This window comes from Rhinoderma darwinii, chromosome 1 (assembly GCF_050947455.1).
Source record: "Rhinoderma darwinii isolate aRhiDar2 chromosome 1, aRhiDar2.hap1, whole genome shotgun sequence".
Taxonomy (NCBI): domain Eukaryota; kingdom Metazoa; phylum Chordata; class Amphibia; order Anura; family Rhinodermatidae; genus Rhinoderma; species Rhinoderma darwinii.
This window is the reverse complement of record NC_134687.1, coordinates 11,671,260-11,794,642: the sequence shown is the minus strand read 5'-3', so window position 1 is coordinate 11,794,642 and position 123,383 is coordinate 11,671,260. Positions and strand designations below refer to the sequence as shown.

Sequence of the window (123,383 nt, the reverse complement as noted above, 5' to 3'; positions counted from 1 at the left end):
TCTCATCTGCGTCGGGGTTCCGTTCATGGGTTCCGTCAGACCTTTCCGTCAGGGAAACCCACGAACGGAAACCAAACAGAAACCATAGCTTTCCGTTACCATTACCATTGATTTCAATGGTAACGCTCCCATTGCTAATGGTTTCCGTTTGTCTCCGTTTCGCAAGGTTTCCGTTTTTTTGGCGGAATCAATAGAATAGTCGACTGTATCCACCTGTAATCTATCACATAGAGGGTGGATTTACACGAGTGTGTGCGTTTTGCGCGCGCAAAAGGCACTTAACAGCTCCGTGTGTCATCACATAGGATGCGCGGCTGCGTGATTTTCGTGCAGCTGCCATCATTATGACACTCTGTTTGGATGTTTGTAAACAGAAAAGCACGTGGTGCTTTTCTGTTTTCAATTATACTTTTGACTGCTGTTGCGCGAATCACGCGCGTCCCACGGACTTGCTTCCGTGTGGTGTGCGTGATTTTCACGCACCCATTGACTTCAATGTGTGCGTGAGGCGCGAAAAACGCAGAAATATAGGACTTGTCGTGAGTTTTACGTAGCGGACTCACGATGCGCAAAAATCACTGACAGTCTGCACTGCCCCATAGACTAGCATAGGTTCGTGCGACACGCATGAAAAGCACGCGCGTTGCACGGACGTATTACACGTTCGTGTAAATCCGCGCTTAAGTAACTTAGATGTGATCTATTATAGGTGGAACAAGCATGTCAGAAACACACAGGACACACTGACACTGAACCCGCCAGTCCCACGCACCTGACATGTTCAGGATTCAGCGTAAGATATAGCTGCTCTGAATACAGGATACAGATCAGCTGTATCTCAAAAAAGTAAAAATATTTTTTAATAAAAACGAATTATAAAGTTGCACAAAACACACTGCCATTTTTACCACACGCAGTTTTAGTCGGTGCGGTTTTGCTATGATCGTGGGAATGCAGGACGGATACGTTGTGTAAAAGCATACAGCGTTTACACCCTGTGCTCCGCAGGGAATTCCGGCTGGAAAACCGCACCAAATTGTGGTGCAGTTTTTCGGCCAGGAATGGCCGCTGCGGAAAACTGAGCAAAAAAAAAGGATATTTACCGTGGCGACGCTTCCCTCCTACATCCTGCAGCCCTGGGATGATGTTTCATCCCATGTGACCACTGCAGCGGTCACATGGATGAAACGCTATCCCAGGAGGACGGCCCTGACAAAAAAACTGAATTCTGGGTAAGTATATGATTTAGATTTTTCCTGAGCTGCGATTTTTTTTGCATCGGAATCGCTGTATTTCCGCCGCAAAAAAACACAACATCTGCTATTTGTTGTGGGTTTTACTTCTCGATTGAATTAAATGGGGAAAACCAGAAACAAATAAGCAGCGTTTATGCAAATACGATTGACATGCTGCGGATTAAAAAAACGAAACAAGGTCAATTTCTGAGCCTTTTTTCCTGCTCATTGTGTGGGTGAGATTTGTTAAAATCTCACCTACTCTCGTACTGCATTAGGGCTTGTCCACACGTAACGGAATTGCGGATGGAAAATACGCAGAGTACAGTAGCAGCAAAATGGGGGAGATTTATAAAATCCTATCCACACACTGTGCAAAATTTCTGACAGCTGTCAAACGAAGACGCGTAAATTACAGGTCGTCGGCACAGTACGTCGGCAAACCCATTCAAATGAATGGGCAGATGTTTGCCGACATATTGGAGCCGTATTTTCAGGCGTAAATCGAGGCATAATACGCCTCGTTTACGCCTGAAAATAGGTCGTGTGAACCCAGCCTAAGGCTTTCCGCTGTGGCAAAAACTCACCATTTCTTGCAGTGTTTGCAACAGAAAATGGTGCGTAAATTGCTGCAATTTTCTCAATGTTAGGAGATGGAGACGTCTCCTATGAAAAACGCAGCAATTTTGCACACTTTCCGTAGCAGGAATTGACATGCTGCGGTATGTAAATTACGCACTGCAGGTCAATTTTGGCCAGGAAATTTTACGCAGCGAGTGGATGAGATTTGTTAAATGTCCCCCACTTTTCTGCTAATGTATTCTGCGGCGTTTTTTTCCAGCCAAACACACGTACACATCAAAAACACTATATATACACACATGAACACATCACACACTATATATACACACATGAACACATCACACACTATATATACGCACATGTACACATCACATACACTATATATACATCACACACACTATATATACACAAATGAACACATCACACACTATATATACACATGTACACAACGCATACACTATATATAAACATGTACACATCACAGACACAAATATGCACATTACATGCACACATTATACACATATAAACACACATGCACTTACTTTTATGTAGGATATTTGTGGAGGGAGTTCAGCAGGTTGATGGGGTGAGATTCTTCACTCCAGCACTTCTGCTCACAGCCCAACACAGATCCCGCCGATAGTTTCCCCTCCCCCTCCCTCACGTCCCGACTGGTAACAGCAGCAGGAGGAGGAGAGGTTGTGTAAAGAGCAAGGAAGGGGGGCTGGAGGGGGAGATTTTAGCGTAGCACAGGGAGCTTTAGTTATAGCAGCACAGACCACGGCTGCTATTACAGTCGGATGGCAGTTCTTAGCTGCTGTGCCGGTTGCCACCTTCCAAATGCTGTACCATGCCGCCTGAGCCGACACTGATCGTTTGGATGGCAAACAGGCGTTTTCCAGAACTGCCAGATGGCCAGTCCGGCCCTGCTCACTAGTATGGTTGTTGTAGGTGAACTCAGCCAAGGAAGCACCTGCACCCAGTCATCATGCTGCCTGGAGGTAAAGTGTCATAGATAGTTCTCCATAATCTGATTAATTCTCTCTACTTGACCATTGGACTCGGGATGGTAGGCTGAGGAAAATTCCAATTTCACACCGAGGAGTCCGCAGAGGGCTCTCCAGAACTTCGAGGTGAACTGAACCCCCCAATCAGACACAATATGCCTAGGCAAGCCGTGCAGGCGGAAGATGTGTTGGATGTAGAGGGCGGCCAGTCGAGAAGCGGACGGTAGGCTGGTTAGTGGAGCGAAATGAGCCATCTTGGAGAATCGGTCCACCCCCACCAAGACCGTACTGCAGCCAGCAGTGAGAGGCAGGTCTGTAACAAATTCCATGGCAATATGCTCCAAGGGGGCATCGGGCACAGGCAGCAGCTGGAGCAGGCCCGCCAGTTTGGAGTGGGCAACTTTATTTGCGGCGCACACAGTGCAGGAGGAGACAAAGTCTGTGATATCTTTGGGCAGCGTGGGCCACCATAACTGACAAGCGATCAAGTCTCGGGTCTTGCGGACACCCACGTGCCCTGCCAGTTTGGAACTGTGACCCCAGTGGAGGAGTCTTCTTCTGTCTGCCAGACGCACCAAAGTCCTCCCCGGGGGAATGTCTCTAACGTGCAGAGGGTTGACAGGGATGATGCAGGACGGATTAATGATATTCTGTGGAGACTCCATAGTGTCCTCGACCTGGACAAGGTATCGGCGCCCTCACATTCTTGTCGGCCGGACGGTAGTGGAGTTCAAACTGGAACCTGGCAAAGAACAGCAACCAACGGGCCTGACGGGGATTGAGTCGTTGGGCCGCCTGGAGATAAGTGAGGTTCTTGTGGTCCGTGAATATCTTGATGGGATGAACTGCGCCCTCTAATAGATGTCTCCACTCCTCCAGAGCCAATTTGATGGCCAGTAACTCCAGATCCCCAATCGAGTAGTAGCGTTCTGCGGAAGAGAGGAGCTTGGAGTAATAGCCACATACCATTGACTTGCCCTTGGAACCTCTCTGGAACAGGAGTGCACCAGCACCGACAGAGGAGGCGTCCACCTCCAACGAGAACTGTCGAACAACATCTGGATGATGGAGGATAGAGGCTGACGTGAAGGCACTCTTCAGGCTATTAAATGCAGCCTCTGCCTCTGGATTCTACACCTTGGTGTTCATGCCTTTCTTGGTGATTTTATAGATAGGAGATGTCAGTGAGGAAATGTATGGAATGAACTGTCTGTAGAAATTGGCGAATCCCAGAAAGCGCTGTATGGCCCTCAAGCCTTGAGGGTGTGGCCATTCCAGGACAGCCTTTACCTTTTCACGATCCATCTAGAGACCTTAATTCGAGATGATGTAGCCCAGGAAGGGTAGAGCATCTCTCTCAAACAGGCACTTCTCCAACTTGGCGTACAGACGATTCTCCCTTAACTGTAGCAAAACTTGACGGACATGTCTCCGATGAGTCATTGGATCTGGAGAAAAAATCAACATGTCATCAAGATAGACCACAACACAAACATAGAGGAGGTCACGGAAGATGTCATTAACAAGCTCCTGGAAGACCGCGGGAGCATTACACAGACAGGAGGGCATTACTAGATATTCATAGTGTCCGTCACGGGTGTTAAATGCCGTCTTCCATTCGTCATCCCGGCGAATCCGGATTAGGTGGTTAGCCCCATTCAGGTCTAGCTTTGAAAAAATCTTGGCTCCACATATGCGATCAAACAGTTCAGAAATCAATGGCAATGGATACCTAGTTTTTATGATCTGTGATGAGACCCCGGTAGCCGATGCAAGTACGCAGAGGACTATACTTTTTAATGACGAAGAAGAAACCGGCACCTGCCGGAGAGGAAGACTTCCGTATGAAGCCCCTCTCCAAGTTCTCCTTAACATAGGCGGACATTAACAGAGTCTCTGGCACAAAGAGAGGATATACCCTACCACGTGGAAGGGATGCACCAGGAACTAAGTCATTAGGACAGTAATACGCCCGGTGTTGGGGCAGCAACTCCGCCTCTTTCTTGCTGAAGATGTCCGCAAATTAAGCAAAATGACTAGGCAATCCTGCCAGTGACTGAGGCAGAGGAGGCTGAGCCGAACAAATCTGTCCCAGGCAACGATTGTGACACTCAGGGGCCCCACTGGAGAACCTCTCCAGAATTCCAGTCCAGGACTGGGGCATGCAATCAGAGCCAAGGCAGGCCCAGCAACACATGGTCAACGGCTCTGGGTAGGACATAGAATGACAGCAGTTCAGAGTGGAGAGCCCCTACTTGGAGCCTCAGTAGTTTGGTCACAGCAATAACTGGGTCTGGCAGGGGTAGACCATCCACTGAAGCAATTGTCAATGGGCTCTCCATAGGGGTGGTAGGCAATTGAAGAAGGTCCACCAGGTCTCTACGGATGAAATTAGCAGCGGATCCAGAGTCCAGATACACAGAGACCTGATGCGTTCTCTCGCCGGACACTATGGTCACGGGTAAGGACAATTTGGACGGAAGTCCTTTTTTACCCAGGGTTGTCACTCCCAGCAACCCTAGGCTTTGGGGCTTTTGGGGGCACAGACTCACGAGATGGCCACCGAGGCCGCAATATAGACAAAGTCCCGAAGTGCGTCTGCGTTGTCTCTCCTGGGTGGATAGCTTACCCGGTCCATCATCACAGACTCCTTAGGAGGATCGACATCTGAGGACAGCAGGGGTTGCTGCAAAGTAGGTACAAGACTAGGAAGGTCTCCCTCCTGACGATCCTCTTGGAGGCGTTTTCGGATCCGCATATCAATCCGGGCGGACAGAAGGATGAGGTCATCCAGGGTAGATGGCAGATCTTGAGCGGCAAGCTCATCCTTAATTGTAGGAGACAGTCCATGCCAGAATGCAGCTACCAGGGCCTCATTGTTCCATAAAAGTTCTCCCACCAGGGTGCGGAAGGGGATGGCGTACTCGCTCACGGAGGTGTCACCTTGGCGTAGTTTAATCAAGGAAGCCGCTGCAGATGAGACCCGTCCAGGCTCCTCAAACACCATTTAAAAAGTCCGGAGAAAGGCTTGGAAGTCACGGGTCTCTGGTCCTTGTCTCTCCCAGATAGGCTTCGCCCATGCAAGAGCCTCGCCAGTGAAGAGAGAGATGATGAAAGCGACCCTTGTCCCGTCAGATGAAAATGTCCTAGAATACAGGCTGAAATGGATCTGGCACTGGTTCAAAAATCCACGACAGGAAACTGCGTCTCCATCATAGCGGTCCGGAAGAGGCAAAGAAAAACGCGGGTCAGGAGGTGTAGTCTGAGGATCAACACTGCCAGAAGGTGTAGTAGGAGGAACGGCAGCTCGTGCCTCCTGCTGACGTATGAGAATGTTCAAACCCTGGAGGAGTTGGTCCTGTCGAGACTGGAGGTCCAGAAAATCCGCCCGCATCTCCTGTGACGTTGTCATGGTCTTGGATCGACCAGTGGGGTCCATGGCCTGAGCTTACTGTCACGAAGGGTTGTGGACCCACTCGGCCATACTGCCTTGGCAGTAAGGCAGCTGGCCAACAGGACGGAGGTCAAAGACTATAGTTCGTATAGGGTACCTGTGGCAGCTCGGACAGTAGCAAGGCAGGCTTGGCAGGAACTTGGCAGCAGGTGGACGTCAGGTGTGGAGAAGCAGGACAGGCGTGGTATACAAAACAGCACGGCACTAGATCAGGATACAAGTTATAGGATACAGAAACAGGAACACTGGGATTAAGGAAACACTAGGGGGACATTTGCAAGACAGACTAGGAATACACAACAAAGCTCAGGCATCGAACTAGGGGGCTGGACCCCTCTTATAATCCAGAGTACTCACGGGTCAAGGTTCATGAACGAGGTCCGGTGCGTGCGCAACCTACGGGATCCGGGTGTGGTGAGTAGACGTGAGTGCTGGCTTCTCCTGAGGAGGAGGCTGGGGCCAGCGCTTGCCGACCCGTGGCTGCGGCTGTCAGGGGGAGAACGGAGCTGACAGCCCGCAGCCACGGACATTACAACATTCCTCCAGGGAGGACTTTTGTGTGCCTGGCTGACAGAGGGAGAATCCTCCGCTGGGGACACTCCTCTAGACTGGCAGGTCACGTCGGGACCTGTAAGACCCGAGATCTGATTCCCCGTCATTTCTGGTGGCCCACGCTGCCCAAAGACATTGTGGACTTTGTTTCTTCCTGCTCAGTTTGTGCAGCTAACATGGTCGCTCACTCCAGACCTGCTCCAGCCATTGCCTGTGCCTGATGCTCCCTGACAGCATATAGCTACGGTCTTCCTTCTGTTCCTCAACTGGCCAAGCTTCTCATCCAACACATCTTCCGCCTACATGGCTTGTTGCAGCATATTGTGCCTGATCGGGGGGTTCACGCCACCTCGAAGTTCTGGAGAGCCCTCTGCGGACTCCTAGGTGTAAAGTTGGACTTTTCCTCGGCCTACCATCCTCAGTCCAATTGTCAGGTCGAGAGGATCAATCAGATCTTGGAGAACTAACTACGCCACTTCATCTCCAGGCAGCATGATGACTGGGTGCAGTTGCTCCCGTGGGCTGAATTCTCTTACAATAACCACACCAGTGAGTCCACAAGGAATACACCGTTCTTTGTTGTCTATAACCAACACCCATAAATTCCTCTCCCGGTGCCTGATACGTCCGAGGTACTAGCTGCTGACACTGCTTTTAGGGACTTTCTGCAGATCTGGCAGCAGACTCGATCCTCCATCCTGCAGGCGGTCGACCTGCCATTGTACAAATTTGCTCCAAGGTTCCTTGGACCCTTCGAGATCCTACAGCAGATCAACCCTGTCGCCTACAAGCTTCGGCTACATCCTACCCTCAAGATCCCCAACTCCTTCCATGTCTCCCTCCTGAAACCAGTGGTTTTGAACAGCTTTACTAAGACTCCTAGCCCTGCGGTTGCCTCCAGCGGCCCTTCAGACACCTTCAAGTTTAAGGAGATCTTGGACACCAAGAAAGTAAGAGGAAAGACTTTTTATTTGGTGGATTGGAGGGGATTTGGTCCTGAAGAGAGGTCCTGGGAGCCAGAGGAGCACCTCAATGCTCCTACCCTTCTGAAGAAGTTTCTCTCTCGCTCTGGCCCCAAGAAGATGGGGCGTAAGAGGGGGGATACTGTCATGTCAATGGCCACGGGCCGCCAGGTTCACTCACCTCCTGACGGCCACAGCCATGGGTCTGCGAGTGCTGGCCCCAGTCTCCTCCTCAGGAGACGCCAACACTCACTTCCGCTCACCTCGGCCGGGTCCCGTAGGGTGCGCGCGCACGCTCGTGCCTGCTCTTAATGGGGCAGCGCGCACACCAGACTTTAATGTATAATTAGCCCATGAGTACCCTGGACTATAAGACGGGCCCAGCTCCTTCCTCCCATGCCTGAGCATTGTTGTCATACCCAAAGTTTGTCTAGGCAAATGGTCTCCTAGTGTCTTCCAGTTCCCAGTGTTTCCCGTACCTGTATCCCATGCTATCCTGGTCAAGTGCCGTGCTGAGCTATAGTCGTGCTGTGCTGAATACCACGCCTGATGTCTGCCTGCTGCCTAGTCCCAGCCGAGCCTGCCTTGCTAATGTCTGAGCTGCCACAGGTACCCTATACGAACTATAGACTGTGAAGGGAAGTTGTTCCGAACATCTTGGAGAACAGAGCACAGATATTCTGTGGATGTTGCTTTCTCAAATCCTACTGTCCCTTCATGTAATCCCAGACAGACTCGATGATGTTGAGATCAGGGCTCTGTTGGAGCCATATCATCACTTCCAGGACTCCTTGTTCTTCTTTACACTGAAGATAGTTCTTAATGACATTGGCTGTATCTATAGGGTCATTGTACTGCTGCAGAATAAATTTGGAGCCAATCAGATGCCTGCCTGATGGTATTGCATGAAGGATGAGTATCTACCTGTATTTCTCAGCATTGAGGACACCATAAATCCTGACCAAATCCCCAACTCCATTTGCTGAAATGCAGCCACAAACTTGCAAGAAGCCTCCACAATACTTTACTGCTGCCTGCAGGTACTCATTATTGTATCACTCTCCAGCCCTTCATCGAACAAACTGCCTTCTGTTATAGCCAAATGGTTAAAATTTGGATTCATCAGTCCAGAGCACCTGCTGCCATTTTTCTGCATCCCAGTTCCTATGATTTCGTGCATAGTTAAGTCGCTTGGCCTTGTTTCCATGTCGAAGGTACAGTATGGCCTTTTGGCTGCAATTCTTCCATGAAGACCACTTCTGGCCAGCTGCTTGGCCAACTACGGCGTCTACGGTCCTCAACATTGCCTGTTTCTTTGTGTTTCTGTAAAAGATCTGCCAGGCACAGCTTCGGGGTTAACACCCATAGATAATCAGTCTGCACCTGCTTCTGTGTCTGTGAGACTGACTCTATCTTCCATCACTCAGGGTGGCAGGCTTAGGAGTGGGAGAACCTATCACAGCCTGGCCAGACGGAGCTAGCTCCCGCCCTCTGTCTATTTATACCTGCCTTTCCTGTTCCTCCTTTGCTTGTGATTCTTCTCGTTTGGTTTCCTGGCCCTGCTGCAGCTTCTTGTACCATTGTCCTTGCTTCATATTGACCCCAGCTTGCTGACTACTCTCCTGCTCTGCGTTTGGTACCTCGTACACTCCTGGTTTGACTCGGCTTGTTTACTACTCTTCTGCTCTGCGTTTGGCACCTCGTACTCTCCTGGTTTGACTCGGCTTGTTCACTTCTCTTGTTGCTCACGGTGTTGCCTTGGGCAACAGCCCCTTTCTCCCCCTAGCTCTGTGTACCCTTGTCTGTTTGTCTGTCGTGCACTTATTGAGCGTAGGGACCGTCGCCCAGTTGTACCCCGTCGCCTAGGGCGGGTCGTTGCAAGTAGGCAGGGACTGAGTGGTGGGTAGATTAGGGCTCACTTGTCTGTCTCCCCACCCCGGTCATTACATAATCACAAGCCCATACCTAGTCTACCCTGGTCCCTGACACCACTATGGACCCCCTTGAGACCCTGGCTCAGAAAATGCATGGTCTCTCCCTACAGGTCCAGGCCCTGGCTCAGAGGGTCAACCAGCCTGATGCTACCATGGTAGTCCCCCTCACCTCACCTCTTGAACCCCGCCTCAAGTTGTCCGACCGGTTCTCAGGGGACCGGAAGACTTTTCTCTCCTTTCGGGAGAGTTGTAGGTTCTATATTCGTTTAAAGCCCCACTCCTCAGGTTCTGAGAGCCAGCGGGTGGGTATAATTATGTCCCAGCTCCAAGAAGGGCCCCAAGAATGGGCCTTCTCCTTGGCTCCTGACGCCCCTGAACTTTCCTCCGTTGATCTTTTATTTTCTGCTCTCGGACTCATCTATGACGAGACTGACAAGACTGCTTTTGCCAAGAGTCAGCTGGTAACCTTACGTCAGGGTAAGAGACCTGTTGAGGAGTATTGCTCTGACTTTAGGAAGTGGTGCGTAGCTTCTCGGTGGAATGACCCTGCCTTAAGGTGCAAGTTTAGGTTTGGTCTGTCGAACGCCCTGAAAGATCTGCTAGTTAGTTATCCCTCTTCTGACTCCCTAGACCAGGTTATGGCTTTAGCGGTATGACTTGACCGACGTCTCAGGGAACGACGTCTTGAACGTCTTGATGTTTTCTCCTCTGACTCCCCCATGATGCCTCCCGAGGTTCCGTTACTTCGTTCCTCCACGGAAGACTCGGAGGTACCTATGCAACTCGGGGCCTCCGTGTCCCCCCAACAACGTAGAGATTTCCGCAGGAAGAATGGTCTCTGCTTCTACTGTGGGGATGACAAGCATCAAGTGAACAACTGTCCTAAGCATAAGAATGCAGCCAGTGAACTTCCGCGCCTAAGTGATCATCGGGGAGGTCACTTGGGCGCACAGGTATTTCCCGTTAATATGAAACGTAATAAAATCTTGCTTCCCTTTCTGGTCTCTTTTGGTGGTAGGTCTGCTACCGGCAGTGCCTTTGTGGATTCAGGGTCGTCTGCTAATATCATGTCTGTGGAATTTGCTATGTCTCTAGCTATGCCTTTGATTGATTTGCCTAAACCTGTCCCGGTAGTGGGTATCGACTCCACTCCTCTTGCTAATGGTTATTTTACGCAGCATACCCCTGTTTTTGAACTCCTTGTTGGCTCCATGCATTTGGAGCAGTGCTCTGTACTGTTGATGCAGGGATTATCGTCCGATTTGGTTTTAGGCCTTCCCTGGTTGCAGTTGCATAATCCCACATTTGACTGGAATACTGGGGATCTTACCAAGTGGGGTAATGAATGCTTGACGTCATGTTTTTCTGTTAATTCTATTTCTCCCCCTGAGGAGGTGAACACGCTACCTGAGTTTGTTCAGGACTTCGCTGATGTTTTCTCTAAGGAGGCCTCCGAAGTGTTACCTCCTCATAGAGAATATGATTGCACTCTTGATTTGGTACCAGGAGCTAAGCTCCCTAAGGGTAGGATATTTAATCTCTCTTGTCCCAAACATGAGGCCATGAGAGAGTATATCCAGGAATGCCTGGCCAAGGGTTACATTCGCCCCTCTACTTCTCCGGTAGGTGCTGGCTTCCTCTTCGTAGGGAAGAAGGATGGTGGTCTTAGGCCATGCATTGACTATCGTAACTTGAATAAGGTCACTGTAAGGAACCAATATCCCCTTCCTTTGATTCCTGATCTCTTTAATCAGGTTCAGGGGGCCCAATGGTTCTCTAAGTTTGATCTACGGGGGCGTATAACCTTATCCGCATCAAAGAGGGGGATGAGTGGAAGACTGCGTTTAACACGCCCGAAGGTCATTTCGAATACCTCGGCATGCCCTTTGGGTTGTGTAATGCTCCCGCGGTCTTCCAGAATTTCATAAATGAGATTTTAAGAGATTACCTGGGGGTATTTCTGGTAGTGTACCTTGATGACATACTTGTGTTTTCCAAGGACTGGTCCTCCCACATTGAGCATGTCAGGAAGGTGCTCCAGGTCCTTCGGGAAAACAAACTGTTTGCGAAAACCGAAAAATGTGTGTTTGGGGTGCAGGAGATACCATTTTTGGGTCAAATCCTCACTCCTCATGAATTCCGCATGGACCCCGCCAAGGTCCAGGCTGTGGCGGAATGGGTCCAACCTGCCTCCCTGAAGGCGTTACAGTGCTTCTTGGGGTTCGCTAATTATTACAGGAGATTTATTGCTAATTTCTCGGTCATCGCTAAGCCTCTTACGGATCTCACTCGCAAGGGTGCTGATCTCCTCCGCTGGCCTCCTGAGGCTGTCCAGGCTTTTGAGGTCCTTAAGAAGTGCTTTATCTCGGCCCCGGTGTTGGTGCAGCCCAACCAAATGGAGCCATTTATCGTGGAGGTTGACGCGTCCAAGGTGGGAGTGGGGACTGTCTTGTCCCAGGGTACCAGGTCCCTCACCCATCTCCGTCCCTGTGCCTACTTCTCCAGGAAGTTTTCACCCACTGAGAGGAACTATGATATTGGCAACCGCAAACTCTTAGCCATTAAATGGGCATTTGAAGAGTGGCGCCATTTCCTGGAGGGGGCTAGGCACCAGGTAACGGTCCTTACCGACCACAAGAATCTGGTTTACCTAGAATCCGCCCGAAGGCTAAACCCGAGACAAGCTCGATGGGCGTTATTTTCTACCAAATTCAACTTTTTGGTTACCTACAGGGCTGGGTCTAAAAATATTAAGGCTGATGCACTGTCGCGTAGCTTCATGGCCAGCCCTCCTTCGGAGGAAGATCCTGCTTGTATTTTGCCTCCAGGTATAATCATTTCCTCTATTGATTCTGATTTAGGCTCCGAAATTGCTGCTGATCAAGGTTCAGCTCCCGGGAATCTTCCTGAGAACAAGCTGTTTGTTCCCCTGCAATTCCGGCTAAGGGTACTTAGGGAAAATCATGACTCCGCACTATCTGGTCATCCTGGCATCCTGGGTACCAAGCACCTCATTGCCAGAAACTATTGGTGGCCTGGGTTGCCTAAAGACGTTAAGGCCTACGTCGCCGCTTGTGAGGTTTGTGCTAGGTCCAAGACTCCCAGGTCCCGACCAGTGGGCTTACTCCGTTCTTTGCCCATCCCCCAAAGACCTTGGACCCATATCTCCATGGATTTTATCACCGATTTGCCTCCATCTCAAGGCAAGTCGGTGGTGTGGGTTGTAGTAGATCGCTTCAGTAAGATGTGTCACTTTGTGCCCCTCAAAAAACTACCCAATGCTAAGACGTTAGCTACCTTGTTTGTCAAACACATCCTGCGTCTCCATGGGGTCCCTGTCAATATTGTTTCTGACAGAGGGGTACAATTTGTTTCTTTGTTTTGGAGAGCCTTCTGTAAAAAGTTGGAGATTGATCTGTCCTTCTCCTCTGCCTTCCATCCTGAAACTAAAGGTCAAACTGAGAGGACTAATCAGTCTCTAGAACAATATTTAAGGTGTTTTATCTCTGACTGTCAGTATGATTGGGTCTCATTCATTCCCCTCGCCGAATTTTCCCTTAATAACCGGGTCAGTAACTCGTCAGGGGTCTCCCCCTTTTTCTGTAATTTTGGGTTTAATCCACGGTTCTCCTCCGTTTCACCTGGTAGTTCCAACAATCCCGAGGTAGAGGTCGTTCATCGGGAACTGTGCACAGTCTGGGCCCAGGTTCAGAAGAACCTAGAGGCGTCCCAGAGCATACAAAAAACTCAGGCAGATAGAAAACGTTCTGCTAACCCGTTGTTTATGGTCCGGGATCTGGTGTGGCTATCGTCTAAGAACTTGCGCCTTAAAGTCCCGTCCAAGAAGTTTGCTCCCCGGTTTATAGGGCCATACAAGGTCACTGAAGTCCTCAATCCTGTCTCCTTCCGACTGGAGTTGCCCCCATCTTTTCGAGTACACGACGTGTTTCATGCCTCCCTCCTTAAACGCTGCTCCCCGTCCTTGGCTCCCTCGAGGAAACCTCCTGTCCCCGTTCTCACCCCTGAGGGGGTAGAATTCGAGGTGGCCAAGATTGTGGACAGCAAGATGGTCCAAGGCTCCCTCCAGTACCTGGTCCATTGGAGAGGATACGGGCCTGAGGAGAGGACTTGGGTACCCGCCGGGGATGTTCACGCTGGGGTATTGGTCAGGAGGTTCCACCTTAGTTTCCCCAATAAACCAGGTCCATCTAGAAAGGGTCCGGTGGCCCCTCATAAAAGGGGGGGTACTGTTAAGGATCTGCCAGGCACAGCTTCTGTATCCACGCCCATAGGTAATCAGTCTGCACCTGCTTCTATGTCTGTGAGACTGACTCCATCTTCCACCACTCAGGATGGCAGGCTTAGGAGTGGGAGAGCCTATCACAGCCTGGCCAGACGGAGCTAGCTCCCGCCCTCTCTCTATTTATACCTGCCTTTCCTTTTCCTCCTTGCTTGTGATTCTTCTCGTTTGGTTTCCTGGCCCTGCTGCAGCTTCTTGAACTATTTGACCCTGCTTCCTATTGACCCTGGCTTACTGACTACTCTTCTGCTCTGCGTTTAGTACCTCGTACACTCCTGGTTTGACTCGGCTCGTTCACCACTCTTGTTGCTCACGGTGTTGCCGTGGGCAACTGCCCCTTTTCCCTACTTCTGTGTACCCTTGTCTGTTTGTCTGTCGTGCACTTATTGAGTGTAGGGACCGTCGCCCAGTTGTACCCCGTCGCCTAGGGCGGGTCGTTGCAAGTAGGCAGGGACTGAGTGGCGGGTAGATTAGGGCTCACTTGTCTGTTTCCTTACCCCCATCATTACATATATGCTATATATCAAATTAAGTAAATACCTTAAAAACGTTAAATGTAATGTCTTTGTTTTATCAGTCGTAATGTCAAGTTTATACAATGAGGAGCTTTTCTATTTTTCTTCTTCTTGCAAAATAGAACTAATAAGCAGACGCATAGGTTGAAACTCCTGGGTCCCAATGCAAGATCTGTAGTAGGCCCCCCAATGACCATGTTAATTTATAATACCAATGTCTTATGTAGCAGAACTGCCTTTGGGGCCCCCTGGGACACCAGGTCCCGGGTGCGACTGCTACCTCCTATAGCTAAGCCCCTGCTAATAAAGACAACAAATATGCCTGTCTCTTCCGGCTCCCAGACTATATAAGTCACCAGGTTCATGATAGCAGCGTTGCACTACACCACAGCTCTGTATTATATGTCCCTGCAGTTTCTTTGTTTTTCTGACGAGGATTAAATGGAACAATTTCTTACTCTACAATGTGTCAAAAACATTATCTTCTCAAAGTAACTTTCTGCCTCCACTTCTCGTTACTGACAGTCTGTCAAAATGTATCTCAGGACCTCGTTGTTCTATCAGTAAAAATCCTTGTATATATAATGACAAATATATTCAGGATGGGGATATTATGATCGGTGGAATCTTCACTGTTAATTATTATTATGGCACATCTGAAAATAATGACAGACTTTCAATTTGTACAATGTAAGTACTTTATTCTACACATGATTATAAGAAATGCTTTTGTCACTGATGAAAAGGAACACAAATGTTTTCAACTAACATTTTTTCAGGTTGCATGTAGAAAATAGGAGATAATAATAAAATGATTATGGCTATGTAAACCGTTGAAGCATTTTTTATTTTATTTTACTATAACAGTGTATTTTAGTGTTTAGTGCAACTTTGTTATTTGTTTTTATAAAATATTTTTTTTTTAGTATTTTTTAGTATTTGAGATACAGCTTCTATGTTTCGTGGATACAAAGAAGCTGTATCTTGTGCTGAAACCAGAATCCGTCAGATCAGCAGGACTGACGGCTTCGGTGATAGCAAGTCTCTGACAGTTCATATCTTAGATGTGATCGACAACAGCTGGATCCGACCCGCTGTCACCGAAGTCGTCGACATATTCAGGTTTTAGCACAACATACAGCTTCTATGGATCCAGGATACATAAAAGATGTATTTTAAAAAAGTTAAAAAAAAAAATTTTTATAAAAACAAATTGCACTAAACACTGTCGTAGTAAAAAAAAAAAAAAAGAAGAATTCTTTAAAACACCTTCGCACTGATTTTCTCTCTTTTTTTTTTGTATTGTTCATTTGCTTCCTAAATGCAAAATTAGGCTAATTGCTAAATAGTCTTCATTAACCTGTTAATGACCACCAATACACCTTTTCAGGACAGTTACTAATAGGCCTTAGGGTGCTCAGATGTCGAACTCCTGCTCTAATGGTAGCGATCGAAGTTTATTTAAATTGCGACCGTTTAACCCCTTAGATGCCGTGGTTAAGAGCAACCGCGCATCTAAATGGTTTACAGAGGGAGGGGGCTCCCTCTGTCATCCATCGGCGGCCCGTAAATGCGATAGCGGGACTCCGATGGGTTGCCGTTGTAGTTGAGGTTCTAACAAAGGCCCCCAGGCCTTTCCTGGCTATATACCTATTAGGCCATGCTAGAGGCATGCCGTATTAGATTGCCTATCGGTTTTACACTGACAGCCAGTAATGCCTTGATTTACTAAGTATACCAAAGCAGTATATGTGATCAAAATATCGCATAGTGAAGTCCCCTACTGGGACTAAAAAAATAATACGTTAATGTCAAAAGTGTTTTTATTTTGTAAAAGTGTAAAAAGTTTATAAAAATACACGTTTTAAATAACACATTAAATACACATGTTAACACATTATTTAAACCGCAAGGTGAACGACGTAAAAAAAATAAACACAATACAATTGCTATTTTTTCCACTGCCCACCAAATAAAATAATAATAACAGATAATCATTAAGTCCCATGAACCCCAAAATAGTACAGATGAAAACTATGTCTTATCTCACAAAAAACAAGTCCACATATGGCAACATCGACAGAAAAATACAAAAGTGATCTTGGAGCTCATGGAATGTGGTGATGCAAAAACAAATAATTTTAGTTCAAAAGTGTTTTTATTGTGCAAAAGTAGTAAAATATAAAAAAAAAACTATATATATGTGGTATAGTCGTAATCGTACCGACCCATGCAATAAAGGAAACATGTTATTTAAGCCATTTGGTGAACAATGGAAACTTAAAACGCATAGAACAATAGCGAAATTGCTTTAACTTTAGTTAATAAAAGTTAATCAAAATATTATATGTACCCCAAAATTGTGCTATTGAAGGCCTAAAATAGGCTGGTCACTAAGGGGTTAAAACTTTCCTACTATTTTGCTGCTGTAGAGTCTGTGTAACTTTACGTAGCAGGTTGTCCTGCAAATTCAGACATAAATCCTGCAGCACACTCCACCCTGCTGTTTCGGTTATCCCTGCTCTCCTACCTCACTTCTCTTAGAGTTAGAGAAAGGAGCAGGGAGGGTGAGGAGGTTGTACATGGGAAATAAGAGTATGAAGAGGGGAAATACATCCAAGTCTTCAGGGAGGGCAGATTACAAAGCTGTAGATAGGGAGGAAAGCACACACACAAGACAGTTTACAGGGGTCAAAGGAGAGATTACACAGGCTGTATATGAGTGTAGAGAGAAAGAAGTGTATCCAGGACTCCTCAACATCAGTGCGTGTCAGGGCAAGTGAGAGTGGATTCCTCAATGGCTATAGAAGGAGAAAGCAGTACAGGAATGAAGCTGTGCTGATACATGAGAGCTCGAGAAATGGCAGCAGTATCCTGGACTCACAGACGGAGGGATTCCTGAAAATAAATGAAGAAATACAAAATTGCAGCCTGACACTAAGGCCCCATGCACACGAACGTAAAAACGCCCGTAATCACGGGCCGTAATTACGGCCCGTAATTACGGGACCATAGACTTCTATTGGCCACGGGTACCTCCCCGTATGCTTACGGGAAGGTGCCCGGGCCGTTAAAAGATATAGAACATGTCCTATTTTAGGCCGTAATTATGGCACGGGCAGGCCCATAGAAGTCTATGGGGCTCCAGTAATTACGGGTGACTACATGTTTGCACCCGTAATTACGGGAGCGTTGCTAGGCGACGTCAGTAAATAGTCACTGTCCAGGGTGCTGAAAGAGTTAAACGATCGGCAGTAAATGTTTCAGCACCCTGGACAGAAACTACCGATCACAATATAGATCAACCTGTAAAAAAAAAAAGACGTTCATACTTACCGAGAACTCCCTGCTTCTTCCTCCAGTCCGGCCTCCCGGGATGACGTTTCAGCCCATGTGACCGCTGCAGCCAATCACAGGCCAACCACAGGCTGCAGCGGTCACATGGACTGCCACGTCATCCAGGGAGGTCGGGCTGGATGTCAAGAGAGGGACGCGTCACCAAGACAACGGCCGGGTAAGTTTTGAATTTCTTTTACTTTTATTGCGGAAAGGGCTGTCCCTTCTCTCTATCCTGCACTGATAGAGAGAAGGGCTGCCGATTACTGCAGTGTAATTTTGCAGCGAAAACGTGCCCGTAAATACGGGTGGAATACGGGTGACACCGGAGCCGTATTTACGGGCACGGGTCCGTAAATACTGGTGCAATACGGGTTGAATACGTGTGACCAAGGACCCGTATTTACGCCAGTATTTACGGACAGTAAAAAATACCTTCGTGTGCATGAGGCCTTAGATCAACTTTTTTAACTCAAGGTAACCATTAACACATATGAGGATCATTTTTTTTCTCATGTCAAAGGTGTACCTTAGGCCTCATGCACACGACCGTGCTCGTAATTACGACTCGTATAGCAGCACGGCCCGTAAAATGTATAAGTGAAGATTGTCTAGACTCGATACATTTCTAGCCCCTTGAAGTCAACACGAATGTTCAAATTCACTGACAGCAATCAGAAATCTTGACAATGATGAGGAATTGAAATATCACTATACAATGATTAGCTTTATTTCTATAGTGCCGGAAAACCTTTTTAACTGCTTATGGCATGGAGGTTTTAGGGATGCGGTATTTTTTATCGCCGCATTCAAGTGTCATATTGCGGCATACAAAGAGTTGATCGTCGGAGGTTCGAGGTTACTCTGATCTACGCCGTTAGAGCGGGGCTATGGCTGTATGTTACATCCATATTTCCTTTCTGATCTCACGGCCACAGTAGTAGTGCCCACACGATCAGCATGACAAGTATACTTGTCATGAAGCGGTAACTGCCTGACGCCTGTGACGAACCTACTCATAATGTGTCGTGAACCGGTTAAAGGGATTATCTGGAGGTTAAATTTAAGGCACCCATTTTCATATGCCCTATTAGGGGTTGGGGTCTCCTTCCAGAGCAGAGAGCTGCTGCAAAGATCTCTCCTTCTTATAAAACAGTAGTCTCCAACCTGTGAGTGTCCAGCTGACAGCCGCAAGCTGAGCGTTGTAGTTCTGCAGCAGTTTACAAGTCGTTTTCCTCTAGAGGATCCAGCTCATTCTTCCATTATACAGACGGCCCATTGATTTCAAATTAGGACTTCTCTGCTACTGCTTCCAAAAAAAATAAAAATATTTTACATATGTAACATTTGTCCCAACTGGAAAACCAATTTAATACTTTTTAGATTTGTTTTTAGATAAAATTTAGAAAATTAAACTGATTTATAAAACAATGTGAAGTATAACAACATTGAGAGCAGGGACACATCCTTATATTCCACTTGTGTTTTCTCTCTCATCCTTGTGCACAGCCCTCTCCATCGAAGTCTAGTGAGGATGAAGCCCGGCACCAGATTTTAATGGAGAGGGCCAAACGCAAGAGCAGCACCTCTCAACTGGGAATGCAGCGGCCAGGAATCGGCAAACAAGGGTCAGCAGACTGATTCTTCTGATGAGGGTCCCAGACTTGTGGATAGACCATAAATACCTAACATGGGAACAACTCTTTACAGACACAACACCTTTATATTATTTCCTTTCCATAACTTTTTTATTACTATGTCAGCGTTCTTCATGTTTTTGCTCACGGTGTCACTAAATTTGAAAACGTTTTGATTTTTATTCAATAAAATGACTGGAAAAAATGTGCTCATAGTTTTAGTTTTAAACATATGTATTCTTTTAAACTTTTTAAATTTTATTTAAAGAACTTTTTTTGTCCCTTAGCTGGACTTTAACTTATAGTTTAAAAGGGTTTTACAGAATTAGAAAAACCTGCCTGCTTTCTTCCAAAAACAGTGCCACGACTGTCTATGGGTTGTGTCTGGTATTGCAGCTCAGCTCCATTAATGTGAAAGGGGATCAACTGCAATGTAGAAGTATTGCGCTGAGATGGTGTGCACACAGGTGCTGGGTCTGTACCATCCACAGTGGGTGACAACTGTATATGATAGCAGACACTCTACTGTAATGGCCGGGGCAGCAGAGAAGACTCTGATCCTGACGACATAACTTTCCAGAAGCCATGGTCAATAGCGACCGTAGTATCTAAGTGATTAGACAGAGGGAGGAGGCTCCCTCTGTTACCCCATCGGCACCTCAACAAAGCTATAGCAGTGTGCCTATGGCTTGCTGCAAAAACCTGGGGCTTATAGTGTCAGGTCTGTATTTCACACCGAATAACCACCTCTGTAAATTTAAAGCTGAAGGCATGCCTGAAAAGAAGTAAACCAGCCAAAGATGTTTGGTACACAACTTCCCTCTGTCAGCCAGGAGGAAGACTGAAAACTTTTTATTCAGAACAAAGAAACACAGAAAGAGACACATGCCTCCTCCCCAGAGATGTGGGAGTGCCCAAGCCCCCACCAGTTTCTCAGCTGTAACTTCTCAGACTCACTCTTCTTGCATTCCAGGGGGCGGTGTCTTCCATAGGTGTGTCCGACATGAACAAAGAACTTGTTATATATATCAGTATATTACACAAAGAACTGAAATGTACATACATATGTGTGAGGATAATATTTTTCAAACAATATACATAGTAATGATCCCTGACAATAGAAGGCCCCTATGTCTGCCATGTGTGTTCGTATTTAAGGCCATACCAGGGGCCTGACATTATATGATGCCTGTCACTTTTATACTGACCGGCATAAATCACTGCAATGCAGAAGTATTGTCGTGTATTATATAAGCAATCAAAGAGTCGCCAGTTCCCATTGTGGAACTAAAAAATGAAGATAAAAAATCCTAAGTAGAAAAAATACAAAAACTTTATCCACTTACAAAATGCTTAATTATGGAAAAATAAAAAATAAAAGAAGTCCACACCATAATTATTATTATTTTTTAAATAAATTATGGCGGAATTGCTGGGATTTGTTAATGTCCCCTCCACTATAAAAGAAAAAAGTTGATTTTATTAGTCCAATAGCCCAAAAGGGTACCAATAAAAACTACATCTGGTCCCTCAAAAAATAAGCCCCCGTACAGCTCTATTGACATTAAAAAAGTTATGACTCAGAATTTTGTGCAAAAGTTGTCAAATAGTTAAAAAAAATCTACTAAAAAATTACTGTCATCGAAACAACATCCAGAATAAAATGATCATGTTATTTATACAAATTTGATTTATTTGGTTACAGGCCTTTACCTTGTTTCTACCGATATATGATGGCCTTTATCTTTGCCGTAGATGAGATAAACAATAATCCGAATATTTTGCCCAACATAACACTTGGATACCATGCGACTGATTATTGTAACAATGCTAACAATGCCATAGATCACACATTGCAGATCTTGTCTGGACCTACAACGACAGTTCCGAATTATTGTTGTAACAACCACGGTAAACTGGTTGGTTTCATTGGGAACCACTTTACAAAGACCTCGTTCTGTATAGTAGACATGATAAATCTGTATGGATACACGCAGGTAGGTTCATTGCGGATCATCAAATCATTGCGGATCATCAAATTGAATCTGGTAAATGTTGGTTAGAGTTCTATAGGTCACTGCCAGTCAAATGTTTTTCTCCTTCTGTTTTTTAGGATTTATTTCTCTTGTTTCAAGTTTTAGAATCTGTTTCTATTTTTAAACCTAAATGCTAGAAGATAGATAAAAGTATTCGGCACACAGATTGGTGGTGAAAAGCTCTTGTTTTTTAATTTATATTTTTATGTCACATTGACCTTCATTAGGCACTGAGCCGTGCTGGGGACTGTTGTAAGCTGAGAATGGTGCTTAGATATAAATGGCGGCTTGCCATTTATATCCATAATAATGAAAATAAAAAAAACAATAATTTTTCACCTGAAATCTGTGTGCCGAATACTTTTATCTATCTGATACTGGGTTGGGCTCCTATTAGTGCACCTACCTGACCTAGTGCTATTTGAACCGCTACATGTAAATGCTAGAAGAGCCAGAGCTATGCCATTATATTAAAAGCAGAGCCTTAAAGGATTTGTCCAGGATTAGAAAAACATGGCGGCTTTCTTTCAAAAACAGTGCCACACTTGTCCACAGGTTGTGTGTGGTATTCCAGCTCAATGGGTTGTGCCATACCAGGCACAACCCATGGATAGGCGTGGAGCTATTTTTTAAAGAAAGCCGTCATGTTTTTCTAAACCTGGACAACCCCTTAAAATTTCACTAAACATCACACCATGTGCTTACTGGCACATAACATCTCATTAGGATTGGCCATCAACAGGGGATCAGTAGGGGTTTGACTCCTAAAAAACACCCTCCAATCAGAAGAAAGAAGGGGTTGCATCACTTACGACGGTGTCACAGCCCCTCACTTGTAGTATTCCGACCCAGCGCCTCTCCTATGGAAATGTCCGGTGCTGCATCAGAGCCAAGGCACAGCTCTAGTGAATCGTGTAATATCAGACACAGCCAAACACACATGGATGGCACTTTGTCAGGTATAGCAGTGGATGGGTCACGGTGCCCCTGTATTCTACTGATTGATGTTGGATCTAGGGATCAACTCCCACCGATCACACATTGATGGCCTCTTTTAAGGGTAGTCTATGAATTAAACCCCATTTTACATTCACTAGTATAAAAATTTGACAAATTCAGCATCATGTTAGTTTAGGGCATTTTCGATTTTCAGTTTCAATCAATTTTTTGCCTAATTTTTTTTACTCTTTATTTTATTTATTTTTTTCAGTTTTAGTATAACACATTTATTATTGAGGACAAAATCCTCTAGTCATTAACATTTATTTGCCAAATTTTAAGTAAATTAGAATTGATTTACTGTCAATTTTATAATTCACCAATTCCCTAACGATGGAGGACATCAGAATTTTTGTATTATTTCATTATTATTTATATATTTTTTAGATCAGCTTTGGTGCCACAGATTCTCTTTTCTCCAACAAGCAAATCTATCCATCTTTCTTCCAAACCCTTCCCAGTGACCAAACCCAATATCTCGCCATTTCTAAGTTACTGAAACATTTCAGTTGGACGTGGATCGGCGTTATTGCATCTGATGACGAAAGTGGAGAAAAACAGACTCAGGAGTTACGGAAAGTGACAGAAGCCCTTGATATCTGTATAGAATTTATAATTAGGCTAAAACCTGATGAGTTAACAAAAGAAATTAGTTTAGAAAAAAGCAAAAACACTTTCATGAGTTCAACCTCCCGAATTGTTGTATGCAGTGGCACAGTTTCCTTTTCCACCATGTATTTTATGGAATTAGAATGTGATGAGGGTCGGGAGAAGACGTTCATTGTACCAGCAAGTTCTGTCATTCATGTTATTTTATCAGCTGAAGCAATATCCTCATTCCTTGGAAGTCTGGTATTTTCCCCACCGACTAAAAAGATCCCACATTTGAAAGCATTTTTACAAAATATTAGCTTTGAGACGCGTCCGAATGATACTTTACTAGAACAAATCCTGGCGTCATATTTTAAATGTTCAACTTCCCATCCATCACTGAATGATCTTCTGGAATCTTACTTTAATATTAAACTTCACACATGCAAAAGGATTATAAGATTAGGAGAACTGGGCCGACAAGTGTATAACACTGATGCATTTGGAACCACTTATCAAGTGTACAAAGCTGTCTATGCCATTGCACATGCGCTACATGAAATGCAAATATATTTTTCTAAAAATCCCAATGATAGTTATGGAAACAATCCTAAACAAATGCACAAGGTAATGTCATTATTATATAGGTTTTGGCTGAATGAAACTTTTCTATTAACCCCTTCCCGCTGTGGCCACTTTTGACCTTCCTGACAGAGCCTCAAATCTGACATGTTTCACTTTATGTGGTAATAACTCCGGAATGCTTTTACCTATCCAAGCGATTCTGAAACTGTTTTCTTGTGACACATTGGACTTTATGTTACTGGCAAAATTTGCCCAATACATTCAGTATTTAATTGTGAAAAACACCAAAATTGGCGAAAAATTGCAAAAATTTGCATTTTTCTCAATTTAAATGTATCTGCTTGTAAAACAGGCAGTTATACCACACAAAAATTTTGCTAATTAACATCCCCCATATGTCTACTTTAGTTTGGCATCGTTTTTTTAACATCCTTTTATTTTTCTAGGATGTTACAAGGCTTTAAACTTTAGCAGTAATTTCTCAAATTTTCAAGAAAATTTCAAAATGCTATTTTTACAGGGGCCAGTTCAGTTGTGAAGTGGCTTTGAGGTCCTTAGATATTAGAAACCCCCAATAAGTCACCCCATTTTAAAAACTGCACCCCTCAAAGTATTCAAAACAGCATTTAGAAAGTTTCTTAACCCTTTAGACATTACGCAGGAATTAAGGCAAAGTAGAGGTGAAATTTACAAAGTTCATAATTTTTTTCCAGAAATTCATTTTGAATCCATTTTTTTTGTAACACAGAAGGTTTTACCAGAGAAATGCAACTCAATATTTATTGCCCAGTTTCTGCAGTTTTAGGAAATATCCCACATGTGGCCCTAGTGCGGTAATGGACTGAAGCACCGGACTCAGAAGCAAAAGTAGCACCTAGTGGATTTTGGGGCCTCCTTTTTATTACATTTAGAGATGAGCGAACATATGAAAAATTCGGTTCGGCTAGTTCGCCGAATTTCACGAAAAAGTTTGATTCGGACCGAACTAGTTCTGACCGAACCTGTAATTTCCGTGCGCCGAGCATGGTACTGTCCAGGGTGCTGAAAGAGTTAATGGGCTGCACTAACTCTTTCAGCAGCCTTGACAGTACCATGCTCGGCGCGCGGAAAATACAATTTTAATGTAATAATAAAAAATACGTTCATACTTACATTCCTCCTGTCCGGCCTCCAGCGATGACGTTTCATCCATGTCGCCGCTGCAGCCAATCACAGGCTGTAGTGGCGGTCACGCACGTCACGTGACCGCCTCTGCAGCCAATCACAGGCTGCCGCGGCCTCTGCAGCCAATCACGGGCTGCCGTGGCCTCTGCAGCCAAACACGGGCTTCAGCCGCCGCTGCAGTCAATCACAGGCTGCCGCGGCCGCTGCAGTCAATCACAGGCTGCCGCGGCCGCTGCAGTCAATCACAGGCTGCCGCGGCCGCTGCAGCCAATCACAGGCTGCAGCGGCCTCTGCAGCCAATCACAGGCTGCAGCGGCCTCTGCAGCCAATCACAGGCTGCCGCGTCAGGAAAGAAGGTCGGACTGGAGGAAGAAGAGGGACTCGTCACCAAGACAATGACCGGGTACATATGAAATGCTTTTTATTTTATTTTTAATCAGCAGCCTCTTTTCTCTATCAGTGATTGATAGAGACAAGTGGCTGCCGATTAGTATAATATTTTAGTAATGTTTTTTCTGCCCGCCCGGGTTCGGTCAAAACGTGTTCGGCCGAACCCGGTGAAGTTCAGATTCGCTGCGAACGAAACTTTTCGCGATGTTTGGACCGAAACCGGGTTCGGTTGTCCCGGTTCGCTCATCTCTAATTACAATATATTTTAGGCACCATGTCAGGTTTGAAGAGGTCTTGTGGAACTAAAACAGTGGAAACCCCCCAAAAGTTACCCTATTTGGAAAACTACACCCCTCGAGGAATTTATTTAGGGGTGTAGCAAGCATTTTGACCCGCCAGTTTTTTTGCAAACATTTTTGAAACTAGGCCATGAAAATGAAAATCTACATGTTTTCAAATAAAATGTAGGTTTAGGTAATTTTTTTTCATTTTCACAAGGACTAAAGGAGAAAAAGCACCATAAAATTTGTAAAGAAATTTCTCCTAAATAAAACAGTACCCCACATGTGGTAAAAAACGGCTGTTTGGACACACGGCAGGGCTGAGAAGGGAAAGAGCGCCATTTTCCTTTTGGAACTCAAATTTAGCAGGAATGGTTTGCGGTGGCCATGTCACATTTGCAAAGCCCCTGAGGGGACAAAACAGTGGAAACCCCCAACAAGTGACCCCATTTTGGAAACTACACCCCATGAGGAAATTATCTAGGGGTACAGTGAGCAGTTTGACCCCACAGGTGTTTTACAGAACTTATTGGAAGTAGGCTGTAAAAATGAAAATCTAAATTTTTTTCAAAGAAAATGTAGGTTTAGGTAATTTTTTTTCATTTCCACAAGGAGTGAAGGAGAAAAAGCACCACAACATTTGTAAATCAATTTCTCCCGAGTAAAACAATACCCTACATGTGGTCATAAACATCTGTTTGGACACACGGTAGGGCTCAGAATGGAAGGAGCACCATTTGGATTTTGGAATGGTTTCTGGGCGCCATGTCACATTTGCTGAGCCCCTGTAGTACTAGTACAGTGGAAAAACCCCAAAAGTGACTCCATTTGGGAAACTGCACCCCTGAGGAATCATCTAGGGCAGGGGTCTCAAGCACGCGGCCCGCGGGCCGCATGCGGCCCCTGTGGCTGTCATCTGCGGCCCGCGGGACACAGAGCCGCTAGTATCGGCTCTGCTCCGAGACTCTGGAATTCCCTGACATCGCTGTCCACATATGAACAGCGATGTCTGGGGCTTCCCCAGAGCCGGAGTCCCGAGCAGAGCGCTGGTGTCGGCTCTGCTCCGGTACTCTGTGGAATTCCCTGACATCGCCATCCACATATGAACAGCGATGTCTGGGGCTTCCCCAGAGCCGGAGTCCCGGGCAGAGCGCTAGTACAGGCTCTGCTCCGGGACTCTGTGGAATTCCCTGACATCGCTGCCCATATATGGACAGTGTGTCAGGGTCTTGCCCAGAGTGGATCAGAGCGCTGGTGTCGGCTCTTCTCCTGGACTCTGTGGAATTCCCTGACATCGCTGTCCACATATGAACAGCGATGTCTGGGGCTTCCCCAGAGCCGGAGTCCCGAGCAGAGCGCTGGTGTCGGCTCTGCTCCGGACTCTGTGGAATTCCCTGACATCGCTGCCCATATATGGACAGTGTGTCAGGGTCTTGCCCAGAGCGGATCAGAGCGCTGGTGTCGGCTCTGCTCCTGGACTCTATGGAATTCCCTGACATCGCTGTCCACATATGAACAGCGATGTCTGGGGCCTCCCCAGAGCCGGAGTCCCGAGCAGAGCGCTGGTGTCGGCTCTGCTCCGGGACTCTGTGGAATTCGCTGACATTTCTGTCCATATATGGACAGTGTGTCAGGGTCTTCCCCAGAGCCGGAGTCCCGGCCAGAGCGCTAGTATCGGCTCTGCTCTGGGATTCTGGGGAAGCCTCTGACATCGCTGTCCATACATCGACAATGATGTCAGGGGCTTCCCCAGAGCAGGAGTCCCAGTGATGTCAGGAGCACAGCTGGAGTCCCAGGAATAGCCTACTAGCGCTCTGCCTGGGACTCCAGCTCTGGGCAAGTCCCTGACATCACTGGGGCAGCCTCTACAGAGGGCACTGGGGCAGCCTCTACAGAGGGCACTGGGGCAGCCTCTACAGAGGGCACTGGGGCAGCCTCTACAGAGGGCACTGGGGCAGCCTCTACAGAGGGCACTTTGGCAGCCTCTACAGAGGGCACTTTGGCAGCCTCTACAGAGGGCACTTTGGCAGCCTCTACAGAGGGCACTGTGGCAGCCTCTACAGAGGGCACTGTGGCCTTATCTACAGAGGGCACTGTGGCCTTATCTAGGGGTGTGTTGCATTATCCACAGAGGGCAATGCGGCAGCATCCACAGAGGGCACTGCGGCAGCATCCACAGAGGGCACTGCGGCAGCATCCACAGAGGGCACTGTGGCACTATCTAAAAAGGGGCTGCCCAATCTTGACATGTGTGCTAACTGAGCCGCCGGACTGCATTTAGCGACACTTAAACTGGAAAGCTGGATTGTTGAAATAAGCACGTGGAGAAATATCTCAAATTTTAAACCTAGCACTATTATTATAGTAATGTAGTATTATTATTCTAGTAATATAGTGTTATAGTAGTTCAAATAACTAATTGATTAACAATAATTTTGTATTGTATCAAATTTGAAAGTAATGCGGCCCGTCAACTTCCCATTTTTTCTATATGCGGCCCACTTACCCGGCCGAGTTTGAGACCCCTGATCTAGGGATATAGTCAAAATTTTGATCCCAAAGGTTTTTTGCTGAATTAATGAGAATTAAGCCATGAAAATGAATTTTTTTTTTCCCAACAAGATGTAGTTTTAGATCAACATTTTTCATTTTTACAAGGAATAGAGAAGAAAAAGCACCCCAACATTTGTAAAGAAATTTCTCCCGAGTACAGTAACACCCCATATGTGGTTATAATAGGCTGTTTACGTATATGGGAGCATTCAGAAGAAAAGGAGCGGTATTTATCTTTTGGAGCGTAGATTCTGCTGGAATGGTTTGCGGACGCCATGTTGCATTTGCAAAACCACTGATGTACCAAACAAAAGTGACCCCGTTCTAGAAACTACACCCCTAAAGGCATTTATCAAGGGGTGTAGTGAGAATTTAGACTCCACAGGTGTTTTTCAGAAATGAGTACGCAGTGGATGGTGCAAAGTGAAAACTGCAATTTTTCCACTGATCTGCCCATTCACAGCACAATATGTTGTGCCCCTAGAGAATCTTACCCCATAAATTGTTAAGCGGGTTCTCCCGGGTATGGTAATGCCTTACTTGTGGCCATAAATTGCTGTTTGGGCACACTGTAGGGCTAAGAAGGGAAAGACCGCCATTTTGAGCATGGATTTTGCTTGTTAGTATTTCTGTTTGGGGTTTTGCTGGTATTTCAGTTTATAATGTGGGGGCATATTAGGCTATGCGGAGTACATCAGGGTGTAATAAGAGGGTATAATAATGGGGTAAATAATACAATTATCCATAGATGTGTGTTACGAGGTGAAGCGATCCGTTATGCGCAGGCCGGCGTCACACTGATAAACGGTTTTCTTTCCTATCCCCCTTTTGTAACTCTGCACCTTTTTGGGACTTTTTCTCCTTCGTAGTTTTGCTGGGAAAGTTTTGCGCTGGTATAATACGGGCGCCCTCGCTTCCAGCAGATGTGCTATGTCCCTTCCCTTTCCTAGTTCATAAATACTAGCGCCCTGAAACTGAAGGAATGTTCCCCTCCAGCCTGGGCATTGAGATGTTTTTTCATCACCGCATTACTAGTGCCGTAACTTTTTTATTTTTCAGTTGATTGAGCGGTGTGCGGGCTTGTTTTTTGCGAGACAGGCTGTAGATTTTATTGGTATCATTTTAGAACACATACGACTTTTTGATCACTTTTTATTTAATTTTTGGTAAAGGAAATTACCAAAAACAAGCAATTCTGGAATAGTTTTTTATTGGGTTTTTTTTATCGGCATCCACAGTGCGCACTAAATTACATGTTAGCTTTATTCTGCGGGTCGATACGATTACGGCGATACCAAATTTATATAGTTTTTTTTATGTATTGCAGCTTTTGCACAATAAAATCACTTTTTTTATAAAATCATTTGTTTTCAGTGTCGCCATATTCTAAGACCCATAACTTTTTTATTTTTGCGTGCACAAAGCGGTGTCAGGGATTATTTTTTGCGGGACGGATTGTCGTTTTTATTAGTACTATTTTGGAGTAAATGTGACTTTTTGATCACTTTTTATAGCATTTCTTAGAAGGAGATGTGACCTAAAAACAAAGATTCTGGCGTTGTTTTTCATGTTTTTTTTTACGCCGTTCACCGTGCGGGATAAATTACATAATAGTTTTGTAGTTTGGGTCGTTACGGACGCGGCGATACCAATTATGTATCGTTTTTTTAATTTTTATGGTTTTTCCCATAATAAAAGACTTACTATGGGAAAAAAGTCAGTTTAGCTTTTTTTTAAATTTGAAACGTGTGTGTTTTTATTGTTTTACGACATTTTTATTAACTTTTTTTTACTTTTTTTTACTTGTCCCACTAGGGGACATGAGGGCCTGATGGCCCGATCACTACTCTAATACACTGCACTACATACATAGTGCAGTATATTAGCGCTGTCAGTTATTTACTGACAGCAAACCTATGAGGACACGCCGCCTGCGTCCTCATCGGTTCCCGTACAAGGCAGACTTGGACGCCATTATCTGGCCTCTGATTGCCACAGCAACCCAGCGATTGTGTCGCTGGGTTGCCGGTCAGGTTAAAACCTATCAGATGCTGCGCAAAATTTAGCGCAGCATCTGAGGGGTTAATCAGCCGGATCGGTGAATAGCTCCGGTCCTGGCAGTTACAGCAGGGTGCCAGCTGTATAATACAGCTGCCACCCCGCGGTGATGGTGCCGGCTCTGCTTCTGAGCCAGCACCATCACTGCGACGTAACTGTACTGTACTGTACGGCGGATGTCGGGAAGGGGTTAATTAATATTTCACCTTTTAAAACCTTTTTTTTTTCCAGCTAAATAAATTCTAAATTCTGAAGTGGGGTTGGAGTTCCTTTTTATTTTTTTATATAGAGCTACACAGTTAGATGATGTAATTCTAGTTGCGTGCCAGGGCCAATAGGGGAGCTCACTGCATACAGATTTATCCAGCTCCCAGAATTGTTTTTAATTATACACTTTTATTGACGTTTTTCAAAAGATAAAATACACAGCATAGGTGTCAAATTGGGTATGTGGACCCACTGGGCCGTACCCCAATGACGGTATGGCAGCTGGCCAACAGGACACAGGTCACAGTTTATCGTTTGTATAGTGTACCTGTTGTAGCTCAAACAGTAGCAAGACAGGCTCGGCTGGGACTAGGCCGCAGGCAGGCGCCAGGCGTGGCATAGTAGGACAGGCATGGAACACAGCACAGCACGACTTCAGCTCAACGCGGCACTTGACCAGGATAGCACAGGATACAGGTTACAGGAACGGGGAACACTGAGAACTGGAAAACACTTAGGAGACCATTTGTATAGACATACTAGGATAACGACAACAAGGCTCAGACAAGGTAGGAAGGGGCAGAGCCCTTCTTATAGTTCAGGGTGCTCTATGAGCAATTAGCTCAATCTCCCACCTGTGTGCGACCTGACTCCTTGTCCGGACTGAGCTCGCAAGAGCACCCTGGTGGTCACTGTGGAACAGGACGGCCGCATGTGAAGACATCTCTGGAGAGAAGGGCGTCATCTGGATGGAATGAGTTCGTGTCTTGGGCTGTCTGATGAGCCTACTTAGGCTTCACCTGAGGCGGCACTTTAATTGAGGTGTGTGCTGTTCACACAGGGCTCTCAGTCTGGGGAAGACAGGCATGCTAGCCTGTGAGAGTCACCACCGTGTAAGGTAAAACTGCCTATGTTTTGAGGTACTGGGCACAAGGCTGAGGGTCTCTTAGTGAGGGACAATTAATGTTAGTTAGAGGCTGGACGGCCTAGGGTTTATTTTGTATGTTTTTTGTTGTAACACTGCTTGCTGTGTTGAAGACAATAAAGCTAGCTGCGGCTGGTTTAAACTTTTATTCAAGAAGTGTGCAGTGCAATTTAAAGGGCCAGAAGCCCAATTAAAGAGACTGTTTTTCCATTGCAATGGGACTTATTGAGGAACTCCTGAAAAAGATAGTGCAAACTAATGCGGAGCTGCAGGAAGCAAATGCCAAGCAGAAGGAGGATAACCAGAGGTTCCTGGCACAGTTGGAAGCAAATCGAGAGGCTTTAAGGGCACAAGTACTGTCCAAGGATACACAGCCTTCCAAGCCTAGTGGATGCCTTTCAACGCCAGCTGCATTGATGCCGGGTACTCCGGATGTGTTACAGACAGTTCGCAGAGAAGAGCAAAGAGCATGCATAACTGTGATACAAACTGTGAGTACCGTTGCTAAAGGCAACCACCCAGACTCATGGTGGGAATGTTTCCGAGCGGATTATGTGAATTTAAAAGATGTTCCCAAGCAACGTGGGGCAGCTGTTAAAAAGCCAAGTGTGCTGAATCGCCCAGATGTGGTTGCTAGGAGCAACCAACCTCGACAGCATGTGGCAGCTGTTGTTCAGCAGAAGGAGCACTGTTGGAGATGCCATCGAGCGGATCGACGTGCACCTGATTGTTCTCTGGTCAGGAGGCCAGAGAAAGCGCAAGAGAAAACAAGTGAAGTGTTGGTTGGTGGGATTCCACTACTGGTCAGTCTGGATCTTCACCAAGAGGTCTCGAGGGTGCATCCGGACATTTTGCTGTTTGTGAAGTAGGATCCTGAGTTGGGTGTGACTGTTCTGATTGACTTTAAAACTGATGTTGGGACTGTGCAGCACAGACTTATAAAATGTCAGGAACTTGATGAGGAGTTTGTGCTGGGAAGGGACTTCCCTAATTTTTGGCAGTTCTGGGAGAAAGGCAATATCTCTGATAAGCATTGTAGCTATTACAGGGAAAAGTCCTCTGCAGGGTGTGCTGCTCCACTGCCAAAAAGGGAAAAGGCACCAGTAGTAAGGAAGTCAAATGATGAAAATATGTTACATCTTGGGGACCACTTAGCTCACAGGATCGCCATCTCCAGGGTGAGATGGTTGGCACACATATAAAGTTCACTCCAACTCATTGAATAAAAGTTTAAACCAGCCGCAGCTAGCTTTATTGTCTTCAACACAGCAAGCAGTGTTACAACAAAAAACATACAATTAAACCCTAGGCCGTCCAGCCTCTAACTAACATTAATTGTCCCTCACTAAGAGACCCTGAGCCTTGTGCCCAGTACCTCAAAACATAGGCAGTTTTACCTTACACGGTGGTGACTCACAGGCTAGCATGCCTGTCTTCCCCAGACTGAGAGCCCTGTGTGAACAGCACACACCGCAATTAAAGAGCCGCCTCAGGTGAAGCCTAACTAGGCTCATCAGACAGCCCAAGACACGGACCGTTTGTATGGAGTGGAAGCCGCCCTTCTCCTTCACACTCCAGTAAACCAGGCCCTATTCCGGGTTTTACACCCAAGCAACAGCAGAGAAAACCCTCTCTGCTGTACATGTTCCCTGGTTGCTTAAAACCTGACAGTTTCTGCACTGTCCAGTAGCTGCACTGCTACATTATATATATATATATATATATATATATATATATATATAGTAAAAGAAGATATGCGGCACTCCAATGAAGAAAATGGTGGTTTATTCAATTCCAATACAAAAGCGACGTTTCAATCCTACAATAGGATCTTTATCAAGCATATGTAGATATATATATACACTACTGTTCAAAAGTTTAGGGTCACTTAGAAATTTCCTTATTTTTGAAAGAAAAGCACAGTTTTTTCAATGAAGATAACATTAAATTAATCAGAAATACACTCTATACATTGTTAATGTGGTAAATGACTATTCTAGCTGCAAACGTCTGGTTTTTAATGCAATATCTACATAGGTGTATAGAGGCCCATTTCCAGCAACCATCACTCCAGTGTTCTAATGGTACATTGTGTTTGCTAACTGTGTTAGAAGGCTAATGGATGATTAGAAAACACTTGAAAACCCTTGTGCAATTATGTTAGCACCGCTGTAAACAGTTTTGCTGTTTAGAGGAGCTATAAAACTGACCTTCCTTTGAGCTAGTTGAGAATCTGGAGCATTACATTTGTGGGTTCGATTAAACTCTCCAAATGGCTAGAAAAAGAGAGCTTTCATGTGAAACTCGACAGTCTATTCTTGTTCTTAGAAATGAAGGCTATTCCATGCGAGAAATTGCCAAGAAACTGAAGATTTCCTACAACGGTGTGTACTACTCCCTTCAGTGGACAGCACAAACAGGCTCTAACCAGAGTAGAAAGAGAAGTGGGAGGCCCCGCTGCACAACTGAGCAACAAGACAAGTACATTAGAGTCTCTAGTTTGAGAAATAGACGCCTCACAGGTCCTCAACTGGCAGCTTCATTAAATAGTACTTGCAAAATGCCAGTGTCAACGTCTACAGTGAAGAGGCGATTCTGGGATTCTGGCCTTCAGGGCAGAGTGGCAAAGAAAAAGTCATATCTGAGACTGGCTAATAAAAGGAAAAGATTAATTATGGGCAAAAGCACACAGACATTGGACAGAGGAAGATTGGAAAAAAGTGTTATGGACAGACGAATGGAAGTTTGAGGTGTTTGGATCACACAGAAGAACATTTGTGAGATGCAGAACAACTGAAAAGATGCTGGAAGAGTGCCTGACGCCATCTGTCAAGCATGGTGGAGGTCATGTGATGGTCTGGGGTTGCTTTGGTGCTGGTAAAGTGGGAGATTTGTACAAGGTAAAAAGGATTTTGAATAAGGAAGGCTATCACTCCATTTTGCAACGCCATGCCATACCCTGTAGACAGCGCTTGATTGGAGCCAATTTCATCCTACAACAGGACAATGACCCAAAGCACACCTCCAAATGATGCAAGAACTATTTAGGGAAGAAGCCGGCAGCTGGTATTCTATCTGTAATGGAGTGGCCAGCGCAGTCACCAGATCTCAACCCCATAGAGCTGTTGTGGGAGCAGCTTGACCGTATGGTACGCAAGAAGTGCCCATCAAGCCAATCCAACTTGTGGGAGGGGCTTCTGGAAGCATGGGGGGAAATTTCTCCCGATTACCTCAGCAAATTAACAGCTAGAATGCCAAAGGTCTGCAATGCTGTAATTGCTGCAAATGGAGCATTCCAAGACCAAAGCAAAGTTTGAAGGAGAAAATTATTATTTCAAATAAAAATCATTATTTCTAACCTTGTCAATGTCTTGACTATATTTTCTAGTCATTTTGCAACTCATTTGATAAATATAAGTGTGAGTTTTCATGGAAAACACAAAATTGTCTGGGTGACCCCAAACTTTTGAACGGTAGTGTATTCAAGCTGTTGCTGCTGCATTTTTAAAGTTTGTTTGCTGCATTCACTCCAGTAAAGAAAAAGTTAATACAAAAACAACTGCCTAGTCATTTCTTGTTCATGCACCTGCAGCTTACAATTTGGCGCTAGTCGGAAAAATAGATGTAAATATGGTGACTAAAGAAACAACATTATCCGCCAGCCCAGGACATCTGATGGTACCTGTGGGAGCTCTGTTGAATCCTCTACCAAAGTTTCAAGGATTTAATTTGTTGTCAGAGGACTGGAGAGAGAGACTAAAGGGGGCAGCCCGACTATGTAATGTGGCCCTACACATAAAAGCAGAACTGGTCCTAAGCAAGTTAGAGGGCGAGGCAAGAAGGGAAGAACTTTTATTTATTATTGCAAAATGACAAAACACTTTACAAACACTTCTCCAAAACACCTTATACTGTTATAATTATGTACGCGCCTAGAAAAAACTCACCCTCAGCCGAGGGAAAGCGACAAAGGGAAAAGGAAAAAAAAATACAAAAAGAGAAGAGGGGGTAGAGAGCGCAGAGAAATAGCCGAACGCTCCCCGTTTTCCTTTTTATACCAGCCTTACCAAATCTTTTCAAATTGAGGTAAACTTAAATCCAATAAGGCAAATCTTCTTTCCTCTATGATAATTGTCTGACTGAGCTTCTCCACTCACATTTAGAGGTTCCGTTGCTATACACAATTTTTCAATATTTCCTTTTCTGCCACAAACAGCGAAAAAAAAGCAATTGTTCTCTTTTTATTAGCATTAAAAACTTTTAATGCATTAAATATACAGTAGCAAGAAACTTTAACTTAACTTTTTCAATGGCTTAAGTGATAAGTTATCACACTGTAGAAAGTTATCATAGTCAAGTTAAGGATTACTACATCTGTACACCAAGGTTGCTGGGATGTCAACTGGAAAAAAAGGGGTCACCACAGCAGGGTGATAAATAACTGTTCATCTGTATCCTACAGAAAAAAAAACTGTGATTGGTGAGGATGTTTCCAGGGACAGAGGCTGACAGGAATAGGGTATGTGGACCCACTAGGCGAACAACGCTCAGACAGGGAGTGAAAGGATAGGGCCCCTTTTGTAGTCCTGAGTGATTAGGGCTAGTTAATAATATAATTAATGTGCGCGCTGGCCCTTTAAGGCGGGGCACGAGCGTTCACGCGCACCCTACGGGACACAGCCAAGCGGAAGTGAGTGCTGGCGTTTCCTAGGAAGCACTCATAGATCCATGGCCACGGCCACCGAGGGGTGAGTAGGGACGTGGCCGTGGATGCTAAAGTGTGTAGTGTTTTCAGTAATTACTCATGTGGGTAGTACTGCTTCAGAGGTAACCTGTGTGAGCTGTCTGCAGAGAAGTTGTGTGACAGGAAGTTGTGTGCAGAGGAGCAAGCCAGTGAGTACCCTGAGAGGCATCAGAAGCTGTCTACACAGAAGCTCTGTGCAGAGGAGCAGGCCAGTAAGCACCCTTAGTGGAACTAGAGCTGGAGCTGATGAGACAAGAAGGCAAGACACCGTGGATCTGAGTGGGGATCAGCGCCAGAGTGAGACTATCCAGCAAAACTGCAGCTGCATGGCAGAATGGCTGGAAGTGACCATCTATACAGAAACAAGTTGTCCAGTTTGAGTATTTGAGTATTCTGATATTATTCTAACTTTAATGGAATTAGTGTTCTATTACAAAGAGGGAATTTCAAAGCATTGCAGTATGCTGCTTGTTACTGTTGCTAAGAGTAACGGATTGACTATATATATATATATATATATATATATATATATATATATATATATATATATATATACAAGCTGTTGCTGTTGCACTGTTGAAGTTTGTTTGCTGCATTCACTTCAGTAAAAATAAGTTACTTGTGACAACCGCCCCGTCATTTCTCGCCTGTCCACCTGCACCTCACACATGGAGGAAGTTTACCGCCTTAAAAGAACACTCAACCTTTAAATGAATGATAAAAGTAAGCAGGAGATAATCTTATCCGCAAAATTTGTCACTCTGTAGAATTTTCTGCATTTTCCTGAAACAAACAGTCTTGCAGAAATCTTGCAGAGAAAACAGGGGTTATTCTCCTGCTGATCTGTTCCATTTTTATATGGGGAAAGGCTGTGGTGCTGTCATTAAGTGTCCTTCTTCTACCGCCCGTCCTGTGCAGTCCCAGCGTGGGTCCGCCTGTTGTCCAATATCTATAACTGCCAGGATCAAAATAACCTAGTAACCACGTGACCAGGGTCACCAGACTTCCTTTTGACGTGATAGCGGAATGGGGAAAATCTATACAGTCACTCCTGGGGAGTTACAAAGGACCCCAGGGTTGTCCACACTAATTGTTGCCCTAGTAATAACCTCTGTAATAATGGCAGAGGGGATAAGGCACTAGCATACAGAAGTACATATATATATTTATTTCTTATTTCTATGACTGTAATAACCTGAAAAAATTATTTAACAGGTTATTTACTGTGAACCATAAATGGTATAAAAAACAAAGAACAAAACAAAAACAAAGCTTCCAACAACCACAGGACCACACAGGCTTGGTTTTTAAGGGTGGATTCACACGTGGCAGATTTTGTTGCAGACATTTCTAGAGGTAATTGTTAGTTCCATTCATCTGAATGGGGTTGTTTCTGCAGCAAGTGCGGGACTTCTTCAAGTTCCATTCAGATGAATGGAATTGATTTTCAGTCGCATAATTTTCGGGAACAAAATCTGTCGTGTGTGAATCCACTCAAGGGGTTCGATAACTTTTTTCTATCAGTATCGCAAGAGCTTAATGAAATGTATTTATAAATAGATGTACTACACATTATACATTACACAATGATCTACTTACCTTTCTGGTAGTTTTTAAGAAGAGTTCGTTTCCAAGATCCTACAGGAGAGAACGTCTATTTTAACGAGAAAGGAGAAATGGACGCAGTGTATGATATACACAATTACGCCTCTGTTTCTGGAAAGAAAATTGTCTTCCAGAAAATAGGGAGATTCAATGCCTCAGCCCAAGAAAGGGAGCAGCTCATCATCGGTGAAGGTGGCATGCATTGGAAACATGGTGTGGTAAGTGCCTTCAATGTGTATAAGTATAATATACAGTATAAGGCCCCATGCACACGACCGTGCCCGTAATTACGACGTGTAATTACGGGCACAGCCAGCTGCGGACCACCACGACCAGCATTTACAGGCCGGGCTCCCATTATAAAGTATGGAAGCACGGTCCATAAAATAAAGAAATAGGACATGTCTTTTTTTTGTGAAAGTTTCTACGGCTCGGACACCTTCCCGTAAATATGAACTGTAATTACGGTCCGTAATTACGGTTGATTTTACGGTCGTGTGCATGGGGCCTCAATGGTGAATACAGCTATTATAACAATGACTGCACACACACACAACTCTCTGACCTCGCTACCCAGGCAAACTACATCCTTGTATATAACAAGCACCATCTGTATAGCAAAAGGCATCAAGATCTGATGTTAGAAGAATGATTCATGCAAATTGCATATCACAAACTTTAAATATGCAAACAAAAAAGCAGCAGCACTCTGCAGACGCTAAGGCCCCCTTCACATCTCGTTTTTTCCTTCTGTCAGAGGTATATGCGTTCCTGAAGCGCTGTGCCCAGGAAAGACTGCCCATATATGAAAGTGATGTCAGAAGCTTTACAATGCCTCGGCCAGAGCATTGAAAGTGCTCTGGCTTGGGATTCCGATCCAGATTCCGACATCAGGAGCTTTACAATGCCAGAGTATCTAAAGCACTCCGGCCGGTGACTACGGCTATGGGGATGCTACTGAAGTCATTGTCCATATATAGACAGTGATGTCAGAAGCTTTACAATTCTGGAGTTCCCAGTCAGATCATTGAAAGTGCTCTGGTCGGGGACTCCGGCCCTCGGGAAGCTCCTTCTGTTACTGTCCTTGTATGGAACGGGATGTCAATAGTTTTACAATGCTAGAGTATCGAAAGCACTCTGGCCGGTGACTACGACTTTGGGGATGCTACTGACGTCATTGTCCATATATAGACAGTGATGTCAGGAGCTTTACAATGCAGGAGTCGCCAGAATGAGCATTGGAAGTGCTGCGCCTATAAAAAATAATGTTTGTCATAGACATAAAGTCATAAAGCCTATCATGCTGTGCCCGCCAGCAGCTTTCCTGGTGATAACAGCTGATCACCGGGATTTTTAGAAGTCAGACTCGGGACAATGCTAGAGCCGCTTCTTTTTGACCCCTTAAGGATGGAGCTAATTTTGTCCTTAAGTGCAGTGTATTTTTCGGTATTTGGCTTACTTCCTTCCAAGAGACATCACTTTTTCTTTTTTTCCTGGCGTTGCTATGTGAGGTGCATTTTTGGGTGTTTTTCTTTAATATGATTTTTTGGTACATACATTTCAGTATTTAATATGATTTTTTGGTACATACATTTCAGTATTTAATATAATTTTTTTAAGTAGAATGTGCAAAACACTTTTGTTTCCCATAGTTCTCCTAAATCCTTGAATTTTGTTTTCAATTTGTTGTATGAGTATTTTATGTTTTATGGATTTTATTTAATAAAACCTTTTTTTTTTTAATGCTTGCGCTTGTAAAACATACAAGAAGTTGTTAGGGCATAACTTCTTTGGCGCTGTGCCTCCGCAATCCCAGCTCTATAAGTGTATGGCTCTGGGCACCAAGTACAAGTTCTGAAAACTGTATATGGTTTTGTTAAAATGACCCCTTTAAATTGGAACTGTTAATAATGTACATGATTCTATCTTCTATACAATTTTCTTGTGATTATTTGTGTCTAGGCTCCGATCTCAAGATGTTCTCCAGATTGTCCCTCAGGTTATAGAAAAGTTTTTAGAAGAGGAAAACATAAGTGCTGTTTTGCATGTGTACAATGTTCAGAGGGAGAAATATCCAACCACACAGGTATGACATTCTTTAAAGCCTTCAGACTACTCGGAGATATATTATTTATGTAAATAAGGGCGATGCACTTAGTTCATTATATAATATGATATATTATATCTCATTATATACAATTTAATACACTACAATGCAATAAAATGTAAAGTACTCTATATTCTAAAGGGCATTGGCACAGTGATGAAGTTTAAAAGTCATGGCAAGGGACGCATCATTAAGACATCAAATTAAGAGCATGTTCACACAGGTCGAATACGCTGCGTAAAAGTACACAGTGTATCCACTCTAGAACCCACATAGAATTCCGGCCAAAAGACCGTACCAAATTGTGGTGCAGATTTTGCCGCTGCGGAAAGAAGAGTAGAAAAAAAAAAAAAAAAGCAAATACTTGCCTTCACTGGCATTGCCATAGCGGCACGTTCCTCTGGTCTCTTTGAAGCCTGTCCTCCTCTGAGGAGGATGCAGCACATGTGACCACTACAGGCTGTGATTGGCTTCAGCTGTCACATGGGATGAGACGTCTAGGAGCCCGGGCTGCCCGGAGAACAGCCGGGGGAACAAGGAGCCAACGCTATGACAACTCCAGGGGGGTAAGTATAGACAAGGGTTTTTTTTTTAAATTGCAATATTTGCGACGGAACCGCAACTACTCCAACGAAATAAATAGTTGGGATTTTTTTTCTCCTGTTTTTTTCTAACCACATAAATAACATCTTGAAATGTTCCAGTTTTCACACTGGTTACTATGGCAAACACAGTAGGCTCAAGCTTCCTGACTTATGTATCTGATATCGAGTAGCTTTGCAGCCATGATTAGAAGAGACGACTAGTTGTGTTTAGAAAGGAGAAACCCTAGGGATGGTAATCTCGACAAGACTAATTCAGTCATTAGGAAGATGTTGACTGAATACATTTGGTTTATGTGGAATCCAATTGATTTCCAAAAGGAGGATTTGGAGGGGCATTTTCCCGAAATGTGAAAAAGAGTATTCGGTGATCCACCACATCTTTAGCACATATTTGGTGAATTAGAGAACATTTTTGTCAGAACATCAGGAGAACTGTCCCAACTGGTAATAACTTTAAAAGAGTTCTGGGTTCTAATGCACCTGGAAAAACCCACGTGACCTTATAAGTCTACATTTTACCTCCGCGGTGAAAGAGAAATGTTTAGATCTTACTCCCAGGTAGAAAGAAAATAGGGTTTACTTAGAGTCATAGCTGGAAATAGTTTCTTCTGGAGCATAGCAATCCATTCTTTGAGGTGTTTTTATTATTCAGATTTTTTTTTTAATTTGCACAGTTTTCATTGCAAATTTTCACCCAAAAAGTCATGATTCTTGTTTTACATGATCATTTTCTATGCTATAGCAGTCCTAGTAAGACTACAATCACACTGGGTTGGGCACTATGTTAGCTTTAGTTAGACCCAGTAGCTCTGTCACATGATTTCCTTGACTGATTCGAGCCACAACATTGGCGCTTCCTCTGTTGTATACAAAAAGTCAAAGTGTCGTGAATAAACAACGTCATCATTAAGATGTAAAATTTACTGTGTAAGAGGAAAAAATATGAATTCTTTAAAAAATTGCATAAGTGATAATGTTTTTGACTTATTTTCTTGCTTATTATTGATAGACAAGGGTTCATGCCAGAAATGTCAAGAAGACCAGTGGCCAAATGACAACGACCAATGTGAACAGAAAATAATTGAATACCTGTCCTACAGGAATGACCCAATTGCTTTGACTGTTTCCATCATTTCTACATTTTGCTTTGTGAAAACCGCAGTTATTTTGGTCATGTTCTTTAGATACCGTGAGACACCAGTCATCAAGGCCCAAAATCAAAGCCTGAGCTTCATTATTCTGGTCTCCATCATGATAAGTTTCCTCCTTGTATTTCTGTTCCTCTGTCGTCCTGTACATTTCACCTGTATTCTTTGCCATACCTTATTTGAAATCATCTTTTCAATAGCAATCTCCTGTATATTGGCTAAAACTCTTCAGGTCTACATGGCCTTCAAAGCCACCAAACCCGGAAGTGTCTGGAAACATATTATTGGACCAAAAATGACCAACTGTGTGGTCTTCATCTTTTCATTTATCCCAATTTTAGTTAGTATTGTATGGTTATCGGTGGCACCGCCTTTTCCAGAAAATAATTCTCATATATTTGTTGACAAAATTTTTCTCCAGTGTAACGTCGGCTCTATATTGGCTTTCTCCATTCTCCTGGGCTATATGGGACTACTGGCCGCTGTCAGTTTCATTATTGCTTTCCTGGCCAGAAATTTACCAGATAGTTTTAATGAAGCTAAAAACATCACGTTCAGCATGCTGGTTGTCTGCAGCGTCTGGGTGGCTTTTATCCCGGCTTACATGGGGGTGACTGGAAAAAATACAATTCTGGTGGAGATATTTGCTATACTGGCTTCAAACTTTGGCATTCTTGGATGCATATTTATTCCTAAATGTTATATCATATTGATGAGACCAGAATTAAATTCAAAAAGTTACTTACTTAAGCAATCACATCTCAGACATTAAAATAATCAATGTATATGTTATATAATTATATGATTATTGCATCATAGCCCAAACTATAAGATGTATCCCTATGCCTTCAAACCCTCTATGATCCGGTCAGAGATGTTACTAATCAAACATTTGAGCATTGCAAGGGGTACATCACCATAAAGAAACAGATTTGTCTGAGCCACCGTATTGCCAAAGTGACGTCACTAGTACGTATCGGTCCATTGTGTTAGTTTTTGGTCTACACGGTAATACCACCGCCTGGGGTGCCCTCCGTTTACAATAAAGACAACTCAATTTTCCATACCCCGGAGCAACTTAAACATTAATGTTTTCCCAGAAAATACCACACAGCGCCTATATGTGCACAGGTTAGTCAATACAATATAACCAAGTGCAAGTAGCCCCATTTGTATATGTGAATGTACTCTGTGCAATGCTCAAATGTTTCATGATGAATATCTCTGACCGGATCACAGAAGGTTTGAGGGTATAGTCACACATTTTATAGTTAGGGGTACAAGTTCAATAATTATCTAACTACATATTCGTTTTTTTATTTTATTGCAGCTGTACATTTTCTGGGAGTAATGCTGGTGTGTTATACTTTTTGTTGACTTGGCAATTTATTTATTTATTAGATAAATTGTATTATTGAATAAATAATAATAAAAAATAGATTTTCTTGTTTTTTTTCCCCTTCAACTTGTTTTTAGTGTACTATAGTACTAGTGTATATATCACCAGCAAGCATAGCTTACATGAAATGAACTATCACATACAGTTTTCAAGCATAAAATCTTTTAAACTTTGATTACCAAAGACAAATAGTAGTAACGTTAAAAGCAATGTTTCTGCTTATGCGTTTCAATTTGTGTGTAGCTTTTGAGTTATTTACAGCTAGAAACTCGTAAGTGGAAATGTTGTTTTTTTACATTATTACCGTGTCTATTACATTTTTTACTATGTGTCTTTTACTTTATTACTATATTTATTTTACTTTAATTCTATGTGTCTTTTACTTTATTACTATATGTATTTTACTTTATTACTATATGTCTTTTACTTTATTACTATGTGTCTTTTACTTTATTACTATGTGTCTTTTACTTTATTACTATGCGTCTTTTACTTTATTACTATATTTATTTTACTTTAATTCTATGTGTCTTTTACTTTATTACTAAATTTATTTTACTGTATTTCTGTGTCTTTTACTTTATTACTATATGTATTTTACTTTATTACTATATGTCTTTTACTTTATTACTATATGTCTTTTACTTTATTACTATATGTCTTTTACTTTATTACTATATGTCTTTTACTTTATTACTATGTGTCTTTTACTTTATTACTATATGTCTTTTACTTTATTACTATGTGTCTTTTACTTTATTACTATGTGTCTTTTACTTTATTACTAAATTTATTTTACTGTATTTCTATGTGTCTTTTACTTTATTACTATGTGTCTTTGATAAATAAATTGTGAAGGATTTTATGCAATGTGCTGGAAAACTTTATGTGATATATTATTGTCTGGGAGCCAACACTGTTGTCCGTGCACTTAATTCTTTGAAGAAGATAAATGACCAGAACAAAACTTTTTTATTATTATTAAATTAACCAGTTATATTTATTAGTTATTTGCCTTATAATTATATTTTTATATACATTTATTGTTTATCTATATTTTATATTGACGTGTGATGTTATATTAATACCATGTTTTGTTTCTTTCTTACTTTATTTCAATACTTTTGTCTATTAGTCTACTTTAAGTATTAATTATAATAAAACTAACTGCAGCAGTATTTTTATTTATTTTTTTAAGCATGTTAACACATTTTTTCTATTTTGCTTGTATTTTAACAAATGTAGAGTCTGACTGGGGGTGGACTCCCTTGTGGAGCGATTGGGGCTTATACCTAGTATGGAAAGACAGGCCAAGGTTCATTAAAGGAGCCCAGGACTGTCTGGCCATATTCCCTGTTGTTAGGCCAGTGGTCCCTAACCTTTTATACCTTGTGAGCGACATTCAATTTTAAGTAATGGTCAAGAGCCGCATTTAAGTAAAATCTTTTAACATATTAAAGGTAGACAAATCCAAAATCATAATATTTCAGTTTTAAATTTAACACATTGCTGTTCCACCACCCAAATTGGCACTTTTTTGGGGATAGGATAAGTCTGTAAATTTGCTAATGTGAATATCATATCGTATGAAGGGCAAATGGTTATAACTCAAGGTCCCTATGACAAGCAGGGGGTTGTGAGCCACATGTGGCTCTCGAGCCACTGGTTGGGGACCACTGTGTTAGGTCATACTTAGGTATGCCCTAAGAACTGATTTTGTACTAGTAGGATAGTATTATTATTATTATTATTATTAGTAGTAGTAGTAGTAGGATAGTATTATTATTATTATTATTATTAGTAGTAGTAGTAGTAGTAGTAGTAGTAGAAGTAGTAGTAGTAGTAGTAGTAGTAGTAGTAGTAGTAGTAGTAGTAGTAGTAGTAGTAGTAGTAGTAATAATGGATGTAGTAGTAGTAGTAGTAGTAGTAGTAATGGTTGTAGTAATAGTAGTAGTAGTAGTAGTAGTAATGGTTGTAGTAGTAGTAGTAGTAGTAGCAGTAGCAGTAGTAGTAGTAGTAGTAGTAGTAGTAGTAGTAGTAGTAGTAGTAGTAGGATAGTATTATTATTATTATTATTAGTAGTAGTAGTATAGTAGTGTAGTATAATATAATCGATACAGTGCATTCGGAAAGTCTTCAGACCCTTTGACTTTCTTCACATTTCGTTATGTTCGAGACCTTGAGTACATGATCTGTGTGGGTCCGACACCCTGACCCTGCACCAATTAGCCATTCTGGATGCTTGCGGGCATCGGCTGTCATTGCACACTATGCAGTGTATGGAACTGGAAGCAGTTGGCTCCGTACATTGCATAGCGGCCGTGCTGCCAAACTGCAGCTCTGCTCCTATTCACTTGAATGCTACAGCTCGGCCGCTATTCCATGACCTGAGCCAACTGCTTCCAGCATGGACGTCCGGTGCCCAGTTGCAGTGGTTGATCGGTGCCGGTTCCTGGTGTCGGTCTCCCACAGATCTGGTGTACTGGTGACCTATCCGGTGAATAGGTCATCAGTTGTCCGGTCGTGGACAACCCCTTTAAGATTAGCGCTGTGCGGATTAATATTTACTTCTTTTTTAATCCTTGTTGCGCTTTCACTCCTACTGTAGATTGTCACACAGTTGTCCATATTTAATTTTATTGTATTAATCTTTCTAAATTATAAGTCCCAATACATAAAATAAAAGAACATATTCTGTATCGTCACATCCAGCTTAATTGTTTATTTTTTTTTAGCATTTCGGCAACCCAGCTATATTGAACAGAAATAAAAAAGTTATGATTGCTGAAATGCAAAGCGGCAACCAGGCTAATATGGGTGCTAAACTATAGTATTAATTTTGTTCGCTGGCGAAGCCCAAGTAGAAAAACTTTGAGAAGCGCTTCTCTAAATGATCAAGCTGTTACTTTCACACTGCGTTTTTATTTTGACGTATATGCCGGGAAAGCTCCCAACATATACATTAAACAGAGGCTGTGACAGATGCCTAACAGTGGCAGATGCCATACAGTGCTATCCATTGCCCACAGGCTCCCATGTTAAATAACTTTTCTTTACTGGATGCCTCTGGATAGAATATTGTAGTCGACTACGCTATTCTATTCAGCAAAAAAAACCAAAACTGTATTACCGATGCACACTGCCCGATAGAGTACAAAGGACACTATTATGGTCTCTGTCGGTATAATGGGAGCCTATGGGTACATTTGATGTATGCGTTGGGAGCTTTCCTGATGCATACATCAGACGTGCAGGGGACATGCAGTGTGAAAGGAGCCTAACAGGATTCGCTACTCATGGGCCAGCACTGTGTGCTTCCCCCAGGATAAAATTTACCAGACAGTACCTGGTGAACAGAGAGCATTTTTTACTTTGTGGGGGGCACTATATTCATGCTTGTGACACTATTACATTTAGCGAAAACCCTATATAGCACTTTTATTTTCAGGGAGCACATTGTGTGGCACTATTATATTTATGGGGCACACTGTGGCACTAATATATTCATGGAGTACAGTGTGTGGTGCTATTATTGTTTGGCGTTTGTGTTAGGAAAACCAGTGTCTCAGGAGTTACATGTGGCCCCCCAGCTGTTAGTAGTTGCAGACACTATTGTTGTAATGTCCGTGGCTGCGGGCCGTCAGCTCCAACCTCCCCCTGACAGAGACAGCCACGAGTCGGCAAGTGCTGTCACCAGCCTCCTCCTCAGGAGACGCCTGCGCTCGCGTCCACTCACCTCAGCCGGATCCCGCACTTGAACCGTGAGTACCCTGGACTATAAGAGGGGCCCAGCCCCCAGCCTCTATGCCTGAGCATTATTGTTGTTCCCTATAGTTTATCTATGTGATGACCTCCTAGTGTATTCCTGTTCCTGTACCTGTTCCAGTCCCTGTAACTGTTCCAGTTCCTGTTCCTTACATTTCCATACCACCCTGGTCTAGCACTGTGTTGCGCCAAAGTCGTGTTGTGCTGTTCCACGTCTGACCTGCTTCACCTCGTCTGACGTCTACCTGCTGCCTAGTCCAAGCTGAGCCTGCCTTGCTACTGTCCGAGCTGCCACAGGTACCCTAAACGAACTATAGACATTGTCCTGCACCCTGTTGGCCAGCTGCCTTACCGCCAAGGCGGTATGGCCCAGTGGGTTCACAGACTCTTCGTGACATTACGCTCAGGCCATGGACCCCGCTGGTCGATTCAAGACTATGACGACGTCACAGGAGATGCGAGTGGATATGCTGGACCTCTGGTCTCGACAGGACAAATTCCTTCAGGCGTTGAACATTCTTGCACATTGGCAGGAGGCACAAGCTGCCGTTCCTCCTACTACACCTCCTGGCAATGTTGATCCTCAGACTACACCTCTTGGCAGTATTGACCCACATGTTTCTTTGCCACTTCCTGACCGCTATGATGGAGAAGCAAGTACCTGTCCTGGTTTTCTTAATCAATGCCAGATCCACTTCTGTATTTATGCTCGGACATTTTCGTCTGATGGCGCCAGGGTCGCTTTTATCATCTCTCTCCTCACTGGCAAGGCTCTTGCATGGGCGAACCCTATCTGGAAGAGACAGGGACCAGAGTCCCGTGACTTCCCTGCCTTCCTCCGGACTTTTGGCATGGTGTTTGAGGAGCCTGGATGGGTCTCTTCTGCAGTGGCCTCTTTGATTAACCTGTGCCAAGGAGACACCTCCGTGAGTGAGTACGCCATCCTCTTCCGCACCCTGGCGGGAGAGCTGTTATGGAACAATGAGGCTCTGGTGGCTGCATTCTGGCATGGACTATCCTCCATAATTAATGACGAACTTGCCGCCCGGGATCTGCCGTCTACCCTAGATGACCTCATCCTTCTCACTGCCCGGATTGATATACAGATCCGTGAACGCCTCCAAGTGGTTCGACAGCAACCCCTGCTGTCCTCAGATGTCTATCCTCCTAAGGAGTCGGTAATAATGGATCAGTATAAGTTATCTACCCAAGAGAGACAACGCAGACGCACATCTGGACTCTGTCTTTATTGCGGTCTCGATGGCCATCTTGTGCGCCTGTGCCCCCAAAGATACCAGAACCTATTGTTGCTAGGAGTGACAACCTTGGGTAAAGGTGGACTTTTGTCTAAATTGTCCATACCTGTGACCATAGTGTCCAGTGAGAGAACGCATCAGGTCTCTGTGTATCTGGACTCTGGATCCGCTGCTAATTTCATCCGCAGAGATCTGGTGAACCTTCTGCAATTGTCCACCACCCCTCTGAAGAGGCTGTTGGCAGTTTCCTCAGTGAATGGACTACCTCTGCCAGACCCAGTTATAGCTGTGACCAAGCCGCTGAGGCTCCAAGTGGGAGCCCTTCACTCCGGAATTCTGTCTTACTTTGTCCTGTCGAAAGCTGTTAACCCTCTGTTGCTGGGCCTGCCTTGACTCCGACTGCATGCCCCAGTTCTGGACTGGAATTCTGTAGAGGTTCTCCAGTGGGGCCCTGAGTGTCAAGGTCGTTGCCTGGTGCGGATTCGTTCGGCTCAGCCTTCGCTGCCTCGGTCTGTGGCAGGATTGGCAAGTCATTATGCTGTATTTTCGGATGTCTTCAGCAAGAGGGAGGCGGAGACATTGCCCCCCACATCGGGCGTATGACTGCCCTATTGAACTGATTCCTGGCGCATCCCTTCCCCAAGATAGGGTATATCCTCTCTCCTTGCCAGAGACTCTGTCCATCTCCACCTATGTGAAAGAGAACTTGGAAAGGGGCTTCATACTAAAGGAGCCGAGTTCTTCTTTGTCAAAAAGAAAGATGGCTCTCTTCATCCTTGCATCGACTACTGTGGTCTCAACTAGATCACGGTGAAGAATAAATATCCATTGCCACTGATCTCTGAACTGTTTGATCGTATACGTGGCGCAAAAAGTTTTTCTAAACTAGACCTGCGTGGGGCTTACAACCTAGTCCGGATTCGCTAGGGTGATGAATGGAAGACCGCATTTAACACCCGTGATGGACAGTATGAGTATCTAGTAATGCCCTTCGGCCTGTGTAATGCTCCCGCGGTCTTCCAGGAGTTTGTGAATGACATTTTCCGTGACCTCCTCTATGTTTGTGTTGTAGTCTACCTTGATGACATCTTGATTTTTTTTCCAGATCCTATGACGCCCCAGAAACATGTCCGTCAGGTTCTGCTATGGTTTAGGCAGAATTGTCTGTACGCCAAGTTGGAGAAGTGCGTGTTTGACAAGGATGCTCTACCCTTCCTGGGCTACATCATCTCGAATCGAGGTCTCGAGATGGATCCTGAAAAGGTAAAGACTGTCCTGGAGTGGCCACGCCCTCAAGGCTTGAGGGCCATACAGCGCTTTTTGGTATTTGCTAATTTTTACAGGCAGTTTATTCCGAACTTCTCCTCACTGACTTCTCCCATCTCTAACCTTACTAAGAAGGGTATGAACGCCAAGGTGTGGACTCCCGAGGCAGAGTCCGCATTCAAGAGCCTGAAGAGTGCCTTCACGTCAGCCTCTATCCTCCATCATCCGGATGTCTCTCTGCAGTTCTCGTTGAAGGTGGATGTGTCCTCTGTCGGTGCTGGTGCACTCCTGTTCCAGAGAGGTCCCAAGGGCAAGTCAATGGTATGTGGATACTTTTTCAAGCTCTTCTCTTCCGCAGAACGCAACTACTCGATTTGGGATCGGGAGTTACTGGCCATCAAATTGGCTCTGAAGGAGTGGAGACATCTACTAGAGGGCGCAGCTCATCCGATCTTGATTTTTACGGACCACAAGAATCTGACCTACCTCCAGACGACCCCACGGCTGAACCCTCATCAGGCCAGGTGGTCGCTGTTCTTTGCAAGGTTCCAGTTTGAGCTTCATTATCGCCCGGCCGACAAGAATGTGAGGGCCGATGCCTTATCCAGGTCTTTTGAGACAGAAGACACCATAGAGAGTCCACAGAACATTATTGATCCATCTTGCATTGTCTCGGTCAATCCCCTGCAAGTTGGGGACATTCCTCCAGATAGGACTTTTGTGCGCCTGGCTGATCGTGGAAGAATCCTCCGCTGGGGACACTTCTCTAGACCGGCAGGTCACGCGGGGTTACGTAAGACCCGGGATTTGATTGCTCGTCATTTCTCGTGGCCCACACTGCCCAAGGATATTGTGGACTTTGTTTCTTCCTGTTCTGTATGTGCAGCCAACAAGGCCACTCACTCCAGACCTGCTGGGCTGCTCCAGCCATTTCCTGTGCCCAATGCTCCCTGGCAGCATATAGCTATGGACTTTATCACGGACCTGCCTCTCTATGCTGGATGCAGTGCTGTCTGGGTGGTGGTGGACCGATTTTCGAAGATGGCCCTCTTCGTTCCTCTGACCGGTCTTCCTTCTGCACCTCAATTGGCCAAGTTATTTATCCAACACATCTTCCGCCGGCACGGCTTGCCGCAGCAAATTGTGTCTGATCTGGGGGTTCAGTTTACCTCGAGTTCTGGAGAGCCCTCTGCGGACTTCTTGGTGTGAAGTTGGACTTTTCCTCAGCCTACCATTCTCAGTCTAATGGTCAGGTCGAGAGAATGATTTTGGAGAACTACCTGTGTCACTTCATCTCCAGGCAGCATGATGACTGGGTGCAGCTGCTTCCGTGGGCGGAGTTCTCCTACAATAATCAGACCAGCGAGTCTACTAGGAATACACCGTTCTGCATTGTCTACGGCCAGCACCCACAAATTCCTCTCTCGGGGCCTGATACTTCTGAGGTACCTGCAGCTGACTCCATGTTTAGAGACTTTTTGCAGATCTGGCAGCAGACTCGATCCTCCATCCTAATTGCAGTGGACCGCATGAAACGGAACGTTGACACAAGGAGAAGAGAACCTCCTCGCTTTCTTCCTGGTACAAAGGTCTGGCTGTCATCCAGGAATATCCGACTGAGGGTCCCGTCATGTAAATTTGCCCCAGGTTCCTCGGACCATCCGAGGTCCTGCAGCAGATCAACCCTGTCGCCTACAAGCTTCGGCTGCCTCCCACCCTTAGAATTCCCAACTCCTTCCATGTCTCTCTCCTGAAACCAGTGATCCTGAACCGCTATTCCAAGACTCCCAGCTTTGCGGTTGCCTCCAGCGGCCCTTCAGACATCTTTGAGGTCAAGGAGAGCTTGGACACCAAGAGAGTGAGAGGAAAGACTTTTTATTTGGTGGATTGGAGGGGGTTTGGCCCTGAAGATAGGTCTTGGGAGCCATAGGAGAATCTCAATGCTCCTACTCTTCTGAAGAAGTTTCTTTCTCGCTCTGGTCCCAAGAAGAGGGTGCATAAGAGGGGGGATAATGTAATGTCTGTGTCTGTGGGCCGTCAGCTCCAACCTCCCCCTGACAGCCGCAGCCACGAGTCGGCAAGAGGTGAGTGGACGCAAGTGCTGGCGTCTCCTGAGGAGGAGGCTGGGGCCAGCGCTTGCGTTCACTCACCTCAGCCGGATCACCTCAGCGCTGCCCCTTTAAGAGCGGGCACGAGCGTGCGCGCGCACCGGACATTCTGATGACCCTTGACCCGTGAGTACCCTGGACTATAAGAGGGGTCCAGCCCCCTGCTTCTATGATGAGCATTGTTGTTGTTTTCTATAGTTTGTCTAAGTGATGGCCTCCCAGTGTGTTCCTGTACCTGTACCTGTTCCAGTTCCTGTACCTGTTCCTGTTCCTTGCATTTCCATACCACCCTGGTCTAGCATTGTGTTGTGCCAAAGTCGAGTCGTGCTGTTCCATGTCTGACCTGCTTCACCTCGTCTGACGTCTACCTACTGCCTAGTCCAAGCCGAGCCTGCCTTGCTACTGTCCGAGCTGCCACAGGTACCCTATACGAACTATAGACTGTGTCCTGCACCCTGTTGGCCAGCTGCCATACCGCCAAGGCAGTACAGCCCAGTGGGTCCACAGACCCTTCGTGACAATTGTGCACTTGTAGCACCAGGGTAAACATGTCATTATTAGGTTTTGACTGGGGTCAAGCGGATATCACTGATACTGTCATATTACTTGCTCATATCTCTTAATATAATTTGTGACCTACAAAAAGTTTTGAACCCTTGTGGCAATCTATTTAAGAAGCGAGGGGTCTCAACAGCATGGCTGGAATCAGTCTTTATGGCGGCGTGAGCCGGGTAGATAAAAAATGGAAAGAAAATACTAAAATCAGAGAAAACGTTGCTGTAAGCCACTGCATTTAATTGTTTTGGTTTCTGCCTGTGACATCTTTTAATCAGTACTGTTTACTTGGATAGCCTGCAGCGTGATGATACTCTGCAGGTTGCCTTTATGGGACTGGGATTTCACCACTATATGGTCATGATATTGCAGTATTAGTTAGTTGCAGTATGTTTTACTATTAGGGGAGATTCACACGAACGTTGCGTTTCTGCGCGCGCAAACAACGCAGCGTTTTGCGCGCGTGTCAGCAGCGTGTGCAATGCGTTTTTTAACGATGTATGCGTGTAATACGCGCGTAAGACATGCGTTTTTCCCGCGCGTGTAAAAAACGCACTCAGCTGTTCTGTTTACGCCAGGCTTCAAAAGGGCCATGAATGCAATACCCCTGCTTCATGTGTGCACCTGTGTTAATTCATTTGTGTGCTTTGGATGCAACCCACTGTTTCTACCAGTATTTTAGGGAAGTTTGTCTGCCACACTGCATTGATGCCACCTAGCTCTCTGGCCCGTGTGCTATTAGCATGGATGCTATCCTGGAGGTTTGGGCAACGAGGTAGCCTTCTACGGCCACACCGGCGGAGATCAGGTAGGATGTGGGTTCACCCAATAGTGGCCCAACGCACCTCTAAAGGGCATTTTCATACCCTCTTTGCTGACCTCCGTTGTCACCCTGAGAAATTTCGGGCCTTTTGCCGCCTGTCTGTGCATGCCTTTGATATGCTGCTGGAGCTGGTTCGGCCTGGAATAACACAACATGCAACGCTGTATTTCCCCCGAGGAGCGTCTCCTTCTGACGTTACGGTATGTGCAGTTTTGTGATCCAGGTTACACATTATTTTATGTCCTTAATGTCCTAACTAACATGTTTGCTTTGTGGTTTGCTTGTATGATTTCCTGTAGATTTGTGGCGACCGGCAATAGCTACCATGCCCTTCATTTTGAATTCCTAATTGGAGTCTCCACTATTTCCGGCATTGTCCCAGCAACCTGTGTGGTCCTGTGGCAGAGATTGAAGAGCAGCGTGATCCCTCAGCCTACGGCCCAACACTGGCTTCGCATAGCGCAGCAGTTTGAACGCGACACCCAATTTCCTAACTGTATTGGTGCACTCGATGGGAAGCACATCCGTGTGCAGAAACCGCCCCACTCTGGCTCTCGCTACTTCAATTACAAGCAGTATTTTTCAATAGTCTTGCTTGCCTTGTCGGACTGTAATTTCTGCTTTACCATCGTGGACATCGGGTCCTATGGCAGCTCGGCGGATGCACGCATTTTTCGCTCATCTAGAATGGCCCAGCGTCTAATGTCCAACCAACTTGATGTCCCCGAGCCTAGCATCCTCCCTGGCACCAGCGGGCCACCCGTTCCTTATGTTATGGTTGCAGATGAAGGTTTTGCCCTCAGCAGACACGTAATGCGGCCATTTGCGCGGAGGGGCTTGGATAACCGTAGGCGCATTTTCAATCAGCGACTATGCAGAGCACGGAAAGTCGTGGAATGTGCCTTTGGCATCATGACCAGCAAGTGGAGGGTCCTGATGACATCAATGCAATTGTCGCCGTCAAATGTCACATGTGTGATCAAAGCCTGTGTTGTGCTGCACAACTTTACCCGCATCCATGATGCCGCTCATGATGGGGAATATATGGGAACATCTGCACCCACCACCAGCCTGGGCCAGGCTGCTCGGCCTGGCCGGGCACCGACATGTGGGCAGCGAGTGCGCCACCAATTTGCAGAGTATTTTGAGAGGCAGGCTTGAGATGTAACCTGCCAGAACGCTGCCATTTGAGGTGTGGTGAAGTTAATATTCTTTGAGAGAACGTCTGTTTATCCCTCAAGGCCTTTTTTTTTGGGGGGTGTGGGGGAGGGTTAGGGACTCGCAAAACTTGAGGCCCCTTGACGTGGGTTGCGAGCTTAAAGCTCGGTAGGCGCTTGGAATACCCTTTTTAGACGCCAAGAATGCATGGACATCACATCCTCTTGTGGAAACTATGTATTTCCTGCCCTATATGTATGTGAGCCTTTCGGGGTGAGTAAAGTTAGTTATGGCCAAACACTAACTATACTAATTACAGCTGAGTTCCTGGTATTCCAAACCCCTTCCGAACAACGAAGACCTCAAAGATGTGGTGGAGAAATATAATACCGTCACAACCTCTAAGGCAACAGCACCTCATAGCGGTAGAGGCAGTAGAAATGGTGCGCAAGGTAACAAAAGGATTGTCCACACAGAAGTTCAAAATATCTAACTTTAGCAGTCATGTTTGTGGCACATACACGCCATATCAGCAAAATACAGAGGCGGGAAAACATACCCGAACTAAAAAGTGCACCAACATGATGCATATACAACAAATACATGTAGGGATTCCTAGCATGTCATCGCTTTCTAACATGTGCCCGTAAAAAAAAAAAGCCCCTAAAGATTATGATAGGCATGGGTCGGCGAGCTGTAACCAGACCGTTCCGCACCACTATGCTGTCCCCGGCCCTGAGGAGCCTGTTCCTGCACAGCATATTGGGGTTGATACTGCGGTGGGTAACCCTGAGGCTGCATGTGAGCCTGTAAACTTGGCCCAGGTATGGAGTATGGAGGAAAGTGACGGACTGGCCCAGGCATTGGGGCAGGGGAGAGGTATCTTGGGGCAGGAGGGTATTGCGCCATCTGCGAGAAGACGGGGGCAGGTTGGGAGGGCCTTGGCACATGGGCACGCGCTGAGGGCATATAGACACTACGCCAGTGCTCAATAGAAGTAAAGCACCGGCCTGGACTTAGCGGGGGTGTCGCACAGTCGATTAGCGACAGCATATTTATTTGCAGCCGCACCAACCTATCCTCTGGTACCCGCCGCATCAAAGGTGCCATGCTCCGACAAAAAAAATCATGCTGGTCCTCATCAGCTGCACGGCGCAGGTACTCAAGAACACGGGCGTCCACCTGTGCAGCTGCGGGTGGGTTAACAGGACGTCTGCGGCGGGGTGCTGCTTGACTAGGTGCCACTTGGTCCGGTTGTCCTGCTTCAGGCGCTGAGGCGACTGGACCAGGATCCTCTCTAGTGGCCTCCGGGGTTAGGGCGACCAGGGGAGCAGCGGATTCTGACGCCTGGCTACACTGGGGCCGTGCCTCCTCTTCTGACGCATCCAGAGTGTCGCTAGTTCTATAATATAGGGGACACGTCAGTTGAGGAACCAAATGTCATGTGCAAACACAAAGGTGTTTTGGCGTATGTAACATGTTTGGAAGGTGACGTGGCCACAAAGGGACAACAACGAGTACTTACGGTCGCATGTCCATTATTTCCCGCAGGAACAACAGCTGGTCGTAGTAAATGTAGCGCCGTTTCTGGGGACCACCATCTCCGCTACGGGCGCCGGATCCATGTTCTCGACGGAACTGGTCCCTCGAGCTGCGCCACCGTCTCTTTACATCGTCCACTGTATGATGAATAAAGAACACATCATTGAATAAACTCAGCAGATGTGAGTGCGCACACAGACAGTGCATATAAACTGGTGTAAAACACACGTCTACACAAGAACAAACCTAAGTTGATGATACTATATAAAGATGGCACTGAACCGAAACGTTGGCAATGACAGGCAATTATTCAGCAGGGACGCAATATCCAATATGGATGTCATTATACACATCAATGGCGACACACAGATATCCACTCACCAATTTGTTGCCGGTCACGGGTGCGGCTGTCGGCCCACTCCTGCTCAAATAGCGCCTCTGCTATCTGCTCCCATGCTGCCTCCTTCAATGTGCGGTCATGGTACGACTCCGCATGGGTGTTCCAGACCTCCGGCCGCTCCTGAACTAACCTAATGAGCTTCGCCACATCCATCTGCCGAGGCATGCCTGCAAGGTGCTTGTGGTGCTTTTGCAAACGGTGTGGCCTCTTTTGCAAAACCTGCTGTCTAACCAACTTCCTGCTTTTCTGCTGGTTTCAACTAGTTAGTTCAAACTCATTTGCATTGAGACAACGTGTCCTGCGTGAAAAACGCGCGTTCGCAGCTGCTGCCAGCGTATGACATGCGTGATTTTCACGCACCCATTGACTTCAATGGGTGCGTGATGCGTGAAATACGCAGAGTTATTGAACCTGTCGCGTATAGTACGCAGCGAACAAACGCTGCGCAAGAATCACGCACTGTTTGAACTGCCTCATTGACTTCTATAGTGCTGTGCGTGACGCGCAGAAAATACGCGGCCTGCACGCGCGCAAATCGCGCTCGTCTGAATCCCCCCTTATGTTCAGGGGGCACAGTGTGTGACACTTTATTTTTGCTCAGATGACCTTTTTATCTTGCAAGACTGAGAATGACTAAAATGACAGATCTATGAAAAGTATAAGAATACATTTGAGATAAATATATTATTTTCTATTCTTTGCGGCGTTTCTGCTTTTTGCCTGATTCCCATTAGACGTCATAGAGGAGAGCTCACCATCTGCCCTATATAAGTTGGTTCATACAGTGACCTGCTTCTGTAGAAATGATGCAGAAATCTGTCATACACAAATTTATCCGCTGTGATTGAATAAGAATAAAGAAAAGTACATGGAACGGCCACTTACCTGCAGAGATGTTGCTGAATCCTCTCCTAAGAATGATATCATGTATAATAATCAGAGCTTTCATACTAACACAATGCCAACAACTAAGCTCAGGACCTAATTGTTTTATCACAAAAGGCTATCAATTGTTAGATCCAAATTATGTCCAGGACGGAGACATGATTATTGGCGGAATATTTACGGTGCATTATTATTATGATATTATAAAAGGTTATTTGGTAGATGATAAACTTTGCAAAATGTGAGTACACCTTCATAGTATTTAATTATGATATTTTTGTTGGAACCATAGATAGATAGATAGATAGATAGATAGATAGATAGATAGATAGATAGATAGATAGATAGATAGATAGATAGATAGATAGATAGATAGATATGAGATAGATAGATAGATAGATAGATAGATAGATAGATAGATAGATAGATAGATAGATAGATAGATATGAGATAGATAGATAGATAGATAGATAGATAGATAGATAGATAGATAGATAGATAGATAGATAGATAGATAGATAGATAGATAGATAGATAGATGATAGATAGATAGATAGATGATAGATAGATAGATAGATAGATAGATAGATAGATAGATAGATAGATAGATAGATAGATAGATAGATAGATAGATAGATAGATAGATGATAGATAGATAGATAGATAGATAGATATGAGATAGATAGATAGATAGATATGAGATAGATAGATAGATTGATAGATAGATAGATAGATAGATAGATAGATAGATAGATAGATAGATAGATAGATAGATAGATAGATAGATAGATAGATAGATAGATAGATAGATAGATAGATAGATAGATAGATGATAGATAGATAGATAGATAGATAGATAGATAGATATGAGATAGATAGATAGATAGATAGATATGAGATAGATAGATAGACAGATAGATAGATAGACAGATAGAGCTTGATAGACCCACGTATTAGTACCCTGCAAGGGTAAACAAATGTTTTTGCAACCTGTGTAGTCAGCACACCAATGCTAAACGCTATGTAACTACATTTTATTCATCCAATGCATGTAAAATAAGGGAAAAAAAACCAAAACCTTCTTTACTCCGTCCTGACCGCCAAATGTCTCTTGACGGTGGGCGGTTCAGGTCCAGAATCTGCTGTCTTTTGTGATGTCTTTTGGCATTGCTTTAGAAAAGGCTTATGAGCGCTCATTCTGTAGCAGTAGCTGTCACTAACATCTCCAGTGCCTAGAGCAGTCTCCTGAATACAGTTGAGGAAACTCAGACACCGGCTATTTGACCCTTTGATCGCTGCTGTCCGTGACCAAGGCATGATCAAAGGGGACTCCCCTCTTCAGTCGCATCACCAGAAAGCCTGTGACATGATTAAAGATTGGGGGAACCCTCTGCAGTTAACCCTGGTGACCTAGAAAGGACCCCAGAGATGCCTGTTCAGTATTCTTGCTGTAAGGGCACACCATAGTGAAACAGTTTAATGTTTATACAGGAAGACATGGTCGGCACGGCGTCCTTTTTCACTGCATGGCGCCTGTGGATAGGGAAAACCCAACTTAAATAATGAACGAAATCCCGGTACTCACCACGTGGTTTGCAATCTATTCTTTTCTTGTGAGGCCTTGAGCTGCGTAATGTCTGTGATCTGACGAGGACAGGCACCTTAAGTCTGTTCTCCCGGCATGGATTTCTCTGGATTGGCAGGTAGAATTGGTAGAGGGACTTGCCTTTCCCTCCCCACTCTAGTACAGGGTTTTGTCTTGCCCAAATCAGGACAGGTGTTCTCACTGGGCTATTTAGGGCGACAGTGAATGAAGTCCAGTGTCCGAGCCTGGAAATCCACACAAGGATAGTGTCGAAAGCCTGATCCAAGTTACACTGTCTTATGGTTTACCATAGGTGAGGAAACCTGCTGGACAGTTAGTGCCCAGACAGGCAAGGTGTTTGTTTTGTTTGTATGCTGGATAAGTAGTTGTTTATTTCTGGACTGCAATAAAGTTAACCATGGACTTTAAACTTGAATGGTATCAATATTCTTAATCCCCCCCCCCCCCCATACGTACAGATCCTGACAGTACTTAGTGTCCATAAAATATACTACACATTGCTCTTGGTTTTTTCCATCATTGACTAGAGTCGTATTTTTTCTGTTTATGATAGAGTTCTATTGATTAATATTAGCTGTAATAGATCTAATTTCATCGTCATATGTTTCCTCTTTTTCCACCCCTTGCAGTCCTCTTCCGTCCTTCTACAGATATATTCTGGCTTTTATTTTTGCCATAGAAGAAATTAATAAGAATCCATATATTTTACCCAATGTGACTTTGGGATACCACGTGACTGATTCTTGTAATAGTATAAATAAAGCCATAGAGAATGTGCTAAAGATTTTATCTGGTCCTGGGGATATAATCCCAAACTATTCTTGTCTTAATTATGACAAACTGGTGGGCGTCATCGGAGGCCATTCTTCCAAGACATCATTACACATGATAGAACTTTTAGATGTTTATGGGCACACCCAGGTACGTTCCCATTATTATAATAATAACAAGTTCATAAAAAATCAGCAACTTTTCTTATCTACTACATGCTTTATAATGGTAACTAAAGGGTGAATAATTTCTACCACCAGACCAAACCAAAATTATAGTACAAAACAGGAGCAAAAATGATGACATATTACTTGTATATGCAATCACTTTATGACCGTGGTGTATTCCTGTTTCCGCACTCAGCTTTGCAGGGAACTGAGGCTCCTTTCCCTTGGCCCCGCGGAAGTTAGCCGCACAGGTGGTGGCCAGGGTGTTGCTGTGCAGGAAAAAACAATGACGGGAATGCAGCGCTACACCAGCACTGCGGACTGTTCATTCCCAGAATTAGAATGGTCCCAGAGGTCGGACCCCCACGATTATGCAGTGATGGCATATTCTTGCAATTTACAATCACTTTGTAAGATAGAAATTCCCTTTAAATATATTTTCTCCTTTTTTGTGTACTATGATTTTGGTTTTCGCTGGGTGCAGACTTATTTGCCAAAAACAAATATTGAACGTTTGACAGGGTCATGGCTTATTGATGCCTGTGGGAAGGAAAGGCTAGTCTGTCTGGTCCCATACCACAAAAGAGCTAGGAAAAGAGAGAGAAATGATCCAGCGCTGTGTAAGATTAAAAGGGATACTCCGTTCCCACTTTTATTAGTAGAAAAATAATATTAAAATAGAACACAGACGCAGTCTCAAGGTGGTTGATGATGCGGGCGAATGCCCGAGCCTACGCGTTTCGAACACGAACAGTGTTCTTATTAATGGCAAAAATAATTTTCTACACAAAAGAGCTACTGTAGCACAAATTGCTAAAAAAGTTACTGCTGACTATGATAGAAAGGTGCAGAAAAAACAGGAAAGATGATCCAGCGCTGATAGGAGTTTAAAAAGGAAGGATATTTCCCATTTTTATTGGCAAAATCATGAAAAATTTGAAGAAGAGACGCAGTCTCAAGGCAGGAGTAGTCAGGGTATATACCCAAGCCTACGCGTTTCGAACGCAATCGGCGTTCTTAATCATGGCAAAAGAAGATAGGCCATGTGTCTCTGTCTCACCTATATGCAGCATTGTCAGCTGTTTTGTAGATATGAAATAGATAGATAGATAGATAGATAGATAGATAGATAGATAGATAGATAGATAGATAGATAGATAGATAGATAGATAGATAGATAGATAGATAGATAGATAGATAGATAGATAGATAGATAGATAGTATACACCAGATTCAACAGTCTTTAAAAAAAAACAAAAAAACTTCTTCTTAGATCAGCTATGGTGCTACAGATCCCATTCTATCCAATAAGAAAATCTATCCATCCTTCTTCCAAACCCTTCCAAGTGACCAAACACAGTGTCTGGCAATTGTTAAGCTTCTCCAATATTTTGGTTGGACATGGATTGGTGTCATTGCATCTGATGATCCATTTATTTCTATTGAGGCACTTCATTTATTACTGCCCCCTATATTTCACTTATAGTATTACACTTGCACACACACTATTCATTTATTATTTCTTACTACACATCCCATGCACCACATACCACTCCCCTCAAGACTAGTGGGAGTGGCTATTATTATTTAAAGCACCTGCTCGCCCTTTCATCAGCATTTCTGGCCTGGCTGTGTCCATTTGTAAGTATGGCCTTTTTCGGTGTTTTTGTATATGTCCCTGTGTTTTTATCGGTTCTGATGATGATGGAGGACACACACAAAGTCAAGAATTAAAGAAACAGGCCGAAGTTCATGGTATCTGCATTGAGTTTATCCTTAAAATAGCCTCTGATGATATAGAACTTGAAGACATCACTTCTAAGAAGAGCAGAGAGGTTTTTAACAAGGCAACATCAAAAATTGTTGTACTTTGTGGTACAATTTCACTTGTGACAATGAAGTCAATTGAAAGTGAATGTACTGGTGGGCGCGAGAAGATGTTTATCATATCAGTAGGGTCTGCTGCTCACCTTCTTTTATTAATAAAACATAAATCATCATTCCTTGGCAGTCTTATATTTTCACTGCCCTCTAAAAAGATCCCACATCTGAAGAACTTCTTAGATGATGTCAGTCTTGAAAATCGCCCGAATGACACTTTACTGCAGCATATCTTTGCTATATATTTAAACTGCTTAAGTTCAAACACAAAGTTAAACAAAATGGTTGAACTTTCTTATGGAATCGAACTGAAAAATTGCAGTAAGAATATAAAGATACGTCAAATTGGCAGCAGACGTTACTACACTTTGGCATTTGAAACGACTTATTGTGTCTATAAAGCTGTCTATGCCATGGCACACGCTCTCCATCAAGTCTTGACTCTTATGCCCAGAAATCTCATAAGTAATCGGAGACACAAAATTAAGGTAAGTTTTGTTCCTGTTCCTTGCTTGGAAACGCCTGTTCCCTTAAGATCACCATGACTACTGTTCTAGCTTCTAGGCGGTTCTGTTTTACTTTTAGTCTATCCCTTTTCTCTGTCCTTCTGCCTATCAGGTGTAGGGTTAGTATTTATACCTGGCTTCCTCCATCTGTGCTTTGCTTGGGAATTTCCTTTCTGCAGGCGTTTTGATCAAGCTACTTACCTACACCCTTTACCTTTGACTTCTTGGACATTGACCTCGGCGTGTATTTGGATAACCTTTTGTTTACCAATTTTGATTATCTGCTCCCAGCTGGTTCTAACCTCTTTTTACCTGTTAACCACTTGCTTACTGTTTTAGACGTTATGTTTACCCTCTGACTGTTTGGTTCCTGTTCAGGTTTGCCTGCATTACACCTCTTATCCAAGACTGAACTCTGCTAAGACAAGCTGGGTTCTATGCAGCAAAAATCATCCCACCTTGCGATTGGCTCTGGCGAAAACCTTAGAGTAGCCTTAGACTCTGTCGATAAGAGTTGTGACGGATTTCAGGTTGTGGATTTGTTTGCACGCTCTCTCCTGGCAGTCTACAGCAGCCTTAGAGGAATCGGTCAACTTGCAATTCCATAAAAATCCTCTTCACTTCCTGTAAAATTAAAAATTCATAATATATCCTAATCATTTGTACTGGACTTGCACCTAAAGTTTCCCTGATAAATTTAAGGGTGGTTGTCTCATGAAGCTAACACCTTTCTCTTCAGACAGCAGCCTTACTAAATTTGTTGGTCACCACGAGTCTGGTTCCGGGAACCCCTTGTGATTAAGCTAGCTAACCATATGTAACCACTCGTGAACGGGAAATGTACACTGTAGTATAGAATTACATGCCAGCTATTAAAATGAAATGTTGACCAGGTACTATATGAGTAGATCAGTTCTGCCAGAACAGCTCCTGTTCTTATTTACAAAGTGGTCCCGAGTGATTGTCCACTCTCTATGACTATCAATGTCACTGAGATCCATCAGAAAAGGTCCAGTGTAGGCTATATATCTCACTCCTTCAGAAGAACTTCCCTACTCATAACTGAGGCTAGGTTGAATGGGCTACAAGGGAGTGAAAAGAGATTCAGTCAGACACTCCAAAAATTACCCAGAAGGATATGTTTGTTCTTGAAGTGCATTTTAGAACAAAGATATAGTCAACTTGCTTATCACACCGGTCAAAACCCTACAGGGAAACCCTAAAGCCAGCTTTGTTCAAGCAGAACACAAGCTAGCCTATTTCTAGCACATACATTTTGTGCCTCTGCATGTCCTTGTGGGGCCAACCTCTAACCCATAGCCTGCCGAGACAAGAGGGTCCTGCCCCAGTTACATTATGGTCACCTATGTCCTGTGACTAGCACACAGGAAATTCACCTACAATGGTCATAGTGGCGGCTAACAATTACCTTTCACGAAACACTGGACTCAGCACTGATGGTGGTATAAACCTATTCTGGTGGGACAGGTTTCCAGAGATTACATAGTAAGCCTAGCCACGCACTTAAATTTTTATTCAAATTTACAATCCCTCAGTCCAATACTTTAAAGGGTATTCCTGACTCAGACATTTATGGCATAGCCAAAAGACAAACCATTAGATTCTGATAGATGTGGGACTTACCTCTGGCACCCACATCTATGCCGGCCACCACATTAAATCGGATAATAAATGGAGACAAGGCAACGCACATTAAAGAGGTTGTCCGGGCACAAGGCAGTTTTTCATACTGATGACCTATCTAAAGCATAGGTCATCAGTATATGTTCAGTGGGTCAACGCTTGGACCCCGCACCAATGAGTTTTACCGGCTGCCTCCAGGCACAGGATGTCCATACCGGAAGCAGATGGCTCCGGTCACAGAATAGCGCCAGTGCTTCACTTGAATAGATGCAGAGCTGCAGTACAGCCGCTATACAGTGTATGGAGCCATCTGTTTCCAACACCGGCCACTGCATAACATCTGGTGCCGGTACAGCTGATAGGTGTGGTGTCGGGGTGTCAGACCCCGACAATCATATACTGATGATCTATCCCGTGGATAGGTCATCAGTATGACAAAACCACCCCGTGCCCGAACTACCCCTTTAACCCTTTAATGACCAGTCTATTTTAAACCTTAATGACCAAGCTATTGTTTTTTCATTTTTGGGTCGACATAGCTGTATAAGGACTTTTGTTTTATGGGACAAGTTGTGTTTTTTAATAGCCCCATTTTGGGGTACATATAATTTGTTAATTAAATTTAATTAACTTTTTTGGGGGTAATCGAAAAAAAACATCAATTTTGCCGCACTTTTTAGCATCTTAAATTTACACCATTTACCGTGTGGTATAAATAACACAATATCTTTATTTAGCGGGTTGTTATGGTTGCACCAATACAAAATTTGTATAGGTTTTCTATGTTTTACTACTTTTACACAGTAAAATTTTTTTTTTTTCAAAATTATTTGTTTTTGTGTCTAACAAATTTGCAGAGCTATAACTTTTTTATTTTTCCGCCAATGCAGCTACATGAGGGCTTTTGTTTTGCGGGACGACTTGTAGTTTTTATTGGTACCATTTTGAAGTACATGCAACTTTTTTAATGTCATTTTTTACGGCGTTCTCCGAGCGGGTTAAATAATGTAATAACTTTATAGTTTGGGTCGTTACGGACGCGGCGATACCAAATATGTGTAATTTTTAACTTCTTTTTTTTAATTAATAATAATAATAAAGAAGTTATATATATTTATTTGCATTGTGCACAGAGAAATAAGTATTTGATCCCTTTGGCAAACAAGACTTAATACTTGGTGGCAAAACCCTTGTAGGCAAGCACAGCAGTCAGACGTTTTTTGTAGTTGATGATGAAGTTTGCACACATGTTAGATGGAATTTTGGCCCACTCCTCTTTGCAGATCATCTGTAAATCATTAAGATTTCGAGGCTGTCGCTTGGCAACTCGGATCTTCAGCTCCCTCCATACGTTTTCGATGGGATTAAGGTCTGGAGACTGGCTAGGCCACTCCATGACCTTAATGTGCTTCTTTTTGAGCAACTCCTTTGTTGCCTTGGCTGTATGTTTCGGGTCATTGTCGTGCTGGAAGACCCAGCCACGAGCCATTTTTAATGTCCTGGTGGAGGGAAGGAGGTTGTCACTCAGGATTTGACGGTACATGGCTCCATCCATTCTCCTATTGATGCGGTGAAGTAGTCCTGTGCCCTTAGCAGAGAAACACCCCCAAAACATAATGTTTCCACCTCCATGCTTGACAGTGGGGACGGTGTTCTTTGGGTCATAGGCAGCATTTCTCTTCCTCCAAACACGGCGAGTTGAGTTAATGCCAAAGAGCTCAATTTTAGTCTCATCTGACCACAGCACCTTCTCCCAATCACTCTCAGAATCATCCAGATGTTCATTTGCAAACTTCAGACGGGCCTGTACATGAGCCTTCTTGAGCAGGGGGACCTTGCGGGCGCTGCAGGATTTTAATCCATTACGGTGTAATGTGTTACCAATGGTTTTCTTGGTGACTGTGGTCCCAGCTGCCTTGAGATCATTAACAAGTTCCCCCAGTGTAGTTTTCTGCTGAGCTCTCACCTTCTTCAGGATCAAGGATACCCCACGAGGTGAGATTTTGCATGGAGCCCCAGATCGATGTCGATTGACAGTGATTTTGTACGTCTTCCATTTTCTTATTATTGCACCAACAGTTGTCTCCTTCTCACCCAGCGTCTTACTTATGGTTTTGTAGCCCATTCCAGCCTTGTGCAGGTCTATGATCTTGTCCCTGACATCCTTAGAAAGCTCTTTGGTCTTGCCCATGTTGTAGAGGTTAGAGTCAGACTGATTCATTGAGTCTGTGGACAGGAGTCTTTTATACAGGTGACCATGTAAGAGCTGTCTATAATGCAGGCACCAAGTTGATTTGGAGCGTGTAACTGGTCTGGAGGAGGCTGAACTCTTAATGGTTGGTAGGGGATCAAATACTTATTTCTCTGTGCACAATGCAAATAAATATATATCATTTTGACAATGTGATTTTCTGCTTTTTTTTATATAATCTATCTCTCACTGGTAAAATTAACCTAGCCTAAAAATTTTCTAGACTGTTCATGACTTTGACAGTGGGCAAACTTACGAAATCAGCAAGGGATCAAATACTTATTTCCTTCACTGTAAGTGTTAAAAAAAATAAAAAATGGGGAATACAAATATTGGACAAAACATGTGTCGGTGCTGTCAAGTACATCACATGATCAAAAGAATTCAATGATGAAAGAATTGTATTTTGATTTTCAGTTTGTATTCTATATTTATATTTATTATTTAGTGATTATTAGTTTGATTCATCCAGCATGTTTTAAGAAGACTCCATTTCCAGGATCCTATGGGGGAAGAAGTTTATTTTAATGAAAAAGGAGAAATGCCGACATATTATCACATCAACAATTTTATCATTTTAAATTATACAAAACATTTCTTAAAAAATGTTGGGACATTTAATAAATTGCTGCATGAAGAAGATCAGCTTGATATCTATACTGATGAGATTTTTTGGAAACATGGTGAGGTCAGTGCTTTTATGGAAATAAGAAGACATATGATTAAAGACAAACATCGAGAAAAATATCCATATGAGTCATACAAAGCAAAAATAAACAATATACACACTAGGGATGTGACTTAATGGGGTGTACGCTTTTAATCTTTTTTTTTATGTTAGAATACCCCTCCTCACAATCACCTTATTATGGGGTGTCCCACTATTTTGACCCCCGGTGTTTAGATAGAATCTGTGGAAGAACTTGTCAACAATGTTTAATTTCCCTGCAGTCCCACCAAGAAAAATAAAAAATTACACCGCCTTCATTAACCTCTTGGAAACATCTGCTATATATATATATATATATATATATATATATATATATATATATATATATATATATATATATATATATATATATATATATATACACTACCGTTCAAAAGCTTAGGGTGACTTAGAAATGTCCTTATTTTTTAAAGAAAAGCACAGTTTTTTTCAATGAAGATAACATTAAATTAATCAGAAATACACTCTATACATTGTTAATGTGCTAAATGACTATTCTAGCTGCAAACGTCTGGTTTTTAATGCAATATCTACATAGGTGTATAGAAGCCAATTTCCAGCAACCATCACTCCAGTGTTCTAATGGCACATTGTGTTTGCTAACTGTGTTAGAAGGCTAATGGATGATTAGAAAACCCTTGTGCAATTATGTTAGCACCGCTGTAAACAGTTTTGCTGTTTAGAGGAGCTATAAAACTGACCTTCCTTTGAGCTAGTTGAGAATCTGGAGCATTACATTTGTGGGTTCGATTAAATTCTCAAAATGGCTAGAAAAAGAGAGCTTTCATGTTAAACTCGACAGTCTATTCTTGTTCTTAGAAATGAAGGCTATTCCATGCGAGAAATTGCCAAGAAACTGAAGATTTCCTACAACGGTGTGTACTACTCCCTTCAGAGCAGAGCACAAACAGGCTCTAACCAGAGTAGAAAGAGAAGTCGGAGGCCCCGCTGCACAACTGAGCAACAAGACAAGTACATTAGAGTCTCCAGTTTGAGAAATAGACGCCTCACAGGTCCTCAACTGGCAGCTTCATTAAATAGTACCCGCAAAACGCCAGTGTCAACGTCTACAGGGAAGAGGCGACTCCGGGATGCTGGCCTTCAGGGCAGAGTGGCAAAGAAAAAGCCATATCTGAGACTGGCTAATAAAAGGAAAAGATTAATATGGGCAAAAGCACACAGACATTGGACAGAGGAAGATTGGAAAAAAGTGTTATGGACAGACGAATCGAAGTTTGAGGTGTTTGGATCACACAGAAGAACATTTGTGAGACGCAGAACAACTGAAAAGATGCTGGAAGAGTGCCTGACACCATCTGTCAAGCATGGTGGAGGTAATGTGATGGTCTGGGGTTGCTTTGGTGCTGGTAAAGTGGGAGATTTGTACAAGGTAAAAGGCATTTTGAATAAGGAAGGCTATCACTCCATTTTGCAACGCCATGCCATACCCTGTGGACAGCGCTTGATTGGAGCCAATTTCATCCTACAACAGGACAATGACTCAAAGCACACCTCCAAATTATGCAAGAACTATTTAGGGAAGAAGCAGGCAGCTGGTATTCTATCTGTAATGGAGTGGCCAGCGCAGTCACCAGATCTCAACCCCATAGAGCTGTTGTGGGAGCAGCTTGACCGTATGGTACGCAAGAAGTGCCCATCAAGCCAATCCAACTTGTGGGAGGGGCTTCTGGAAGCATGGGGGGAAATTTCTCCCGATTACCTCAGCAAATTAACAGCTAGAATGCCAAAGGTCTGCAATGCTGGAATTGCTGCAAATGGAGCATTCCAAGACCAAAGCAAAGTCTGAAGGAGAAAATTATTATTTCAAATAAAAATCATTATTTCTAACCTTGTCAATGTCTTGACTATATTTTCTAGTCATTTTGCAACTCATTTGATAAATATAAGTGTGAGTTTCATGGAAAACACAAAATTGTCTGGGTGACCCCAAACCTTTGAACGGTAGTGTATATATATATGGAACTGGTGCTCGGTACTTATAGGGGTTTTCCAGGACTTTTATATAGATGACCTATACTCAGGATAGGTCATCAATATAAAATCGTCACGGGTCCGGCTTCAAGTACCTCCGCTGATGAGTTGACTTTTCCCAGTAGAAAGGTACAGGTACAAGTTCCGGTCCCATTCAAGTTAATAGGACTGAGCTACAATTTTAGGCACAGCCACTGCAGAAGTGTACCGCGCTGCACTTGATAAACACTGACAAGGCTGCGGTGATGTACATCGTGGCCCATTCAGTCAGCTGATTGGTGGTGGTGCCGGGATTCGGACCCCCACCCATCTTATATTGATGACCTATCCTAAGGATCAATATAAAACTCCTGGAAAACACCTTTAATGCCAAGCACTATATATACGGCACAGCTGACACTCTGCAGCAACGGTCGGGATTGGAGATAACTTCAATATCAACTATTTTACCCTTTAGTTGCTAAGGTAAATAGTGACCACAGAAGCTAAGCAGTTAGACCTAGGGAAGGGGACTCCCTCTGTCACACCATCAGCGCCCCCGTGACCCAATTGTGAGGCACTGATGGTTTTTCATGGCAGCTTAATGAAGGCCCCAGGTCTGCCATCTATGTATGCCTAGGATGTCTGTCATCTCTACAGTGGCAGGCATTGTACACTACAATACAGAGGTATTGCGGTGCATTACTTCAACAATGAAACTATCACATGGTCAAGTCCCATAGTGCCACGAAAAAAAAAATGAATAATGAAATAAAATGTAAAAAAAATATAAAAAGAAACCAAAGAAATAGACTCAATCGATGTATTTATCATTACGAAGAACTTAAACAATAAGCTGCAAACACTATCACAATATTAATACGGACACTGTTTCTTTGATAATCCTGTTATCACATATTATCCAATATGACATTGTTACTAAAGCAGAAGTCACAAGATGGTTTTCATATTACCATTGACTTGGATGCACTGCCCTATGATAGAAAGGAGGATGCAAAAAGATCTGGTACTTCTGGCTGAATTATCTGTTTTAAAGTAAAGTCTTTGAAGAATTATAGATATGCCTGACGCCAACAAACATATGTTTTTTTATTTATAAATTATGACCTTTAAAGTTACATTTTGAGATAGAAATTTATAATTCTAACATGTTTAGTCATAATCATACGATCGTAAGTCACAATTAGGAGATAGTAAGTCAGTATTATGAGATACTTTTTATGCCTTGCAGTCAAGAGCCACCCAGAAGCAGCAGAATAAAGCCTATGGATAAGCAATGCAGGTCTAAAACTTGGCACACGGTTATGCAAATAGTTAATTTTGTTGTTTATAAAAAATAAATGCTTAAAATTTTTGTAAAATTTATGACATTTTATTTCATAATTATTATATTTCACCTCAAAATAATGATGTGTTATTTAATAAGTATAGTTTTTTTCTCATAATTACGGCTTTTTATGTCGTAGGGTGAGATACAGATGTAGCCGTCTTAATCTTAAATCTTAAAGCATTAAATACACAGTGGAGAGAAAATGAATCTTGATTTTTTTTTTAATGGCTTTTCAATGGCTTTTGTTGTGTGATATCACGCTGCAGTAAGTTGAGTCAAGATAAAGATGGCTACATCTGAGCCCGCTCCATATACAGCAGAAGTCAATCGTATATTACAGTTTACACTGGCTTGGATCGGAGATAATCTGAGATCCTGGCCGTTTACCCACTTAGATGCTGCTCTCAATAGTGACCACGGCATCTAAGCGGTTAGAGATGGGCACTCCATCAGCCCCCAGCAATCGCAAGGTGCCGATTGATTGTCACGGTAGCTGAGTGGATAATGGAGTCACTAGAGACAGGGCTTAATAGAACGCTGGCAGGACAATACACTGCAATACAGAAGTATTACAGTGCGTTCTACAAGCGATCAAACAATTGCATGCTCAAGTCCCCTAGTAGGACTAAAAACTAAATTTACGATTAGTTTAGTAACATTTTCAAGATTATATAAAAAAAACATTCAGAGTAAAAAAAAAAAAAAAAGAAGATTTCCCCACTTTTTTTTAATGTAAAGTAATGTAGATAACTTAAAAATAAAAAAAATATTATTCTTGCTGCGTTCGCAACAATCGGAACTATTAAAATATAACGATATTTATCCTGCACAGTGAATGCAGTAACAAAAAATGTATTGCCACTTCGCCTCCCAAAAAATGAAATAAAAAGATCCCAAAAAGTCATATGTACCCCAAAATAGTACCAATAAAAAAAACAGCTCATCCAGCAAAAAACAAGCCCTTACACCAAAGTTCTAGGTCTCAGAATATAGTGAGACGAAACAAAATTGTTTTTAACAAATTGTTTTTATTTAGTAAAAGTAGCAATGCTAAAAAAAATGTAAACATACATTTTGTATCACCATAAGGACGGGTTCCCACGCAGCGTAAATGCTGCGGCAATTTCCGAAACGTAATTCCGCAGCATTTACAGTAGCCGCAAAATGGATGAGATTTAGAAAATCTAATGCCCACGATGGGGGAAAAAAAAATGCAGCGTAAACGTTAATAACTTTTGATTTTCTGTTTTGCGTTTTCCCCATTGAATTCAATGGGGATGCAAATCCCGCAACAGTAAGCTAAGTGTTGCGACTTTTGCAGCGTATTCGCAGCATTTACGCAGAAAAAATCGCAACTACGGAAAACAAACAAAAAAATCATACATACCCAGAACGCCCTCCTCCTTCTTCCTGCAGTCCGGCCACCTGGCATGCCATTTTAGCCCATGTGACCGCTGCAGCCAATCACAGGCTGCATCGTCACATGGACTGCAATGACATCACAGGAGTCTGGAGTACGTGCAGAGAAAAGGGAGGAGGTAAGCAGCAAAGTTTTTGTTTTTTTCTCAAGTGCTGCTTTCACAATGTGGTAGGATTTTTCGGATGAAATGTATTGCAGGTTCCAGGTCGGACAGGCTGCACAGTTTTTACACAGCGTATCCGACCCGTGGGAACCCGGACTGATTGTTCTGATCCGCAGAGTAAACCCAAAATAAACAATAGTGGAATTGTAATTTGTTTTCCATTTTACCCTACATTATATGGAACATTCAATGGTGCCATTTACAGGGACACAACCGGTCCCACAAAAAAAACAAGCCCTCACATTATTATTATATATTGATGGAAAAATAAAAAAAGATTGGGTTCTTGTAAGGAGTGAGGGGAGGGAAAAACTAAAATGGAAAAAAATTAAACCGGCTGCGGCACCAAGGGGTTACGGTCCACTTATCATATACAGTTCATCAATTATACCTTACACAATAAAACACACATGTCCAAATATACTGTTTGGTACTAATCTTAGATTATTGTGATCATTTCTATTCTAGGTTCCAGTCTCTAAATGTTCTGAGGATTGTCCAGCTGGTTATCAAAGTATCTTAACAAAAGGAATACATACGTGTTGCTTTGAATGCATGCCGTGCGCAGAAGGAGAAATATCGAATGAGACAGGTAAAAACATAATCATATTCTCTTAGAATATTTGACTAACATGAAATCAATGATTTAGGATGTGGCAGAGCCCTGGACTATTGAAGGTTTAGGCTGGCGTTCTGACGAGCCGCATTTTCGGACGTAATTTGGGGGTTAAAACGCCCGAATTACGTCCGTAAATAGGCCGTGTGAACATACCCTTAAAGTGAAATTTTCAAATGTCCTTTTTTTTTGCAGAAATTAGTTTTAAATCCATTTTTTTTGTAACACGGAAAGTTTTACCAGAGAAATGCAACTCAATATTTAATGCCCAGGTTCTGCAGTTTTGAGAAATATCCCACATGTGGCCCTAGCGTGCTACTGGACTGAAACACCGGCCCCAGAAGCAAAGGAGCACCTAGTGGATATTGGGTCCCTATTTTTATTAGAAAATATTTTAGGCACCATGTGAGGTTTGAAGACATCTTGCGGTGCCAAAACAGTGGAAATCCCCCAAAAGTGACACCATTTGGGAAACTAGACCCCCTCAAGGAAATTATCTAGGGGTATAGTGAGCATTTTGACTGCACAGGTTTATTGCAGAAATTATTGGAATTAGGCCTCATGCACACGACCGTATTTTTGTCCACCCGTAAATACTGGCGTAAATACGGGTGCTTGGTCCCACGTATTCGACCCGTATTGCACCAGTATTTACGGACCCGTCACCCGTATTCACGGGCACGTTTTTGGCTGCAAAATTGCACTTCACTAATCGGCAGCCCTTCTCTCTATCAGTGCAGGATAGAGAGAAGGGACAGCCCTTTCCGTAATAAAAGTAAAAGAAATTCATATTTACCCGGCCATTGTCCTGGTGACGCGTCCCTCTCTTGACATCCAGTCCGACCTCCCTGGATGACGCGGCAGTCCATGTGACCGCTGCATCCAGTGATTGGCCTGTGATTGGCCGCAGCGTTCACATGGGCTGTAACGTCGTCCCAGGAGGCCGGACTGGAGGAAGAAGCAGGGAGTTCTGGGTAAGTATGAACGTCTTTTTTTTTTTACAGCTTTATCTATATTGTGATTGGTAGCCACTGTCCAGGGTGCTGAAATAGTTACTGCCGATCATTTAACTCTTTCAGCACCCTGGACAGTGACTATTTACTGATGTCGCCTAGCAACGCTCCCGTAATTACGGGTGCACACACGTCGTCACCCGTAATTACGGGAGCCCATAGACTTCTACGGGCTGCCCGTGCCGTAATTACGGCCTGAAATAGGACATGTTCTATCTTTTTCAACGGCACAGGCACCTTCCCGTAAGCATACGGGGAGGTACCCGTGACCAATAGAAGTCTATGGGGCCGTAATTATGGGAGTTTTTACGGTCGTGTGCATGGGGCCTTAGGCTGTGAAAATGAAAATCGACATTCTTTCAAAGAAAATGTAGGTTTAGCAAATTTTTTCTCATTTCCACGAGGACTAAACGAGAAAAAGCACCACCACATTTGTAAATCAATTTCTTCTGAGTAAAACAATACCCCACATGTGTTCATAAATGGCTTTTTGTACACACGGCAGGGCTCAGAAGGGTAAGAGCGCCATTTGGCTTTTGGAGCTCAAATTTAGCAGGAATGGTTTGCGGAGGCCATGTCACATTTGCAAAGCCCTCGAATTGACAAAACAGTGGACACCTCCCACAAGTGACCCCATTTTGGAAACTACACCCCTTGAGGAATTCATCTACGGGTGTAGTGAGCATTTTGACACCACAGGGGTTTTATAGATTTTATTAGAATTGGGCAGTGAAAATAAAAAAAAATCTTTTTGTTCAATAAGATGTAGATTTAGCTCAGTATTTTTCATTTTATAAATAAATAAAAGAAAAAATGAACCACATATTTTGTAGAGCAATTTCTCCTGAGTACAGCAATACCCAATATGTGGTCATAAACTGCTGTTTTGGCACAGAGTAGGGCTCAGGAGGGAAGGAGTGCCATTTGGCTTTTGGAGTGCAGATTTTGCTGGATTGGTTTCTAGTCGCTATGTCGCATTTGCAAAGCCCCTGTGGGACCAAAACACTGGAAACCCCCCACAAGTGACCCCATTTTGGAAACTACACCCCTCAATGTATTAACCTAGGGGTGTACCGAGCATTTTAATCCCGCGGATCTTTTGCAGAAATTAGTGTGCACTCGATGTTGCAGAGTGAAAATTTTATTTTTTCCATAGATATGCTAATATGTGATGGCCAGCTTATGCCACCATAACAAGACAGCTCTCTAATTATTATGCTGTGTTTCCCCATTTTAAAATCACCCTACATGGGGCCCTAATATTTTGCCTTGACATATGACAGGGCTCAGGAGTGAAAGAGTACCATGCGAAATTGAGGCCTAATTTGGCAGTATTGGTTCACAATTGCAGAGGCTCTAATGTGAAATAGTAAAAGAAATCCCTGAGAAGTGACCCCATTTTGGAAACTACACCCCTCAAGGCTTTTATTAAGGGGTGTAGTGAGCATTTTCACCACACAGGTCTTTTTCATAAATGATTGCGCTGCGGATGGTGCAAAGTAAAAATGTAAATTTTTCCCTAGATGTGACATTTCAGTGGCAAATATGTCGTGCCCAGCTTATGTCACTGGAGACACACACCACAAAAATTGTTAAAATGGTTCTCCCGGGTATGGCGGTGCCATATATGTGGAAGTAAACTGCTGTTTGGGAATGCTGTAGAGCTCAGAAGGGAAGGAGTGCCATTTAGCTTTTGGAACGTGGATTTTGCTTGGTAGTAGTTTTGTTTGGAGTTTTACTGGTGTTTCAGTTTATAATATGGGGCACATGTAAGCTGGGCAGAGTATATTAGGGGCATAGTCAGGTGGTATAATAATGGGGGGGGTACATGTAAGCTGGGCAGAGTATATTAGGGGCATAGTCAGGTAGTATAATAATGGGGTAAACAATAAAATAATCCATAGATGTGTGTTACGCCGTGAATCCTTTCTGCACAGGCCACTGTCGCACTGATAAATGTCCTTATTTATCCCCCTTTTGGTCCACACGCCGCACCTTTGCAGTTTGGGTAATTTTGCTGTGAAAGTGTTGTCCTGATATAATACGGGCGCCCTCACTTCCAGCAGATGTATTTGAGTTCTCGCCTTCCTGGTTCCCTAATTTTAGGACTTTGATTTGATTGGAACTTTCTTGATTTGATAGGCTGCTTTTTTTGCAGGACGAGCTGTAGTTATTATTGGTACCATTTTGGGGTACATGTGACTTTTTGATCACTTGTTATCCTTTTTTTTTGGGAGGCAATGTCATAAAAAAATAGCAATTCTGCCATAGTTTTTTTTTGGTTTTTTTATACAGCGGTCACCATGCGTTTATAAATTCCATGTTAACTTTATTCTGTGGGTGAGTACGATTCCGGCGATACCTAATTTAGAGAACTGTTTTATGTATTACAACTTTTTGCACAATAAAATTACTTTTGTAAAAAGAATGTATTTTTTCTGTCACCAAGTTGTGAGAGCCATAACTTTTTAATTTTTTAATCGACGGAGCTGTATGAGGGCTTGTATATTGCGAGACGAGCTATAGATTTTATGGATACCTGTTTTGGATACATGCGAATTTTCGATCACTTTTTATTTCAATTTTTGGAAGACAAAGTGACCAAAAAAAAAGGAATTCTGGCATTATTTTTTAGGTTGTTTTTTACGGCGTTCACTGCGAGGGACAAATAACATAATATTTTTATAGTTCAGGTCGTTACGGAAGCGGCGATGCCAAATATGTATGGTTTTATTATTTTTTTACAATAATAAATGACTTGATAAGGGAAAAAGGGCGATCATGTTTTATGTTATTAATTGAAACTTTGATTAGATTTTTTACAAATTTTATTTTTACTTTTTTTTTTACACTTTTCTTTAGTCCCACTAGGGCACTTGAAGGTCCAACTGTTTGATTGATGTTCTAATACATTGCATTACCTATGTAGTGCAATGTATTACAACTGTCAGTTATTCACTGACAGCAAGCTGATCAGGCTCCGGTCGGGGCCTAATCGGCTTCCGTAATGGCAGACAGGAAGCCATTGTTAGCAGTCCCCAGCCTTGCCATCGCATGGCAGGCTGCTGATTTGCTACAAACCACTTTAATGCAGTGATCGCATTGGATCGCTGCATCGAAGGGGTTAATGGCAAGAATCGGAGCTAGCTCCGGTTCCTGCCGATACATCGGGGTGTCCGCTGTAACATACAGCGGACACCTACTACTGATGACTTCTGAGCCGGAAGCTGAGCCAGCGCCATCTTGCCGATGGTACTGGAAGCCTTTTAGGCCCCGCCCCTGAGCGGGGCATAGGAGGCTTCCATTGTTGGCAGATCGGGAGGTAAGTATTAGGCCTCCGATCGCCTTTGCAGCCACCGGCAACCCAGTGATCACATTGCTGAGGTGCCGGTGGATAAAAACTCTTCACATGCTGCAAAATGAATTGAACGCAGCATCTGAGGGGTTAATCGGCCGGATCGGATGCTTGCTCCGGTCCTGGCTGATACCTCAGGGGGCCAGCTGTAACATACAGCTGTCACCCAGTGATGGTACTGCGCTTTGTGGGAATCCCTGCCTGACAGCGCCGTATATATATGGCGGATGTTGGGAAGGGGTTAATATTTTAAGGGGACATATGAATTTTCAAGTTAAATGCATAAATATATAGTAAATAAAATAAATAAATGAAAAATAATTGTGGGGGGCAAAAAGAAAAAGCATTAGATATGCCTTTCTCTGGGTCCAACAGCTAAATATTTAAAATGTTAAGCTCGATAGACACATCTGTTTCTCCAGATAAATAATTACCGTATTCTTCAGACTATAAGACGCACCCAGGTTTTAGACAACAAAATATTGGGAATTTTTGTTTTACTACTTTTAGGCCCCAGGCACACTAACGTTTTTTTTAGGCTGCAATTCACCCGCAAATGGGTGAATTGCGGCCCCATTCATTTCAATGGGCCCATGCAAACGACCGTGGTTTCCACGGTCCGTGCATGGCCCAGGAGCTTGAACCGCAAAAAGAATGGACAAGTCTAATTATGGCCGTGTTTTGCGTTCCAGGCTCATAGAAATGAATACACGCGGCCATGTGCACAGCCCGCGATTTGCGGGCGGCCCGCGGATGACACTCTGCGGCCGTCCGTCGTGTGCATGAGGCCTTACTATTTTTACAAAGCAGAAACTATTTGTTAAAAAAAAAAATTTGTTCTGTTTCACCACATTCTGGTAACCATTTTTTTGGTACATACGATTATTTTTTAACACTTTTTATTTCATTCCTTTTTTTTAGTTTTTACATTGTGCTTGGGGAAAAGTTTTTTTTTTTTTAACTTTTAATACTTTTTTACACTCCTGAAAATGTAGCTAACTTTTTTTTTTACAAAATTTTTTAGCTCCCCTAGGGGGACTTAAACCAGCGATCATTAGATCACTGGTACAATACACTGCAATGCATGGATGAGTTGCAGAAACAGCATAACACGCTGAGCTGTGCTGTTTCCGTAACTCCCATAGTAGGGAATGGCAGTTACAGTAGCAGCATAGCATGCTACGCTGTTTCCGTAACCACTATTCAGTTCTATGGGAGCTATGGAAACAGCGTCGCTCAGCGAGCACTCAGCTGTTTCCGTAACTTCCGACGACCTAACCAGGAAGTGGGCGGGAGAACGCACAGCCAAGTAAGATAGAATGGGGTTTAGGGGGCCCCGTTCTAGAGATAGGTGCGGGTCCAAAGTTGGGACCCGCATCTATTTGCCATTTATGACACATCCTGTAAAGGATTTGCCTGACACAGCTTCTGTGTCGACGCCCATGGTTAATCAGCCTGCATCTGTGCCTAGCTCTGCTAGAGTGACTCGTTCTGCTACCACTCAGGCTGGGAGGCTGAGGAGTGGGAGAACCTATCACAGCCTAGCCAGACGGTTCTAGCTCCCGCCCTTGGTCTATGTATACCTGCATTTGCTGCTTGTCCTGTGCCTGTGATTGTCTCTGGTTCCTGGCTCTGCTGTTCCTGCTATTTACAATTGACCTGCTTCATATCGACCCTGGTTTGATTGACTGACAATTCTTCTGCTCTGCTTTTGTTACCACGTACTCTCCTGGTTTGACTCGGCTCGTTCACTACTCCTGTTGCTCACGGTGTTGCCGTGGGAAACTGTCCCACTTCCCTCTCTTCTGTGTACCCTGTCTTGTGTTGTCTGTCGTGCACATATTGAGTGTAGGGACCGTCGCCCAGTTGTACGCCGTCGCCTAGGACGGGCCATGCAAGTAGGCAGCGACTGGGTTGTGGGTAGATTAGGGCTCACTTGTCCGTCTCCCTACCCCATCATTACACATCCTGTGGAAATGTCATAAATGTCCTTCATATAAATGTCCTATAAATGCTGCGGTCACTATTGACCGCGGCATTTAACTAGTTAAACAGCCAGGAACAGCTCTATCGCTGTTCCTGGCCATTAGAGCAGCATATCAGCTGTAAAACACAGCTGACACCTGTAGTGCATGGAGTGGGCTCAGTGTGTGAGCCCTCTCCGCTCCTAACATCATCCCGTCCCCGCTCCATGATGTGCCGGAACATTATGTGTCAGGAAGGGGTTAAGTAAGAAGTGGTCAGGGGACTGGCACTGCCGGGTCCCTTGACTGCCGACTATAAGACGCAGGGACATTTTAGCTAGATTTATTCTGTATCTTATAGTCCGAAAAGTACGGTACATAATTGGTTGACTGTGAAGCACTGCCGAATATATATAATATTCATAAAGTTAAGCTCATTATTGTTTGATTAAAAATGACATGTGTAAGACTAAAGAAATGAGCAGATAAATCAAGATGGTTTCAAACATTTTATTAGATATTTTTTACATTTTACCATTTTTCTTCAGGTGTCCCGGAGACCAGTGGCCAAATGACAGGAATCAATGTGTACCAAAGGCAGTGGAATATCTGTCCTATATTGATGACCCCATAACTCTTATGATTTCTGTTATTACTCTGTTCCTTTTTGTTAATAATTCACTCATCTTGGGTATTTTTATTGTATTTAGAGATACACCAGTGGTCAAGGCAACTAACCAAAGTTTGAGCTTCATCCTACTTGTCTCCATTATGTTCAGTTTCCTTTGTGTTCTTCTGTTTCTGGGACGACCTATACATGCAACTTGTATGCTTCGTCAGACTTCTTTTGGGATCATCTTCTCAGTGGCTATCTCTTCAATTTTGGCTAAGACTATTATGGTCTACGTGGCCTTCAAAGCCACCAAGCCTGGAAGCGAATGGAGAAAATTTATAGGAGTAAAGATCACCAACTGTTTGGTGTTTATTTGTTCATTTATCCAAGTTGTAATTAGCATTATCTGGTTATGGATAGCACCCCCATTTCCAGAAAAAAACTCTGACTTGTATGTTAACAAAATTCTTCTTCAATGTAATGAAGGTTCAATGTTGGCATTTTCCATACTCCTGGGTTATATGGGCTTTCTTACCGTGGTGAGCTTCTTGGTTGCCTACCTGGTAAGAAATTTACCAGATAGTTTTAATGAAGCTAAAAACATCACGTTCAGCATGCTGGTCTTCTGTAGTGTTTGGGTGGCTTTTATCCCGGCCTACATGAGTGTTACTGGAAAAAATACTGTTCTTGTTGAGATATTTGCTATATTGTCTTCAAGTGTTGGCATTTTGGCCTGTATATTTTTTCCCAAATGTTATATTATTATCATGAGACCAAGTTGTAATTCCAAAAAGATTTTATTTAAACATACATAAAATGATGTGAGGTTAATTTAAAGTTGTCAATAGAAATGAGCAAATTTCTTGAAATTGGTTTCCGGCCGATTCTATCGAATATCGAACTGGCTTTCGAATTTGCTTCAATCTGAATAAATTTGCCTCAAATTGAAAGTGCCCCGATTCCTCTGTCAGACTCTTTCATGTCTTCTTGGACTGTATCTAAGTTGGCTACAGTCCTACAATAAATCAGAGAGTTAAACAGGGAAAGCAGGCACTTGCAATTCCACTCCTAAAATAAATTAAAAAATACCATATTCACCTCCCCATGTCTCTCGCAGAAACACGTCCTTGCCGGCCTCCCGAGATGACAATGTTTTGTTCCATGTAACCACTGCTGCAACTCATCACTGTCGGCCTCTGCGATTACTTAATTTTGTCCCATGTGACCAATGCAGCCTGTGATTGGCTGCCGTGGTCACATGGGACAAAAATCCGTCATCTCGATATGCAGCCAGGGACAAGTTGCAGCAGCGGTCACGTGGCAAAAACCAATGTCATCTCAGGAGGCCGGCAGGGACACATCACCAGTTGAGAATGGTATTTTTTGAGAATGGTATTTTTTGAGAATGGTATTTTTTGAGAATGGTATTTTTTGAGAATGGTATTTTTTGAGAATGGTATTTTTTTTAAACTTATCTTCTCCCCACTTACTTTTTCTAATCTGCAAAATGACGGCCTGCAGTCACAATTTTGCTGATTCATGCATCATGGACCCCAAAAGTTTGTTTACAATCAATTCACTCATCTCTAGTTGTGAAGCCTTTTAATAGGTCCTGTAAGCTTTTTTTTTCCCATTAATATTTAGTTGTGATCCTGAACCATTAATAACACTACTCTAATGGATATTTTAAGAATATGTATTTTATGTCTGCTGTGTTCCCAAATAAAATGATAAAATTGCACTTGAACTGTTGTCTTTTTTAAAATATAAAATAATGGAAGCCCAACCAAACTTAAAACTGTCTTACTTTTTACCCTTAAAACTAAGGGCTTATTCACATGAACATGGAAGCCGACCGTGTGAGGGCCGTGTTTTTAAGGGTCGTCACAAGTCTGCATAAAATTCAAAGCACTTCTATGGGGCTATTCAATAGCTGTTGTTTTAACAGATCGTGTGAACGGCCTGTAAAAAATAGGACATGTCCTATTTTTTGTCCGTTTTCACGGATCCCCCTTGGCTGCAACTATACAGAATGATGCCCCCATATATGCCCCCATACAGTATAAAGCCCACACAGATTCTCCCATGCAGTATAATGCCCACGCAGATGCCCCCACACAGTATAATGCCCAAACTAATTCCCCCACACATCATAATGTCCAATAGCTTCTCCCATACAGTATAATGCCACCATACAGGATAATGCCCCTATAGCTGCCCCATACAGAATAATGCCCACACAGATGCCCCAATACATTTTACTGCCCTCACATATGCCCCCATACAGTATAATGTCCACACAAATGCCCCCATGCAGTATAATGCCCAAACAAATTTCCCCATACATCATAATGCCCAATAGCTGCTCCCATACATCATAATGCCCCCATATCTGCCCCTATAGCATAATGCCCCTATAGCTTCCTCCATACAGTACAAAGCCCCCATAGCTGCCTGTCCCATACAGTATAATGCCCCCTTAGCTGCCCCCATAGAGTATAATGCTGCCTTAGATCCCTCCCATGCAGTATAATGCCCCGTTAGCTGCCCCTAGTGCCAGTGCCCATGTAGATACTGCCACAGTGCCCATGTAGATAGTGCCTACAGTGCCCATGTAGATAGTGTTAGTGTCACCTGTATATATATATATATATATCATTATTTTAAAGTGCCATTAATTCCAGGGTGCTGCACATATGAAAAATGGTTTAAGTATCTAGGAAGGGGGCAGGGCCATTATCAGGAATTCCTGGGGCCCATAAAGCCAAGGAGTCTGGGCCTTTCAATACCGAGGGGGAAGTGTGCGTGAAAAGTGGCAGGGACAGGGGTTAGAAGCAAATTGGGAAAGGTTCTGTAAAGAGACAGGGCGAAAACAGTAGGTGGGCAGGAGCTCTCTTAGGGAAAATGGGAGAGACTGGGTGGCACCGGCTCAGTGCCGGATACTAGAGGACTGGCAGAACGGAAAGTGGGAGGCAGGTCAGGGTGGAGTCACAACCTGAGAGGAGCTCTGTGGAGGGGCAGAGAGGAGACAGTAGGTGTACATGGGATCTGTACAGGTGTACTGGGGGGGCACCATAAAAAAATCATTGCATTACAGTTGCTGCCTGTATAGAGAACAGTCACTCACCAAGATGCAGTTCTGTCTGCTGCTTCCGGCTTTTGCAGGTTCTTAAATCTCCCCCCGTCATGGCACACCTAAATGAAGTCTCCGCCTTCAACTTACATGTGGGACCCCCATTATCTGCGACCAGGCCAAATAGAAACATTAATTCAGACCCCAGACCACACCAACATTAATTTGGACCCCACGACCAGACCTCTTAACTAATTCATACCCCAGACAGGACTGCTAAATTAACTTAGACCCCTGACAGACCCCATAATTTATTCAGACCCCAGACCAGACACCAAAATATATTAATACACCATACCAAACCCCAAAATGTATTAAGACCCCAGACCAGACTTCTAAATTATTCAGACACCAGACTACTACATTTATAAGACCCCAAACCAGACCCAAAAATTTATTTAGACCCGAGACCAGACTTCAAAATAATTTCACACCCCAGACGAGACCCCTAAATTTATTAACCCCAGACCAGACCCAAAAATTTATTCAGACCCCAGGTCAGACCACTACATTAATTAAGACCCCAGTACAGGCACAAAAATGTATTAAGATCCCAGGCCAGACAACTAAATTAATTCCAAAGCCAGACCAAACCCCCTAAAATTATTCAGACTCCAGAGCAGACCCCCTAAATCAATCAGTCCCAAGGCCAGACCCCCAAAAAACGTTCAAACCCGAGACCAGGCATCTATGTACTTACCGCTCCAGGGTCCTACCTCAAGTCCTGCCTCTATGTGTTACTTATTTTGAGCAAGGACCCAGCAGGAACGGGCAGTGCAATGTAATGGGGCCCGTTCCTTTCTCTAGTGTAACTTTCTGTGGGATTTTGCTTACAGGGTCCTGACAGCTAGGGTCAACACTTTGTGTGCTTCGGCACATACAAGGTCCTGACGTGAGTGTATTACAGTGTCAGGACCTTGTATGCAATGTGAGGACCTTGTGAGCAAGAACCCAATGGTAGCTAAAATGAAGAAAGGAATGAGCTACATTACATTGCAGAGTCCATTCCTTCCTCCAGTAAATACAGCTGAGGCCCTGCTGAAAGTTGCGGCGATGGGCAGCAATGTCGGCAGACGGGCCCCTTTTTCTTTAGCTTTGTGGCCGAGCCCCTATCGGCAGTACTGCCCTTATGGCAGCACTGTAAGTGTGAAAGAGACAGTAGTCTAGGGTAGAAGCTGTTTAACCAATATTGGTTGATTTTTACATTCCATTCCTTTTCATTTGAATTAGAAAAAGTTCCACTATTAGTATTCTATGGTTCGATCTAGGCCCAAAATTAATCTGTCTAATTATAGCCATCCCCTCTTTGTTTGCCAAAACCAGGTCAATCCTTGATAGCACATCATGAGACTTATAACAGGTGTATTGTGTTTCTTCAGGGTTTTTTTTTTAGCCTCGAGACATCGTACCATTCCAATTTTTTAGAATGGAGAGTTTTCAAAGGAGGGTTTTTATTTAGGTCAACCAATCTCCCCCCGTTTGTCATTCTATCTAGATCTTCATTAAAATCACCTATAACTAACCAGGGCCGGCCTTGGGGTTGTGCGACCTGTGCAAGTGCACAGGGCGCTGCAGCCTCCCAGCATGTAGGGGGTGCCACTGTGCAGGCCTTTTGATCTCTATATCTATATTCTCTGCTCCTCGTTACACACATGGAAGAAGCAGAGGCAGCAAGTGCAGAGGAGGAAGCTCCGCACACAGTCCGTCCTGCAGGAAGCCTGTGCAGCAAGGAGGGATGGTAAGTGCCTATGTGTGTTATCACTGTGTCATCTGTGGTGTTACATAGGACTGCAGGTATCATCTACTACATTATCTGTACTAAATTACTGTGTGCTATCTGTGGTGGTACATAGGACTGCAGGTATCATCTACTATATTATCTGTACTCAAAGAGTAATCACTGTGTTATCTGTGGTGTTACATAGGACTGCAGGTAGCATCTACTATATTATCTGTACTCAGAGAGTTATCACTGTTATTTGTGGTGTTAAATAGGACTACAGGGAACGTCTACTACATTATCTGTACTCAGAGAGTTATCACTGTGTTATCTGTGGTGTTACATAGGACTGCAGGTGACATCTACTACATTATCTGTACTCAGAGGGTTATCACTGTGTTATCTGTGGTGTTACATAGGACTGCAGGTAAAATCTACTACATTAGCTGTACTCAGAGAGTTATCACTGTGTTATCTGTGGTGTTACATAGGACTGCAGGTATCATCTACTACATTATCTGTACTCAATTACTGTGTGTTATCTGTGGTGTTACATAAGATTGCAGGTAACATCTACTACATGATCTGTACTCAGAGAGTTATTACTGTGTTATCTGTGATGTTACATAGGACTGCAGGTAATACTAGTAAATTATCTGTATTCAGAGAGTTATCACTGTGTTATCTGTGGTGTTACATAGGTCTGCAGGTAACACTACTACATTATCTGTACTCAGAGAGTAATCACTGTTATCTGTGGTGTTACATAGGACTGCAGGTAACATTTACTACATTATCTGTACTCAGAGTTATCACAGTGTGTTATCTGTGATGAAACATAGGACTGCAGGTAACATCTTCTACATGATCTGTGCTCAGAGAGTTATCACTGTGCCATCTGTGGTGTTACATAGGACTGCAGGTAACATCTGCTACATGATCTGTACTCAGAGAGTTATGAATGTATTATCTGTGGTGTTACATAGGACTGCAGGTAACATCTACTACATTATCTGTACTCAGAGAGTTATCACTGAGTTATCTATGATGTTACATAGGACTGCAGGTGACATTAGTGTTCGCAGTGTGCTGTTGCATTTTTTTGTGTGCTGTATATTTGCAGTCACAGGCTTTCTTGCACCTGTATACACGTTTTGTTTCATTTTGTTTGAATGTGCTGTGCAAACTTTTGTATTTATGTGATTCATATATGTGGGGTTAGAGGTCGCCTTGTCGTGACAGTAATGCATATTTATTTATTTCTACTGTATTACATTATCTGTACTCAGAGTATGTGTGTGTTTGTGTGTATATATATGTATGTGTGTATATATGTGTATATATATATATACAGTGAAGGAAATAAGTATTTGATCCCTTGCTGATTTTGTAAGTTTGTCCACTGTCAAAGACATGAACAGTCTAGAATTTTTAGGCTAGGTTAATTTTACCAGTGAGAGATAGATTATATTTAAAAAAAAACAGAAGATCACATTGTCAAAATGATATATATTTATTTGCATTGTGCACAGAGAAATAAGTATTTGATCCCCTACCAACCATTAAGAGTTCAGCCTCCTCCAGACCAGTTACACGCTCCAAATCAACTTGGTGCCTGCATTATAGACAGCTCTTACATGGTCACCTGTATAAAAGACTCCTGTCCACAGACTCAATGAATCAGTCTGACTCTAACCTCTACAACATGGGCAAGACCAAAGAGCTTTCTAAGGATGTCAGGGACAAGATCATAGACCTGCACAAGGCTGGAATGGGCTACAAAACCATAAGACGCTGGGTGAGAAGGAGACAACTGTTGGTGCAATAGTAAGAAAATGGAAGACATACAAAATGACTGTCAATCGACATCGATCTGGGGCTCCATGCAAAATCTCACCTCGTGGGGTATCCTTGATCCTGAGGAAGGTGAGAGCTCAGCCGAAAACTACACGGGGGGAACTTGTTAATGATCTCAAGGCAGCTGGGACCACAGTCACCAAGAAAACCATTGGTAACACATTACGCCGTAATGGATTAAAATCCTGCAGTGCCCGCAAGGTCCCCCTGCTCAAGAAGGCACATGTACATGCCCGGCTGAAGTTTGCAAATGAACATCTGGATGATTCTGAGAGTGATTGGGAGAAGGTGCTGTGGTCAGATGAGACTAAAATTGAGCTCTTTGGCATTAACTCAACTCGCCGTGTTTGGAGGAAGAGAAATGCTGCCTATGACCCAAAGAACACCGTCCCCACTGTCAAGCATGGAGGTGGAAACATTATGTTTTGGGGGTGTTTCTCTGCTAAGGGCACAGGACTACTTCACCGCATCAATGGGAGAATGGATAGAGCCATGTACCGTCAAATCCTGAGTGACAACCTCCTTCCCTCCACCAGGACATTAAAAATGGCTCGTGGCTGGGTCTTCCAGCACGACAATGACGCGAAACATACAGCCAAGGCAACAAAGGAGTGGCTCAAAAAGAAGCACATTAAGGTCATGGAGTTGCCTAGCCAGTCTCCAGACCTTAATCCCATCGAAAACTTATGGAGGGAGCTGAAGATCCGAGTTGCCAAGCGACAGCCTCGAAATCTTAATGATTTACAGATGATCTGCAAAGAGGAATTCCATCTAACATGTGTGCAAACCTCATCATCAACTACAAAAAATGTCTGACTGCTGTGCTTGCCAACAAGGGTTTTGCCACTAAGTATTAAGTCTTGTTTGCCAAAGGGATCAAATACTTATTTCTCTGTGCACAATACAAATAAATATATATAATTTTGACTATGTGATTTTTTTTTTTATATACTCTACCTCTCACTGGTAAAATTAACCTAGCCTAAAAATTCTAGATTGTTCATGTCTTTGACAGTGGGCAAACTTACAAAATCAGCAAGGGATCAAATACTTATTTCCTTCACTGTATATATATGTATATATATATATATATATATATATATATATATATATATATATATATATATATATATTGTGTGTGTGTGTATATATACATATATATATATATATATATATATATATATATATGTGTGTGTGTGTGTATATATATATATATGTGTGTTTTTTTATATCTGTGTATATATATATATATATTATATATGTGTGTGTTTGCGTGTGTATTTAAGTGGTGTGTGTGGGTGTGTGTGGGTGTGTGTGTGTATACATGCCTCCTGGAAATAGCTTGTGATGTGGAATTTACATTGCTCAGCATGCACAGTCTGTTGCGGAGAAGCATCGGATTTTCACTGCAGCTTTCGGACTTTGCATTGAAAAAGGAAGTCCACTGCAAAATCCACCACGTCTAGATGAACCCTCACATATGTACATCTTGCAGCAAATTTGTTGCATAATTGCCACTAAATTTGCAGCAAAATGTGCAGCGGAAAATTTCCACCACATCTGAATGTGCCATTTTTTGTTTTATGCCGATCAGCGATGGCTTACATGTGTGGCACCATGAAATGACATACATGTTAATATATATTATGTTTGAAATATTGTAATGGTTTTACTTCATTATTAGTTTAAAGGGAATGTGTCATAAGAAAATGACCTATTGTTTATGAAGTTTTTTCTAAACATATTTTTTAAGAGTTGTTCGTGATTTATTTTTATTATTCTCCATTTCATTATTTATATTAAAAAAGTAATCCTAAAATCTCTCAGTTTTCACATTGGCTGCTGAGTCTCACAATATACTGACCCATCCTGTTCTGTAGAGATCAATTCTCATTAGCATCACAGGCAGGATTACACTGACAGGTAACACCTATTTGTAGATAGAAGGATTCACCATACATAATATACTGACTCATCCTGTTCTGTAGAGATCACTTCTCAGCAGTCATTTCATTATCATCACAGACAGGATTACACTGACAGGTAACACCTATATATAGATAACACAGGATCCGCCATTCATGATAGACTGACCCTTCCTGTTCTGTAGAGATCACTTCTCAGCAGTCATCTCATTATCATCACAGGCAGGATTACACTGACAAGTAACACCTATATATAGATAACACAGGATCCACCATACATAATAGACTGACACTTCCTGTTCTGTAGTGATCGCTACTCAGAAGTCATCTCATTATTATCAGAAGCAGGATTATAATAAAAGTTAACACCTATATATAGATAACACAGCATCCACTATTGACGATAGGTGATGGACACAGCTCCCTTTCTCCCACTTCCTGCACAGGTCACAGAACATGCCTAGAACATTCTCCCTTAGGGTATGTTCACACGGTAGCGTCCATAACGGCTGAAATTATGGGGCTGTTTTCAGGAGAAAACAGCTCCGTAATTTCAACCGTAATGGCATGTTGAGGCGCTTTTTCGCCGCGTCCATTACGGACGTAATTTGAGCTGCTTTTCCATCGAGTCAATGGAAAACGGCTCCAATTACGTCTCAAGAAGTGACAGGCACTTCTTTGACGCGGGCTACTTTTTTACGCGCCGCCTTTTGACAGCGGCGCGTAAAAAAAATGACCGTGTGCACAGAACATCGTAAAAACCCATTCTAATGAATGGGCAGAGGTTTGCCAACGAGATCGAGCCGCATTTACGGATGTAATTCGGGGGTTAAAACGCCCGAATTACGTCCGTAAATAGGCCGTGTGAACATACCCTTAGAAGTCAATGGGTCAGATCCAGACTATTGTTTCCTATGGCCCATGTGGCTGCTGTAAAGCATATCTCTAAATGCCTTTTAACAGCAGCTCATGTACCATGGCTGCCTCCATAATCATGTACAGAAAATAGAATAAAAGATCTATAATCAAATAATAAAAACAGGCACCTTATGAAATGGTTGTAATATAGTAAAATTTGAGTAAATGGATTGAGCTACACCACCAGATATATCCAAGATCATAAGGGCATGGCCACACGTGGCGGATTTCCTCCGCAGCTGTCCGCATCAATGCCGCACAGAATCTGCGTTGCAGATTCTGCGGCGGATCTGCCCAAAATGTGCAGTAAATTGATGCGGACTAGCTGCTGCGGACTGCGGTAAAAGTGCTTCCCTTCTCTCTATCAGTGCAGGATAGAGAGAAGGGACAGCACTTTCCCTAGTGAAAGTAAACGAATGTCATACTTACCGGCCGTTGTCTTGGTGACGCGTCCCTCTTTCGTCATACAGCCCGACCTCCCTGGATGACGCGGCAGTCCATGTGACCGCTGCAGCCTGTGATTGGCTGCAGCCGTCACTTAGACTGAAACGTCATCCTGGGAAGCCGGACTGGAGACAGAAGCAGGGAGTTCTCGGTAAGTATGAACTTCTATTTTTTTGACAGGTTGCTGTATATTGTGATCGGTAGTCACTGTCCAGGGTGCAGAAACAGTTACTGCCGATCGCTTAACTCTTTCAGCACCCTGGACAGTGACTATTTACTGACGTCTCCTAGCAACGCTCCCGTCATTACGGGAGCCCCATTGACTTCCTCAGTCTGGCTGTAGACCTAGAAATACATAGGTCCAGCCAGAATGAAGAAATGTCATGTCAAAAAAGCAAGACGCATCCGCAGCACACATAACATGTGCATGACAGCTGCGGACTTCATTGCGGAATTTAGAATCTCCATTGAAGTCAATGGAGAAATTCCGCCATGAGTCCGCAACCAGTCCGCCACTGGTCCGCAACAGACAGAGCATGCTGCGGACACCAAATTCCGCTCCGCAGCCTATGCTCTGCAGCGGAATTTTACGCATCGTCTAAACGAACACTGCTAAATAAAAGTGGAAGTCAATGGAGGAATGGCTCCGCTGCGGATTAACGCTGCGGAGTGTCCGCAGCGGAATTCAAGTGAAATTCCGCCACGTGTGAACCCTCCTAAGACTTTTTTTTTAGAAAATTTCTCAGTTAATGTTTTTTTTTCTTTTTATTTAATTATTTACCATGATATATATTTTTTTCTTAAATTGTTGCTTAGGTTCCTATGTCTAAGTGTTCATTAGATTGTCCTCCAGGTTATAGAAGAGTCTTAAACAGTGTAATACATCAGTGTTGTTTTGATTGTATCCAATGGAAAGAGGGAGAAATCTCAAATGGTTCAGGTAAAACGTATTTTATATCTTCCTTCAGTTTCAGACACTGGATCTCTTCTGTACGCTAGTTACCCCAATACAGTTCATGCACTCAATTAGCACTTAGGGTATGTTCACACGTAGTCAACAAAAACGTCTGAAAATCCAGAGCTGTTTTCAAGGGAAAACAGACCCTGCCTTTCAGACGTTTTTTTACCAACTCGCATTTTTCGCGGCGTTTTCACGCCGTTTTCGCGGCGTTTTTTACGTCCGTTTTTGGAGCTGTTTTCATTGGAGTCTATGAGAAAACAGCTCCAAAAACGTCCAAAGAAGTGTCCTGCACTTCTTTTGACGAGGCTGTATTTTTACGCGTCGTCGTTTGACAGCTGTCAAACGACGACGCGTAAATAACAGGTCGTCTGCACAGTACGTCGGCAAACCCATTCAAATGAATGGGCAGATGTTTGCCGACGTATTTGAGACGTATTTCCAGACGTAAAACGAGGCAAAATACGCCTCGTATACGTCTGAAATTTGGCCGTGTGAACATACCCTCATACTTGAAAACTCATATCTAAAAAAACTTGCACAATCTTCTTTAAATATACAAAGTACAAGACAGCTCAAATGTCACAACTTGTTCATGGGATGCCAAGTCTGAATGTTTTTTAAAAATGTAAAAAAAGAAAAATCTAAAATCAAAAAGATAAAATAATCTGAAAAGCACTACAGTAAAATGCCAAGGCCCTTATTGTGTTGGGGAAAAAGAGGAGCAATTCAAAATGATTTCAATAAGTATTTCTGCAATATTTTTTCTTCATAAATAATTAAATACTCCACCATAGATCATTACGTTAAAACAGCCATAAAGTTTTTAGCTTTTTTATTAATATTTTGTTTTCATTGACATACTTTAGTTGTATGAGGTGTATTTTAAAGGGAGAGTTGTATTCTTGTATCATTTCAAGGTATATGTAAGTAATTATTTTTTTCATGTTAATGTTTTGTTGGGGGATTGAAAAAAAGAAAACAATTTTGTATTTTTTTTAATTATTATACAGTTTATTGCGCATTATAATTAATGCATTAACTTTATTGTACAGGTTATTAGCGATTATGGGGATACCAAATTAATAGATATTTATGTGTATTATTATTATCATCATTATTATTATTATTACTATTATTATTATTATTATTACTACTATTATTACTATTATTATTATTATTACTATTATTATTATTACTATTGTTATTATTATTATTATTACTACTATTATTACTATTATTATTATTATTACTATTATTATTATTACTATTATTATTATTGCTATTATTATTATTATTATTATTACTATTGTTCTTATTATTATTACTACTATTATTATTATTATTATTACTATTGTTCTTATTATTATTACTACTATTATTATTATTATTATTATTATTACTATTATTGTTATTACTATTATTATTATTACTATTATTATTATTACTATTGTTATTATTATTACTACTATTATTACTATTATTATTATTATTACTATTATTATTATTACTATTATTATTACTATTGTTATTATTATTATTATTATTATTACTATTGTTCTTATTATTATTACTACTATTATTATTATTATTATTATTATTATTATTATTATTATTATTATTATTATTATTATGTTTTATTTTATTATTTATTCAATAAAACCTGTTTCTTTAGAGAGAAAATTGGAATAATTATTTTGGCACTTTCACAATTATTTTTAAGGATAGCTTTTAGTTTTATGTTTTATTTTTAACTGTAAAAATATGTATTCCAACACATTATCGTCTGTGAAGAACATTAAAAATATTTAGATTAGTGGAATGACTCTCACATTATATGGTTGTATAACAATGGACACAACACGATTTTGTGCTTTAGTAAATTATGGCAATTTGCTTTGCTGCTGAGACCGTGGACACTGAGATAAACCTTTAAGTCATGAAGATACAGAAAAGGTTATGTAAAAAAGTTTCTATTGGCTCTGATACCGGATGGTTAATAGGTTTCAAGAAGAAGGATACGGTACAGCTCTCTCGTGGGAGGATATCAGGAGTTTTTATTGATATAGTACAACATGTTTCCACACTGGGCTAGCGTCTTTTATAAGTATATACTGTAGGATCGTTCACAAGTAGCAGTTTAAATTGTCAAAAGTATATCAATGTAAAGAGAAATAATCAGCACTTTACGATTTCAGATAAAACAAAAGAGTGGGGGAAAAAAACAACAGCACAACATTAAACCAGATTGCTTTATGACTTTATTTTCATATTAGTCCATATTCAAAAAATCCACATATACAGGCCATCAGGTCTCCTTCCAAGCTCCGACAAATAACCCCTTTGAATCACACGTGACACGCCATCTGGATGTATTGTCTTCCTGCTGTGAATTTTTTTTAATCCAACAGATCAGATGTCTCCAGTTTCATCTGTTCTTTTACATCAGTGACAACGATTGTGCGGATCTTATTTGGGCTGTAGCGTCCATGGCCGCGGGCCGTCGGGTTTACTCACCTCCCGACGCCCGCAGCCATGGATCTGTGAGCACTGGTCCCCATCTCCTTCCTAGGAGACGCCAGCGCTCACTTCCGCTCCGTTCGGCTGTGTCCCGTAGGGTGCGCGAGCATGCTCGTGCCGGCCTTAAAGGGCCAGCATGCGCAAATAGGAGGAAGTCGTCATCATCAACTGCCACGATTTCCTGGTCTATAAGAAGGCCCCTGGCCTTCTAATCCTTGCCTGAGCGCTGTTAGTTTTCCCAGTCTGTCTTGCAAATGGTCCCTTAGTGTCTCCTGTTCCATGTTGCTGTTTCCCATGTTGCTGTTTCCTGTTCCTGTTTCCCATGCTGTGCCTTTGTATCAAGTCGTGCCACGTCCTGTGTCATCTGCCACGTCCTGTGTCATCTGCCACGTCCGGAGGAATCTGCCACGTTCTGTGCCATCTGCCACGTCCGGAGGAATCGCCACGTTCTGTGTCATCTGCCACGTCCGGAGGAATCCGCCACGTTCTGTCATCTGCCACATCCGGAGGAATCCGCCACGTCTGGCGCAACTTGCGGCTCCTGTGTCATCCGCCACGTTTGCCGCTATCTGCTACACCCATCTCCATCTGTGCCAGAGCTGAGGCCACCGTCTGGACTATTCAGGTACCCTTGTGCTGGACATTGTATTTCTGGGGTGTCCTGTCGTTTGGCCAGCTGCCTCCCCGCTACGGCGGTACGGCCTAGTGGGTCCACTAACCCGCTTCGTGACATGGGCAATAAATATAGTGCCCTGTACCCCTAAAATAAGGCAAAGATTTTCTGTATGTCATCTCTGTTTTCCTGCTGTAGTAAGGGGTTTTTGAATAACATCAATTTGCACAGGTTCAGAAACAGATTCAGTATTTTGCTAGGTATTCAGTGTTGATTGACTGAAGGAGAAGGCAGGATAACTTCCAAATGCTCACAATCTTTCCTTACTTCTTTCAGTAAGGGCCCTTTTACACCGGCCAATTATCGGGCAATCAATAATTTCCCTGTGTTCATTGGCTCATTGTATCGTTTTAACCCCTTCAAGACGCAGCCTGTTTTGGCCTTGTGTAAAAATGTGGTCATCAAAATTGAGAGAAAATGTGCAAAAATTTGGATTTCTCTAAATGTAAATGGATCTGCTTGTAGAACAGATAGTAATACCACACAAAATAGTCACCAGTTAACATTTCCCATATGTCTACTTTACGTTTGCATGGTTTTTTGCTCGTCCTTTTTCTAGGACGTTACAAGGCTTAGAACTTTAGTACCAATTTCTCACATTTTCAAGAAAATTTCAAAAGGCTATTTTTACAGGTAACAGTTTAGATCCAAAGTGGTTTTGAGGACCTTATATATTAGAAACCCCCAATAAATCTCCCCAGTTTAAAAACTACACCCCTCAAAGTATTCAAAACAGCATTCATAAAGTTCCTTAACCCGTTTCACAGGAAATAAAGCAAAGTAGAGGGGAAATGTACAAATATCATTTTTATTGGCAAAATTAATTTGTAATACAATTTTATTCTGTCACAAAGAAGGTTTTACCAGAAAAATGCAACTCAATATTTATTGCCCAGATTCTGCAGTTTTTCGACATTTCCCACATGTGGCCCTAGAGCGCTACTGGACTGAATCACCAGCCTAAGAAGCAAAGGAGCACCTAGTGGATTTTGGGGCCTCCTTTTTTTAGGAATATATTTTAGGCACCATGTCAGGTTTGAAGAGGTCTTGTAGTGCCTAAACAGTCAAAAACCCCCAAAAGTGACTCGCATTTGGGAAGCTACACACCTCAAGAAATATGTCTAGGGGTACAGTTAGCATTTTGACCCCACAGGTATTTTGCTATATTTATTGGAGCTAGTCTGTGAAAATCAAAATCTATTTTTTTTTCTGAAAATAACATAGAATTTTTTAATATTTACAAGAAATAAAGAAGAAATGCACCCCAACATTTGTAAAGCATCTTCTCCAGATTACGGCAATACCCGATATGTGGTAATAAACTGCTGTTTGGACACACGGCAGGGCTCAAAAGGGAAGGAGCTCCATTTGGATTTTGGAGCACAGGTTTTTCTGGATTGGTTTTCAGTGCCATGTTGTGTTTACAATGCACTGGAGGGACCTAAACAGTGGAAACCCCCCAAAAGTGACCCCATTTGGGAAACATTCATTTTGACGCCACAGGTTTTTTGCAGAATTTAGTGGAATTAGACCGTGAAAATGAATATCAGCATTTTTGTCCACTAAAATGTTGAATTTTTTCATTTTCACAAGGGATAAAAGAGGAAAAGCCGCCCAACATTTGTAAAGCAATTTCTCCTGAGTACGGAAATACTCCACATGTGGCAATAATTGTTTTCCTTTTCAAGACTGATCCTTTTTTGCTTTTCCATTTTCGTTTTTCACCCCCCGCATTCCAACTTATTATTTTTCCATCAGTTGAGTGGTCTGAGGGTTTAATTTTTGCGGGAAGAGTTGTAGTTTCTATTGACACTGTTTAAAGTACCATATAATGTACTGGGAAATGGGAAATAAAATTCTTTGTGGGGTGACATTGGAAAAAAAACTGCGATTCCTCCATTATTTTTTGGTTTTAGTTTTTACCACTTTCACCCTGCGGTAAAAACGACAACTTAACTTTATTTTACGTCTCAATACGATTACGGTGATACCAAATGTATATAGTTTTTTTAATATTTTACTACTTTTACAATGAAAAAACTATTTGTTAAAAAAAAATAGTTTTGTACCATCACATTTTTTTTCCGATTGAGCGGTGTGAGGGCTTATTTTCTGCGGGCCGAGCTGTAGTTTTAATTGGTACAATTTGTTGGTACATAAAACGTTTTGATCACTTTTTATTACATTTTATTTAGAGCTAACGTGACCAAAAAGCAGTGATTTGGGCGTTTTAAATTCTTTATTTCTTACGCCGTTCATCGTGCGCTATAAATGACATTTTACTTTATTCTGCAGGTCGGTACAGTTACGGCGATACCATATGTAAATAGTTTTTTTTCATGTTTTGCAGCATTTGCACAATAAAATCACTTTTTTATCAAATTATTTATTTTTTGTGTCACTATATTCTCAGAGCCATAACTTTTTTATTTTTCAGTCAAAAAAGCTGTGTAAGGGCTTGTTTTTCGTAGGACGGGTTTTCGTTTTTATTGGTACTATTTTGGGGTACATGCAACTTTTTGATCATTTTTTATTCTATATTTTGGGAGGGGTGGTGACCCAAAAAATTGTAATTCTGGCATACTTTTTAGTTGTTTTTTTTTTGCGGTGTTCCCCATGTGGGAAAGGAAACATTATCGTTTTATAGAATGGTTCATTACGAACGCGGTGATACTAATTATGTATACTTATTTTTAGTGTTTTAATTTTTTTCCTATAATAAATGAATTATCATAGGAAATTTTTTATTTTTATTTTACTAACTTTTTTTTACTTTTTACATTTTTTTTTTAAACCTGAAGCTCTGATCGCTGCTAGAATACATTACACTACCTAGGTAGTGTAACATATTTCAACTGTCAGTGTGACGTCACAGTTACTCTGACAGTAAGCCTATGAGGACCAACCAGAGGGTGGTCCTCATAGGCTTCCATACATGGCAGACTCGGAGGCCGTTGTCTGGCCTCCGGATGCCATCATAACCATCTGCAACCCCCACAATGGCATGGAGCTGCCGATATGCTACAAAACCCCTTAATGCGGCAATCGTTCGCGCCATTTAAGGGGTTAATTGCCAAAATCAGCGGCAATGAGCCGTTGATTGGCAACAGTGGAGTGTCAGCTGTCGGGGACAGCTGACCACCTGGTTCCTGTTGCACACAGGTGCGCGAAGTATCCTCCTGCCACGACGTACAGTTACGTCCTGGTGCGCCTAGCGGTTAAATGCCGAAACTATTATAGTTGTCGGCAGCACATCTTGGTGTGTAAACAGGGAGATGTGCTGCCGACATGATAGAAATGTATAGGGACGAGCGATCGGAGTGACGAGCACTGAACCCCAAACATAGCTCCTTGTGAAAGGAGCAAACGAGCACCGATCAACAAGCTGTCTCGTTGATGGGCACGGGCCATGTAATACCACCTAAAGTCTCTCATCAATTTAAATGCACAATGGTATTAAGTAACTCAACTGATCTTGGGCTTCTACTCTGGAAATTTTATCCTGCACTTGTACTTCTAGATTCCACGCGATATAAATGACCCAGTTACAAAATTCTATGTCGTCAGCAATAGAGCGGTTTCTTGCCGCATATTATGCAGATTGGCATCAGCTGTGGCCCTCCACTCATGGCACTGATAAGGGCATCAAAATCATTCAGAAGATTTCTATTCTTTTCTACATAAGGATTGGTCCGGGCTAAAGTTTCTTCTGTCTGAAGATCCTTCGAGCTGATGATTCTATTACGTTTTATATTCCCTCTGTTGGCTGCGCTATATCTACCTGTTAGATGTGATGTTCCCACTTTGTCCGTTCACTGTAGGCGATTTCCCCCCTATCTCTACTCTTTATAGGAGATGTGTCTGCTATTTTCGCTCCATATAAGACAATTCTTCAATGCTTCTGCTCCTTGGAAATGATTTCCCAGCTATATGTTCTCTAGAGATATTGTTCTCACTATGTCAGCTCTATAGAAATCATGACCCAATATATTTGCTCTACATATAGTAGATTTTCACACTCTTTCGGATCCTTAGGCTTCATGCAAATTACTGTGCACTTGCGGCCCCACATTATCCGCAATTGCACATAGTATAGAACAACACATTCTATCCTATAGGCCAATGCACACGACCATAGTTTCCATAGACCTGGCATTGCCCGGAGCCCGGAACGCAAAAAAAATAGGACATGTCATTTTACAGACCATTGCGGTTTAGGCTTCTTGAAGTCAATGCACATCTTGTGTGTGCACGGTCCGTGATTGCGAACGGCCCACAGATGACACTCCGTGGGCCGTCCGTGCCGTAATCACGGACTGTGCACACAGCTATGATCATGTGAATGTGAATGAGGCCTTTAGAGATTATTTTCCCACTATACCTTCTCCTTACTGGTGACATCCTCACTAGTTGTCATAAGTTTGAACTTCCAGACACTCTTTTGGCTGATAATGGAGACTTAAGTAGACATAAAGTTTCGCGATTTGTCATGATTTTGTTTTATTTTATATTTTTAATTAAAGAGATGCTAATTTAAAAAGGAGCTGTCCCCTCTCCTGACATGTCTGTTTTAGTAAATACTTGTATTTCCCATAAAATTACAATGCCGGAGTATGTATTCTAAGTACTCTGCACTGTTCTAATGCTCTGTTATTACTCATGGAAATGTATAAATAAATGAACAACTGGGTGTTACCGCTCCCCTTACTACTCCACTTGTCAAAGGGGCGTGTCACGTCACAGCCTGGCACTGTGAACACTGATAGGACATTGTCAGGCTCGCCCAACTGGTAACATACAGTTGTTAATGTATTCATATATTTCTAGGAGGAATAACAGAGGAAGGGCATAGCGCAGAGTTCTAAGAAAAGATGCTCCAGAATTGTTATATTATGGGAAATACAAGTATTTACTAAAACAGACATGTCAGGAGAGGGGACAGCTCCTTTTTAAATTAGCATCTCTTTAATTAAAAATATAAAATAAAACAAAATCATGACAAATCGCGAAACTTTATGTCTGCTCAAGTCTTCCGTAATGAACTGCTTAATTTTTTTTTCTACCAATATTCATTGGCACTTACGTTTAATGTCAATCATGTTTTATATTATTTAGTGTTATAAGATAATGCTTGTTTTTTTTTTGCTTCAGTCGGCCTATTGAAGTAGTATAGTCTCCTGTGCTATAACAAGTTGCCAGCCGCTCACCCTGCCACTGCGGACAACGTCTCTCTCTCTGCTTCCCGCCGCTCTTCCCTTCCTGCTGCTTTGCTCCAGTCTCCTTTGTAAGTTCTATTCAGCCTATCTAAACCTTCCTCCGACACTCCAACCGTACCTTTGAAATAAGGTCCATTTAATCCCTGCACTATTATAAAGTTATTTTGTTTGCTACTATGATTCAGGTTGTTCACATTAACCTTGACCTCAGATACATAACACTACTTTTCTGCTTATTGTCTCTGGTACCATTCAATAGAGACAATAAGCCGGCCGGCATTTTGCTGTTTGTAAGAGGAGGAGCGGAGAAAAGGAGATGAAAACAAAATGCCATGCTTACCTGGTCCCCCGAGAACGTCCCTGGCCACCTCCTGAGATGACGTAGTTTTGTCCCATGTGACCGTTACAGCCAAACACAAATGGGACAAAATTAGGTAATCTCAGGAGGCCGCCAGGGATGCGTCACAGCAGTGGTCACATGGGACATAATTACTTCATCTCAGGAGGCCGGCAGGGACACGTCATTACGGGAGACTAGGGGATGTGAATATGGTATTTATTTCATTTTAGGTTCCGATTGCCCTGTTTAACTCTCCATTGTCTTCTGGAACTGTATCCAACATGCACATTTATTAGGACAGTGGTGCTGGGTTAGGCTAGAAAGTGTACTAGCTAGGGCGACTGGTACTCAGAAAAGGGGCAGGAGGCACTTGCCTACTCAAATAGGCTGCCAAAAACTGGACGCCAAAGCCACGCATGTTGGCTGGTTGGCATGTCAATGCTGCAAACTCGCTGGTGAGACATCAAGGAGCAGCACTGGAGCGAGGAGTGGTATGTAACAGTACCTCACGTGTTAGGGCACCTCCCAATACATCCTTTGTGTGCACCATTGGGATGTTTCTTGAGGTTCTTAATCAAGCAAGAGCATGGACATATCTCTCTCGAACCCACAATCTCTCCACTAGACCATATCGATTAAGTAGTAGAGTTTGCCCTAATAAACTTGGAGTCAAGGATCTAATTACCCTAAGTTATCGCCTTTCGCTGGTTGACATAGCAATGCTAAGTACTTGTCAGCTAGACACGGGGGAGCAGCACTGAAGCAAGATACAGTATGTAACACCCGAGCTCCAACAAGCCTTGTTGTTTCCGGGATAGTTTGTACTTTGTTATAGAACCATTTTGGGGTTTATGTATGTTATGTATATTTTTATGGATTTTTTTATTGATTTTTTTATGCAAATAAAGAAAAAACACTGTTGAGTCCTAGTTAGTTTTTTTTCATGCCATTCACCAATCATCTGAAAAGAGATATAAATTTATTTTACAGGTAAAAAATATTCTTTGCTGTCTTCTAATTTTTATTTCATAACACAAATTAATTTTGAATCTTTTTTTTAAGTACTCCTTTTCTAATGTTTAATTCAGGTTTTAGGAGCATTATATAACATTTTGGAAGAAAAATACAGCCTAATATTCCAGCACTTGAGGTTAAAATGGCAAATACCTCAACAGCGACAGTATATTTCCCTTTGGTGCTAAAATAAGCTGGGATCATGGCAATCCAGACACTGCAGAACACCAGCATGCTGAAGGTGATGTACTTGGCCTCATTAAAACTGTCTGGTAATGTCCGCACCATGAAAGCCAGAACAAAGCTCACAGCTGCCAGGAACCCCATATAACCCAACATAGAGTAGAAAGCAATGACTGAGCCTTCGTTACACTGAATGATGATCTTCCCGGCATAATTAACCATATCAAACTCAAGGTATGGAGGAGAAATAGTCAACCAAATAATACAGATCATAACTTGGATAGTAGAACATAACAAGACAATATAATTAGCTAGTTTCAGTCCCACCAGCTTTTTCCATGAACTTCTGGGTTGGGTGGCTTTAAAAGCAATGCAGACTGTGATAGTCTTAGAAAGTACAGAAGAAACAGCAATGGTAAAGAAGACTGAAAATGAAGTCTGTCTCAGCTTACAGGTTATATCCACAGGACGACCAAGGAAACAGAAGACGCTGAGGAAGCTCAGCAAGATGGAGACCAGGAGGATAACACTCACAGTCCGGTTATTGGCCTTCACAATAGGAGTGTCCCAGTGTGTTATAAATAATCCTAGTATAAATCCTGTGACAATAGAAAAGAACACAACAAATACAGAAAACACTAAAGCAAAAACATCTGATTTATAGGACAGAAACTCATAGGGTTTAGGAAGACATTTCACTTTTGTCTCATCCGGCCAATGATCAGTAGGACATCTGTGGCAGATTTCACTATCTGTAGTGAAGAAGAGGAAGAAGGAGAAGAAGAAGAAGAAGAAGAAGAAGAAGAAGGAGAAAAAGAAGAAGAAGGAGAAAAAGAAGAAGAAGGAGAAGAAGGAGAAGAAGGAGAAGAAGGAGAAGAAGGAGAAGAAGAAGAAGAAGAAGAAGAAGAAGAAGAAGAAGAAGAAGAAGAAGAAGAAGAAGAAGAAGAAGAAGAAGAAGAAGAAGAAGAAGAAGAAGAAGAAGAAGAAAAGAAGTAGAAGAAGAAGTAGGAGAAGGGGAAGAGGAAGGAGAAGGAGGAGAAGAAGAAGAAGGAGAAGAAGAAGAAGAAGAAGAAGGAGAAGAAGGAGAAGAAGAAGAAGAAGAAGAAGAAGAAGAAGAAGAAGAAAAGAAGTAGAAGAACAAGTAGGAGAAGGGGAAGAGGAAGGAGAAGGAGGAGAAGAAGGAGAAGAAGAAGGAGAAAAAGAAGAAGTAGAAGAAGAAGGGGAAGAGGAAGGAGAAGGAGGAGCAGAAGAAGACGAAGAAGAAGAAGAAGAAGAAGAAAAAGGAGAAGAAGAAGAAAAAGGAGAAGGAGGAGGAGAAGAAGAAGAAGGAGAAGAAGCAGAAGGAGAAGAATAAGGAGAAGGAGAAGAATAAGAAGGAGACGAAGATAAAGAAAAAGGAGAAGAGAAAGAAGAAGAAGAAGAATAGGAAGAAGACGAAGAAAAAGAAGAAGAAGAATAGGAAGAAGAATGAGAAGAAGAAGAGAAAGAAGATTTTAAATGTTAAATTGAGTCTTTTTTAAGGGGGGACAATATGGCGCTATATAAGTACGGTAATATTAATGAATAAATATAAAGTAATGAATATGTTTTTTTTACTAAACACTTCGAGCTTAGATAAGGTCTTAGTTTAACAGTGACCCTTCCATGTGAGCGTATAGTTTAGCTTCCTTGTTTTGCTCTCTCATTATAATCAACATTAAAGTGGTTATCCCAGGTAAAACATCTATCACCTTCCCACAAGCTAGGTGATAAATGGATGATCACTGGGGGCCCCACCGATCACTAGAACGGTCATCCTCGCTTTCATTTCATTGCAGGACCGCAGTAAGGAGGAGTTTGACTGGAGCGGCAGGTCATGCATGTGGCCCGCCGCTCCATTTAATGTCATGGGGCTGACAGAGATGGCCAATTACAATGCTCAGCTCTTTCTGTCACCCCCATAGACATTGAATCAAGCAGCACTGCTCATGTGTGAACACCGATCCATTTAAACTCCTACTCACTGGGGTCCTGCAGTGAGGAAGAAAGAAGGGCTCGGGAGCACAATTCTAGTAATTATGAAGGTCCCCAAATATATTTATCACAAAGGATAGGTCATACATGTATTTTGTGAGATAACCAATATACAAAAAAGAAAAAACATGTATCATCAACAATATTTTCTCAATATACTCCTTCATTCTTTGGCATACTAATTTAAATCTCTATAAGAAACATTTCAATAATATATTTCAGTCCATATTCACTGTGTATTGACCTGAGAATATGGATAACAAGCCACTAATGGTATACGCTTCTGCGTTCTATATTATTGACTATAGCAGGAGGTTCACTTTAATATTGCTATCATACCTGTTAAGTTTGACATTTCTCCTTTAGAACATGGGACACAGTCATAACAACAGACCAGATGTCTTCTATCCCGAGCTTTCCTGTATCCAGGGGAACATTTCTCATTGCAGCGAGATTGTGGAAACTGTAAAAGATAAAATAATAATTGACCATTAGGGATAACGAGAGTCCATAGTTTATAGGAGTTAAAGGGGAAATCACCAATAATTGTTAGTTACAAGAATCCATCCTAAAAGTCAGAAAACTTAACTTCCTTTGAAAATCAATTGATGCTCATTGCTGTGAATGGGTGTTGAGGAAAACCTCCTAGTCTCTGAAGTGTAGCTGAAGGGAAAATGAGCGATCCTGGGATCAGAATTATTGGTAATTGAACCCCTAAGATACCAATAGTGGCATCTAAGTAGTTAGACAGAGGAATGGATTCTCTTTTTCACCCCATTGGTAACTCAACGATTTATGGGTTGCAATGGCAGCCGGTGGCCTTATAGAGGCCACCGGGGGCTGCCATGACTGTCAGCTAAAAGGCTGTCTGTCAGTATAACAATGGCCGGCATAATATATTGCAATACGGGAGTATTGTATAGAAACATAGAATTTGACGTCAGAAAATAACCTACAGGTCCATTCATTTTGCCCTTTTTGTGTTTATATATTTATACATATACACATCAATATATTCGTTTTGTATAATGTTTATATATACATAATACATATATATATGTATATACATATATATATATATATATATATATATATATATATATATATATATATATATATATATATATATACCCTTATGTTTTTTATTCTTAACATTTTCCACAACAGCCATGTAGATGTGTCCTTCATTGTGGTGCGAAATTACCATCTTTGATAAAAAAACAACAACATGGTTTCTTGATGCTCTGTCACGAGATGCCTATGCTATATGTATCTATATGAGGCCACCCAGTGGTTATGATGTGAATTGCAGCCTAACTAGGGTTTTGTTAGCCTGTCATGATATTTTATTAAAATATTTCATGAGCAATTGGAGTCCTTAACCAAATTCAAGCTAATTTATATACACACAGAACAAGTAGTGTAATAAATGGAATATTTAAAATACAGAATAAAAGAATGAGCTCGGGGAGTAAAGTCCTTAATTAGTTCATGGATCAGGAGCAAGTCTGAATCCGCTGAAATCCGCAGAAAAAATCTGCATCAATTTTGTTGCAGATTAGCCAAAACCATTTGGCAGGATTTCCCTGTAAATTTTCTATGAAAGAGAAAAGAAACAAAAACATTAATTTAAAATCCCCAAATGCTGATTTTGCTGCAACAATACATTGCTTTCAGATTTGGTTGCAGATTTTTACTTCCCCATCAAATTTCATGGGAAAATCTGCAACGAAAATTCACTGCTGTGGATTAAAAAATCTGCACTGCAGGTCACTTTCTGTGTCGAAAAATTCCACAGCACGTGGATGAGATTTGTTAAGATCTCATCCACTTGCCTTGTACTGTATTAGGCCTCAAGCACACTTCAGTTCTTTTCATCAGGGTTCTATCCGTTTTTTTAATGGATAGCACACCGACACATTCATTTCTCTGGGGGCCACGCACACGTTGTTTTAACGGTTCGGTGTGTCTGTTAAGTCAAAAGTAGAACATGTCCTACTTCTGTCCATTGTTCAATGTCCGTCTCGCCCATTGAAGCCTTTGGGTCCGTCAAAACAACGGACGGCACACGGAAGGAATCCGTGTGCCGTCCATTTTTCACGGATCTGTTGCCATGTAACGGCAGGGCGTGCCAATGTTCCCTGCATGAAACACACAAGATAGATTTTAAAGGACCGTTTAAAACGGAAGACAAACTGAACCACAACGTCTGTTTAAAACGGAACAAAGGAACGGATGTGAGGTGACAACGGAAACAGCACGGATGTCACAACGGACGCACAGATCCATTTTGAACTGACATGAAAACGGTGAAGGATGTGTGTATGAGGCCTTACCCTACAGACTTTACTTGGGAAAATTTTCAGGATAAATCTGCATTTCAACCCCATGTGAATTGATCCTTATTATCCCTAAATTAATGTAAGCTCATAGAGCTGATGCCCCACTATCTCTGGAGTAGATTCCTTAGATGTTATAACATGACGACAAGATATGAGTGAATTGATTCTATGCGATTGGAATTCAGCCCAAATTTTCTAAAAGTTTCTAATAGGGTTCAAAGCCCGCGAATTGTGGCAAACTGGCAGCAGGGTATAGGGGTATGCTGTCATTTTGAAATCTGTAATGCTGGCTAGATATTAAAGAGCTTGAAAGGAGATGGATACAGTCCTAAAATACATCAGTGCGTTAGACACAAGTTTTCGGACAGAATTGAATCGGATGACCCATATGATTGAATCACACCCAAAAGAAATTTCGAGAAATTTGCTCATATCTAAACATTAAATAAATCCTTGCAACAAATTGAATCCTATGTTAAGTTTGTCAAAGACTGTCATAAATGTGTAGTCATAGACTCTAACTTTCATGTTTTTGTTGTGTCCTGAGCCAAGAAAATATTTAGCCACAGGTTTTTGTCTTTAATTCTGTGGCAGTGAAACCTCATCTTTGCTTAAAGTCTCTGTCCTGTTTCTCCAACATAGAGACCCCTTATAATCTACTGTGTGTTAAGGCCCTTTTACACGGGCCAATGATCGGACAAACGAGCGTTTATATGAATGCTCGTTCCCGAAAAAACGCCCTGTGTAAACAGGGCAACGATCAGCCGATGAACGATCAAATGCTCATTCATCGACTGATCTGCTCTTTTATGCAGCCGTGTGTAGACAGGGAGATGTGCTGCCAACATGATGGAAAAGTATGGGGATGGACGATCATAGTAACGATCGCTCATTACTGTAGCGTCCATGGCCGCGGACCGTCGGGTTTACTCACCCCCCGGCAGCCATGAATCTGTGAGCGCTGGCTCGCATCTCCTTCCCAGAAGAAGCCAGCGCTCACTTCCGCTCCGGTCCGCTGTGTCCCGTAGGGTGCGACTTAAAGGGCCAGCGCGCACAAATAGATTCATCATCAACTGCCCATTATTCCCTGGACTACAAAAAGGGCTCTGCCCTTGTGATCCTTGCCTGAGCATTGTTAGTATTCCCATGTCAGTCTTGCAAATGGTCCCTTAGTGTTATCCCATTCCTGTTGTTACCTGTGTCCTGTTACCTGTATCCCGTGTTGTGTTCTTGTTCCTGTTAGTGTTGTAGTCGTGTCCCACTGCATCTGCTGTCGTCTGCCACGTCCAGTGTCATCTGACACGTCCAGTGTCATCTTCCACATCCAGTGTGATCCGCCACGTCTGGCGTAACCTGCTGCACCCACCTCCATCCGTGCCAAAGCTTCGGCCACTGTATGGACTAATCAAGTACCCTAGAGCGGGACTAAATATTGCTGGGGTGTTCTGTTGTTTGGCCAGCTGCCTCCACGCTACGGCGGTGCATCCCAGTGGGTCCACGTACGCACAGACAGTGACAGTTCCCATACATAACCAATCGTTGCTCTTTGTAAAAGGAGCAAACGAGCGCCAATCAATGAGCTGTTTCGTTGATCGGTGCTCGTTTTCACGACCCATATTGGGCTGTGTAATAGGACATTTAGGGATTTGTATCCTATCTGTGAACATTATATCAGAACTGTTTTTGCAGTTCCTTACATTGCAGTGAAAGGTTCCTTTTTGTGGATCAAAAGGCACTGAACTCCTAATCTAAATGTTTCTCAAATTTGAAGGTTGTCTGTCGCATCGTAGAGGAGGGCCTGGGAATATTATTTTCAGACTGTCTCATTTTAATGTACATTGCGTATCATCTTATAATTACTTACAATTCCTTGTTTCCATGTAAATTTTTCATTCTCAATTTGGAACTGTAAACCTTTGTCACTGTAGAAGTTCTCACCCCGCGGTTTACTCCTAAACCTTGTCCCATTAATAGATATCACCCAATGTAATATGCTCACTGAAGACAGAGACCTCATTTGTCCATTTTCTTGAAAAGAAACCTGTGTCCCAGTGCTGTCTGTGTATTTAACTCTTCTTAAGTAGCTGAAGAGCTGGAAACAAATATCATAATTACAGGGTTATGATGATGTCATCAGATGATGTCATCAGTTATTTCTTTACATTCCTGCTTTATAGACTCCAAATTAAATTAAACAAAAACAATACATTTATTCAACTAAGTTTGGTTTTCAATATGCTTTATTAAAGGAGATGAGCAAATTGGCCACCATTTTACAGATTAGAAAAAGGAAGAGGGAAATAAACAGAAAATACCATTCTCCCCTGATCTCCCGTAGCTGCAGCGGTCACATTGGACAAAATGACATCATCTCAGGAGACCGGCAAGAACGCGTCGCTATGGAAAACCAGGGGAGGTGAGTATAGTATTTTTAAAAATTAGGAGTAGAGTTGTGATTGCTCTCTTTTCTATGACTGCATCCAACTTAAATACAGCATGAAAATTGGGGCACTTGTGATTGGTGCCAAATTTTTTCAAACCATAAGTAATTGGCCAGCCGATTTAAAAGAATCGGTCCCAGATTCCATATGAAGCCAGCAAAAAAAAAAATTCTGCCATTCTCCATCAGATGTTACACAGGTATTTTCTGTCCAATAGCAGCAAACACCACATGAACTTTGTTTTAAATATTTAATAAAAATTTATTTTTTGCAATAATACATAGTCTTCTATTCATTTCCAAATGTTACATGCATTAGTGTCCATGCTCGGAAGCATATCCTTCCATTCCAGCTGGTTTCCCGCCCCATGGAGGAGCTACACGATATGGATAAAAGTATTGGGACACGTCTTTTAATTATTGAATTCAGGTCTTTCATTCAGTCCCATTCCCATGGATGTACATATAACATCCAACACTCGCCATGCAGTCATCTTTACCAACATTTGTGATAGAATGGGTCATTGTAAAATGATCTTTGACTTCCAGCGCGGTCCTGTAATAGGACGTCACCGTTGTAACAAGTCAGTTCCGGAAATTTCTTCCCTCCTAGATATTCGAACAACTTTTGAGGTTTAAAAGAGTTACGTAAATTAGATTTTACCCTTTAGTCTTTTTTGTATTATGAAGTGATAATTAGGAGGAAACAAATTGATTTGATCATGTTTATATATTTACTAAGGCTTCGTTCACATCTGCATCAGGGACCCGTTCTAACGTTCCGTCAGAGCTTCCCGTCAGAACAGAGCCCTGACGGAAACAAACGGAAACCATAGGTTTTCCGTTTGTATCACCATTGATTTCAATGGTCACGGATCCGGTGCCAATGGTTTCCGTTTGTCTCAGTAGTGTAAAGGTTGCGTCGTTTTGATGGAATCAATACCGTAGTCGACTGCGCTATTCATTCCGTCAAAACGACGGAACCCTTACACAACTGAGACAGATGGAAACCATTGGCACCGGATCCGTCACCATTGAAATCAACGGTGATGCAAACGGAAACCTATGGTTTCCGTTTGTTTCAGTCAGGGCCCCGTTCTGACGGGAAGCTCTGACGGAAAGTCGGAACGGAGCCCTAGCGCAGTTGTGAACGAAGCCTAACTTCTTCTTCCTTTATTGACAGATTTCAAATATTTACCTTGTATCTCTTTGGTATGTGTACAAGTGTTATGCAATTGCTTATGTTTTTACCATTGGTATATATCTAGTAGTAGTGTTCGTTACCTGCTATATTATTACCTTGTGTGTATATTGATGAGATCTGGATTCTTTACCATTTCCTTTTCCAATCATTTGCATGTCATGAAGAGCATGAGCCAGGCTATATACTGCACTGTACACATAGTAGTTACTGTCCACATACATTCCTACAAACTCAGCTGGAATCTGGAGCTTAAGTCCTGTGCAGTTCTGTAGAGTAAATTTATTAACCCATTGCTGAAACCTGAGGCGAAATAGATTTGAGATATTACAATGATTTGCATAGTACCAGATATCCTCCAGTAATGGATCTGTTGGGTGAGTAGTAGGGTCTACTGTGCTGATAAATACCCCCAGACCAGGGATAGTTTTTCCTAATATTGAAAAGCTCAAACTACAATTACAGGCATGAATGACTGTTAGCGGTTGTGTAATGGTATTATACCACCACATATTAAGTATAAGAAGTGTGACGTTTTGCTGGATGTATTCTGAGAGGTTCAGTAAATATTTCAACTCAGTTGCAAGCTGGCCGGCAACAATTAGAACCCTGGAGATGGAGTTTTCTATCATGTTCAGTTTTTCCTGAAAAGAATGAGCGTGAATATCACGGAATATAATAATATACTCAAAGCAGATTTCTTCCTTTTTAAAAAATTCTACCATCTCCGCCTGTTCTGTTTCTTTGTATAAATCCTTTGACATAATCAGGCCGACCAAGTTCCATCCAAAGTGTTTCAAGTATAAAACTGCAGCCTCTACCATGGCCATGTTATTTTTCTGAGTTGTGTAAAATGACTTTACTAAGTTATTTTTCCTTGTTGGTGGAGCAGTAGCCACATGGCTGATCTACAAATAGAAATGTACAGAGTTTCTATTAGAGTTGTGGTTTTCTAATTTGGTATGGAGAAAATGTAAAGGGGTTATGTGGGGACCAAAAATTATTAGCATAGTACTCACTGCAGTATGTGGTACACTCACTAATATACATTCCGGTGCCTCAGATACTTCTGTTCCCTTCCACGTCTTGTTAAGCTCCTTATTGCAATGACATGTCCCATGCAACACATGACCGCAAAAGCCATTTTTTACCCCCCGTAATTATGTGCCATTCATGACGCTTTGACCAGCAATGTGAAGTCATTTTTATGTGTTGTGTATGATGTGTCATTCTAAGGAGAAGAACTAAAGCGCCAGTGACTAGGGAATGGTGCAGTATACAAGCGGTAAATGTACTGCATTACCAGGTGCGGGCACAGACAGTAGAGGGCCCCTCTGCAAGAACAATACGTGGGTCCCTTGCTCTCCGATAACTATCTATAAAGAAACCGCATATATCTCTCTAACAGTCCACCAGTAATTCTGAGCCATTAAATGTATTAGCTCTGTCCCTTACATACAATTTGTAGCGTTCATGGCCACGGACCGTCGGGATTACTCACCCCCTGGCGGCCGCAGCCATGGATCTGTGAGGGATCCTGGCGTCTCCACAGGAGATGCCAGCATTCACTTCCGCTCCGGTCTGTTGTGTCCCATAGGGTGCGAGTGCACGCCAGTGCCGGCTTTAAAGGGACAACGCGAGCACATGGAAATTATCATTAGTTAGCCCATGATCACCCTGGACTATAAAAAGGGCTCTGCCTCTTTGCTCATTGCCTGAGCGTTGTTGTGTTTTCCTAAGTTAGTCTTGCAAATGGTCTCCCAGTGTTATGTTCTCGTCTTTTCTGTGCCGTGCTACCTGTACCCTGTATCCCATGCTATTTGTTCCTGTGCCTTAAACTTGTTGGAGTCGTGTTGTGCCACCAGTTCCGCCTGCTGTGGTACACCACGTCTTGTGTCTGCTGTCAAGGTCCCATCTGTGCCTAGCCGTTGCTACTGTATGAACCACAACAGGTACCCTTGTGCTTTTACTAATAATATATTGGCTTGGTACTCTGTTGGCCAGATGCTATCCTTCCACGGCGGTACGGCCCAGTGGGTCCACATACCCACAGATCTTGCCAGTATGCTCAGGTCATGGACCCCACTGGTCAACCCAAGACCATGACAACGTCACAAGGCATGCATATAGACCTGCGAGACCTTCGGTCAAGACAAGACCAACTCCTCCTGGCAGTGAACTCCATTGCACAGTAATGCCTCTGGAAGCTGCAGCCATCAAGGCACCTGTTCCTGTTCCTCCGGCTGTTCCTCCTAATAAACCTCCTGGCAGAACCAGTATCGACTCCCGATTCTCGCTGCCACTACCTTCTCACTTCAATGGAGACGAGAGTACCTGCAGGGGTTTTATGGACCAGTGTCAGATCCACTTCAGCCTTCATGCCGAAGCATTACCGTCGGATGGCGCAAGGCCCTAGCATGGGTGAATCCTATCTGGGAACGTCAGAGCGGAGACCCGTGACTTCCAGTGATTCCTACGGACTTTCCACTCTGTATTTGAGGAACCTGGGTGAGTCACATCTGCTGCTGCATCTCTGCTGACCCTTCACCAGGGAGACACCTCCGTGGGCGAGTATGCCATACTGTTTCTCACCCTGGTGTCAGAGCTGTCCTGGAACAACGAGGCTTTGGTGGCTACATTCTGGCAGGGACTGTCTTCCGTGATTATAGACGAGCTTGCTGCTCGTGATCTGTCACCTGACGTTGTATGACCTCATTCTTCTCGCCATCCGTATTGACATGAGTATCCGGGAGCGATCCCAAGAGGTTTGTCGGGAGAGAAGACTTCCCAAGCTGGCTCCTACTTTCCAGCAATCCCTGTTGCCCTCACCAGTGGTTCCACCAGAGGAGCCTATGTAGGTGGACTGGCTCAAATTATCCGTCCAGGAGAAACAACGCAAATGCACTTTAGGACTTTGTCTGTATTGAGGCCTTGGAGGCCATGTTGTGCTTTTATGCCCTCAGAAGCAAAAAAACTTAAATGCCTAGGATTGGTTGGAGAGACAAACCTAGGCAATACAGTGCTGAATAAAAAACACAAACTTCAAAACTATCCATCCCCCTGACCATAGTGTCCGGCGAAAAGTCGCACCGGGTCTCTGCCTATCTGAAATCTGGATCAGCAGCTAACTTCATCCAAAAAAGACCTTGTGGATCTTCTCCAGTTGCCCACAGCCCCTCTGTAGACGTCTTTGTCTTTGGCTGTTGCCTCAGTGAATGGACTGCCTCTGCCCAATCCAATTGTATCTGAAACCAAACCGCTGAAGCTCCAAGTTGGAGCCCTTCATTCGGAAAAAATTTCATTTATTTTCCTGCCCAAAGCCGTCAACCCTGTGCTGATGGGTCTGTCTTTGCTTTGACTACATGCCCCAATCCTGGACTGGAATTCCGGAGAGGTTCTCCAATGGGGCTCTAAGTGTCTCAATCGCTGTTTGTTGCAGATGCATCTGGCCCAAACTACTCTGCCTCAGTCATTGGCAGGATTACCTCCTCATTACTCAGTTTGCGGATGTCTTCAGGAAGAAGGAGGCTGAGACGCTGCCCCCACACCGGTCCTATGACTGACCTATTGAACTGGTTCCTAATGCGTCCCAATTTTATGGACAGGTATACCCTTTCTCCTTGCCAGAGACTCAGTCTATGTCAGCTTTAATCAGGGAGAATCTGGAGAGGGGTTTCATACAAAAATCCTTTTCCCCGACCGGGGCCGGGTTTTTCATTGTCAAGAAGAAAGACGGGTCTTTTCGGCCTTGAATCGACTACCGGGGCCTCAATCAAATCACGGTCAAGAACAAATATTCATTGATACTAATTTCCGAACTATTTGACCACATACGAGGAGCCAAGATTTTCTCTAAACTAGACCTACGTGGGGATTACAACTTAATCCAGATCTGCCGGGGTGATGAATGGAAGACGGCATTCAACACCAGAGACGGGCATTATGAATACCCGGTAATGCCCTTTTGTCTGTGTAACGCTCCCGCAGTCTTCCAAGAGTTTGCCAATGACATCTTCCAAGATCTCCTCTATGTCTGTGTTGTAGTCTATCTCTATGACATTTAGATTTTTTCTCCAGATCCGACGACTTATCGGAGACATGTTCGTCAAGTTCTGCTGCGATTAAGGGAGAATCGCCTGTATGCCAAGCAGGAGAAGTGCGTGTTTGAGAAGAAATTTCTACCCTTCCTGGGCTACATCATCTTGGATCAATGCCTCAAGATGGATCCTGAGAAGGTAAAATCCATCCTAGAATGGCCACGTCATTAAGGCTTGAGGTCCATACAGTGTTTTTTGGATTTTACTAACTTCTATCAGCAGTTTAGCCCAAACTTCTCTTCACTGACTGCTCCCATCTCTACCCTCACCAAAAATTGTGTGAACGCCAATGTGTGGACTCCGGATACAGAATATACATTTAATAGCCTTAAGAGTGCCTTCACATCAACCTTAACCCTCCATCATCCTGATGTATCTCGACAGTTTTCGTTGGAGGGGGATGCCTCCTCTGTTGGTGCAGGTGCACTTCTGTTCCAGAGAAGTTCCAAAGGGAAGGCAGTGGTATGTGGCTATTATTCTAGACTTTTTTTTCCCGCAGAGCGCAATTACTCTATTGGGGATCGGGAGTTACTGGCCATGGTGATGCTGGACCGGTTCTAGAATATGGCTCATTTTGTTCCGCTGACCGGCCTACCTTCTACTTCTTGACTGACTAACCTCTTCATCCAAAACATCTTCCGCTTGCATGGCTTGCCTCTTCATATTGTATCTGATCAGGGGGGTTCAGTTTACCTCGAGGTTCTGGGGAGCCCTTTGTAAATGCCTGGATGTGAAGTTGGACTTTTCCTCAGCCTATCATCCCCAGTCCAATGGTCAAGTTGAGAGGATTAACCAAATAATGGAGAATTATCTATGACACTTTATCTCCATGCAACATGATGACTGGGTGCAGCTTCTTCCTTGGGCCGAGTTCTCATACAACAACCACACAAGTGAGTCCACTGCTTTTACACCATTCTTCATCATCTATGGCCAACATCTATGAATTCCTCTTCCTGTTTCAGCTACGTGCCAGGTGCCTGCAGCTGACTCTGGCCAGCTGCTATCCCGCCACAGCGGTATGGCCCAATAGGTCCACATACCTACAGTTCGTGACACAATCTTATAGACAGTGTGAAACTACTTTTAGGGTGTCAGTGGGCCCCCTTACCTACTGGAACCCTTTACAACTGCACTGGTTGCACATATGGTATGCTCATCCCTGCGTGCTGCTATTTGTTATGTTTACCCATTAGGAATCTGTTGGGGCTTATCCTTAGATATTGGAAAACCCTTTTAAGTGCTAAATGGAAATACTGACTTTCTCCATGTGTTTTGACATAATCCATTTTTTTCTCTAGTTTTCCTGTACATGATATGGTAAAATAAATGGTGCCATGAAAAAAATGCAACTCCTCCTGCAAAGGAAAGCCGCCATTTGGCTATATCGATGGAAAAATGTAAATGTCTAAATGTTATAGCTTTTGCAAGATAGGGAAGGAAAAACTAATATGAAAAGATAAAAATTGGCTGGGAGTGAGGGAGATATTCACAGAATCAACATCTATCACCTTTCCACAGGACATGTGATCTGATCACTAGGATCCCCCATAGCTGGGACCCCCACCGGTTCAAAGAGTGGGGGTTAAGAACCCTCTTTTCCTACTCACTGCTTGACCGTAGTGAGAAAGAATTTGAATGAATCAGTGTCGAGTATGTTACCTGCTGCTCCATTCAAAGTCTATGGGAATTACAGAAACAGATGAGTACAGCGCTCGGCTGGTTTTTATCAGTCCCATAGACAATTATATGGGGCGGCGGGAGCATTCAAGCTCCCCGGTTCTTGTGATTGGTGGGGACCCAGCAGTGGGGCCCCCAGTGATCAGACATTTTTCACCTGTGGATAGTGGATACGTGATAATTGTTGTCCACTCCCGGGCCAGCACGCACCGACCTCAGAACGACACTAACTTGACGTCACTCACATTTAGGAGCAGGAGGAGGGCGGACGGAGCCAAGTTGTGAACTACGCGGCGTTGTGATTGAGGTCGGTGTGTGTCAGCAGTGGCCAGACCAAATGATTTTGCAGGCCTTATATGGCCCACGGGCCTGATGTTCCCCGCCCCTGCTTTAATCCTATCTGGCAACATGCACAACAACATTTAAGGAAGTATTGCCCGAGCTTTACACTGTTGCAACTCCCAAAGACTCCAATGAAGAGGGCCGGGGCAAGAGAATCCACCTATCCATGAAAATCTACGGAGACTGGGACGGCTGAGCAATGACAAACAGGGATCAAGGGACGCACGTTCCCCAGATATGTGAGGTTTCAAGTAGTGGGATACGCACCTGTCCACCATTTATGATATATTCTGTGGATATGATAGAAATATTAATGATTGGAAACCCCTATAAAAAGAGTAGCATATCCTCATGACAGATCCAATTTTTAGAAAGCAGTGATAAATGCTCCTTCAAGGGGTTACACTAAAATTAAAGGGGTTTTCCCCACAATAAACATTTTTTCACCTATCTATTCGACCACTGTGGGTCCCACCACTGAAACCCCCACCAATCATTAGTGTGCTCCATACACACTCTGTAGGAATTATAGAAACAGACTCTGCACTTGACTTTCACTATAACTACCATAGAGTTCTGTATATATACAATTCTCGAAGGAAATATTATCCAGGATATTATGAATGAATCTTCTGGTTCGTATCTTTTCATTCATTATGGCTTTTATATCAATAGTTCTGAGCCTTAAGATCAATTCAGAAATTAAATGGCTTAAAGGGTAAATGTAATTTCAAACAACTTCTGACATGTCAAAGTAACATGTCAGTGTTTTTTCTCAGTGGGAGTCTGGGTCCTGAGAATCCTCACACATCACTAAAAGAAAGTAAATCAGTCCATACACTATTCTGCTCACCTCTCATAAAAGAGCTGAGCAATGGCAAGCACAAGTGATGGGGCACAGAGCACTTCTGCCCCTTTGTTTCAGCGTTTGTTGAGGGTTACAGGACCTGGACCCCATGAATCAAAAATTCTGACATAGCACTATGACCTGTCATTTTTTTTCCAAATGACAGTCAAACTTTAAAGTCTACCTTCAATTGCAATCTCCCACCAGACCTGATATTGGGCGTAGAGAGACACTACAATACACTGGGCGGCAGTATTCCCTCTAAGCTGGGCACTCTGGAAAGGAAAAAGTTAAAACAACATACCTATGAAATCAACGAGCCTAATATCAGCTATGCCTGTCTGTAAGGTGAAGTATTTTTAGCTCCATTGTTTCCAGAAGTGCGCAGCTTAGGCCTCATGCACACGACCGTGTTCGTTCGGTGATATACGGACCGCATGTCGGACACATTTCCCGGACCTAACACAGTTCAGGGAGCGGGCTCCTAGCATCATAGCTGTGTATGACGCTGTGAGTCACTGCCTCCTCGCGGAAATACTGTCCTGTACTGAAAACATGTTTAGGTACGGACAGTTTTCCCGCAGGGAGGCAGGGAACCTTGTGTCATACATAACTATGATGCTAGGAGCCAAGCTCCCTGAACTGCGTTCCTTCCTTGGAAGCCATACATCACCCAGAGAGTAATGTGCATGGGTCTTATTCTATTTAATAGTCCCTATTCATGAGACTCTCATAATCTTGCCACGATAACTGTTCTGCCCAGCGTGCAGCAGTGTCTCTTTAGACCCAATGTCATTTTGGCCAGGAGATCACAACTGGCGGTAGAGGCATCTTTATCTTGATTTTTAATGCATTAAATACACAGTGACAAGAAACTTTAATTTGACTTTTTCAATTACTTTTCAATGGCTTTTGTTGTGTGATATCACGCCGCAGCAAGTTATCAGAGTCAAGATAAAGATGGCTACATCCGTACACTTTAAACAGGAAACTTTTATGTTGTTATTTATGTGAATATTTAGTTACTAATAGAAATTGGTTATTTATCTCACTATTCAGAGTTGGTTTCTATATTCTAATTTCCATTGTATTCCTAGTGAAATTAAAATCGGGATCTCTATTTCCATTACAGACTCACTAGATTTGTATTCATCCAAGTGTATATGAAGTTCATACACACTAAATGGCCACTTTCCTAGAGACACTGGCCCTTTCAGGTTGGAGCTTCCCTGTATGAAAATTATACAAGTGACTCCGGAGTTCGACATAAAGTCAAGTGAGCAAGTTTTCTGTGCATCAATAAATAGTGTAAATCCACATTAGAATGGGAAAGTTTAGTGATTTGAGCGACTTTAAACAAGGCAAGGCCATCGGTGCTAGACTAGCCGTGACCAGTACTTCAAAACATGACAAGCTTGTGGGCTTTTCTCTATCAATGGTGTTGAGAGTAAATCAAGAATGTTGTGACTGAAGAGAAACATCCAGCAAAAGGGAAACCTGTGGACCCCAACAAGTCCTCAATGACAGGGATCAGAGGTGGATGTCAAGAATCGTTCTGGCGGTTCACAGTCAAGAAAATTGCAGCTGAATACAATGCTGGTGCTCCAACTAATGTGTCCGAACTCATCGTTCCTCAGCCCAGATGGTCTATTTCAGCAGGCAAATAATTTGGGAAAGGGAAAGAGACTCTAGTGGGAAAAGAGCACAAAAACTGGATCACTCAGTGGTGGAAAAACATTGCCTGGTCAGATTTCTGTTGCAAAATGCTGATCCGAGGGTCAGAATTTGCCACAAGCAACATGAATCTATAAATGCTGCCTATCAGGTGTGAACTAACAAGACTGGTGGAGGAGCAGTAATGGTGCGAGGAATGTTTTCTTGGCACACCCTGGGTCCTCCGATACCTGTGGATGGATGTTTGTACAGTAGGACTGACCTAAGCATTGTGGCTGACCAAGTTCATCTCTTCATGGCAACTGCTTGCCCTATGGCAGGAGGACACTTCAGCTGCAACTGCGTGAATATATATTGTCCACATGGCCAAATAATCCTGTAGAACAATTTCAACACCTAGTGTGTACTGTGCCACAATTAATTACTGTGGTTCTGAAGTCCAAAGGAGGACCAGCCTGGAACTAGATGAGTATTTCTAAAATAGTGGCCATTCAGTGTATTTGTGATACTATTAATAATTGTTTGCAGGTTCCACTTACCATTGGGTATCCATTTATATCTAAAAATTGCGCCTGTTTATACAAATCTCCGACAAATCCAACCACTTCTCCATATTTTCTGCAAGAATAATTTGGAGCTTCTTTCTCTCCACCAGACAAGATTTGTAGGATATTTTGGAAGGATTTGATTTCATCTCCACAAGTGTCATATATCTGATAACCCAAAGTAACATTGGGCAGAAGAGAAGGGTCCTGGTTAATTTCATTTATAGCGAAGATAAAAGTCAGAAGGCCAACATAATCCCTTGTAGATGGACTGTGGAAACATATAATGAACATCAATACTCTATGAAGAAATAAATAATCTGGGGCATCTAGTCACAAAAACACTATATAAAAAATGGGGAGTCCAGGTATTATGGAAAAATATAGAGTGTTGTATTCTAAATTCTTTTTGTACCAGCCTATATCCTACTACCTATAATGGGTTTGAATGTATCTGCCCCAAATCTAGAGAAGGCAGCTGCGTAAGTTTATCTTATTTCAGTACATCTTCACTTCTTATGTGTGTATTTTGTATACTTGGCCAATTCAGTGTATCAATGAACAAATACCTAGTTTCATACCCTAGTCCAAAACACCCAATACTCGACTAGGGTAACATGGTTCCACCAGAGGAAATTATTCTTCGTCTATGCAGAACATGTACACATGCACTTTTAATTGCATTGTACACTTGTTGACATTGCACATGTAGAACCTATCTAAAATATGTAGTAGGTTATTTGTGAGTCAACCCAAATGAATTACTTTAAGTCCAAATCATCTCCAAATGGGGTTGTGTTGAACCTTTGGGCCCATTATTCTGTGAGAGCCTGGGTCCATCAGAAGATCCGCTGGTACTTTGGTGGGCCAGTCTGACCATGCCTTTACCATACTTGAGGGCCTAGACCTGAATCGTACGAGAGCTTAAAAATGCCCTGCTGGATGGATACTGTGGAGATTTTATGCTATATTTTATATTATATTTCATAAATGTATTCACTAGACAGCACAAGAATGAAAAGTCTGGTAGGTAAATGTGAATATTCTGGACGTAACATTGGAGGTAGTGCGGGGGGAAGGATTTTCACATAGGACCCCGACTATTCTGAAAATGAAAAAGAGCTGGATAATAAATAGGAACTGAACATTTATAATAGGGGGCGTGGTCTCGGTATGTGAGGGAGAAGGACGCTTTCTGAGGAGCTCCCGCCAACCGTGATTATAACCGTGACATTTACCTTATCGGCGACCTGTATACACCCTCACTCTGACCCATCGCGGCATGCCTCGGGGGAAGCATCTGAAAGATACAGAGAAAAATACGCCGGCATCTTCGTTGTCCCGATTCCTGCGGCCACGCATCACACAGGCACAGGAGGATTCCAAGATGGCGACCGCAGCACACAGCGGGACTCCTCAACGGCCGGCAGTGATGCCCTCGGCCCGATTCAGCGCTGTATCAGGTGCGTCCATCCCAGCCAAATCCCTGGGGACTCCCCCTGATATTAGCCCAAGCCCAGAGATAGCTCCTGATGGAGGTTTGTGGCCAACCGACCCTGTCTCCCCACTCCTGACTAGATTGGACCTGGCAGAGGCCATTAAACATCTTCCATCACAGAACTTTTTTGATAGCATGCTGGAAAGGATGGAAAAAATGCAGCGTACAAGCTTGGAGGAGGTGAACCGCACGGTGGAGCAGATGTGTTCTAGGGTCTCCGCCATTGAGCAGCAAACAAATACTCATGGAAGCAGATTAGACAGGCTGGAAGACCAAATGCGCTCGCAACACTCATTAATACAGGCAATGGTGTTAGATCACGATGACTTGGAGAACCGAAATAGGCACAATAACGTACGGATCAGAGGCTTGCCAGAGGACAAGGAAGGAAACAACATACGCGCTGTGGTGGTGGAATTGTTTAATAGTATTTTGGGAGACCCTGTGGACAACCATATTGAGCTGGACCGTGTGCATAGAGCGCTGGGCCCCATGTCGGCAGACCCGGATAGACCTAGAGACATTGTATGTCGGATTCATTATTTCACGGTAAAAGACGCCCTAATGCGCAAGATGCGTAACATTGGCCAGGTGAAATTTCGAGGGGCGGAAATCCATATTATGCCTGATCTGTCAGCTCGTACCTTGCACATGAGAAGGGTGTTGCGACCATTGCTGGATATAATCAAAGAAGCGGATGCGACATATATGTGGGGCTTCCCGTTTCACCTCATTGTCAAGAAACAAGGTTCAGTGCTTGCAGTTCATTCGCCGCAGGATCTGCCAGCCCTTTTTATCCTACTGGAAGTCCCGCCGAGCATCGTTCCGGATTGGATTGCTGCAGCCTTAAGTTATGGCCCATCTAGACGCGGCAGGAACCGACCTATTGATCCTCTCCGTCCCAGGCCGCAGCGCGCCCGACCGGCGAGACAGCAGCTGCCATGAAGGGGACAGGGGAAAAAAAAAAAAAGAAGAGGAATATGGCATCGTGAGAATCCTGGCCGGGTGTGAAGACAGGTTTTTTGTTGGACACTCCAGTTTTTGTCTTGATTATGATGCATGCTGTGTGGTTACAGGAGGGTATTGATAGCAGGATTGGGAGAATACTGACTATAAAGAATCCCAATGTAGAGCGGTGTAATAGCTCCGTTAAATGGTTTAAGATAAGTAAGCGGATGGTAATTGATGGATGACACGAATCCTCCATGATGTGGATAATTCTTGCATACCTCCCGGAATTAGTAAGGGATTATAGGAGACCAGCCGAGGTGGGGTTTGGGGGCTGATACGGGTAATATCGGATGATACGTGGGTATGCAAAGAGCCTCGGATCCCTCTTGGATTTACTGGGGTTGTGGGTGCGAGTCAATTGACTCCTATGGGGGAGAGGAACCTCGGATCCGTTTTGGGCAGCCTGATATATATATAGGTTAATATATGTTATGCTCTGGGGTGGGTTACCAGAATTTCTTAATAAACAAAAGGCTCACTCTCACTAGAAGGGGAGCCGATGGTCGCTGATGGTGTAACGTTTATAAATAATAACACGGGAGGTGGTCTCCACTTCCTTGGATACCTTACCAACTTCCCCCCATTGGGTATTCCCACCGAGGAGTCTCGTTGGTTGAGTCTTCTCGGTTCTTAGGACTTTCCTTAGATTTTTGTTTTTGTTTTTTCTCCCTACCCTCTTTATTTACTTGTCTCTCCCTAGGTTTCTTCCTAGTTTTTTTCCCCGCTTTCCTCTTTTTTCTTCTCTCTCTCCCCTTTCGTTCTCCCTCCTCGCAGCTTTAGGGAAACATGAACACAGACGTGAAATTAATCTCCTACAATGTTCGGGGCTTGAGGACGCCCGAGAAGCGCTCCATGATCTTGACTGAGTTGTGGAGACTTAGAACTCAGATAGCGTTTCTCCAAGAGACACACTTCAGGAAAGATAAGGTACCTAAGCTTTCCAATAAGCGATTTCCGTACTGCTATCATGGGTGCTCAGAGGACTCTAGATCTCGGGGGGTGAGTATTATCATCGCTCAAAATGTACCTTGGTCATTCATTGATTCTCAGGCAGATCCTCAGGGCAGATTTTTGTTTGTCAAGGGCACTTTATTTTCACAGGTAGTTACTTTAGCAAATTTATATTTGCCTAACACGGGGCAATCAGCAGCAATTGCTGATTATTTGGAACAACTTCAGTCCTTTGGGGAAGGCCTGACCGTAGTTGGTGGGGATTTTAATGTGGCCATGGAACCTCATCTAGATGTATCCAGGGGGGCCTCTCATCTCCCGTACTCTCAACTTAGGTCAATTAGGAAAACTATTCACGACCACCAACTAGTGGATGTGTGGAGGACTCTGTACCCGGGAAATCGAGACTATTCATACTACTCAGCAACACACGACATGTTTTCCAGGATAGACTATTTTTACATCAGCCACTTCCATCTAGATAGAGTGGGGGGGGGGCGGATATTCTTACGTCTCCCTTATCAGACCACTCGCCCATAACGCTCTCTCTCTCTTTTGCTCCGTTTTCTCAATCGCAGGGCCAGTGGAAACTTAATACGTTTTTACTTCATCACTCTGAAGCCCAAACAGAAATTCGTCGTGAATTAGAGATGTACTTTACTACTAACACTGGTTCAGTGTCAAATCTGTTCACTTTATGGGAGGCCCACAAATGTTATATAAGAGGCTTCTTCATCAAATGGGGTGCGCGGCTCAAGAGAGAGAGAATAGCAAAGACAACAGACCTGTTGACTAGGATTAGCGAGGTAGAGGTCAAACATAAACAACGCCAAACACCAGAAACTAAGGAGGTCTTGATGGCCCTTCGAGAGGAACTTAGATCACTGTATGAAACTAAGGCTAAAGCCGCATTGGTTAGATGCCGGAGAATATTCTATGAGTATGGCAATAAACCAGGGAGGATACTGGCTAATGCTCTGAGAACCCAGAGGGCCTCCACAAATGTGCCACATATTATGTCTGGCGCAGGGGTGAAGGTCACGTCACCAAGAGAGATTGCCCGTTCTTTTAGAGAGTTTTATTCATCTCTCTATCAACTAACACCACAATCCCCGCCCAATAGGGAGGTAGTACAGGAGTATATAGCCTCCTCGGGCCTCCCACACTTGCCAGAAGCGGCTTGCTCTGAACTAGATCACACAATAACTTTAGCCGAACTAAAAAGGGCAATGCAGGACACTAAGAAAGGGAAGGCGCCGGGCCCCGATGGACTGACGATGGGTTACTACAAAATGTTATTGGACCAGTTGGCGGATGGCTTTCTGGGGGCTCTTAATGCGGTGTCGTCAGGTAGCTCAGTTCCATCAGACTCCTTGAGAGCTACTATAGTGGTTATCCCAAAAGATGGCAAAGATCCATCCTCATGTGCGAGCTATAGGCCGATATCTCTGCTTAACTGTAATGGCAGGAAGGAGGTGAAGGGAACAAGTGAGCCCTAATCTACCCACCGCCCTGTCCCTGCCTACTTGCAACGACCCGCCCTAGGTGACGGGGTACAACTTGGCGGCGGTCCCTACGCTGTCTAAGTGCAAGGGAGTACAAACATGGAACACGCAAGGGAATACAGTAGCCCACGGAACGCCGCGAGGAAACGGAGCGGTGAATGAGCCAGTCAGGATCAGGAAGTAGTGGAGTATACATCGGGAGCACGGAGCAGAAGCAAGCCAGGGGCAGAGCAACGCAGGATAAACGGAACTGAAGCAAGGCAGACGCACGGCAGAAGCAGGCTGGAGCAAGGCAGCAGTGGGGCCAGGAATCCAAGAAGAATAACAAGCAAGGAGGAAGAGAAAACGGCAGGTATAAATGGACAGGGGGCGGAGCTAACTCTGACTGACCAGGCCGCAATAGGCTCTCCCACTCCTGAGCCTGCCACCCTGATTGGTGGGAGCAGGTGTCAGTCTCAGAAGTCTGGCCTCAGGTGTCGACTGATTAATCCTGGGAGTATACCCAGACGTAGTGCCTGGCAGATCCTTTACAGTACTCCCCCTTTTATGAGGGGCCACCGGACCCTTACTAAGAGGACCCGGTTTAGTGGGGAAGAGAAGGTGGAACCTCCTTATCAATACCCCAGCGTGAACATCTCGAGCAGGTACCCAAGTCCTCTCCTCCGGCCCGTATCCTCTCCAATGGACCAGGTACTGGAGGGAGCCCTGGATCATCCTACTGTCCACAATCTTGGCCACCTCGAATTCCACCCCCTCAGGGGTGAGAACGGGAACAGGAGGTTTCCTCGAGGGGGACCAGGACGGGGAGCAGCGTTTCAGGAGGGAGGCATGGAAGACGTCGTGTATGCGAAAGGATGGGGGCAGCTCCAGACGGAAGGATACAGGGTTGAGGACTTCAATGACCTTATAAGGTCCAATAAATCGGGGAGCAAACTTCCTGGACGGGACCTTAAGGCGCAAGTTCCTCGACGACAACCACACCAGATCCCCGACGACAAACCGGGGGTTAGCAGAACGTCTACAATCAGCCTGAATGTTTTGTACGCTCTGGGACGCCTCTAGGTTCTTCTGAACCTGGGCCCAGACTGTGCACAGTTCCCGATGAACGTCCTCTACCTCGGGATTATTGGAACAACCAGGGGAAACGGAGGAGAACCTAGGATTAAACCCGAAATTACAGAAAAACGGGGAGACCCCTGACGAGTTACTGACCCGGTTATTCAGGGAAAATTCGGCGAGGGGAAGGAATGAGACCCAATCAAATTGACAGTCAGAAATGAAACACCTTAAATATTGTTCCAGGGATTGGTTAGTCCTTTCCGTTTGGCCATTAGTTTCGGGATGGAAGGCGGAGGAGAAGGATAGATCAATCTCCAACTTTTTACAAAAAGCTCTCCAAAATAAGGAAACAAATTGTACCCCTCTGTCCGAAACTATATTGACTGGGGCCCCGTGGAGACGCAGAATGTGTTTCACAAACAAAGAAGCTAACGTCTTGGCGTTAGGTAGTTTCTTAAGGGGCACAAAGTGGCACATCTTGCTGAAGCGGTCTACTACCACCCACACCACCGACTTGCCCTGAGATGGAGGCAAATCGGTGATAAAATCCATGGAGATATGGGTCCAAGGTCTCTGGGGAATGGGC

At 43.1% G+C, this 123,383-nt stretch overlaps 2 protein-coding genes across 2 annotated transcripts; one reads left to right on the top strand and one right to left on the bottom strand.

Annotated features, from left to right (window-relative positions):
• The first annotated feature begins 6,647 nt into the window (after positions 1–6,647).
• LOC142710267 (vomeronasal type-2 receptor 26-like) lies at positions 6,648–79,506 on the top strand. The gene is made up of 12 exons (XM_075848670.1): positions 6,648–6,692; positions 19,387–19,505; positions 21,220–21,511; positions 22,937–23,767; positions 37,658–37,870; positions 39,615–39,738; positions 41,374–41,553; positions 41,713–41,852; positions 41,934–42,122; positions 71,599–71,732; positions 72,617–72,631; positions 78,627–79,506. The coding sequence occupies exons 1-12, from the start codon at positions 6,648–6,650 to the stop codon at positions 79,504–79,506; spliced, it is 3,162 nt and encodes a 1,053-aa protein (XP_075704785.1).
• A 19,927-nt stretch (positions 79,507–99,433) lies between these two features.
• LOC142694484 (vomeronasal type-2 receptor 26-like) lies at positions 99,434–118,049 on the bottom strand. The gene is made up of 5 exons (XM_075848071.1): positions 118,012–118,049; positions 116,768–117,044; positions 107,687–108,496; positions 101,945–102,068; positions 99,434–100,344 (listed from the first exon to the last, which is right to left on the bottom strand). The coding sequence occupies exons 1-5, from the start codon at positions 118,047–118,049 to the stop codon at positions 99,434–99,436; spliced, it is 2,160 nt and encodes a 719-aa protein (XP_075704186.1).
• Positions 118,050–123,383: the final 5,334 nt, after the last annotated feature.

Bases quoted from the DNA above. Each gene is read 5' to 3' on its own strand.
- LOC142710267 (XM_075848670.1), top strand. From the start codon at position 6,648: ATGAACGAGGTCCGGTGCGTGCGCAACCTACGGGATCCGGGTGTG. The intron at 23,768-37,657 runs GTAATGTCATTA...CCTTTCTGGTAG, and splicing joins ATCCTAAACAAATGCACAAG to TTTTTAAGAAGAGTTCGTTT. The intron at 39,739-41,373 runs GTATGACATTCT...TATTATTGATAG, and splicing joins AGAAATATCCAACCACACAG to ACAAGGGTTCATGCCAGAAA.
- LOC142694484 (XM_075848071.1), bottom strand. From the start codon at position 118,049: ATGGGTCAGAGTGAGGGTGTATACAGGTCGCCGATAAG. The intron at 117,045-118,011 runs GTAAATGTCACG...ATGTTTCCACAG, and splicing joins GTATACAGGTCGCCGATAAG to TCCATCTACAAGGGATTATG. The intron at 108,497-116,767 runs GTAAGTGGAACC...TTCTATTTGTAG, and splicing joins ATATAAATGGATACCCAATG to ATCAGCCATGTGGCTACTGC.